The 121,896-nt window shown below is 41.4% G+C and overlaps 7 protein-coding genes across 11 annotated transcripts; 4 read left to right on the forward strand and 3 right to left on the reverse strand.

Moving 5' to 3' along the window:
- The first annotated feature begins 14,648 nt into the window (after positions 1-14,648).
- LOC308125782 (beta-1,4-galactosyltransferase 1-like) lies at positions 14,649-17,983 on the forward strand. Its single transcript, XM_080489770.1, has 2 exons — positions 14,649-15,757; positions 16,143-17,983. Exons 1-2 carry the CDS (start codon positions 15,365-15,367, stop codon positions 16,809-16,811), a joined length of 1,062 nt encoding a protein of 353 aa, XP_080345896.1. The 5' UTR covers positions 14,649-15,364; the 3' UTR covers positions 16,812-17,983.
- Positions 17,984-24,129: 6,146 nt separating this feature from the next.
- Positions 24,130-26,196, reverse strand: amer2 (APC membrane recruitment protein 2; the record flags this gene model as incomplete). Its single annotated transcript, XM_080489773.1, has 1 exon — positions 24,130-26,196. One exon carries the CDS (start codon positions 26,194-26,196, stop codon positions 24,130-24,132), a length of 2,067 nt encoding a protein of 688 aa, XP_080345899.1.
- A 9,888-nt stretch (positions 26,197-36,084) lies between these two features.
- On the reverse strand, positions 36,085-47,634 carry mtmr6 (myotubularin related protein 6). The gene is made up of 15 exons (XM_080489848.1): positions 47,377-47,634; positions 45,038-45,169; positions 43,014-43,176; positions 42,368-42,525; positions 41,103-41,231; positions 40,643-40,777; positions 40,189-40,321; positions 39,965-40,074; positions 39,726-39,851; positions 39,568-39,617; positions 38,909-39,002; positions 38,694-38,800; positions 37,893-38,027; positions 37,216-37,342; positions 36,085-36,738 (listed from the first exon to the last, which is right to left on the reverse strand). Exons 1-15 carry the CDS (start codon positions 47,398-47,400, stop codon positions 36,388-36,390), a joined length of 1,974 nt encoding a protein of 657 aa, XP_080345974.1. The 5' UTR covers positions 47,401-47,634; the 3' UTR covers positions 36,085-36,387.
- A 604-nt stretch (positions 47,635-48,238) lies between these two features.
- Positions 48,239-61,672, forward strand: nup58 (nucleoporin 58). 3 transcript variants are annotated; one of them, XM_080489514.1, is made up of 14 exons: positions 48,239-48,620; positions 49,764-49,930; positions 50,033-50,065; positions 50,151-50,426; positions 50,583-50,751; positions 50,858-50,923; positions 51,062-51,236; positions 51,549-51,628; positions 51,778-51,896; positions 52,113-52,195; positions 52,388-52,589; positions 57,949-58,032; positions 58,740-58,838; positions 60,131-61,672. In XM_080489514.1, exons 1-14 carry the CDS (start codon positions 48,541-48,543, stop codon positions 60,298-60,300), a joined length of 1,803 nt encoding a protein of 600 aa, XP_080345640.1. In that variant the 5' UTR covers positions 48,239-48,540; the 3' UTR covers positions 60,301-61,672. The 3 variants fall into 3 exon arrangements, with proteins under 3 accessions (XP_080345640.1, XP_080345641.1, XP_080345642.1); XM_080489515.1 differs by lacking the exon at positions 57,949-58,032; XM_080489516.1 differs by lacking the exons at positions 57,949-58,032; positions 58,740-58,838 and having other exon boundaries at positions 48,242-48,620.
- A 963-nt stretch (positions 61,673-62,635) lies between these two features.
- Positions 62,636-68,795, forward strand: ropn1l (rhophilin associated tail protein 1-like). The gene is made up of 6 exons (XM_080489517.1): positions 62,636-62,867; positions 65,108-65,248; positions 66,020-66,143; positions 66,754-66,915; positions 67,579-67,754; positions 68,685-68,795. Exons 2-6 carry the CDS (start codon positions 65,118-65,120, stop codon positions 68,737-68,739), a joined length of 648 nt encoding a protein of 215 aa, XP_080345643.1. The 5' UTR covers positions 62,636-62,867; positions 65,108-65,117; the 3' UTR covers positions 68,740-68,795.
- Positions 68,796-78,455: 9,660 nt separating this feature from the next.
- On the forward strand, positions 78,456-94,194 carry ankrd33ba (ankyrin repeat domain 33ba). Of its 3 annotated transcripts, none has more exons than XM_080489363.1 (7): positions 78,456-78,735; positions 78,827-79,338; positions 87,533-87,662; positions 88,579-88,719; positions 89,240-89,381; positions 91,820-92,018; positions 92,734-94,194. In XM_080489363.1, the coding sequence occupies exons 2-7, from the start codon at positions 78,904-78,906 to the stop codon at positions 93,277-93,279; spliced, it is 1,593 nt and encodes a 530-aa protein (XP_080345489.1). In that variant the 5' UTR covers positions 78,456-78,735; positions 78,827-78,903; the 3' UTR covers positions 93,280-94,194. The 3 variants fall into 3 exon arrangements, with proteins under 3 accessions (XP_080345489.1, XP_080345488.1, XP_080345487.1); XM_080489362.1 differs by having other exon boundaries at positions 78,501-78,735; positions 78,831-79,338; XM_080489361.1 differs by having other exon boundaries at positions 78,501-78,703; positions 78,796-79,338.
- A 5,962-nt stretch (positions 94,195-100,156) lies between these two features.
- On the reverse strand, positions 100,157-117,398 carry dap (death-associated protein). The gene is made up of 4 exons (XM_080489364.1): positions 117,175-117,398; positions 116,176-116,269; positions 105,763-105,805; positions 100,157-101,530 (listed from the first exon to the last, which is right to left on the reverse strand). The coding sequence occupies exons 1-4, from the start codon at positions 117,227-117,229 to the stop codon at positions 101,411-101,413; spliced, it is 312 nt and encodes a 103-aa protein (XP_080345490.1). The 5' UTR covers positions 117,230-117,398; the 3' UTR covers positions 100,157-101,410.
- Positions 117,399-121,896: the final 4,498 nt, after the last annotated feature.

Here is a 121,896-nt window from a genome sequence, read left to right on the forward strand (position 1 = left end):
TCTCCATTCGCATGTGTGGGATCTCTCCAGGTGCAAAGTCAAAAAACATGCGTTTGAGGTTAATTGGTAACTTTCAAACGCCCAGAGGCGTGAGAGGGTTGACAGTCGGTGTTTGCTGTGATGGACTGGCGATCTGTCCGGAGATTACCCTGCCTTTACCAAAAGTCAATTGGGATTGGCTCCAGTGGGTGGATGGATGGATGGATGGATGGATGTTGTAGGAATTTGCATGCCCCTTATTTTATTAGAGCCTTTAAGTGAAGCTTAAAGTAATACATTATTCCTACTGAAAGGGTGAAAGGTTAAACTCGGAGATCAAAGTTGTCTCTCAAATGATTTTAAGCTTTTCACTTACGCACACAACAGTCTGTCTTTCTTCACCAGTTATTGGATGAGGCGCACGAGCCTGAGGTGAGGCACTCAATGAATAGATCCTTATTGATTTCACCTAAACGGCATGTAGTGTAGAGCCAATTCAGCCTCTCAACAACTCACTCGTGCAACATCTCCGCTACGAACAACTAACCCCGACTATGAACCAACACACACGCACACACTTTCAATCTTCAATGCGCCATGAGCACATACACACAGTGCAAACCCTCTCCCACAGCACTCCAAGCTCTGCTAAATGACCTCATGAAGTAGGGTGAGGCTCTTCACACGTCTACCAACAGTGGTGGGAACAGCAACATATCCCCTCATTGATCGGTTGACAGCCCCCAAAGGTCAACAAGGTAGTGTTCTCAGCAGGCTGAATGATCCACATCAGGTCGTGGTGGCAGCCGGTAAGACAGTCAGAAACTGATACTTAAATGAGATGAGCTAAAACCTGGTGCACAATTTCAGGGATAAGACAGAGTATTTTCCTTTTATGTAATTTTATTTTCTGACTCATGCGTCTGGTTTGTTTGCTTAACATCTCCCAGCTTGAGGGTTTCCTTTGATTTTTCTTTAAACTGGCAGATCTTTTGTAATGTGACACGTTTGACTATTGTTTTTTTATTCGGTTACTGATCACATAATAAAAAAAAAAAACTATTAGCCTTGACTTATGTGGCCTTTTCCTGACAAAGCCTGTCACAATTTTCAAATCTCCTGATCATGATTATTTGAGCTGACCCCAGTTGTCATAATTGTTTCCATCCATTTGTATAAAGCCAGCAGGATGAAACTAACTTTTTTCATGATGTGTCCCACTGTTTCAGATTTGATGAGTGCTCTAATAATGACACCCAGTTTATTGCAAAACCCTCTTCGATAACATCACAGTGGTGAATTAACATCATTAACTGTTTTGCAACTTCAGGGAAGTTTTTTTTTTTTTTTTTAATCAGTCTCTTTTTACTTCTAAAGTGGCGTCACATTATTGGAAACAGATTACTCAATGGAGAATTTGTGGTGACATCTTTGATCACCGGCTTCATGTGGCTTCAGTTGCCTCGTCGTGATGACTTGCAAAGAGCAGCATTCAAAACGTCTGACAGCATCTAGCTGAGCATGCAGCAGCACAGCTCCTGGTGCAGGCTCTTATCATATCACACGTTGACTGCCTCCCCATGAGCACATTCAACCTCTGCAGATGACGCAGAACACATCTGGTCTTTAACCAACAAAAAGCAGCACCCGTCACCTAACACCACATTTCCTCGCAATGGCTTTCAAATTCAAAGGCTTGACGCTGCCTTGACTCACACTGCAGCAACTGAAACAGCTCCCATCTTCCTGAAGCTCTTCGTTCTGATGCACGCACCTTCACGTGAAATGCATCTTGCCACTTCCACCCAAAAGGCCCAACTCTTATCCAAAAACCTTTGAACTGGTGACCTGAACCCGCTTTGTGTAAAGTCACATCTTGTTTTGGGTGAAAGCATCTCTTACACGAATTACAGAATTTGTGGGTCAAAAGTGGACGAGTGGGTGAACTGTGTCGGCATCTCCAGGCTCAACTGCTATTCAGAGTTGTGGAGGTGCACCAATGCAACTTCATTAACTGTTGGTGAACATAAACTGAAACACGTAGCGGATGATAAATTCACTTTTAGACCAAATGCACCGATGCCAACACAACAAAAATAAATTCTAGGGTACAAACAGTGTAGATCAGGCATAGACATGGTGCCCTCTGGCATCTGGTCACCCTAGTGTACTTGGTACCAGAAAGGTAGCTCTCAGGTAACATAGTGTCTAGTTTTAATGTTTTAAAGAATGGTAGAAAGAAAGACTTCTAAGTAATGTTGCTTATGATCGACATCTATATCAGCATACACAACAGGAAGCCAAGTTGCAGCTGAGAGACCCATCAGGCGTTTTTAGTATGACTGCTGTTACCTTTTTCACAGCCCGGCGTCATTTGCACATGATTCAATAAAAGAAGATTCCCGGTCATGTGTAAAGACACTGCACTCTAGTCTAGCACTTCTCAAATGAGAGGCTGCAGATCTATCCTGCTGCTTTCAGATGGCTGCAGAGATTTAATGATCTGAAAGAGAAGCTTCTCACACCGTGTAAAGCAAGTACGGACAACAGATACTGTAACAATCACTTATACCACTTTATAGATCCATGCAGACTGCTTTACCAATACCAACATTCCTGCTCCGAGTATAAGCAATTTTTGAATGCCAATTTGAAAACAGACACTGACTGCGGGATGATTCATTAAAGTGGTTTATTTACACTTTAGGCATCAGTCCATCATGTGCTCCAAGCTGTGGCAGCAGATTGACACTGCACCAGCGTCAGATGTGTTTGTGAGGCGTTTCTCCTCAACGCACACTCTTTTTCTTACCAGAGTGCCATCCACTCACTCTGTTCTACCTCATTTGAATGAACTTCTAACTTCAGTGCACCTCTTATGTCCTATTGAACCCACTGCGAACCCAATATGAAAGCTTGTGGCGGGCGAAACAACTAATGATAGGTAGTCTGCACATCAATCATGCAATCAGCATCAGGCTACCTCATAATGTTCTTGCATATGAATGCAGACATATGTGGAAGATACGACGTCTTACAGCCCTATCAGATGGATTTCTGAATAATTTTCTCATAATTCCAGAAAGAGTACTATATAATCACATGACCTGCAAGCCGCTTTTGTTCAGGCTTTGCAGATGAACATTTGACATCTAATTCACCATTTTTTTTCAAGGAATTAGATTTCATGGTTTCCCAGGATGTCTTCATTTCTTTGTGTGTGTGTGTGTGTTTGCATGTATGTGTGTCACTAGGGTAATTAGGAATAGGAGGGAGGGAGAGATCAAAGGAGGCACTTTACACCCTCCTTTTCAGTTCTGATATGAGCGTGTGTGTCTGCAGGCGTGTGTGTCTGTCCGCATGTGTGTCTATGTGTGTGTGTGCAAGCCTGTGTGATGATCTCCTCCAAGCTTTGATGCTGTAAGCTCCGCCGGTTAATGTACTACGGATAAAAATACTACACCATGTAATCTGGCATTTATCCCTTGAGAGCAGAAGCCCAAAATGTGACACATGTCAAGAGGAAGGAGGAAGGGAAGGAGAGAGCTGAAGAACGAGTAAAAGCAAGGAGGGGGAGAAGGGGAATAATGGAGGTAAGAGACCATAAGTCTGTGTTTCTTCTTCTGAGATGATTCAAAAGGGTTGTCAGCGATTCGAATTGTGCAGTGCAGCTCTCTCTAATTATTGGAAATTAATTCAGCACAGTAAAATACAAAAGGTAGTCGGATACCCAGCTCCTGAGAGATGGATAATGGAAGGCGAATGTGCTTGTGGAGTCGGCAGAGTTACTGCAACACACAACACCGGAGTTCCAAAATGAATTGAGTTTCATTTCACTTCTCCGCTGCTATTTGTGATGGGATATGCATGGATAATTATGGCACAAGTGAGGTATGGCAATTTCACACAGACTTCCAATCAATTCAAAGCACAGAAAACAGCCCCCCCAAAAATTCTTATTCAGTCACAAAAAAAAGTTAAACTGTGAATGAGTAAGCTGCCAAATAGAACCACAATCTTAATAATCCATGCACTTAAAATGGAGGAGGCAGGGGCTATTTAAATATATAGATATATTCTGCTTTGAAAACACAATGTTTTCCTTCTAAAAAATTAGCCCACACCGACCCCAGCAGCCTCCATGGATGACACATTGTTTATCAGATGCAATATGCACACTTTGGGGTTTTGAGGCCTTATAAACCTGCACTCATAACTTGATATAAACCATAAAAAAAATAAACATACTTCTTCACACTTGCAGGGGGAAAAAAAACCATGATGGTGTAAATCAGCCTCAATATATCATCAACATAGGCATCAACAAACTTCTTTTGGGATTTCCCATGCTGTTCAAACTGGTGACAGTCTCTCGGTGTCTTCTTTAATGAGCGTCCAGCTAATTGTGGTGATGAGATTCAGGTGTGTTAGAGCAAGGAGCCCTCCAAACTTCTGATTAAGATCATGCGCGAGACTTTTTTTTTTTTTTTTGATCAATGTAATAAAAACAGCTGGTTCTTCAAACATAAATAATACAGTCAATAAAAAAGTTTTTTTATTACTGAATGTTGGACACAGACAGACGCCCAGAGTTGGTAAAACAGTAAAGCAGTTAGAAGAAAATGTTCAGCAGCAAGAAAAGCCAACAGACGTAACAAATCTGCATGTATTGCCATATATCGGCAAAAGAGTGCGAATTAAGCCCGTGTATTTATAAATATCGGAAGTTCCTACCTTTTCAACGTGATGCGTCTGTAGCAGGACGTCATTTCCGGGTAGTTTCAGGAACTTCGACGAGCGGTTTTTCTTGTTTTCCTACTTTTTGTTTGGCGTTTTTTTTTTCACTTTTCTTATAATTCTTCACAGTGGTGCCAAGCTCCCAAAGTCCTTCGACCAAATAAACCCACAATAAACATGAAATACAACGAAATGAACGATGTCTGCCGTCTTCTGACTGTCCACGGAAATAGACCAGGCCAGGGGGCCAGGGGCGGATCCAGAAGGTTCCTGTGTTGAGGCAAAGAGGGGACCAAGAGTTGAACTGAGGGTGCACCAAACGTGATAAATAAATAAAAAATTTCTCTTTAGAATTTAGACTAATAAATGGAAATTAACCTTTTAGCACTTTAGTTTGTTTATGACTGCAATGGCTTGCAACTTAGGCCCCGTTTAAGCAACATTTCAAGTTAAAACGCATCATATTTGCGTTCAGTTTGCATGGGTGCTGTGGGGATTGTTTTATTTTTATTTCTTGATGAAAACACACACATGCACAGAGAAAGCTACACTATACCCATTAACAATGGTAAGTACACAGAAATTTGTATGGACAGACAACAAGTTGAATTGCTATTAAGGCCGACTGTCAATTATAAAACTACCAAGTCCTTGGGAGCCTTTTTTCAATAAGTTGTGTTTTTTGTGGCTCCGAACACCATTGCCATGTCATTGTAACCTCAAAACACAACAAACATTTCCTGTTTTCACTTAAAAAACCGTTGTAGTATAAACAGGGCCTTAAAATTTCTACTGTGAACAAAAAGATCGACTTGCTTTGGATATGACATTCACATTTTATACATTTTGTTGTGCATTTTGTTAAATTCTGATATTAGATAATTCAAAATAACTTTAACTTCCAAGTATAGTTGTGACTCTATTCTACATGTGACAAGAGCAGAAGTTTAAAAAAAAAGCAACCTTTGTTTTACATGGCTTTTGAACATTAATAGGGAATTCAACTCATCTTGACTACACCCACAAGCAATGAAGTTAAAGAAAATGCATTTGTATTCATAGTTTTAACATCAAGTTATTTGTTTGAACCCACAACATTTCTGTGTTTAAGCAAGTGCTAAAACCAAGTTGGAGTTTCATTTTTATAATACAATGATGGCCACATTTCACAATTTTTGATTGCCAAGAACAAAAGACAAATATGGAAAGCCAATTTGATTATGCTTCATGCCATCTTGGAAGCTCTACACTTGGAGTAAACCCTGAAGACCCCGATTAATTCATTTCTAATTTCCACTTAGAGCTGCATTCTTCTTCTGTTAATTTAATATATTTGCTTTCAAATTGCCTTGAGCATCTTAAGATATACAGTGGCTTGCAAAAGTATTCATACAGCTTGAAATATTCCACACTTTGTCACACTACAACCACAAATACAAATGTATTTTATTGGGATTTTATGTGATGGACCAACACAATGTGCTACATGATTGTGAGGAATAGTTTAGATTAAAGCATCTTCATGTGTTTGACTGGACAAGCCAAATCTTAATCAATTGAGAATCTGACTGGAAAATTGTTGTTTGGTCCCGACACTTAGCAGTTTTGTTACTTGTAAAAAAAATGTAATAAAAAAGATTCAAATGATGTATCTCCCCCTCTACTTCACAATTATGCGGCATGTTGTGTTGGTTTATCACATAAAATCCCAATGAAACACATTTATATTCGTGTTTGTAATGTGACAAAAATGTGAAAAAGTTTAAGTGGTATGGCTACTAACAAAGCTAATAGTATATGCAAAACTGGTAAAACCTTAAAAATACAGTATATTCACAATGGAATACTCAAATTAGGAAGCAAAAAGACACGGTACCAGCTATCTTTATTATTTGCGTAAAAGAATTCTAGTCAAGAAAATGTATACAGTAAGAAAATAGAAAATAAAATGAATTATCTGTAAAGTTTCTTATCTTTATGGTTCTTATGTAAATACAAGTGGCAGTTATGATACAGATGTGCAATGAAATTTAAATAGCTTTTTAGATTATTTGGGAAATAGTGCTCCTAAAACATATAATGATCTAAAAAAAACGTTGGCACTGCTATTTCCACATGGTTTATTTAAATGAAAACCGGCTACAACGACTACATTAAATTCCCAGCACATTCAAATTCATTGATATTCTCATTCAGCGGAGCACCGGCACGACCGTGTTTTAAAATGCTGGCAGGTAAATAAATGAGCACGGAAGTCCATCTACCCAAGATGGAAAGGCCGAGTGTTAATGAAGGGGGAAATGAGCGAACGGGTGTGTGAGTGAGCGAGACAGCTGTTGGAGATAGCGAGGGCGAGACTGTGCAAACAAGTGGGGGAGAGTGAGCTCCTACGCTGCTACCAATCGAGGAAGGGAGAAGAAGATAGTTAGGGATGAGGACCATACGTCAATGGGCCCTAATTGAGCGCTTCTCCTTCGTTCTCCACTTGCTACTGACACATCGCCCCGGGGCCTATTGGGAGAACACCAGCTGCACGTCACGTAGAAAACGAGAGCGATGGATGATGAGGGGAGCAGAGGATGGAAGTTGTCATTTTTTAACTTGCCCGGGTTCTCGCCCCCCCAGCCCTCGTGACTCACTGCAGGGCTGATGTTTCTCCAACTTTTGAAGGGCTGGAAGTTGCCACCTCAGCTTTCTCTTAAACGTTGTAGCCTGGAGGCTTGTGTGGCTGTCATGTGACCACAAAACTGCCGGATCAAAATCTCAATAATGAGGGACAAACACAGGACAGTGATGCTCTTGGGCACTTCACCTGCAGCGATAGGAATAAGTCAAAGGGGCTCAAATACACTGCAACATAAAACAAACAAGGCTTTTATTACGGTGTATTGATTTAAAGTGTGTGTAGTTCCACTCCTCGCTCTTCCTGGAAATTCCCCTTTGCAACAGGTTTGAACCAAAATAGTTTTGCTATGAAACAACTATGCAAACCATGTGTCAGAGTAATGTTTATCATGGTGCTCGATCACTCATTTGAGTGAAAATAAAAATAAAAAAAACAAACATTGCATTGTTAGGCTAATTTCAGTGGTTGCACATGTCTTCCTAAATAAACATTTTTTTGAAATAAATAAACTGCAAGCCACTCTTAAGAAGTTTAGTTCAGCCACTGCTGGTTTCCTGCATTTCAAGTGGGTGCTTTTGTAAGAATGAAGTTCAATATTCACATGCAGATATTTATTTGTCAAGCCTTTGCTGCTACTAAGAATAAACACAGAGTTTCAACCCAAAAATGCAGTAGGATATTTTTAAGGTGACCAAAATAGAGTTTATTTTGATTTTCCCTCTTAGGTCCTTGAAATACTGACAGGACATGCAGCACAGGATACCACGTCTACAAATGTTGCCAATAAATAAGTTAACTCTAACTTTCTATGTGTTTTTATTATGTCTTATCAGAGGATCCGCAAGACAGCACAAGGCATACTTAACTTAAAGCTGCTTTCTACCTGTGCATTCTTGATGTATTAAGCTGAATTGCTATTCAATTTAACTTAAAAAAGACGGAGACAATTTGTCTTCTTTGTTTCATTCTCTAAAAAATTACTTTTTTCATCAAGCTGACTAAAGAGCGGATTCTCACCTATATGAATTCTAATAAGAAATGTCATAATCAAGTTACAGCCTTCTGAATTAAAAGCTATGGAATGTGAATGTTCAGTGTGTGTGTGTGTGTGTGTGTGTGTGTGTGTGTGTGTGTGTGTGTGTGTAGTGTGTGTGTGTGTGTGTCAGGCCATTTGTGCAATGAGAAGCAGGTGGAGTGTAGAGTAAGGTTGAAGAGGTGCATGAACGAGCAAACTCACACACCCATGTTTGCACACACACACACACACACACACACACACACACACACACACACACACACACACACACACACACACACACACACACACACACACACACACACACACACACACACACAAAGCGCTTTGTTCCCCCGGGTAGACCATAGAGCCGTCAAAACCACTCTGATTTTGAATTAGCTCTGATTGGCTGTCATTGTAGTGTGCCCCACACAGCTGAGACCACTCAAAACCACACACACACACACACACACACACACACACACACACACACACACACACACACACACACACACACACACACACGATGCATTCAAACGCGCACAAACACACAGAGACAGACACACACACATCACTTTTATGGGCTGAGCATCATGTTTCACTAAACTGCTGAGTTCTCTAGGCTGTAACTAGGGCTGTTTTAAGAGCTGTGGTTGAGAATAAGTGTGTGTGTGTGTGTGTGTGTGTGTGTGTGTGTGTGTGTGTGTGTGTGTGTGTGTGTGTGTGTGTGTGTGTGTGTGTGTGTGTTTGACAGCAGAGAATGCTTGTATGCAGTGTATTCAGATTTTTAGATCGTGGGGCTGGATATGAACTAGTTATGCCTCTTTCTTGCATTGGATATTTGACGAGAGTCCACACTGGGACATTTCAAGCTTCAGAAAATCCACAAAAACTTGTCACATACACACATTCATTCTTTATGCCTCTTCCCACTGTTCTTGCCACCAATGTTGACTCACGCTGTCTGGTTGAAAAAAGTTATTTGCAACACTCTTTGTCTTTAATTGGTAGTTTGGCCCCCGCAAATCTTAACACTTCCAAACTACCTGTTGTTTCCATAGACAAACAGTACATCGACCCATACGTTACTGGGCTGACATACTTATGTGCGACCATAAAATTCTAAAGAACTACCGGCTGATGAAACTTTGACTGTAAATTCACAGCATTCAGTTTAATTGAATGATTATACAGATTCTGCATAAATGTCACTCCCACACCACAAGCATGCACGGTAAGTGAAATGAGCAAACGAGGGTCCAACAAAAGCAGATCCACCCTCTTCCACAGGCATGCCACAGAGGCAGTAAAGACTCATGTGGCTAAATCAGCAGGAGGTTACCGGTTTTTGCTACCTCAGTTTGAGTTGGCCGTCCACCCGAAAAGCCTGCTTTTCTGGACACAACATTAAAATGTGTCTCAGTAAGCATCATTCCTGTTCCCAAACTTGACATGGTGGTAGCAGCAAAAACAAGCAGTGAGAAAAAGATGTGTAGAAAAAAACCCCAAAGCTGGATTCCGTCTTCAGAGGCCTCAGGATCAGGTTTCTCTGTGAACAGCAGGCCATTTATCCAAAAATGTGGTTAAAACAGAATGCTGGGCTGTGACAGGGAGTAACACACATGTGCAGTAACATGTGTGTGTACTGTATATTTATAGTATGCATGCAAGTCTGTGTGCACATGTGTATATTTGTACTTCTTTGGTGGGGAGTCACATTGTGGAGGCTCAGTCCTTTTTTTGGGACAAATAGCAAGCCTCTATAACCCAGACCATTAACTTTTAGTATGACGATTATAGTAACTCGATGTAATGCCCTCCACAATGAAAGAAACATGGCCATCACTATGTGTGCTGCACTTTTCACCTATGAGACGTCGTCGTGGTCCGCATTTATTATTAGTGGTACATAACTACCATCTAGTGGTACTATATGTAACAACACCTCTATGGCGATCATTTGTTCACTTTCTCAATCCACTTGGAAGTCACTTTCATAAACTTTTGTGGACACTTTGAGCCAAGAGGTCTCATAAGTGGTGACAGAAAGCTGCCTAGTTGGAAACTAGAGTGATTTTTGCTTCACTGGCCATGAAGGAGAGCTGCCACATTATATCTTTCTGTGTTGTGTTTTCACGTTGGCCTCAACATCTGTGTGCTGAAAACTATCTCATCATCAACCTAAGTACAGTGTATCCATCATCGGACCAGGATTTCTTGACCATCTGGTTCATGGACTGGTGTTGCTGCAGTCCAGTTGTGTCGTAAATCTCTGAACTTGTGTCTGTGTTAGATCTCACTTCAAACACTGTTAAATGATGGACACAGGGTTACATTTCACCTGTTTTGTGGGCTTCTAGAACAAAGGAGTGTCACACTTTCATTTGAATAATGTGACTTTCTTGTTCGGTTGTTTGCCCCTTTGAATTTACAGACATGTTTGCTTTCTTCCTTTTGTGTATGTGTGTTCTTTTGATTGTATTTTTTATTTTTTTTTCAATCTTAGGTACGATTTTTAAAGCACAATTGTTATGTTACACCCATCATGAAACATTTAAGCAGTTTAAGTTGGTCAAAACAATTTGGAGACTTGCCAGAAGCATGATGAAGAAAAATCAGTTCACACTTCAGTGATGGTCAAATTTACAAAAATGTTCAACAACTGAACATCAAGATTATTTCAATGCACATGTTGATGGGAAAGAGAGATGTAAATATACTCTTAATATTTCTTAGATAACTAATCGGTTTAGAGAAAATATGAATCAGGCACAAATGTATATTAATTAAGGAAGCAATCGGCCATCAATAATCAGTGAAGAACTTTTGTTTCTCCTTGCAACTGGAAACAACACTTTAGCTTTCATCAGTCAGATAATATCTAACAAAAATATGTTAGACTTGTAAATACATTCTAGCTTGTTTGGGGCTAAAGGGGTTGACTTTTGTGGCTGCTATATAAGAACATGTTTCGACAAAATTACGATTTCAGCAAACATGTGAAATCTTGTCTGGCACTTTGGCGGTTTTTTTCCCATCATGAGAACTGAAGGTGGGTTGAGTGCCAACAGCAACATATTAACTATGTATAGCACAGTATACGCAGCAATGAAAACAAAGAGGAATCCCTTGGGTCAACATGATGGACCAGAATAAATGGTTTTCAGGGGGGGGGGGAAACACATCTCCATCAAAGTTCTGGGAAAATCATGTGGGAAAATATGCGTATTTTTTTCAAAGCCCTTCCTCAACAGCGATGTCAGTAACACTCCTTAAACATTTTGCTTGGATAAATATAACCAGCTGGCGAATAGTATATGTAACAGATACACCGTAGACACAAATTATTAAACCTTTTTATTGGAACGAATACAGTAAAAAGAGATTATGCATGAGGGTAAATTACTGAAGCAGGAAAATAAAACCCACTGACTTCAGGAATGTATAAAATGCCTTTGATTTCTATAATTTTAGCATAGGTGAAATACTACCTTTAAGGTTGGTGAAAACCTGAAGGCGATTATTAAAAATGTTCAAGGTTTTTTTTTTTAAATATGTTTCCTGCTCCACTAGAGGTCACTGTCTGTACGCTTTAAAGTCAACCTGCTGCATGTGTTCTTTAAAACAAGGTTTACTGCTGTGGGGGGTAAACTCAGTTCATTTTTAGGACTATGGTTATTTAGAGTATAATGACAACACATCTGGTTCACTTGAGTCCATTTAGACATCGTTCTGTGGAAAACTCCTCCTCAATGGATTCACCCAAGGTAAGGTATCAATGCTGACGAACACCGAAACTTGACTCCTTGTCCCGAAACTGTCATTACATCCTATCGCTGACGTACCTGTGCAAATGAATGTAATTGAATAATTTTTGACTTTTTTACAAATCTCAATTGCAATGAGTCACTGTCATCTCAAGGACACCCTGTGATCATCATCACCACCAGCACTCCTGACTCACAGTAAGAAGTTTCTGTTTTGGTGCATTTCGTGTGCATCAAATATATCAGTTACATAACAAACACCTCTTCATTGCCACATTTAATTCAATATTTATATTCAGTGAACTGAATTAGCTGAGTATGCAGTGTTTCTGGTGAATCCTCTGTCTCTCTGTTTCATGTTGCGTGCCAGCCAGGGGACTTATAGGAGCTGGATTAATGGAAACCTCGGACTCCTGAGTTTTAATTAAATACAAACATAAAATTATTATTTCTGGCAATTCAGAAACTGACCCGCTCTAGTGTATTGCAACATCACATCGGCACATATTCATGGTCATTTAATAAACCAGACCCACCACACGGAGCATATAATGTCTATTGAAGTCTCCAGCTGTTAGGCCAAACCTGTCAGGCCCTGAATCTTCAGGACCACCAACCTGGATTTTTTCATTAGGTGCTCATGGGGCAAGAAGTGATGCATTTTGGACTGCTTTTTCAAAGCGTTTCTGGTTAGCTGTAGCCGATCTGGGCTGACTACAGTAAAGGGCAGAGAAAAGAAAACGTGATCACGCAAGTGACGGGTCCAAAGTATGGCAAACAGTTGTAACCTATCCACATACTTAGCACAGTTTTCGTTCATGTGAAGAAACAGGTAAGCAACAAAGCTCTTTGATACCTGGATATTGTTTGGGAAACTGTGACAAGCAAAGTGGTCAATAACAACCTCAGAGCTTTAGAAATCAGCACAGAAACAACAAAACCGGAGCAGCAGAAATGCTACGGTCTGAGATCAATTTGGCAAAAATTCCCAGGCATGAAGATTTACCTGATACCAACTTCACCTGTTTGTATCTGCACAAGGCCACGGATTCATATTTCTGTCTCGAGTATTCAGACTTAAAGTCTGAAAGTTCTTGAAAGAATTGATTCAATTGGTCATAAAACAAGAAAATAATGCAAAGTATGAGTCAGGGTTTTTGTTTCTTGTGTTCTTTTTGAGATTCTGATTTGTCTCTGGCTCCTTGGCTCCTTGCCTCCTCTCCTCCTTGCCTCCTCTCCTCCTGTCTGATTGCTGTTCCCTGCCTTGATGTCTTTCACCTGGGCCTGAGGGTGTGAATTTCCGCACATGGTGGCTGTAGGGTTTATATTTGGCGTTGTTCTGTATGTTGTGGTTGTTGGTTTGTCTGTTTGTCTGTTTCTGGTTTCCTGTGTGGGCAGTGTCAGTGATTGGACTTTCCAGGAGCTCTTAGTGATCTTGTTGACTTTGGGTTTTTGCTTATTGGAACAAAATATGAGCTTTGTTACAGCGTTGTCTGATATATTGAGTCGTCCTCTGAGCCAAACCTAAAACGATGGCAACATTTTACTTCCCGTCCTTTTGATTTGTTAGTGGCAGAGGAATGAGCGGCTACTTAAAAACTGAATTAGACAAACAGTAGGTGAGAGTAAGTCATCAAGATGAAGTCCGCACACTACACCAAGACAAAGGAGGAGGAAATGAACAAAGATGACTCGAGAGAGAAAAATATAAGGTGGAGACCTTTTTGGTTCCATGACAAAGCGTCCTACTCAAGCTGAAAGTCTCAGGGGAAACATGGAAAACCAGAAAAGCACACACACTCATTTCCCCTCCGAGGCCACCAACTGCTCAATCCATGTGGTTGTTTTGGTTGTTTTTTTTTTTAACTCTAGGAGGGAACCTCTATTTCATGAGAAACTCCATTTAAGCACAGGAGAACATGTTAAATCTGCACGGGAAACCCCTAAACCAACCCCTGACTGAAACCTACTCTCTATGACGTGAGTCTAATTGTATGTTATTTATTTATGTAAAGCACCTCTCCACCAATGCAAATTCATTTAATTTGCAAATATGGCAATGAAGATCTTGGTGACTCTCCCATTCTTCCACTCTTCTCGTCGGTTGTCACCTGACAATCAAACAATTTGCTTATGAGGTTGCTTGGAGTATTATTGTGTTTGTGTGACAGTATGTCCATCCAACACTGAACACCAAAGTGAATAAACAACAATGAAAGAAAGATAATCATTTTTTTTGTTTGCTTGAGTTTGACAGAATAATGGTAAACATATTTTACTTACCGGTATATTTATACAAACGACAAAGAGGCACCTGCTCATATAGACATGACACTCCATGTCAAACCAAACCAAACTGGGCGTGTGCAGTGTATGGTAAGTAACACCACCCCTTGTGTCAGTGACGACTCATTTGTGATGATAGCACTGTGAAGTGGGTGTGCAATTGGTAAGTATGCACATGAAAAGGAAGTTGACGGTGTGGGAAACTTATCAGTGACATTCTTGAGAAAAGAAATTCACTAAAGGCGGAACGAAAATCGGCATGTACTTCACATTCCAGGGAACCAGCCAGACCTGCGAACAGTATTTTTTAAAAGCTTTTACTGTTCTGGGACCTGCTGTACGAGAACTGTTACAACAGTTGAACAACTTTCAAGACCTGACCTGGCTGGACTAATTTTTAATATTTTTTTCATTAAGGACCTGGCTGAAGACAATGTTTAGCACTGACTGCTCTCTCTGGCGCTTCTGTGAAGACTTGTTAAATGGACTATAAGTTTACAGCTGGTTTTGACTCCACATACAGCGGCGTCAACCGTACACCAGGAGAGGGCCCAGTTTGACAAGAAATCGGTGTTTGTCTTTGTGTTACAGTCTTTCTATTATTGATTACTTTTCTGGTGTTCATTTCTAGAAGTGTTGTACTTTGAATTGAAGCCGTGTCTCTAAGTTTGACTTTGTTGAAAGTGCTTTCAGAAAGAAAAACAAATTAAGGAAGTGAAAAGTGTTTCAGGAAAACTAAAACTGTACCCTTGTTAGTGAAATTAATTCATATAAACAGGTTTTTACCACAGGTGTGAGATCATCCGTTCACCTGACAAAGCTAAAGCAGGTTGTTCCAAAAGAAAGAAAACCGGTCTGGTTGCTCTTGCATGAGGGACATCTTTTGACTTGCAAAGAGACAGGCAGGAAGCAGAGCTGTAGGAGAGCCGTTCACGTTGGATTATCATAACAATGTTGAAAAGGTTCTTCAAATTTGTGGCATTATTTGGTCTCTGCGGTCTTCTTTGTTTTGCTGTGGCTGTATACTACAGAAACAATGGTACAACGGGCGTATACCCGGTGTTACATGGAGGCAAACAACATTCCACGGAGATACATGAAGCTGTCCAGAACCTGTCAGGAAAAGGCACCAAAGAACAGCCAGCAAATGGTGACAAAACAATCAACATGTCAATGTCAGGGAATATTTCTCTGGGACCCTGCCCTGTGAACCCACCAGGACTTGTGGGTCCTCTCCGGGTGGAGTTTAATGTGATCCGGACTTTGGAATACGTGAAGAATGCAGTCAGTCCTCTTGAAGTAGGAGGAAGATACAGACCAGCAGACTGTGTCTCTAAGCATAAGGTAGGTGAATGAGCAAAGAGGAAAATTAAACACAAAGAATAATTGTGGAAAACTTGGTAAAAGTGTTTATGTGAAGTCAAAACAAAAACTACATCAGACTCCTACAGTACAAGCAAAATTTTTCAGATCTGTATGATAATAAGAAATAAAAAAACAAACAATATTGACTTTTTTAAACGTACACACAAGCACATCACAAACAGGTGAAATTAGCCTGCCGCTAGTTTTTTGTATCTCATATGTAACATCCACACCATTCTTCAGTGAAGTTAAGCTTACTGATGTTGAAAGAGTTTACCATTTTTTACACTTTATCAAAAGGTTATCTTTGTTTATCAAGAGGCATTCATGATGTGGTGATCTATCTTCATTCTTATTTGTTTAGGTGGCAATTATTGTTCCATTTCGAAACCGGCATGAGCACCTGAAGCATTGGCTTTATTATCTCCACCCCATATTGAAGCGGCAGCAGTTGGACTATACTATATATATCATCAACCAGCATGGAGATGGAATATTCAACCGAGCGAAACTGTTGAACGTGGGGTATGTTGAAGCACTGAAGGAATACGACTATAACTGCTTTGTGTTCTCTGACGTGGATCTGGTTCCTCTCAATGACCGGAACATTTACACGTGTTATGACCAGCCAAGACACTTGGCTGTGGCTATGGACAAGTTCAACTTCGAATTACCCTATGCTAGCTTCTTTGGTGGGGTTTCCTCGATGTCCAAGCAACAGTTCGAGAAGGTTAACGGATTCCCAAACACCTTCTGGGGCTGGGGCGGTGAGGATGATGACATGTACAATCGAATCATCTTCCAACACATGTCCATTTCTCGTCCTGACTTGGTGACTGGAAAATACAAGATGGTAGTACATGAGAGAGATTTGCATAATGAGGTCAATCCAAAGAATCCTGACAAACTGGCACATACACGGTCGAACATGAATAAAGATGGGCTCAATACCCTCAAATACAAAGTCATGGAAATCCAAAAGGAGCTGCTGTATACTTTTATCACAGTGGATATTGATGCTCCGCCTGGCTGAATAATGGTATTAACCTCTGCTCATTGTTGGTGGATTCGTCTTTACGTATCGATACCTCTACAGTGGTTACTGCTCATGTTTGTTCTCCCTCCTGGGTTTTTCAATATTTGCTGAGAATGACTGAGAAAGACGTCTGTGTACCTATCTGTCGGGTTCTGTGCTGATGATGTTGTGTAATATATAATATGAACTTCTTCGATATGAAGAACCAACTGCTTTCAATCAATCAACCCTTACATAAAAAGAATTATTGAAAAAAACAAATGTGGAATATGTAGTTTTAGGCAAAGAAATATGTTTATATATAAACGTCTGGAAACATGCTACAGGAATATGAATGCGCTGACTTTAAATAGAAACTATTCATTAAAGGAACTTGGACAATGGGAAACCTGTAAATAGCTTTTTTTTCTTTATTGTTTGAAAGTTACTTGCCTCTGTATTAACTGTTATAGTTTGGATTTTTGATACTGTTGGGAAACATTGAGGGTGACCAACCTGTCTTTTTTATATTTTTTGTTTTGTTTTGTTTTTTGGGGGGGGGGGGGGTGAACACAACTGAGAATATCTAATCTAGTCCCACTCGATTGGATCCCATTATGTGACAAAAATGTCTCATGTTTCATTTTTTATATACAAAGTAAAGTTTTAGGTTGTTCTATTCAGCGGATCTAAGCTTTACAGATAATACCGGAAATAAAGTTTGATCATATCGTCATAATGTGTAGTGGTCTGTGTTCTAATGTTAAACACATCAAGGTTGCCTTCAACAGAAAGATAATCTAGCTCTGTGTGCCGAAATACCTCTTACTTGAGGTTTCTAGGGAGTTGCCATAACCTGAGTAAGATGCTGCATTTCACATCTACAGGTTGTCTTCCAAGTTTTGTTCTTCTCCATATGCAGAGTATTTTCTGGAAACGAGTATATGTGAGCATCTCAGGGGGTCATAGAAACATGACCCGACAGCCTAGTCAAGCAGACGACACTTTAGAAAGCCTATATGACAGCTTACACACCACGCTTCAGTACATCTATACATACAGTATGTACAGGCCTCCAACAGGCTCAACCTCTAAATAAATATTTTAGCATTGTTGCTCTAGTTAATGATTCCCCACAAAGTAATAGTTTGCAGGGTTGCATGCAAGCAAACTATAATAAAGATAATATGATTTTCAACCAAGTTGTATCTTGCATTGATTCTTAGAAATGAGGAAAGTTATTTTATTAAAAGAAGTTAGGAAAATGTTTAGCACGTCGCAAAAAGTCCCCATACTAATTCAGTTGCACATGAATATAAATTAAAAAAGTCCTCATTTCATTTCATTCTATTATTCATCAGACTATGACAACATTCTCTCCCATCTTGTGATTGAATAGTTCTGTTGCACATTATTTCCCATGAGCTCTCAATCACCTGTGTGGTATTGTCTGTGCTGTCACAAAAGTGATTTGGAAGCATTTTGTAATGAGGGTCATTTCATGCATGAACTTTAACCTTAATTTGACCTTTTATAAATTCATTAGATACATTAGACCTCTGGATACAGGACCATGCCCCTTTTACAAGAAGCCCCCATATGTTACAAAATTGATTAGCACCCCCTACAAACCTTCTGATCGACTCTACAATTTAGTTTTCGGGGCTTGAATAATGTTCTTCTCTCACTATCTGGAAGAAAAGCCCTGATCTACCTGAGGGAGAAATCGTTTTGGCTTATCATTTCTAACGTCCTCATTGATATTTAATCTCTGTTTGAAATGTTGTATGTATATAGCTCATTGTGTATGAATATTATCAATAATATGTAATGAATTTAGTTTTAATTCAGCTCATCAATACCTTCTCTGCCGGTCCCCGAGCATAGTCTGTTATATGTGGAGTGGCACTATGTTTTTTGTGTGACTAGAAATGAATAGATTACAGACCAAATGTTTCACTTTTCTCAAACTATAAAAGTAGGCTAAATGTTTAGCGCCAGTTTAGGAGAAAATAGATTTTCATGTTTTACCGAGTTGTGCTTTACTTTGTGTCACATTGCACTGCGTACTGTTGTCCTCACACAGAGTCAAATCCTACTTCTGGTAATGAATTATTTACAAGTGGGGACTTTACGCAGCATCGCCCAGAGAGCTAATGTGACATAATACAAAGAAATGTGAGAAAGTATAGGAATGAGGACAAACACACTTGTGAAAAGAAAATGATGGTCCCGGGCGTGTTCCCATGTGGCTGTGAAGGTGACATACCTTCTGCACACTTTCATGCAGAGGATGTGTGCTGAAGTTGAGAGCAAAGTATTTGTATTTTTATTCTCCATCCTGTTGATGGGGTTGTTACACTATCAAACCAGAAGGAATGATATTGAGGCTGTGAGCATGTATGCATGGGTAAAAAAAAACAACCCCAAATAGAAATCATGTCTCCATATTTGAGTATTTTCAACATGTAGGTTAGTGGGTGCTCATTTGTCTTACTGCACCAGTTCGACTCCAATCACGTCTCTCGCACAGTGTGTCAGAAACCCCCCCACCCCCCAAACACTCTCCCATCCTCTTCCGTGCCCAGCCCCCTTTTTTCATTGGTTGACCTAGTGGAGTTACTATGGGAACGGCTGTGGAGAGGCTGCCATCCAGAATGTGGGGTACAGCTTTTGAATGGTTTTCCATCTGACACACATACACACACACAAACACAAACACACGCGGCACATGGGTACACATTCATATTTCAAGGCCAGCTCATGACATAAGAGGGGAATTAGTGAGAACTTGAAAATTATACATTTGGTGTGTTTACAGGTTTTGATTTATGTCTTGTGCAATTGTCTGATGGTGGTCAGTCACTGGCACTCCCATCACTTCTATTCAAAAGTAAAACAGCATTATTTCACAACCATAAAATGCCTTTAGACCGTTTTATTTACACCACTTAAAATATAACATTCAACAGTAGCATTCATTAACAAACAATAGCAATTGTTTTTAGGGTTTATACTAGCAGCCCTCACTTCCTTCATTACTAACTTTCCTAACTTCGTCATTTTGCTCATGTTTCCTTTTAGCTCCTGTTTTAGCCTTAGATTGTCCCTCACTGATCAAGTTTTAGTCCAAATGGGCACTGGCATGCTAGTCCTTAATTTAAACCATGACTGTCGCAACATTAAGAAAATATTACTCATTTATATCTTGTGCTAATTATTAGGACATCAGATATTGTATATACATAAATGCTGAGTCAGTGTGATATTCTCTGATTCAGCTGTTGTTACACTTATATCACTGCCACTTGTAGCAGCCGTTTTGGAAAACGTACACAAACTAAATAAAAGCTTCATTTATAACTAGTGAAGCCAAATAAACCCTTACGTGAACACTAGAAACTTTATTCTCCCCTATTTTGTTCTGTGTAGTTCCCCATGACTGCCTCCCTTGTCCTTCTCTCCGCTGCTTTGTGTAAGAACTTTGTTGTTCAGCACTAAAAGCTCCCTGTTGTGCAATAACACCAGATTTATGCACCAAAACAAACCCTCTCACACAGAAGCAAACATGACTCGCACTGAGAAGGAGATCCCACATACACAGCACCCAAGCAGCAGATTAATGATGAGATCAGCTGACACGGGCACACGCGCACCAGCACGCACCGCTCTCACTGTCAGCATCCTGGGCTTTGATGTGGTGGGGCTGGTATGGTCTTACGTAAGCTTTTTACATAAACCTCAGTGTGCAGAAACAGAGCGAGGGAGCTGGATGGGGGGGGGGGGGGGGGGGGGGGGGGGGGGGTGGACGACTGCTGCACCATTACAAAGGGGATTCGCACTGCACCAATTCCTCCTCCCACTCCACATGCATCCACACACACCCACGCCACGACATACAGTCAGAGCTTTTTTCTAGCAACATGTGTTCTACTTGAACAAGGACAACATCTGTGTCATTTATATTAAGGATGCCCAGGAACACTCAAGCAGGTTTCTAGTCCCACATGAGCATCTGTCTCCTTTTGTCATCATGCTGAGCTGTGTGTCCCTGTCTCTTTGTGTGTCTCCTCCCTCGAGAGACCCAGAGCAGACGATGACACATCTATCAGGCTTTCAGCTCAGTAGTCAATAAAACATATTGATCATCTATTACACCCTAAGCTAAACCAACCCGATCTCTAGGTGCAGTAATCCAACAGAAACGCCACACAACAACAAAAGCAGCTCTCCTTTTCCGAGATGCTCTTTGGGGATTTAAGTCACCGGGATGTGGGGGTGGAGCGACACATGGAAGGACACGAGGAAAGAGCCATCTCACAATAGTGTAATAAAAAGCTTGTATTGTTGTGTAAATGTGTTCACAAAGAGTCCAGAGTTCCTGTATCAGCGCAAATCGTTTTATTAATTAAAAAATGAAAAGTGGAAAGATTTCACACTGTAAACAAATGGTAACAAAATTAAGGAAAATATAATGTGTCTTCTTTTTGTCACAGCAAATGATCACACAACGGCCTAGATCTTGAATTCAAAAAGAAAAATGGAGAAAACACAGGTGGTGGCTTCAGGGTTATGTGTATTCCAGTGTCCAAGGTCAAAGTACCCCATGTTAAAAATTCAATTTTCACTGTGTCATAATGGGAGGAAGTGGAGGATCAGTCAAACTCTATGAACACACAGACTTTGACAAGTCAAAAAACAACAAAACAAGAAGGATGCACAATTTGAACAAAACTTGCTAAACACAGGATGCTTAATGATGAGTCCTCACCTCATTCATGGATCCCTACCCTCGATTAACTTGAGCATGTATATCATTTGTCTGGTGACACTACAGTCTCTCATTCAAAAAGTAAAGTGATGACTTTTTCATTCTACGACCACAATCACAACAGTTTCTTAACATACCAACAATGTCTTTAAAAGTTATGAGCCATTTCAACAATCTTTTTGCATCAGATCACACGCCTAAGTCAGTCAGTGAAAAGAGTGACTGTGACTAAATGCAGACTAACTCAAAAGCAATGAGCACAACATAAGCAGAAAAAAGAACATGAAGCAACCATTCTCTGACTGCCCTTTTGGTCTGGAAGCATCACCATTAAAGATCTGAAGTCACGTCACACCATTTGTCTGCCAAACGACAATCAAGACATTCAATTCGATTCAAAACAACAGCAATCGGGAAAGCCATCTGAAACTGCAGCAGTGTTGTTGATCAACTATTGCATTTTCAAATGAGCAGGAAAAATGTAATAAACTAAGATGACCTTCCAAATGTCATTGCGAGCCTTGTGGTTTGGATTAGAGAAAACTCACATCATCTTTTTCTATGAAGAGTTGATGACAATCCCTTAGAGGGAACAATCTTCTCCTTGTAACTTGTCTAATTAAATCAATGACAAAGGCCTTATAGGATTTCAATACACCCCCTCATTTTTTTTAAAACAAGTGGTGCTTTGCAAGGCGACACGCACTGTGCAGCAGTCTGCATCAGGGACCTAGAAAACAGTCAAATCCACAATTTTTCTTGCCCCCACAAAAGAGGGACAACAAGGAAATCAGACCCATGAGAACACATATATTGTATATAACAAGCTACATTCAAACTCAAACAGAGCTGTGGTGATTCTTAGAAATTAAGTTGTACAATTTTTATTAGTACAAGATCCAGTAGAAGAACGGCAAAAGGCTCAGTTCTGACTTAGCATTAGTTTAAAAAAAAAAGAAAAAAACAGCTGTGCATTAACCTCTGGCTCTTTGAAACTGCCTGTTATATAAAAAGGACGCCTCCTTGCCATCCTCACACATCAGCCTAAACAGTATGCTTGCAGAGAAGAACAGAAAGCGAAGTTGTAAAGCTGGTGCAATCACAGTTTAAGATCCGTGCAGAATGATTCAGTAGGGGTTAACCTGTATAAACAGGATGATATCCAGTGACGAAGACAGTACTATCTGGAAAAGAATAGGTTTGTGCACGTGTCCTCAGAGAAGAAAGTCGTCCAGTGTCGCTACAAAGACAAAGCCAAAAACTGAACAGTGCCTGTAAAAGATCCTTCAGCATTAGATGATGTTCCCTGACCGTTTGTGCCCTGGATCTGTGGCACTGCATGCAGAGAGCAAGAGAAAGAAGTGCGTGTGTGTGTGTGTGTGTGTGTGTGTGTGTGTGTGTGTGTGTGTGTGTGTGTGTGTGTGTGTGTGTGTGTGTGTGTGTGTGTGTGTGTGTGTGTGTGTGTGTGTGTGTGTGTGTGTGTGTGTGTGTGTTTCAGTGCAAGGGTTCTCCCCAAGTCGAGTATTGCAGTAGTTTTGCAGGTTTCTGTTGGTAATCAAACAGTTGTAAATCCCAGAGATTGACATCCGATTCATGTAGGAGGGTACACGTGACGTCCAAATGCAGCAGGTTGAAGCCAAATTCAGTCATTTCATTAAAAATAAACATGAAAGTCTTTTCTTTTTTTTTTCTTTTTTTTTAAATGGATGTGACCACTTAAAATACCAAAAGAATTCTGTGGTCATTTTGAGCTATTTTGCTGTGTTGTTGTTGCAAAGTAGGTGCTCTTAGTGTTACAGATTCCAGGTTTCTGTGTATATTTGCATGTAGAATCCCGTCATCAGTATTCAAAGGAAAATATGATCCGAAATATAAATTAGCCTAACAAAAAATGTGTGATTCTTTAGGCTGTCGATCCTAATAAGACTCACTCATACTGCCTATGAAATCATGACTGTGTTTTTCTTTAACTTTGGCTCTAAAATCAGGGGATTAGGAGGTCATTTTTCACAGGTTAAAATAATAATAATAATAATAATAATAATAATAATAATAATAATAATAATAATAATAATAATAATAATAATAATAATAATAATATAATAATAATAAAAAAACTTTAATTGGATTAGGTCCTTATGAGCAAATTGAGTTATCCATTGGGAAAAAGGTGCTCAGGTTTCTTTTACAGTCGGAGTAGCTGTCAAAGCTTCAGCAGATCAGACAACTTTCTTGGAACTTGCAGGGTGAATGTGTCTACTGCCAGTAAACAGATTGTCAATAATCAAGCTCCAGTCAGCGATGTGAAATGTTAACCCAGGTTTTGGAGTCTCCTTGTGACTTTCTCAAGTGAACAAACCCGCTTATTCAAGTCTCGCCCCACATAAGCCCTCCAAAAAAAGAAAGAATGGGAGCTTTTCAGATTTTAGAGTTTTAGCGGAATTTGTAGACCATTAACTCTGCAGTTCAACATTTTTCTTAGTCTGGGAAATCTTTTGGCTCCACATAAGGAACAGTGTTGCAATGTGCACTGAAGTCCAAAGGTTAGAAGGTGAGAATCGCCCTTTACTTCTTGTGGGAAGTCCCTCTGGCTGTGCTGCTGGCTTTGTTTCCAGACCGACGAACGGGCACCTTGGATACAGGGATTCTGGTACGAGCTGGGGCGGGTGCTTGGGTCTTTGGTGGAGGGGATTCAGCCTCGAGAACAGAAGACAGGGCTGACTGGCTTGCTGAGTGGGGAGGTGGGGTTTTACTGCTGCTTATCGGGATTTTGGAATCCCGGGGAAGGCTGGCGCTTCCTTTCATTGAGCGAAAGGAGGAGGAGGAGGAGGAGGATGGGGGACTTGTTTGGGAGGTTGGGCTCATTCTGTATTCGGTGGATGGAGAAGGAGTACTGTTTAGCTCTTCATCTTCCTGTTGATCCTCTCCCTCCTCCTCTGGATCATTATAGAGGTCATACAGGTGGTCCCCTGAGCAGCTGTCACGTGACAGAGCCATCTTCTGGTTACGCTGTAGCCCGGTCTCATCGGGTGTTGCTGTAGGTGTAGCTGAGGGTGTGTCCCAGTAACCCTCATCACTGAGTGGCTCTTTGTCACTCGGTGATATAGGGAGACGACCATGTGCATGAGGAAGGGGAGGTTTGGCTGTGCGGCTTGCTGCTCCACCAACTATTGGAATCTTACTGAGCCCCAGTGCCTTCACCTGGGGTACCTTCCTCTCTATGCTCCTGGAGGTTGCAGGGAGGTGGCTGGCAGTAGGGTTGGAGCGAGGGGGGTATGTTGAAGTAGGGGTGGAGGATGAAGGCTGATGTGATCGGGGCAAGGCTGGGGAGTTGTCTCTTGTAGAGGGCAACATGTGCCAGAGCCCCTGCATGTCAGCATCATCCACCCCTTCTGGACTTGCCATTTCCTCCCCTCCACCCATGTAGGCCACCACACCACTACCAGCTGGCTGCTGCTGTGGTGGAGGAGGTGCACGGATGCGGGCTGGGAGAGAGGCAGATGCTGAGTGTGTGGAGACAGAAAACATAGTTTGGGTCAACTGAGGTGGTATGGAAGGTTTCGAAGGGGAACCACGAGATGCTGTGCTGGTCATAACAACAGCTCTCCCAATACCTGCTCCCACACTCCCCCCTCCTCCGCCACTGCTGCTGCTACTGGTGCCACTGCCCCCATTACCCACCGGCACCTCTTCGTCTGCGTCGGCAATAATGTCGCCACAGCCTGTCAGTGAATCAAAGCTCTTGAGGGATGTGACATCAGTGAAGAGTAGAGAGCAGAGGCGATCTACTGAAGGCTCTGAAGGTGGGTCCCCCGTGCTGCACCGATCCAAAGGCGGTGTTGCAAGGGAGGGTGTGAGACTGGAAATTGAAGCTTTGGCTTTTTGCACCGAAGGATGAAGTGGCGAATCAGTGGGTGTGTAAGGGAAGGGCGAGTCTGGCTCGCCAGATGGCCCTGGCATGACTACACAGTGTTGGGGTGTCATGATAACACTAGTGGTGGCTGTCTCTGTTGCTCGAAAGTTAGGTTCCGCTTCTGCATTCCCACAGTCCTCCTGAAGATGATGCAGAGGTGGTTCGAGGGTGAGAGTAATGTCTTTTACCTTTTCAGAGTCTGCAGGATCCCCGTCCTTCTCTTTCTTACCTTCTAACTCCTCTGCCTCTCCTTCGTTTGTTTTGTCTTTACGTCTCCATCGCATGCTGCTAAAAAAGCCCTTCAGGCCCCTCCCTCTTCTTACAAGTCCCGCCCCTCCATTTTCACTTGACCTAAAACTCCCACGTCGCAGAAGAGAGAAGAAACTCAGCGATTTACTGAGGGACCTCACCGGCCCCACCTCCAGGCTTACGTGGCCCTCCCCTCTCTGTCCATCAGCATCGTTAGATCCCGTTAGTCCATCGTGGGTTTTGCTCCTTACAAGCTCCACTGATGCGGCCGAGCTGTTCCCATTCTCAGAATTCCCATTGTTTCCACTGTTTGCAGCTGCTTTGTTCCTGAAGGAGAAAAAGCTGGCCATTCCAGAGCCCGTGCGCCGCTTTCCGAAGAGTTTAAAAGCAGCTTTGTTGATTTTCCCGGTTGGCTGGGGGTCACACTGGGGGACCGCAGGAGGCTCCACACACTCCGACTGCACCTCCATTATCCAGCGCTGTGTTGCTTCCACTCTATCGTCTTCTTCAAGCTCTCAAGCAGCCTTTCTATCCTTCCTCCACATACACTCACCCTCTCTCTCTCTCTCTCTCTCTCTCTCTCTCTCTCTCTCTCCCACACACTCTGGTTATCTGGCTCCCTCTCTCTCCCTCCACCCTGCTGTCTGGTCCTCTTTCACTCCCACTCTGACTTGCTTTAACGCCTGCCTGCTGGTTTTCTCTGTCTGCCTCTCTCCCTCCCTCCCTCCCCTCCCGTTCTTTCCCTCTCCCCTCTCCCCTCTCCCCTCTCCCCTCTCTCTCTCTCTCTCTCTCTCTCTCTCTCTCTCTCTCTCTCTCTCTCACAAACACACACATGCATGCTGGGTGCTGCGCCTCACTGTATCCATGGCAACTGGGTGGGCTAAGCAGCTTTCGTCAACGTTGGCGGGGTGCCAGTGTCTGTCCTCCACTCCCTCCCCCATCCTTTTCCTCCTCTCTTCCTCCACCTTGCCTGTCACAGATGCACTGCTTGCTCTTTTCTTTCTAAATGTTCATCAGTCATGGAGCTCTCCCACCTCAATATGTTTGTCTCTGTGTGTGTAGCGTAGGCCTTCTGAGACAAATCAAACAACGCACACACTCGCACCCCCCCCCCCCCCCCACCCCCCAGTGCATTATAACGGATTAGACATGAGTTTAGTATGTTTATGTGAGCCTTCTCAATGGGTCATGAGACCCAGTGGAAAGTTATAAAAACAGCTTGCATACTTGTTTATATTTGACCGTTATGCATATCTTTAGATCTTGGACCACGATGGCCTGAAAAATGTATCAAGAAAGCAGTAACTTTTGTACATCAGCAATTTCCTGTTACATCCAGGGAGGTAAATCATATCTAAGCTTTGAATAAACAGTAGCTTCACGTGATAAAATTGATTGCCATGGCTTCCCTCGTGAAGTTCTTTTTGCATTTGTGTGACTTTTTCTGTGTGTGCGCGAGTGTGAAAAAGCTCATAGCAAATGAGAATAATCGCATCAGATTCTTCAATTAGGGGGACTCAAGTACAGGCCCTGCTGATCAACAGTATAATCAGGCTTAAGCTGGGATATGGATTTAGAAACAAAACTATTCCAGTATTGTTGTGCTTGCACACACACACACACACACACACACACACACACACACACACACACACACACACACACACACACACACACACACACACACACACACACACACACACACACACACACACACACACACACACACACACACACACACACACACACACACACAATACAGCTTGGGCCAGACATATAGGCCATATGGCCTGGACCCCTCTTCCATATGGATGATCAGGACCAGGCGTCTGGAAGCTGTGTCAACACATCTAAGTGGCCTGTCATCCTAAATCAGTTTGCATTTGTTATTTTGTTTTATGTATTGGAGTGTACAATGTTTTTTTTGTTTAGCTCGACTGTTAGCACACACCTTGGCAACCAGCGGCGTTTCTTTGAGCAACTAGAACAGTTAACTGTTTACCAGCTGGTGGAAAAGACACAGCTCAGCTTCCACTTGTTGCCTTTTATTACTCTCTTTCATAACTTGGAATAAATATGTCATTAAACTATTTTATAAATGTAAAAATTAACTCTCATGAGATTAATGAGGGTTTTTAGCATAAAAGTCGATCAAAGTAAAATGATTTTGAATCTGTAAGTGTGTCTCAAAGCTTTTTTGTTTTTTGTTTAAACAAAAATACATCTTTACTTACATTCACACACATATCCACATGTGCTCATGAACGCACACACATACAGACACACAGTTTAACCATTTTGCAGGCATGAGTTTGATCCACTATGAGCGCTCTTTTTGCAGCTTAATTCATCCACACAACCCTTTATATATCTCCCTAATACCCCGACCCAATTTCAAACCTCCCTCTCCTCCTTCCCTTCCCTCCCCTTCTCCTTTCCGATCTCCTCCTCCTCCTCCTCCTCCTCCTCCCTCCCCTCCTCTGCCGCCTCCTCATCAGTAGCTTTAGGCACAGACTCTCCTCTTCCAGCCCACTGCTATCAAACAATGTCTACATTCATGAGCCCAAGGCGACACACATACACCCACACTTCCACAGACGAGCTCACACCCACACAAACACATCTTAAAGGGCTTCCCCAGAGTGAAGCGATGTAGCATATCTTCCTTACGCTTGTCCCTCGATGAGAAAGACAATCTGTCCAGCTTGCCCCCGCCAGTTGGTCACAAAGCCAGGCTGCTTGCTGGTCCATCGGAGAGTGTGCAGGTTTTCAGGTGCGTCACATATTGAGGCAGAACGCCCAACAGTCAGGCAGGTTGGGTTCAACTGGATTCACCTGAGGCAGACTCAGAGCAGCAGATGGTTGGTGGATTGATGAGTGAAGACTGAGGACGGAGTAGCCTCAGTTATCAAATGATCAGACAAAGGATTTTGTTTTTGCTCCGAGGGTGGAAGTGTCCATTATAATACTACTTGAGGCATTCAAACATCTGTAAATTATTGAAGCAAGTGCCCACAATACGGCAGTAGTAACATATGATACGATGAAGGCCATTTTCATAAATCTTGCTCTGTATATGAAGGATTTTACAGAGCTGCATTCACAAGGATTTAATAGGAAAGTATCAGAGCTAGCTACACTTTGAAAATATGTGTTGCAAATTATAATATAGTTCACCCGACACCTCCCCAGATTCACCAGTTCCGTGCTTGTAAAAAGCAACATGTGCTCCCTTCGCAAGGCTAATTGTTCATTTCACTGTTTTTACACTGCAACAAAGAACAAAGATAGATGCACACATGCAGCAGAAGCAGGCACAGAGTGTGATACCACCCCTCCACAACCCTCTCTGTCTAAATAGGGTTCCCATTTCAGCCCCCTGAGTGAAGCTCAGCACTAAGTGGGACAATTAGAGGACATTTCTTTCTCCGTATCACTTACTCTCACTGTGGTGTCTGCTGATAGAGCTCTGTGTGCATGTGTGCACCGTTTGCTCCGTGAATGCACCCAATAAAATTTTTAAGTCTTTATCCTGAGCTAATAAGAACTTCAAGATGCTTTTTTTAAGTGCATAAAAGTTTTCTTGTGCGTAAATGGCAGATAGCAGATTCGTGAATAATTCACTTGGGTTACTTGGCAAAATGATAAAGCCTTACTGTTACAGAGCTCCAAACATCTCTACTGCCATAATGCTTCCTTATATGCAAACGAAATAGAAGAATTTAGTTCACCCCAGGCAACTTCCCAGGGAAGCAAATACTTTCGAGGCAAAGCATCAGCTGCAGATTAGTTTGGGGTTTGTTTGTTTTTTCACACAGAAGCTTCATTTTTGTCTTTGGATTATTAGCGTTGTACCATACTTTTCCCACTTGTTTCAGGTGTCCTTTGTCTTAATTGTGTTCACTAATATCAGATGTATTTGTCCCTATGTCTTGTCATCAGTTCACACCGATCAATTTGTTTTTCCCCTTTTTAAAAGGTTTGGTTCATGTATTTACCCACTTGTGCACTTCCGCTATCAGAATAGAATAGAATAGAATAGCACTTTATTGTCACTCTGGAGCAATGGTGAAACAGTGTTAGCAGCAGTGAAATTTCGTTACAGCAACCTCAATGGCTCTCACAGCCTGCGGGTAAAAGCTGTGTGAGGCGGTTTGTTTTTGTCTTTAGTGCCCAGTATCTTTTACCGGAGGGGAGGGGGTCAGAACAGGTGGTGTCCAGGGTGGGTGGTGTCATTTGAGATGGATGTGGCCTTCTTCTGAAGTCAGCTGGTGTAGATGTCTTATAAGAGAGGTAGTGTGGACGAACCCAATGATTTCCTCAGCCTTCCTCCAGGTTCCTCTAGTCCTCTGCAGCGCCGCTGGTGAACCACACCATTCAGCAGTATGCCAGGAGGCTCTCGATGGTGCTTCTGTAAAAGTTCACCAGCAGGGGTTGAGGGAAGTGAGCCTGCTTTAACTACCTGAAGAAGAAAAGTCTCTGGTGTGCCTTCCCCACCTGGTAGGAGATGTTGTTTGTCCAGGTGATGTCAGTAGAGATGTGCACCCCAAGGAACTTGAAGCTCTCCACCCTCTCTACCTCCTCTCCGTTGATGCAGAGGGCAGAGGGCAGAGTGCTCCGTGAGTGTGGATCTATGGAAATCCACAACCTGTTCCTCGGTCTTGGTTGTGTTCAGGTCCAGGTTGTTGCTGATGCACCATCCTGCCAAGTGCTGGACCTCCTCCCTGTAGGCTGACTCGTTGTTGTCCGTTATCAGTCCTACATTTGGTGGCGTCGTCAGCAAACTTGAGGATGGTGTTGCTGGTACGGAACGAAGTGCATTCATGGGTTAAGATCGAGTAGAAGAGAGGGCTGAGGACACACCCATGGGGTGTTCCTGTGTTCAGGATGAGAGTGGAGGATGTGTGGTCTCCCATCCTGACGTTCTGGGGTCTGTTACATGTTATCCATGCACACAGGTCCAGGTTGCTCAGTCTGTGTGGACTGATGATGTTAAAGGCCAAGCTGAAATCTACAAACAGCATCCTTACGTATGTGTTCTTTTGGTCCAGATGAGTAAGGGCTGTGTGTAGAGCCGTGATCACAGCATCCTCTATTGACCCGTTTGCTCGATAAGCAAACTGGTGTTGGTCCAGGTCAACAGCGACAGCAGAACCGATGTGAGGGATGATGAGTCTCTTGAATCATTTTGTGACGATTGGGGTTCGAGTGACCGAGCGGAAGTCGTTTAGGCAGCTCACTGTGTTCTTCTTGGGGACTGGAATGATGGTGGATGTCTTTTAATATGTCTATTATTATGCCAAGATCAAGTCAGTATATCACCATTTAAAGGAAAATGCAATGGGAATATTAGTAATCTTTTCCCAACAGCTATTCACTGCCATTTTGACCTCAGTGATTCAACCAGGATTTTAAAAGCTAATATCTAAGCCAAAGTCTAACATATTTCCTTAATTGGGCCGTCAGACATTTATTATTTGGAAACGTTGTCTCGCTACACAAATCAACCCTAACACCCATTATATTGTATATATTGTGATGCCAATTTAAGATTTTTGATTAAAAATAACCCACTCAACTCTTATGAACTACTTGTATTGAGTTACTCCTGAATAGAGTGTAAGGTGTACTAGTGTAGTGTCACAAAGTGTCTAAATGGGAACCTTTTCACAAGTTCTTTATGTGGAAAAACCATGACTGAAGCAGTACAAAAGGCGTCATGTCAATGATTAATAACATGCACAGAAACACACAAACCTGCAGTGTGAGCATTGTGAATCTTTTACTTTGACACTGATTGTATTAGCGCAGACACATACACACACATACACACACAGTTTATCTTAATCCAGAGCTGCAAAGACCCTCTGTCCTCAAACAACCTGACCAGCAGGGCCCCTGGTGGTGATGATGGTGTGTGTGTGTGTGTGTGTGTGTGTGTGTGTGTGTGTGTGTGTGTGTGTGTGTGTGTGTGTGTGTGTGTGTATGTGTGTGTGTGTGTGTGTGTGCGTGTGTGTGTGGGGGTGTGTGTGTGGGTGAGTGTGTGTGTGTGTCCACATTATTAACCCCCCCCAGAGGATTACAGTCTGTACTCCTTTGTTACTGGTAATCAGGGAGTGGTGCACACTGTTCTTAAGCTGTCTAAGCACAGACTAAACAAACACTTTCAAAGACTGCAGTTTCTCTACACCCATTTACACGCGTTTCATAAGAGCACACACAACCACAGAGGGAACACGTTACACAAATGGAAGACTAATAACTAATCCACGATAAAAATATATCTCATTCTATCTTTAAATTAAACGTGTTTTTTTGCACAGATAGCCAACAAATCCACAGTGTTTCCTCTGCTGTCAGTGTTTACATTTATCTTTGTTTGACAGGAATAAGAAGAACACAAAAGAGTGCAATGAACAACATTATTAAAGTTTAAGAAAAGTATTTAAGTTAAGGGAAGCATTGAACATTCACACCACACAACCTTGTGCACATGCATGTGAGCATGCATATCTTATATGTATCGTTGTGCACATATAGACTTTTGCATGTAGGCCGAATGTGTAAAGTGAAGCACGGTATAACTGCTTATGCTAAGAAATCTTGTACCAGCATGCCGTGCAGCACTCGTCTGAATGATTCAGAGCCCACGGAGAGCCCTCGGCAGCTTTTCTCAGGAAGTGGCTCCTCAATGTTTAATGGAAGGTAATATGCACAAGTAGGCTACAGAAAGGCCACTCCGACACGGACAGCAGAGACATGGTGTATAGAAAACATGTGTCACCGAAAAGCCACAATATTGCCCTGAAGAAATCCTGCACATCTGAAGCTGCAGTCATCGATGCTAAATCGTGAAAATAACAGATACTTGAAAGCTGTAGTAACTCTCTGAGATAAAAAGGTAATAGAAAGGTGAAAACTATATTTGTTGTGTGTGGCTACACTACATTTGTAAGCATGTAGAGGGTGTGCCACATCTTTCAGCACAAGTCAGCTGGGACATGCTACTGCTCCCCTGGACCCTGTTCTGGTTAGAGCAGGTATAAAAAATACATGGATGGATGAATGGCGTACTACGCACCAATCATTGTGGCCTTTTTCATTGCAGTTAAACAGCACAGAGCTATGAAAAAAAAAAGCTGTATAGACATCACGTCACCCAGCACCACCAGCCTGTCTTTTACTCCACATAAATAACGACTTGCTTATTTGCAAATAGATGCTGATGTGTCTGAAGCCAGTGGCCACTTTGTCTGATTGCACTCTGAATGCACGTGTGAGCACAACACTGAATTTGTTGCATTTATTGTGACATGAGTGGCGCTCCCGAGGAGGGGAAACTGCACCGTTGCCCCTGCTTGCACAAAATTCATAAAGAATTCAAAAGCTGGCTGCCTGTGTGAAACAGGAGAATGAATGGGAGTTATCACTTTGCGATGAAGAGGAATAACACACAGCACCCAGCAGCTCTGTAAGTCCTGACATCCTCCAGGTTTTACGTCTCCTGCAGCGAACATGTTGTGTACACCACAACTAATCCAATGAAGATCAAATCTTTTCTGAGCTCTGATTAGGAGCAAACTTACAACTTTAGCCTGGGAACAACACAGAAACATTATAGTCTCAATGTATGAAAACATAGAAGCTAAAATATGTGGTCAAATATGAGCCTCCCTCCCAGAACTCTCAGATATGAAACGCTACAGTGGAGAGAAATGTCTGCAGAACTACATGCCTCCAGGAGAATCTTTCAAAACGTATGAAAAATGTGGGCAAAATATGTCAGTCAACTAGAGGTTTGATCTCCTCTTTGACATTATTCAGACCCACTGACATCAGACTCTGGTTATCCCCCATGTATCAGTGCCAGTAGCCCCTGATCAGGGTCAGCTGTCATAAATAATAAGTCCTTGACTTGGAAGATGAATATGACCAGTGGGATTTGGGGATCAGTGCACATTAGTAAGTCAGATCATCTGATCAATGTGAGACGTAAAACAGCACGAAATGATCAATGAGGGTGGGGGCTGACAGGTGAACGTCTTCAGGGTCTGTCATCCTGGAAAGAGTTATGTATTGTTGTTTTGGCACATTACATTTATGCTGATTTAACAGATATAAACCTTTACATGGCGGTTATTGAAATGCTTGGAAAATGAAAAGTAGATATTAGTAATGTGAAAAAAACCACGTGTGTGAAATCTGTCTGGTGAAAAGCATTCAAACAACAATTTCTGTTTACAATTTGTTGCTAGAAAACCTTTTAATTTGATTATTTTACCATTTGACTTCTGGAAAAGATTGTCTCTACATCATTGAGTGTCACTGTCCTACTTGTAAAGTAAAATTGGTATGTGATTAAAGCTGTACTATGGAACATTTTAAACGAAAACAATACTGTCTTAAACATTATTAAGTGCCTCATATCATCAAATTAAACTAAACAAGATCAAACAAATTTCATAACTTCTAGCTTGTAAAAGACAAAAAAAAAAAGGATTTATTTTGCTTTCTGCTTATTTCTTCACCAATAATGTATTATCTGCAAACAACAAAGTATACTGAAATTACTTTGTTAGATGTATTTTCATATATTTAAATAACTAGGACAAAAGGTTACAGTGATGCATGTCTCATTGTCTATTTAACTATTCATATTGCATGAATAGAAAAAATACACATGAAATAATGCACTTTAACATCTTTGGACTTATTGAGTGAATCAGTCAACAGACCGACATGGTGCTGGAAGCTGAGTTCATGTGTCACAGCTACACAACATTAATCCAGCTATGTGCACTCTCCTCTAGTAGTGTCAATTAAAGGTACTTTCTCCAGTAACCCTGCTACCTTTGAAAGTAGTGACTAGTGAGTTTGTGATCTTTACAGATGTGTACAGCAGAATTAAAATGGAAATTTTAATGAGTTTTGATATACAGTATATAGATATCTTTATAATTGTTTCACCATTCTGGTGTTTTCTCTCTCAATTTTCCAATATATTCAACAGAATCTGATGTAAACAAGGTAGCATAGACTAGGTTTTAATAATGAGAGGACATTTATGTAATTTTTTAAGTTAATTTCAAATATATAACCCTTTGAAGTGAGCTTAAAGCGTCTGGGCGTATGGAACATTTTGCATGAAATCACTGACAAATATTCAAGGCCTATTGTAATGCCACGTTTTGCTCCGTTCTCTCGCTCCCTGTCCTTAAAGCAAAAAGAAAATGAAAAAAAAATGAATTCCTCGTTTGCTGTGATTTTTCCAGCCCTCTCCTTCCTTTTCCTCCGTAGACCCAGAGCAGTAAAATTATAACATAATGACCCTTTGAAGGAAGTTCAAATGTGTGTGTGTGTGTGTGTGTGTGTGTGTGTGTGTGTGTGTGTGTGTGTGTGTGTGTGTGTGTGTGTGTGTGTGTGTGTGTGTGTGTGTGTGTGTGCAAAGAACCATAAATAAAATATGTTATATAAAATGCAATATCTTTATCCAAAACCTTAAGTTGGACATTGTTAGGAAAAACTAGTGCAATATTTTTAAACATTTTTTACTTTCTTTCGTCATATTTTGGACCCTCTGATGGATGGTCTCGGTCGTGTGCCCTAAACCAGATGTGACTTTCACTGCCATCTTTCAACATGTTAAATCCGATGTTATATTTCGTCAGTCTGTCAGATGAGAGCAAAATCAGCTCAGCAGCAACAGTAGATTAGGTTGGATTCCAGCCTCTGGATGAAATTCACCGCGTTCGATGCCAAACGTTGTGGTTTATTGTGGATTCCTATAAGTGCTGTGAATATCCAGGCCACGGGGCTTAACACTCTGCTGAACTACTTTTGTAGAGCACATTTTGAGTCACCATTCATTATAGGAGAGTTTGTGGAACCTAATCTGATCGATCAATCCAGAGAACCACAGATTAAGAATGAGCTCCCTCAACTAATAATAGCACATTTACCTCGAGATAAAATATATGAGGTTGATTGGTGCTTCAACGCTAATTCTGTTTATTCATTACCATCACTGATGTATAGATTTATTACTGTGTTGTAAATTGTCCATATTAATACAATGTATGATGATGGGATTATCTCTACGCGTGTTGTTATATAAACTCTGGCCAATACTGGATCCCTGCTACAAGCTTTGAAACACTCCGTCTTTCAGTCATACAGCCACTGCGTGAACATTGTCAACATATTTCATGTTATATTTTGTGAATACGCCGTTTTTATTCTGGTTTTAACTAAATGAAACGTTGTTTGATTTTGCTTTGCGTATATATAAAATGTTTTTTTTCTTTCTTTGTGTAAACAGTGTTAAAAGTACATCATAGAACTGAACAAATCATCGGACACATTATTATGATGAGTTTATTCTCATACTCTGTTCATGTATTTTCCATAGTGCTTTTCAACTTCCATTAAAAAAAAACAAAAAAAAACAGGCCTTTTCACTATAGGTGCAGTATACGCCACGTTAGGCTTTTCAAAGAGATTTAGACTAAACAGACTTCATCCAGTCGACTCCTTCTGCAACATTATGAAATCAACAATTAATCACATAGAGAACCACAGCTCCGCCCCCGCCCCCCCCCAGCCCCGACTCAGTCGTCCCTGTCCCTCAGCATCCCACAATCCTTCCTGGGTTTTTTTTTTTTTTAGCAGGTCATGCGAGCCACTCCGAACTCAAGGCTGACAACAGCTGGCTCCTCTTTGGCCAGCTCGTTGTTGTATGTCCCTTCCAGCTCCCCGTAGCTCTGCTTCCTGCTCTCGGAGCCGCTGCTGCCCTCTACTGTCCGCTCCGTGTCCGTGCTCTCCACGGCCTCCTCGCCCACCTCCTCCTGCCCGTCGTCCTCCTGGTGACGCTGCGCCTCCTTGCGGTTGACGGGCGCCCCCAGGATGAGGGAGTCGGGACGCGGCGGGAGGGCGCTGGAGCGCTGCTCTCTGGTGGGGGGAGGTGCTGGGGGGTCCGAGGTGGCGACGGGGGTCACGCCCAGCTGCTGAAGCCTCTGAATATATAGAGAGCATCACAAGACGATTGTTGTTGTTTTTTTTATTATTATTATCAATGCCTAGTTGAAGAAATGCTTGAAACATTGTGTTGTTTCATAGCCTGAAAAAGACAGAATGTCCTGATTATCATATTAATTGATTTTATTCATATCGAAAAAACGTTTTTTTTTCTGCGTATTTTTGGGACATTTTCTATAAATGTTTACATAATTGCTTTTGGAAACTGAATCTGAAGTGCAATAAATAAAAAGCAGCTCCAAACAAAAAACTCCACCCAACCTATCTAAAGCCTGAATTCTTCTCCAAAATATCCAAGACTTGTGATCTGGTGATTAGTGAGACAGAAAAGTAACAAGAACAGCTGATCGTCTGTTTGGTACAATCAACATGCTGGCGCGAGAGAAAATCCATAAACTAGTTTGGACTAACTTTGTGCATAAAGCTAATCTGCAGATGAAGATAACCGTGCTCACAGTTTCCAGCGCCTGCAGCGTGCTCTCTGCCTTGCGGCTGTTCTCCCTCAGAGTCAGAACGGTTTTCAGGATCGACTGACGTGGGTGCATGGACCGGTCAAACTGATGATACATGTTCCTCCAGAACCTTGAAGAAAACGAAACGTTAACATACGAATGGCTAAAGAGTGGGAGTGACTGCGTCCAATATAAGAGGCGAAATATTGTCCTAGCAGACACATTATGTCACCTCTGCTGTACTAATGTGCAAATTGCAGATACAACAAGCCACAGCAGTGGCGGGTGAGAAAACGAAATGAGAATGTGATTGTTTTACAAATACAAATTCCAGAAATACCACACAAGCATGACGAGCCTCAGCAATTAACAAAAGGTAATATAATATCAATTTGTCCGTTTTCTAGTTTGAAAAGGAAGAAGAGGAACTGGAGAAGTTGTGAATATGGTCATAATAGTAGTAAAGATCACAGTTAAAACCAAGATATTTTCACGACTACACATCTAATTAGTCTGACATTTGGAGTTTCGTGATAAAACCTTTAGTTGTTATGTAGTGCCAGCCAATGAACAGTAAAAAAATAAAATAAACAAGAGATTTAAAAAAATATTAAATAAAAGATTCAGCATCAGCTTTTGTAGATGCTGTAGACTTAACAAAAGAGGTGGGTGGTACTTACTTGAAGTGATAAGGCAGGGTGGAGGGCTCCAGCACAGGATGTGCTTCAGAGTACGCCGGGCTGTAGAACGGATTCAAGTAGTTTTGTTTTTCACTCATCAGAAAAGCCCACAGGGAGTGAGTTCGCTCTCTCAGCCTGGAAGACACGACGACATATCACCTCAGTAACTCCACAAGCTATCAAATAAGAGGCTGTTTTGTTTTTCCCCATTATCATATTCAGCTTGCTGTTCTATAAACCAAGGAGTTTCAGTCATGAGGTCTGCGAAGGTCATTCAAGCATTAAAAAATGATTCACTTTACTTTTTCAGTTTTGGACTAAATTCAGCCGCTTTTCTTCAGCTTTGGTCATTTCCACCCTCATCTCGAGACACATTCCCTCTAACTTTCAACAACATGCTCCAAATGTTAACGTTCTCTTTAAATCTTTCATATGATGCGTTGTTGTAAAACAATGAATTATAATGTTTCGTTTTATTTCGGGAATGAAAAATGACAAAAAGCTCATTTGTTCTTGTTTTGCTTTGTGAGGATTATATCTGAGTATATCTGAATCCGATTGAGGATATCCATGCAAATCATTCTGAGGGGGAAAATATGGAAGCGTTGGTCTCATCCTCACTAGTTTCATTCACTGACTGTGTTTTGAAGCATGCCTTGTGAATACAGCAGCCACACAAGTATATTACTTGGTATTTGTTTGAAAGTCAACCGATGCATCACACTATTGTCCAATAAATAACTTCTGACACGACTATGTTAAACAAAGGCTGCGGCATTAATGTGCGGGTGATCGACTTACTGCAACTCCTCCCTCTGCCTCTGGTTGTTGCCCAGGAAGTTTCCGTACTGACAGGAGTGGACGTGTTCGTGGATCTGCAGCAGGAACCACTCGCTGAACTCAAAGGCCTGCGGAGGATGAATAAAAGATCATAGAAAGGCGTTCTGCAGCTGGAAGGACACGCAATACCGGCCCATGTAAGAGAAGCGTCCGTCAGCTCGCAGATCTCCACACACCTGTGGGAACTGCTCAGTCAGCTGCCAGACGCTCTCCAAGAACTGAGTGAAGATGGGAGACACTTCCTTCGGATCCCCATCTAACTGGTCACACCTGGACATAAGCAACCGAGACGCGGTCATTGAGAAAGGTGGTTTAGCACAACATGCTGAATCTCTAATTACTGTTATTAGGTAGAGAAAATTATCATTAGTTTATCCCATAAACATCTAGGCCAGACATGAGAAAGAGGACGGTGGCCACATGAAGGAGAATAGACAATGATTCCTAGGTTGTGCAAGTAAAGGGAGAAGAAAGGCAAGGTTGGGGGTTTAATCCCCCCATCTCTTCCTGTCCATGCATCCTTGGGCAAGACACTGAACCCCAAGGTGCTTCCAGCAGTGTGTGAGAACTGTGTATAGCTGCGTCATCATTAGTGAGTGAGTATGTGTGTGAAAAGGTGAACGTGAAGCTCATCTAAAGTGTGTCAACACTGCTCAAGCTGTAGAATCTGCATTTAAATCCACTTATCAATCAATGTTTAATTAGTGGCCATATAAGCTTATGTTGCTGTACTGAGTCAAAATTTGGCCTTGTGGTTGTAAGGATGAATTATGTGTGGCCTTCACAATGATCAGATCGCCCGACCCTGATCTCAAAGTGATCAGGCAAAACACACCTGTCTGCAAATTTATGACCAAAAGAGATCCAGTCTTTCTCAATCAGTACCTGCAAGACAAATGTAAGCAGACAGCAAGTTTAAAGCAACAGGTACAAACACAGCAGGAGATTATATTCATATCAGCATGATCTTGGGTTTCTGTTTGTGGCTGGTACCATGAAGCCCTTGACGGTGCGGTAATACGGGTCCATTAGCAGCGACCCCAGGGAGCACACTTGGGCCGTTCTGTCCCATCCATCTGAACAATGAACCAGCACACTCGCCCCTTCCACCGCCACAGCCTGAGGTCGGGAGAAGAGGAGAGGATTAAGCGAGTAAAAACACGAAAGGGCAGACAGGATGAGGAGGCATACATTTTGAAATAAATTCATCGGCGTGGAGAAGTAAAATGTACCTTGGTGAGAAAGATGGCTGCGTCTACGATCGCCTTGATGTGCCGCAGCCAGCCACTGCTCTCTAATCCCACCAGGTAGTCACTCATGGAAAGAGACCGACTTCCGACCACTAAGAGACGGGAAGGGATTGTGGGTATTGACCAAAACACATTTTGTGGGCGAGCGTGTGTGTGTGTGTGTGTGTGTGTGTGTGTGTGTGTGTGTGTGTGTGTGTGTGTTTCACCTTCTAACAGTTTCTGCAGGCTGGACCTCATTACGTGGATGTTCTCAATGCCAACAAACTGGAAGCGGATGTTGGAGTAGTTGTCCTCGTTCTCGTAGCCTTTACCGGCGGCCCGGTTAGCAAGTGCGTTCAACTGACGGGCGGAGAAACAGCAGAACCGATGAATCGTCAATAACTTAGAAAGGTCCAGTTGCCTTTTAAGACATAAAACTAAACCAGAACATTTCTGATGAAATTTGGTGTGCTTGCCGCTCGCTGCTGACTAGTATTCCCGCCATTGTGTGTTTTTCACCAAAACCCCATCTGCTTTGACTGGAAAATTCTTTGCACTTTTTGTTGCGTTCGTGTCCGTGACAGAACAACAAGGAAAAAAGTTCAACTCTGCTCATCACATGACAATCCCCTTTACACGTCCAGGACATGTAAAACATTCAATTTAATGCCGTCAGCTCACCTTTGGCCTCGTATCCATGACGTAAACGAATCGGCTGTTGTGATTGGCTTTGCTGATGGCCTGCAGCAAGCTCTCGTCCTCCAGGCATCGTGCACTGAACCCGGAGAGAGGTTGGCTGCATCGACACACGGCTGCCTGAGATAAGGATAAAGACAAGGCAGCAAAGTCCCAAAATATCAGTTTATATTTTTAAGTACTTAATGACAGTGTATGAATTACTGGCATTATGTTAATGAACTATATATTGATAAAGTGTCGGCGCTTTCATCAAATTCAGTCAATCTGAGACCGTGGGTAGTTATTAGTGGGTGTGAGGTTTAGTGTGGCTTATGTGTCGGTAAAAGAGAGGGAGCGGCTCTGGGAGAAGCATGAGATTGTGTGCAAGTGAATCAAAAAAAAAAAGTCAAAACAAAGACCATGCAAACAATACTTGAGTGTGTGATCATCGTTATCAAAGCACCTTCTTCTCTTGGTAGAAATATGTGAGGACTGGAAAACGGCCTTTGCTTCTGAACTTGGAGCTCCCCACGATGATAGGCTTACTGGCGGTGATGGGAACGTACAAGTCTCGCGGATACGTTTCACACACCTGGAAATACACGAGCGCATTACACAAAGGTTCAGTCACGTTATGGAAAACACAAAAGCTAATATCTCTGGTTTTTAGAGTATCCGTGCAACGTCTGAGGTTTGAAGCCACAACAATGGAACTAAATGATTTATTGCTCATTGTCATGCGCACTTCCCCTTTGTCCAGCAACAGATTTTTTTTCCCAACAGGATTTTACATTTTTGAATTGCTCTGTTGTTTTTAAGGGCATACCAGGACGAGCAAGAAAACAAGCCAAGTCTACAGTCCAAGTATATTAGAACTTGATGTGCCAACGCCTCCATAAGGGTGCAGCCGGAGAGCTGCTACTGCTACTGCTACTTAAGTAGACGTAAGAAAGTACTGGTTTTGAAAAGTACCAAAGTAAGAGTTGGTTTTTGAACTGTGATATTTGTCACTTTGCAATGAAGACTTTTCCAATCTCCATGTCTAGAAGTTACAACCACTGAGGAGCTAGTTTGGAGAATATGAAGTGTAGAAAGTACAGATATTTGTGTTGAAATATAGAAATTAAAAGTAAAAAGTCATCAGAAAAATCTGGGCAGGTACAGTGATGAAGTCACTCCCAGCATCTACCTCAAAGTTAAAGGATTAAGATGTCATGTTAGAGATGGATAGCGTACCTTCATCTAACTAACATTAGGCCGAAACGCCCCCTGGTGGACAAATATGTGCATTGTCTGTATGACGCGAGACTAAAACAGGTTTATCCATTTTTACTGCTGCCACTCCCTCTGCAGTTACAGTTAAACTATTCACACAAAGACAGCTCTTGTCTCACATTCCCACACAAAACCTGTATAAAATTAGTTTATTTACATTATTATGTGTAAACAGCACTGAGCAGTTTGCAGACATGGATCACAAAAGCTGGGTAAACAGAGAAACGAAGGACAATTCCCTTTGTTAAGAATAGCATTACCACCAGTTTTATTGACGTGTGGAATTTACGGAAAATGAATAATGAAAAACCACCAACTTGTATAGAAGCAAGTTTACAAAGGTATCCAAGTATCTAAATTACTGCATAAGTCTAGTAGTGGTACAGTCTGAGTGGTTTTGGACATTCTCCTAAAAAAAAAGCTGCTCTGCATCCCATTTATTTGATTATCTACCTTGTAATGTCTGTTGACATCCGTGAGCTGCCACTGGTCACACGGGACTCCCATCCGCTCAAACTCCGCCCCCAGATCGATGAGCTGCCATCCTTCCTCTCTCTGCTGGTCGTTTTGTTTGGGGTTGTAGGAGAACGCATAAAGCTCCTCATAGCCAACTGCATGGAGGAACACACAGCGAAGATACACATGTGTAAAGAGAGCCCAGGGATCTGCAGCCCGATGCTCTGGAGCCACGTGTTTACGAAATTATACCGAAACAAACATTTTTATTTGATTTTACTACGCACCAGAGTCATTTTCAAAATGAGTTTTATCTTGAATACAAAGGACTTCTACATTACTTCTTTTTTTTTTTTTTAAATGCTACAATTACAAAAATTTCTAAAAGGGAAAAGTTTTTTTTAAATATATTTAAAAAAAAAAAAAAGCAAAGAAAAGAGATCAAATTGCCAAAGTGACTCAAATGTCCTTCCTTCCTGTGGCCATAAGACTAGAACTACTCCTGGTAAAGTGTGCTTTGGATAACTTTGCACCTGTTTCAAACCTACGGTGTATGTGAAACATTAGAAGCTGCGTCAGCCTCACTTTAAAGGATTAACACATTGCTCTTCACAATGTGAGGCGGATGTGCTGCTCAACTCACCCGGCCGCAGAAGACGCAGCAGCGAGCTGTAGATGTCGTGACAGTCTCTTTCTCTCTGCACCACGAAATGCACAAGCCTGAAGTTGCGACACTGAATGACCAGAGGACAGCCGGTTGTGGTCAGAGAGAGCTTTTCCACAGAAGCTATATGGTGATGCAAAATCTGCAGGGAAAGAACGAGGAACAGGACAAGAGTAAGTCAAAGAAAGCAATGACGTTTAAGAGCAAAATTCTGCAGAAATCCAACAATAGCCAGAGTATATTGTTAAGATTGCAAGCTCACAATGTCAGTAAAATGACTCAAATGGCTCTACGGCTGGTTTAGGACTTGTGCAGCATTTTACTTTCGTGGACAGGAATGTCACCTCACAGCAGGAAGGTTCCTGATTTCATCTTCCTGGGATTTCTTTCTGATGAGTTTGCATTCTCTCGCTGTGCCTAACCGAGTTTCATCAAAGAAAAGTGGCTGAACATGTGTTGAAGTGCTCTTCCACATTGGATAGGAAAAAGTTTAGAGTAAAATCCTGGACTATTTTCTCTTACAGCTCAAATGCAGAGCATTACCGTATTTACCGGCATCAGTCATCAAGCTGATTACCGTATCTAAACTGCATGTTATAGAAGATAGAACTCAAAACAAAGAACGCAGGTTTCCTGTCTCAGCACATAAGGCAGGAAGGATGGTGGCAGTGGGATTGAGGGAAGGGGCTCAAGGTTCAGGTTCAGGTTCTGCTGCACGAGGCGTTTTACACCGCACCAATATTTCCACAATGCACACGCCAGCAGTGTAGCAATCGGCACACTGCAGAACTGATTTAAAGCTGCTCATGCTGCAACAGAGAGTGTGAAAACTGGGAACGGAAGTCTGGAGACAGACGTGAGTTCAAATAACAATAGAAGTGATCCGGCACATTTCAAAACAACACCATTTTAATAAGGTGCCAGTTTTAGACTTATTACAACAGCGGTGGCCATCCCGTCCCGATTCCACTGCTTCTACTGTGCTCGTCGAAAAACAACAAAACTCTCCAATTTAAAAAAAACAACAAAAAAAAACCTGAAGATCCAACATCAGCATGAGACACTGATAAAATAAGACAGCCCTCTTTTATTCAGGTGAAGGCAGAAAGCACTCATATACTTTAATTCCGTGCAAAAACACACACCTGTTATCTGCACAAGGGGCTACTTTTACAAAGGTTTTGAAGCACCACCAACTTCCTCTTACCACATCACAAGCTTGCATGATCTCTCCCTCCTAACGCAAACCTGCTCGGCCTCGGCCGGATTGCAAATTTCCTCCTGCTGCTCGCCGTTAACGTCTCTTTGAGGCCGCGAGAAGGCAATTCCTCCTGTTTCTGTTTGAATAGCCACACATGGCATTTAGTCGAACCGTGGTCAGTCGGTTGGAGTTTCCACTGAATAAAATGCTATTCTTAGACGTTTTTGGCAGCCGCAACAATGCCTTTGCTTGAGGCGACTGGCAACGTTAGACTGCATCAAACCTGGCAGGGAGAGAGAGTCCGTAAATAATGTAATGCAGAGTATAAAAAGTTCATTACCAGCTGATTAGCTTGTCAATTAGTCTAAATCAATCTACGTCATATTATCTATAACGTTTGGTAAAGTGCCACATCCTCTGAGATCGTCGACTGATATTACATCTATTCCCTGTTGCACAGCTGTGGTATAACAGAAGACCTTGGCGCTAACACGCACCGGAGGACACCACCAGCGAGGTATCCAGTCTGACTACATCCTTGAGCAAAGAACTCGAGAAAAGATACGACTTCTTGCTGAGTTCCTTTGCTCATTAACATATAGCGGAATAAAATTGCTTTTGAGCACCAGTGCCGGGACTAACGAGTTATAAAGTGGTGCTTTTTGGCAGTAAAGAGTGAATAACTGATGATCATGGTGGAGAGCGGCTGTCTGTTATATCCAGTGAAGAGCAGCTCTGTGAAAGCCGTGTGTACGCGGCTACATTTCCCAGCACCCACAATCCTTCTCGGGCCGTCACTCACCCAGATCTCCTGTCCAGCGGCGGCTGAGCTGTTAGAACTACTCTCCACAAAGATGAGATGTGTGGCGGTGAGGTACAGTGTGCCGTTTGTGGATTTGTTGCTGAAGCGATCCAGTAGCCGCACCTGCTCCACCTGCGAAAAAAACCCCAAAAACAGACACGGGAGGTTTTAAATAACCAATGAGCAGTTCCCAGAGAGCGTTGCTCCTTTGGTTGAGGGTAAACAGAATGTATTGGGGGGGGGGGGGGGGGTCATGGGATCCTGTTCATAGATTGACACTGAATTAAAAGGACTGCAAGCGGCACTTGGCGATGGTTTCAGCTGGCGCATCATTTAATCCTGACCACCTGGCGCTCACTCGCTGCCAGATCCTTTATAATTGGCGTCACAATTTATTATCGTGCGCTGAGGGAAAAATAACTATGCTGGCTGTTGCAATACGATGTCATGAATATAACAAATATACTTCCTGTGCATTAGTTCAACCAGTTAACACCAACTGAAGACAAAAAGGAAAAAACACCAAAAACATTTTCAACTCTCAATGTAGAAAGTAGAATATTTACTCAAGACATAAATTTCTAAAAACGACACTCCAGTAGTTAAATTAAGTACGAGGCCCGACAAAGCAAAAAAAATAAAAAATAAAATCAAAATTCTGCCCTGGAAAATGCATGCAGCTTGTTTCTCATTCAGCTTTCGTTAAAAGTCTCTAAGTGTCTTTGGCTGCTCCCTTCACCAGAGGTCAACTCAACATTGCAGCTTGCACTGCAGACTGGTTCTCTCACACTGATGCGTCAGAATAAATTACTCGTAACCTGCGCTGCGTTCAGTACAGCGTCACCAATTTCCATCCCGGAGACACACTAGAATAAAGTGTACTTCACTCAGTACTTCTCCAACAACATGGTGCTGGCCGCTGGCCGCCACATCTATGATTCATCCTTTTGGCCATTCTTTTTGTTGACTCAGACATCCTCTTCTTCGTTTCCGTTTTCCTGTTGTTGTGAGATATGATGCAATGACTGAGCCCATCTTCGTCTCCTAGCAACCCAAGGGTCACAGCGCCACTGTAAGTGAGCTTCGACGATTACACAGGAAGTCAAATGTGTGTCAGACCGAATAAATGAATTAGTGAAAGTGTAAGTGAAACGTGATTGAAGCCCCATCATCGGATCAGAAGATTTCTTTCCCTCCTCAAAGTGAAAACACGCCTTTTATTACCGTTGTATAAAGCGTACCCTCGTTTCCTACTCAAACAAGTAAGCAGAACTTATGACAGCTGGAAAACGGCCCATCTGCACACAGTCACACCCACCAGATCTAATCATGTCTCGATTCCTTCACACAGTATGGTCTACACTTGACTGTGATGCGAGGTTACACCCAAGCCTTGGAAATATTCTTGCAATAAAATGATGAAGAGAAAGCCCACCTTTTAATTTACACACCGTGACAAATACCCATACTAGAGAGGATTACGCCTCATTAGCCTCTGTTTTACAAGCTGGAGAGGATCACATGGAGTAAGTTTGACCGGTTAAAGTAAAGCCGGCCACATCGTAAACGATTCCTCTGACTTTGCAGTCTGGCATAGTGGATTTGAAGCAACTATTCAGTGTGGGGTCAAAGTGCTGTCACAATGCATGTACCCTGTACCTGCATGGAAACATTAACTGCAGGTACATCAATACTTACTGCATGAACTTTATTCTCACTTTAAGAAAAGTTGTAGTTGACAGAGAAAGACAATCCCCCTACACACACGTTTCCTTAACGGCATGATTTAAACTATCTGAATACACGAAGACAGAAAAAAACAACAACATGCAACTCATCATTTCAAGCAATCAGTAACCACTGCCTCAAGAATGAACTTCACCTTTAACGCTGAAGTCATCGGTTTTGTTGGTTTTGCTTCAGATGTACTATTAGATGTTTGGGATAACAGGCCACCCCTCTGAATCATCAGATTACAAGTAAACAAACACTTGAGGTAACACAGTGATCAGCCTGCCTCAACACCGAACTGATGGAGTTGTGTCACATTGAATTCAATAGTGTAACGTTACTCTGATCGATTAGAAGGGTGTGTGATCGAGACAGAGGAAGCTCTGCTGTCAGCTCTACCGGGGGAAACGACCACCAGCTCATTGATGCTCGTCACGTATGACACTGACGACACCTGCTCGCCGCCGCGACATTACACTGCTCCACGTACATCCAGTCTGAATCCTTCTATGTCACGATCTCAACCAGGTTAGAAAATCCAGGAAATGAAAAGGCCGAGTCGCTCACCGAGTCCCATCCAGTCGCAATTAGCAGGAAACGTTAGCTACCTTCGGGGTTCGGATATGCTCCATTTCTCCGGCTCCAGGCGACTGTCAGCGACCGCAAAGCTTCACGCGAGGCCCCGCGCGGTCAGCCGTGTCATGGAGGATATGTTGGACTCAAATGTTGCTGCAAACGAGAAGACTTTTTTTTTCTTTTTCCGGGACCATACGATATGTTGTTTTTATTGTCAATCGCTCCAGATCCTCATCCGCGTAAAGGCCGCGGAAATACGTCATCAAGCGGAGTGACAGGTTTTTCAGAATGAGCGCACACGTGGACGTCACGTGAACCTTTCACATCAGTCAGACGTCTGCAGTCTTTAAAAGTAAAAGAGCTCACTACACTCTGGACAGGGTCACCAGTTTATCACAGGGCAATTGAGGGTCACTAATTAACGTTGCATACATGATTTTAGACCACACATGGGGAGAACATGCAAACTCGAGGCGTCAAACCACTGGACCACCATGCGCCCCTCTGAGCATTTTACTTTTCAATATTTCTCCCATCATACAAGTACATTTGCATGGTTGGAAGTAAAAGATCATGCACTTGTACAAATCTGATATAAGCATATGATATGTCTTTTTCCATATTTTTCTGGCCTTGGGTGTGAGTGGGTGGGTTTTGATTTGTTCATGTTTGTATGGTTCTGAAAAAAAAACATCAGCAGTTAAAGTTCTTAAAAAAAATGTTATCTGTGGGATGTTTACAACTTGCTCGGCTCAAGTTACTGAATGAATCTTGGGTTGTTTTATTTTGACACACTGAAAGGTAAATTATTACATATCTGCGCACGCGCTGTACGTCACGGGACGAGAGGGGACGATGGGAAACGTCGTTCTTAAGCTTTACCCATAATGCACCGGCAATCGGGAAGTACCAGGCGGGCAATAGAAAAGTAGCGGCATGCGCTGGACCACACAGCAGTTTTTATCGAGATAAAGCGATCTCAAAGCACCAAGTGAGGCGGCGAAAACACGACGACGTACAAGCGGAGTGTTTTAAATCCATGTGGAGGATAATGGAACAAGTTCCAAGCATGTTTTAACAGAAAACAACACCGCGTGCATCTGAGCTAGCCGACGTGTTTAGCCGTGATGCTAGCTTGCCCTCGGCTTTGTGAGCGGTTGAAGTGCAGTTAGTCGAGGTTGTGCCTTAAACCAGAAATGTCTGGCTTTAACTTCGGATCGGGGACTCTTGGTTCCACCAACCCGGGAGGAGGGTTTGCGTTTGGGGCTGCCACCAGGTAATGCCACTTTAGTTTGGCGGTTTAGCTCGTGTTAGCCTAGCTCGACGTAATCTGCCCGTTTGGCAGACAGCCTGATAATCTGCACAAATTCGACGTTATACCTGACTTTGTACTGTTTATTTATGTACTGCAATAAGGTGACCATTAATCAATGACAGGTCCTTTCATGGAATTACGTTTCAAGCGACGTTTGTTTTTATTTCATCTACCTTCCAGCAGAATAAACATGATTTAATTTTTTTAATTTTCATATCTAAAATAACAATAATATATACACTTTCATGCTTCACATCACATTATAATAATAAACTAAATGATTTACCATCAAGTGCGTTATAAGACGTAGTAATTGAGGGCAGAAGACCTGACCCATCCTTTAAGTATCTCTCAGTAAATATAGAGTTCGTACTTGCATTTAAAATAGTTTTTCATCATTTAAATAAAGAGGAATTGCAGTATGGATGTTTGTTTTCCCCCAATTATCACATGTAAGTTTGTTTGAATGTTCACAGTATTCTTTAATATGCTTTAACTATATTTATTCTTGTGCCTGCCTTAGTCGCAAGGCGCTACCTACTACCTATCCTCGGCAGCGGTTTTAGTATTTTTCTGCAGATATATTCTCTAAGTAAGTTGTCCTGCACAGTTGGGAGACCAGGCACAAAAAGCACAGCAACTCGCGAAACGTTGGGGAATACGTTGCTATGTCGTTTATTAACGATCCGGCTAACTGTTTCTTAATAAATCTAAAAAAAACTGAAAAAAAGAAAATGTCCCATATAAAGTGAATGGGGAAGGCACCTCAAGGAGGAGGCCAGAGGAGATCCTGTTGCCAGGGAGACACTGCTATCTATGTTCTAGTTTTACTACACTTTCAAAACTTAATTCACTAATTGTACTTTTTGGTATTTTATTGGGTTCTTCATAATGTCTAAGAAAACAGAGTTTATGCTCTACAAATATTCTGTGACATTAGTCTGAATTTGCAGTTTATAAATGAGCAATATCAGAGTTGTGAAAGGATCAGTGTGGGTGAAACTGTTACTTGTCTCTCCTCCATCTAAAGTTCGGCTCTTCATTTAGTACTTTGGAAGAACTTTGAGTTATATGGCTGACACTGCTGCCTGTTTTCCTTTGCAGTGCGCCTCCAGCCAGTACTGGTGGCTTCTCTTTCGGCACTGCTCTTGGTACAGCAGCAGCAGCGACTCCCGGTGCCGCCACCAGCACCACCCAGTCACTGGGCCTCGGAGCCACTCTCTTTGCTCAGAAACCGCCCGGAGGTTTCTCTTTCAATACGCCTGCATCAGGTAATAAAAATAAACTTTATTGCAAGCAGCGAAATTAGATTTCCAAATCATATGCATGAAAACTGTTGTTATTCACTAATGAATTTTATTTTCCTGTTTCAGGTGCTGCTGCGCCAACCCCTGGCCTCACATTAGGTGTGTTTCAGTATTTTGTTTGTTTGTTTAAAGTACGATTTTGGCTTGCTCATGAAAACATCATTATTTTTTCTCCTCCTCACAGGCACTCCAGCAACTGCTGCTGTGACCACAGGCTTCAGTTTGGCCTTCAACAAGCCCACGGCCTCAGCAACACCCTTCTCCCTCACAACCAGCACCACGTCTTCGGCCCCCCCTCCCGGTGTGGGCCTAACATTTGGGTCTGTTCTGGCGTCAACGGCTCCACAGCAGCCCTCTGCCTTGGGCTTCACCCTCGGTCTCGGTGGCACAACAACCACAGCAGCAGCCTCAACCATCCCATCATTGGGTGGTGGGCTGTTTTCTAGCGCTGTATCTACAGGTGAGACACACTAGAATGGCCTGTACTGGTCTAAGCATGAGTGGTTTTAACAGCAGAAGGCACAACATGTTATAAGGTTGTCTGCAGATTTTGAAGGCAGGTTATTATGATTTCGATGTTGAAAGCCTTATAGTCTTTGTTTCCTTGGTGTTGCAGGTCTGGGTCAGACGGCTCTTGGAGGAGGTGCTGGCTTAACGTTGGGCTCTCTGTTGGCTACTTCCACTGCAGCAACGGCTGCCCCGGCTCCAAGTGTCGGCTTGGGTGGCATCGACTTCAGCACGTCCTCCGAGAATAAAAGTGATGCATCATCTGGAGCCAATGCACAGTACGACCTTTTTATCATTCATCTATACTGAACATAACCAGTTGAATGTGTCCAGAACTATCCGGACTATGACTTGTAAAACAACTTGTTTCCCTTGCTCTCTCAGGGACAGTAAAGCTTTAAAAGATGAGAACCTGCCACCCGTTATATGTCAGGATGTCGAAAATTTTCAGTAAGTATTGATTTCATGTGTTTCAAGTTTTTTTTTTTACAGGATTTGACCAAAATGTACTTGTAAAATCTGAAAAACAAACTTTTTTTCTTTTCAAACTTTCTTTAATGTATTCTTTTTCAAAATGTCCTTTTGCAGGAAATTTGTGAAAGAGCAGAAACAGGTTCAGGAGGATATAAGCCGGATGTCGTCTAAGGCGATTTCTAAAGTCCAAGAAGACATCAACAGCCTCAAACAGCTTCTGTCCGTCAGCGCCAGCGGGCTTCAGCGCCAAGCTCTGGCCATCGAAAAACTGAAGCTGGAGACCGCGCAGGTAGAAACCAACTTACATTGGAACGCTTTATGAATCGATTGTATGGTCAGTCGTCCTTAAATCCAACCAAGAAAGACGTGGCAACTCTGCTGGTTTTAGATGTCATCCGGATAAATGTGATTCGAAAGAGGCATCAAAATTAAATGTTATACAGTCATTAGATGAATTGGAATAGAGATTCAAATGAGACAAACTTAATCATCCCAATTAATAACTTTTCTTATGCATTAATCTCATGAACTGACTTAAATTATCCTTCTGGTGTGTAATATAATCCGTCTTCAGACAATTGACTGTTGTTTTTTTCTTAAGGAGTTAAAAAATGCTGACATAGCACTGCGAACACAAAAGACACCCCCCGGACTGCAGCACGAGAACACAGCCCCGTCAGAGTAAGTGTACTCCTGATTTATATTGTGCATTTGAGTGTTGCAAGAAGCTTCATAGCCCGATGAACAACCTTTGTTTGCTCTTAATGTGGTGTTTTTTTTTTATCTTTATAGCTGTAAAATATAAATAAGTTGACTTGCTCTGTGTTCAGTTATTTCCGGAGCCTGGTGGAGCAGTTTGAAGTGCAGCTGCAGCAGTATCGGCAGCAGATAGAAGAGTTGGAGAATCACCTGACCACACAGAGCAGTGGCTCCCACATCACACCTCAGGGTAAGAGGGACTTTCGGACTTAAATCGACATTAATCACTACATTGTATTTTTTTCGTTTAAAAAGTCTAGACAGCAAACTATTTTAGGTACATTCTAAATCAAAAACTAAATTCACATAAATGTGTTTCTGTCTTTGATCAATGTGTTGTTCCCCACTCTTTTTATTTACATTTGTCAAATGTGCTCTCAGCTCATGACATTGTTTATGTTACCAGATCTGACCTTGGCCATGCAGAAATTGTACCAAACGTTTGTCGCTCTGGCTGCACAGCTTCAGTCTGTCCATGAAAACGTCAAGGTCAGTAGTTCTTTCTCCTAATAGATGTGGAAAGTTGTGATTGTTTGAAATTTAGTTTACTGATTATCTGGGGTGATTAAAGAGGCCCTTTCTCATATTTTATATGGAATATCATTGTGAAATGCTGAAAAAAAACCTCATTCAAACCTTTTATGACTTTGTCCTCTCGTCTCTTTTTATTTTGTGTAATAGATTTTGAAGCACCAGTACCTTTCCTACCGCAGAGCCTTTCTGGAAGACTCTACGGACGTCTTTGAGTCCAAGCGCGCGTCGACCAGGAAGTGGCAGAGTGCGCCGCGAGTCACAACTGGGCCCGCCCCGTTCTCAAGTGTGCCCAACGCTGCAGCTGTGGCCATGGCAGCCACGTTGACCCAGCAACAGCAGCCAACTCCAGGTCTGACTGCCTACAAGTTCTAGAAAGTTCTCCTCCTTCACCCTGTTTCAGGAGAAACGAAAGCAAATTGGGGAAACGGCAGGACAAGCATGGCTTTAAGTCACAAGAAGGTGGTCAAAAATAAGCAACAAACAGCCTTAGCTGGTGCTAGGCTCACTGTACTCGTAAAAAGCGAACAGGAATTTGTTTCATACTTTTGACCGTAAACCTTTTGTGCTGCCTTACTATCTAACTATGGCGGGTTAGAGGCGTTCAGCTGATAATAATGGAGTTGGGGAGTTTAATAGATGGCTCCCGTGCAAAAAGATCACCAGGCTCTGGTAGGGGATGGTATCTAATCTGTACCTCTAACAACAAACTGCTCCATTAACTTTCTCTCTTCAGACCTTCTCTAATGACATTCAGAGCAGTCATGAGACCCACTTCAGACATTATATATTGGTGAAGAATATCTATCCAGAAGTTAGAAGCAGGATCTAGGATTCTGGTTTATTCTTACCGTGGGCCTGCCTCCTGAGCATTGTTATATCGTGGAAATCTGATCATGAGAAAATTGCTGTGACTTTTTTTTTTTTTTTTTAGGTATAAATAGTAACCATACTCTGAATGATTAGTACAGATATGGTGGATTTGTACATTTTTGTACACTGGAGCCTGTGTGTGCAATCGCTCCTCCGGTCAACAGGTCGAATTGACGGAGGAGCTGCACTCAGAAACCAAATGACTCCCAAACCTGTTTATAGAGCAGAATTTATACGAAATATAAATAGCATTGCTGAATATAGCATTCAGATTATAATGTTGGAGGTCTTGCGAGTAGTCCAGATTGGGCCAAAATGAAACATTTTAGAGAAACCATGCTTGAAATAATCAATGTGAATTAAAAAACAAAAAGCCAAATCTATTTATTGATTAGAGAATACATGTGATCATTATTTAATAACTAAATCATCCGATAATTTATTTTTCTTCTGGTTGAAAAAGTATTACTGAACATTACTTTCTGCAGTATTAATGACCAGCTTGGAAGAAGACTAAACTTTGTCCCACATATTTCCAATTCCGATAAAAGTTATCAAGGTTTGTTTATTTCAACTTGAGCTACATCTCTGATCACTCGATTCAAATCTATCCAACCCTTTATGACTAAGATAAAAAAAATAGTGCCAGTTTTGGTTGTTGCCACATCTCTGAGGTGTTTAAAGTTTTCAGCCTTTTTTGTAGGCTTTGGTTTGGAGGCCACTTTACTGGCATATCAGGGCACCAACGTACGACGAACAAACTGAAGCTACTGTGTACATTAGCATGTTTCTGCTGTCTTTTTTGTCTTGTAGAGATAAATGCGTGTTAGGTAATACTTGATTCAAAAGTTGAAAAGCAATATTTCAATTGGACCGGGTGGCAAAGGTTTAAAAAGTCAGGTTTCACTCACACATTTCCACCACAGACATCAGAAGTGCTTCGACTGTTATTAGATCTGCCCACCGATTGTTCCACTAATTCAGCGTGGCTTATTTTTCTGTGTCATCGAGGATCGATCACTAAACTTATGTGCCAATTTGCCGACCCATACCAGTCAATTTCTCCATTAATGTACCAGGAAGGAGGTGGGGGAAAAGATTTTCACACGCCACCATAGGAATGATGGACTCGTATGGTTACGCGCATGCCACCTTGGTGCCTGCTCATTCAAAAGGCCAAATATCAGATCATTCTTAACGTAATCGTTTGTGTTTCTGCTTAGCTGTGCTAGCTGCCAAAATAAGCTGTGTTAAGGTATTGATTCTGATTGATACATTCTTAAGTGTGTTAACCCCAGATTTTGAGGCTTAGTTGCATTATTATTTATTGCTGATCATATTTAGAGACATTTTTATCTATGTTGCCAAATGTAGGTTATGCAGACTCTGCAAGAACAGAGGAATTTGTTCTCTCTCACAGGGCTGAGAGGAAATAATGACAAATTCCGTTGTCTGAGAGCCAGTTTGGGAGTTTTTGCAGCTTTCCACTCTGTTTTCTGTTTGGTCGGAAAATTCAAGTGGGTGTTGCTAATGCTGAAAACTAACTTTGTTCCTGCTCATGCAGAGTTTGCATCTACCTTTATATTCAAGTGTTTAATTTACTTCTTCGATAGACTAAAGTTAATGACAGGTTGATGCACTTATCTACTTATTTATTTAGTTGCTTTGTTTTTTTTTAAATGTGCTTTTAGCCTTTACTTGGGTTGGAATATTGGGTGGAGGTCAGTATCGCAGCACATTCAACACTAACACACTTAACAATGCTGTTGACTTACGTATGACCGATAAAGCAGTCAGTGAGGTGGTTGGTTGTGTCGGCTGCATACGACTCAGATTTGTGCCTCTATTACATGAAGGTGAAAGGTGCCAAAAACACTCAGGATTGAAAACATAGACAGTTTAATTACATGAACTGCAAACTTGAGCTAAGAGATTGTTGTTTTTTTGTGGTTTTTTTTTTTTTGTGTGTTTTTTTTTTTTTTTTTTTTTTCAATTACCGTACTGGGTTTGGAAATGGAAGCAACACTTGTGACCTTGTAAATTATCGCTCTTCACTTAACGCCACCCTAAATAAGTGGTGTGTGTACAAGGGTTGAGAGCAAAAGAGCTGTAATCAACCTTTTCACGCGGAAGGTCCGTTTGCATAATTGATTGAAATGGCGTGCATTGTCTTTTCCGTTCAATAGAAACACATTAGTGCTGGTTTGGTTAAAACGAGGCCATACCACTGTTACTTAATGAAAACTGTTTGACCTAAGGGCTACTGTCAGTGCACCAGGGCTGGATCGTTTCACGTTCAGCTGCTCTCACATTGTCAATTCCGCCATTTATTTTTTTTATTTTTTATTTTTTTATTTCCCCTCAAGGTGATGATGGTTACCTTGTCTATATACATTTGCTAACAGACTCATTTCCGTTTTGTATTTTTTATTTTTTTTTCTTTCTGGAGGTGCATTTGGTGGGTCACTTTCGAAGAGAATAATGATTAATTTGCTGCTCCGGCTGGTCCATTAGTACCAGCGAGACATAATGGTGCCAAATGAAGTGGACAGGTCAATGTGGTGGCATTGAGTGTCACCTTTTATTTTATTTATTTTTTAAGTGAAGGGGGGGGGGGGGGGGGGCTTTTATTTTTCACCATTTAATGATGAAATAAAATAGTGTTGCTTGATTTAGACGTTCATGTTGGCACTTTGAAACATAATGACAACAAGGAACGGGGATTGATGCTGCTACTAAACCTTAGCCCAGCTTTTCCTCATCAACCCAAAAGTCAAAATGTTATGTGATAAATCCATTCAGAATATCTCATCACACTTATTCCTTTTTTTCTAGATTTTAGAAGAAGAATCAGGGGGAAAAGTACTTATTCACTACTTCCTTTGTAGACATTTCTACTTAAAATTTTTACAACAATTTTTGCATTGATTTAAACTATCTTGATGGAGCATGGGAACAGTTTGCTTTATTCCCATATAGCCGACTAAACTCATCCTCGACGTGCCGAGAGTTTTGACTGTCAAACTGCTGCTTTGGACATTCCAGACCTCCGTTAACCTACACTTTGATGCAGATTCTAAACTACACCACATGGTCTTCCACGGCTGTACAGTAACACTCGGTAAAAGATTGACTGAAGGATTGTGAAGGAACCTTTGTACGGTCACTGTTGGTAATATGTATGCAAATGCTGTATTTTATTTTGTCAACGCAACAGCAGGAGCCACCCCGATTACCTCTTTTAATTTTATGTTTTACTAGTGAATTAGAAATCTCTTAATGGTAGGAACACTGCCAGCTCCCTAGTTTAACTAAGGTGCTTCACTTGAACTGTGAAGTTGAGCTTCACCTCAAGTTGAGCGATCGGTCTGCTTGGTATTACACATCTGAGTGGTATAGACTCATGTGAATGTCTTATTTAATATATTTACGGTACATCTTGATTGCCTTGTTTGTGCTTTTCAAGAGGTATTATTCTTATTCTAAGTTGTCTTTTGGCACCATCAGGATTTGATAATCACGAATCCCGACCCTTCAATCGAATGACTTTAAATGAACGCCCTGCAACACATCTGTGGCTGTCAGTTGACTCCCACAGGAAAACTGTACCATATCACTGAGTTGTCCTTCATTTGAACTAGTTTACACTGAACGGCAGCCAATAATGCCACTTTCACATTTCTTATCTAACTCGAGTGCTTTAAATTGTGCCAGAGTGTGTTTAAACCTATCTATCCAATGCCTGTTGATATAATATATCTAATATATATGGTGTGCCTTTTAAGCTATATTCAGTAATTGTGTGATGCTTTTTTCTTTTTTTTTTTTTTGGCCTATGCTAGTTCATTCACTCTCAAATCTAGAAAATTTGGAAACTTGTCGAATGCAGTAGCAGTTAGCAATTAACAGCCCATTCTGTTCCAAGCCGTTTGTTTTTTGTGTTTTTATGTAAGTGGAATTGCATATTAAATTGACAATAAATCAGTTTTTAAAACAAAGAAAAGCTTGTCCTTGTTTCTTTTCGAGTGAAGTTGTTGTAACAACACAGACCGATTGGAAACCTCAAAGTTAAATTACTTTATATCTCCCCCCCCCAAAAAAGAGAGAAAAAAAAACTGCATTGGGAATAGGAGACAAGTTTCAGAGTGAAAGAACTAGCAGTATTTTTCTACCCGTCAGTGTTTGGAATGTCAACCAGGGGTGTCGAACTCATTTAGGTTCTGTGGAAACACGGTTATTGGGCTGCAGCATGCTGAGATATAAACAATGGCAAATGTATAATTTTGTTATTGCAAAGACACTCTGAAAAGGTTTACATTTCTGGTTCATCTCCAAACTGTTGGCCAAAGCCTGTCAATTCTGTAATTGCATAATTTGCCGGCCGCAGCATGAAGTCTAGTTTTCATACCAACGCTACTTCTTCTCGTGTTCGGTTCAGAGTCTCAACAAAAGATCCAGGAACAGCCCTTAGTTTTTGTTGAGACAATACAGTTGGTATCTTTGTCATTTTAACACGAGAAAATGTAATCCCTTATCCGAGGCATGTGTTTGACACCCCTGTTGTAAACCTCTTTAATACTACACTCTTAAGAACTTATAATGCACAAGACAGATAAAATAGTTTAAGTTTAGTTTATAAACTGCCACCAATTCAACATATTTGACTAAGATCAAGGTCTGTAGAGAAAAACAGCTGATGTCCTCGCTTTTTTTTTTTTTACATGAGCAAAGCGGAGTCACCATCTTGGATGATCTTGTTTATAATGTATTTCTGAGACAAGCATCTTTTCAAGTAACCCTTATTGATTTAGAAATTATTTGCTCTCTCTGTGCCTTAGGGACCCAGGCACCCTTGGGGGCAGGGTTTGGAAACCCCTTTGCCTCCGCAGTGGGCAGTAGCTTGGGCTCTTCCACCCTCGGAGGTATCACCTCTGCATTTTTTTTTTTTTTTTTTTTTTTTTTTTAAACATGAATATTTCTTGTAATTTTTGCCATTCCCTTGCTTAGTTTCCCCATTTCCTTAATGCTACCCGGTCCTCCCTGTGGAACAGGCTTTAAACTCCTGTGTGAAAGTAAAGGTCATCGGTGTGTTTGTGTCTGGGAGAGTGATAGTTTGGAACTAAGCTGTTTATTTTTTCCCCTTCCACTCTTTCTTTCATGTGCAAGAGGTCAAGTGCGTTCACACCACATAAAACTGCGCCGAGCCTTCCCAAGGGTCACTTTATCTACCCTGACATGTGACAAGCCGGGGGAACTTTGGGCCTGAACATGTCACCTGAAAGTTACACTGACATGGTGCGAAAACAGCAAATCCACATCAAACGGCAAATCCACTTGACGGTGTGGAGACAAGTGGTCTGAACGCACACGATGCGCGGGTGTGTTTTCTAGCCGGTGTGTCTGGTAACCTGTTCCCCCCCCCCCTTTTGGCCTTTGCTTTGCTTCGCAGTGTTAAGTCTTTTTGTTCTGCAGTGTCCAGTGAGAAGCAAAGCGTTGTGGCCATCAGGCTTTTGTCTTTATTTGTTATTTTTTTTTGCACGTTATGCTGAGGCCTCGATATGTGTTCGTCCTGGTGCAGGCTGTGTGTGTGTTTAGCCCAGTCTCACTCCCGTGTCACTCTCTCCCACAGGTTTTGGTGGTGGGCCAGGATTTGGTGGGGTGGGGACTGGGGGGTCTTCTTTTGCCTTCTCCTCCACCAGTAAGCCCACAGGAGGCAGTCTGAGTGCAGGTACATACATGCTGTATCTACAATCTGTAAACCTGGTTCCTCCCAAAAATGCCAGCATTTAGAGAAAAACTAGATAAAAGTTGGACTTCTGACCCGTGACTGAAATATGTGAAGCAATTAGATGTTCCTAGTTTTCAGCTTTAAGATCCGACCTTTATCCGTCTCACACACACAGACAGTGTTTAACCTAACACAACCACACAAATAATTCAAATAGTTCATATTCAGTGCTGTTGGAAAAAGTAAGTGAACTGCTGTCAAATTTTTTCAAAGAAAGCTAATTAGTTGGGAGATGGTAAACCTTGAAACAAGACAGATCTCAGGCGTGGAGCCGCTCAGAATTCTAAAACGTTTTTGCAAGTAGCATCTGCGGAAGACCTGAACTTTAGCTCTCCTTCACTCCACAGTTAGGGAAAGTGAGACTGACAGCTCTCCCAAGAATTGAGTGCAAGATGCTCATGCCAAAGAAATGAACTGTCATCTGAGGACTTTAAAACAAACAAAAATCACTGGTTCTGATTGAGACGGCCATGTGCGAATCATATAACCAACCTGGTTTCCTGACAGCTGCTGCTTGAAAATGAAACGTGGCGAGATGGTTGGGGATTTCCAAAAAAAGCATTTTGACATGCCACAAGGCTTCGGGAAAATGTGTTTTTGAATGAGGAACACGCAATGCGACGGTGGCAGAGAACTGGCATCGCAAACCGACAGAAAAACATCATCCCGAGGTGGGGCACGGTGGAGGGAGCATCAGAGTTTGGTGTTGCTCTGTCGCCCGGCGAAAAGCAAATTTCCGAGTGAACCGGGGCATCCTACAGGACGATAACAGGCCGACAGTTCACCAGCAATCCCACCTATCAGAGTGAATCCTGCAGAGATGCTGTGGAGTTACCTAAAGAGAACCAGGCATCCTCAGAATATGGATGAAGCTGCTCTGTAAGGGAGAAAGGTCCAGAAGTCCACCTCGAGTGTTGATCAGAAGCTACCTGAAGTCCTTGCTTGAAGTTTTTTTTCTACTAACGTTACTAAAAAAAAACATGGATTCACTTACTTTTCCCAGCATCATGACGAAGTAGAACACGTTTACTTTGCACATCTTGAATTACTGAAGGCCTTTGATTGAGAACCAGTCGTCAGTGCTGTCTGGGTAATCGCTCTTGAGATTTCTCGACAGCTGAGGTTTTGTACCAGGTGGACTAAAAACAAAAACACTCTGAATTCACTCAGCACCCCGTCTCTCACATGAAAACCTGTTTCCTTTTCTGATGTTCTGCGTCTTTCCATTTTAGGTTTCGGTAGCAGCAGCAGCTCGGGCTTTAACTTCAGCAACCCCGGCCTCAACCCCTCCGCCGGCCTGACCTTCGGCGTGTCCACCCAAGCCCCCGCAGGCTTTGCCACAGGAGCACCCTTGCTCCAGCTGAAGAAACCCCCCGCGGGGAACAAGAGGGGCAAGAGATAGAAAATAGAAAAAGACACGACCGCGTGACAGTGCAGCTGACCAGCTTAGCGTTCGGAGCAAGTGAGGCAAGGTCTCCCAGAAGCATGCAAGCAGCAGCGAAATGCTGAATGAGGCCTGGAAAACCTTCCAACTACAGCACAGTTACTCAGTAAATACAACCCTGGGGGTGGGGGAGGGGCATGAAGTGAAAATATGTTTTGTCAACCCACCAGCACCGTCTTTATTTCTGGTTTGTGGTAATTTGATACTCAACTTCTATTTCATCCATTTCAGAAAATAAATTCCAGTACCCCCCCCCACACACACACACACAGATTATTCAATGATTCGGATTACTGAGAGATGTAACTTTCAAGAAAAACTGAAAATGTTCAGGAAGATGGGACCAAAACAATACTGTACACGATGGCTTGACGGAAAAGGATGACATATTGGTTGTTTATGTAGATTTAAGTCAAAGTTTATTTGTGTTTGCCCCATTTCTTTGGCTGCACTCCCTGGTTTCTATGCTGTGTGTTCGTGGGAGTGCCCGTCAAAGACAAAGTCAGCAGCAGATTGTTAAGTTATGACATGAGTGGCTTTCAATCTGAACATTGTTCAAGACAGTCGTGGTATTTGTTCTTCAACAGTTGATTTATTTGACTGTTAATCCTATAACGATAGTGGACTTTTCCTCAATTAATGACTTGGCCAAGTCTGGTCTGGAATAGGCTTAGGAAAGGTAAAGGGAAGGAAAGTTATGGGATAATAGGTGTTCGGGAAGAGCAGATTTCCTGGCTGAAGGTGTCAACAGGCGATCTATTATCCTGGAGATTTTTATAGGCACAGGATGTCCAGGGTGGGTAGTTGGGGAAGCTTTATTTTTATATCAAGTAGAGAAACAGAGGACATTGGGGAGGGGCCGAAGGGGATAGTACCATGGGATAGTCCATTATAAAGTCCACATAACCTGTGGTATTTTTTTTTTTCATTATTACTTCAGTCCATCCTTATTGTTTCATAAATACTTTTAGACACACATTGTTTGCCCTTGTGTACTGTGGTAAGAACCTGTGATAAGAAATGCTGTGCTCTTTGTTCTACATGACCCCATTAGATGTTACATTTGTTGAATCTGAAAGGGATTTCACAACCACATTCTGCTCTGCTTGATTTCATACATGTGCTCAGAACAATGTTGCACTCGCCAGTGTATGTGACCTGACAGTGATTGTGTGAATGTGCATGTCTGACTATTGCACAAGTGCAAATTTCTCACCCTTGGATCTGTCATTCATATTATTTGGAGCATCAGAAATGGCTAAGGAGATATTGATATTTTTAAGAAAGGAAAAAAAAAAAAGGTTGTCTATATCTCTTCAGTTACCAAATATTGGTTGTTGTACTCTTGTTTTCTAATCACAGTCTGTTGATCCATGTATTTTCAAGAAGCTGATTAATAATAAAATCTTCCACATGATGTTGTGCCTGTCAATAAATGTGTGTTGACACAGAAATGTTTCCCTAAATGTTTGACAATGACACACTCACCGAAGCACAGACTCTTGCTGATTCCATGATCACGCCACCATTGTTGTAGCCTGCATCAGATCCATTCTTTCAAAGTTCTGGCATATTTGTAAAATTGTAAAGCTTTGTGGAGAAAAATTCAATATATATAGACACTGAAACAAAATTAGCGGTTCCAAGATCGTAATCTTTAAATTCTTAGATTATTTCTGGTCTGTATTGTTTAACATAATGTATGTTACTTTAGGGATTGTTGATAGATTCCATTGCCTCAAAGGTATGTTTGTGAGATTACTGGGCAAATCCATAATAAAATGAGCGTCACACTCATTTTAGTCCTGAGGCCACATACAGCCCAATTTATTAGCTTTTTTTATATCAGATTTTGGATACCTTCAAATCTTCAATTTTTGGGGCACAAATGCAATATGCAAAAGTGTACTCTTAATGTGATATCTAAAAAAAACTGTGAGAGATGACAATTAAAAAAAAAAAGCTAAAAGCCCTTTCAATATCCTCCCTCCGATGTCCATTATTTCCAGCTATTAGTAGCCTTCATCATGCATGTATTTACAAATGTACACTCACAGGAAATATTCTGATGTTAATAATGCTTTGTGGCCTCTTGAGCACTGAGTGCACATTTAGTTTGTGGTTTGCCTGCTGATTTTACATTCCACATAAAAGTTATTGCAAAACAGCAGTTGCTTTTACACAAAAGTTCAAGCAAATGTCTTTGAAATCTATTGCTTTTTAAGTGGATGTAGTTTTCCTTCCTAAACACCAGGGGGGTGTATTGCGTACGTAACGGAAACGCTGATCTCACGAGAAGAAGAATGGTGTTGCTAGGTGACGGTTCAACAATAGACTCTCTTCCATAGTGAAGCGTTTTATGGAGCGCTGTCAAAAATAACACGTTAATTTAATGAATTTATTTGAAACGTTTAACTCTTTTTAAAAAAAATTAACCACAGAAGTAATTCTACAGCAAAGCAGCAGGTTGCCATGTTGGCTGACCAGTAGCCCCCACATTCTAAAGCTGGAGGAAATACTTGCAGGTAAAATATTAATTTCTCCTCTTTCTCTCTTTCCCTGGCTCTCCTGTATACTGTGTGTGTGTGTGTGTGTGTGTGTGTGTGTGTGTGTGTGTGTGTGTGTGTGTGTGTGTGTGTGTGTGTGTCTCTCTCTCTCTCTCTCTCTCTCTCTCTCTCTCTCTCTCTCTCTCTCTCTCTCTCTCTCTCCGAGTGTTTCTCTCTGTCTCTCGTCTGTGCGTGGATATTACAGCCACTTTGTTCATATAATAAGTCTAGAACTTTGTTTATAGAAATATTCAAATTCTCAAAGTCATGGACCTGCACTCTAACAAAACCCAGCCTTATAGATGTTTAATAATTGATTGATTTATATTTTCATTAGTTTGCTAATCATTGAGAGAAACAGCATTCATGCAAAGCTAAAACACATTATAAAAAGTAGTCTTTGGATTTAAATATAGTCTCTGTGTGTTGAGTTGACATTAATCCTGTGGTTTTCCTTAACAAATATCGATTACAAGCTTCACTGTTCAGTAGAAAAACAATGCGATTAATCGCAATTAATTACAGAATATTGTGCAAATAATTTGTTCATTTTTAAAAATTGATTTACAGCACTAGTTTTATGTGTAAAGGTCCCGATCTCTCCCTCCTGAACATCAGGAGCACAGGCCCGATTGTCTGATGTCGGCAAAAAGAAATCATGTGTGACTTTCCTGTGGTCTGGGGTGTGTTAAGAGGATTTTGTCAGTCCGATCTGCTCAGAAGGCGAGATCGACGATAATGAACATGTTCAATATTTGCAAGGAGAAATCCTGTTGAGTGTGGTCTGATCCGAGAGGAGCCGAGCAGCAGGGGGTGTGATGTCACGTGTGCCCATATGAAAGCCAACCAGGCTGAAAGCAACACTGCTGCTGCAGTCAAAGCCAGAAAGTCCCCGACTTCTTAATGCCTGACTTCATGAGATTCTAAGATTTTAATTCATTGGGCAATATAAGCGGAGCTGCACGGCACTGTAATTACTCAGTTTCACTTTATTATTCCTAACCACTCTTCTTTAACTTTACATTTTCCATCAGTTTGTTTTGGGCTGTTTCCTCGGTGTGAATGCATTTTGTGTTGGGATATTAATTCCTCACAGTGATGGCAGAGCAAATTCATGTTTCTGCAGTTCTGTCAGACGTAACTATTATTATTAACCTCATTAATACAGATAAACCCTCATGGAGCTCAACAGACTTGGAACAAGTCAAAACAAGAACAAAAACATCCTTCAAAGCCCCTGTAACGTATTTGAGTTGGAACTGCGTTACTCAGTGTCACCAGTAGATGGCACTGTGCCTTTGGTTGTATGACTGTGTGTGATTTGGAGTCATGAGACCGAAGAAGAAAATAAACGTTTGTCGTTAAGGATGCGTGGTTCTCCCGAGTCCAGTACTTTATATTACAGCCCGACTGATCAGGATTTGTTTTATTACGTCAAAGAGATCGCTCTAAACACTCTGTCCCCGCTCCGCGGCGCTCTGAGTTTTCAGTGTAAAAGTAGGCAGGTAAATTTATAAGAGATCTGATTGGTCAGTAGACGACGCCTGCATTCTCTGCTCCGTAGTAAAACATCAGCGTACTTGTGTGATTTATCCTGGTAAAAAGTGAATCTACTTGGCAGTACGGAAATCCCAGGGTTAATCCTGAACTTACTCCGATTAAAGAAAATCCCGAATCGTAATATAGGCCTGGCAGCATGTTTGTTTACATTTACATGCCGCTGCACATGCACACTGAAGTCACGTTTGAGTACGCGAGATTTGGAATATTGAGCGTGTAGAACAGACACACACACACACACACACACACACACACACACACACACACACACACACACACACACACACACACACACACACACACACACACACACGCACACACACACACACACACACACACACATATATATTCAATTGTTGAAAAAAACAATAATGTGAAACTTGTCGCCTTCAGTGACACTGTGGCTTCAGTAACTCCTCAAAGCAGAGCAGAAGTTTTAGATGAATTATATTGTGTGTGTGTGTGTGTGTGTGTGTGTGTGTGTGTGTGTGTGTGTGTGTGTGTGTGTGTGTGTGTGTGTGTGTGTGTGTGTGTGTGTGTGTGTGTGTAGACTCTCTACTTGCCAGAAACCTTGTCATGTTTTTTATTTTCCTTCACGCTCCCCCTCTACAACATCCATTCTGTTAATTGGACTACCTTGCAATGTTTCTATATTACAGCATTACAGCCATGCCGCTTCCAGACACGATCTACTGTGCCCAGCAAATCAACATCCCTCCCGGGCTGCCAGACATACTGAAAAACTTCACCAAGGCAGCCATCCGAACACAGCCCAAGGATCTGCTGCCGTGGTCTGCAGCGTGAGTCTTAATCTCTGTTGACTGTGGTTAGGCTAGAGGGCAGGGATTCATATTATTTTGTTGTATTCCAATCTAATTCTCTCTAGTAGCGCCATAAACAATGTTCACAGCGTCCCCAGGCAGAATCACTGTATGAAAGGCAGGCCCTTTTCACCTGTGCATGTCTTATCTTTGCATTGACTGGCTGTAATTGGATCCCAAGGGCCTTCCATGTTACTGATGCGGTTAAACTATCTGACACTTGTTCACCAAAGAAAAAGCAGAATGGAAGCCGTGGATGATAATAAAATATGAACATTTTTTTTCTTCACACCCCTAAGGACTGTCACATCCTCTGTTATTTCATTGACCTGTGTATTTAGGCTGTGTGCTGTTCAGCAAACGCAATGGAGAGAACTGATGCCCCATTTCTGTGTTTACAAGGCGTTTATTTGTTTCTAAGTAACACATGCCCTGTTGCCTCAGTCATGCCCAAAGTCATGCTTCCTGGAAATTAATTAGGGCATGTTATTTGAATGGTGATGCGAGATAAGCCGCAGTGTGACTGGGACACTTCCCACAAACAAACGGCAACAGATGCTGATTTACTCACCTGAATGTATTTACAAGAAGCCGTTAAATAAATATCATAAACGTTTTGCACAGCCAACTTTTACTGCTTTTGCATAAATAACGTTCCCACAGTGTCAGGGATGACAGGCAGGTTAAAAGTGATACTTTATATTTATAAATATATTTTGCCTCTAACGAGTTAAGGGTCTCCCCTCGCAGATACTTCGATGCGCTTTCCAAAGGAGAGCCTCTACCAGTCAAGGACAGGCTGGAGATGAACGTCGCCACTCAGAAGACAGACACGGGACTGACTCCAGGTCTGCTGAAGGTCCTTCACATGCAGGTATTCTCTCACTATGCAATGCCAGCTTCATATTTTATTTACAAGTCCTGTATGGGCTTGAAAAAATTAGCCTTAAATGCTTGTTCTGTGTATTCATTAGTTTATTCTCTGTATTTGCCGAATTGTATTTGTTTTTGTGTTCCTGCATATTTTGGGACAAGCTTTCCTCTTGTCGATCATCAAAGTTTCATGTTATTGTAAATGTATTTCATCTGGGGGCATTTTTTGTGCCATATTCTGTGTGTTGGATTCATTAAATGCTTTGAATAATTGATATTTTGTTAAAGGCCAGCGCTTAAGTAACATTCTTTAACCTTGTGAGAATCGTGCTCTTCTCTCTTGTAATATTGGTAAGTGTTTATATCAAGGAGAAGCTTAAATATTAATTAAGGAAAGTTTTGTTAAGTCAATGGAACTTAGTTTATTGTTTTAAATTATTGGTTTGAACATAAAGGCTGAACGTTTGACTGTGAGTTTACACGCCTCCCGGATTCTTCGATCTGGCAGTTTATTTCAGCAAATACAAGTCGTTTTTTAATTCAGTATAGTGATGTGGATAATTTGATTTACTTTTTTCTCCTCGCCCCCGACTTTCACCACCCAATCGCAGCTGTCCCTGAGGGAAACATGCAGCAAGGAGGAGCTGCAGATCAAGTGGCAGGCTCTGTCCCTCCCCGTGGATCAGCTGAAGACCCTGCTGTCTCTGGGCAGCTTCATCTCAGACGTCCACTGGATGGAGTTCTTGGCCCTGGGCTGCAGTGCCCTCGGAGGGGTGAGGAATTCCATAAGATCTAGATCTAAATGCTAATGCCACTTCATGCCGCTTCTTTGGAGCCCTAAAAACCTGCTAAGCACAGCTGGAGATCCTCCAGCAGCACCACGTTTGTTCATCTCACAGTCTAGTCTCCAAGTGTTCAGACTACATCTAGACATCTGTGATCCGGGCTACTCCATCAGGGTCCCCAGGCTCCAGGAAGACTGACTGGATAAATCCTCTACTCTGTGAATCTTTGCTGTGCTGTTAAGCCAATGATTTTGCTTCTAAGATGCAGATATAAGTAGTGACAGATCAAAGCAGGGTTTTTTTTCTTCCTAAAGCATGGAGAACTTTACAGAAGATGGCTTAGTGTCTGCAGCAGCACATGCAGCTGAGCATTAATAAGATAATGTGCTCAGTGTCAGCAGCTCGCAATGCAGGCTGTTGCTCGTTTCAACCACATGAGGGCAGTGTTGTATTAGACTAACTGCTTGCTTTTTCTGTGCGTGCATGTTAAGTGTGTGCATTTGCTCGATTGTCCTTGAATGAATTTCTATTTGTGAATCCGGTATTTTATTTTTTTTTATTGGGTTTTCTTTTATTTATTTATTTTTGCATTTTTTTTCTAAATCAAATTCCTGAGGCGGATTCTCTGCGACTGTGAATATACTTTCTCAGACCCTCCTAAGTTCTCTGAAGTTTGCCTGTGAGATCCTGACAAAGGATGAGGAGGGTGGTGCCGCCAGGATTCCATTCGACACCTTCGTCAAACTCTACACCTACTTGGCTCACCTTGAAGGGGACGTGCCTCAGGAACACATTGACATTTTCCTCCAGAGTCTCCAGCCACAAGTGTGAGTGACATTTTTTTTTTTTACGTGTGTTATACATGTGTGCATGTATGTATGTTTGTGTGTGTGTGTATTACCATGTGTGTATTCTTCTCTGCTGCCAGTTTTTTAATAGACATTGGGGATGTAGGGGTGGAATATGTAGCTATTTTGTATGCATCACCAACCATGCTGCTCAATTCTCTCTTTTTTTTTTTCCAAACAGCATAATTACTTTCCTCATTTGAATCAGTCCCCATTGAGACAGGCTTTATTTTTACCCTTTTGTGAGTCACAGAGGTCATTTGATATCTACAAAGTATTAACTCAGTAACAAATAGACTTATCTGGACTCAGATGACCCCCAGTTGCTTTTTTATCTTTGCTTTTTCCAGATGTCTTTCTTTCCATTCTTCTCAGTCAACTGGCCGCCTAACAATGCACATAGAGTTTAGTTACATAAAGTTCCAGTGCATACATCCAACGACTTTAGCCTAATGAATCAGCCCCGATTCCAGAAAGGTTTATACATTGAATTAAATATAAGATGTAAGTAAAAACTTCATGCAATGACTTAACCATTATTTCTTCCCAGGAAAACATAGTACATTTTTTTGGTTAAAATTAGACATTTGTATTCAAATTAAGCTTGTACGATGGATTCTACAGTTTGACTGTTCCTCTTTAGGAATAACTTCAATGGAAAATGCTGAAAAATACATTCAGAAGTACTTTAAGCAGAGAGAATTTTAAAGGCTGATTCAGGCCTGTATGGACCAACATTTCTGCCAGCCAGTGTCAGTTGGCTGAGAAGCACAGACAGTTTAAGAGCTAAGCCAGGTCCCCTTAGCCTCAGAAGATGCTATGAGATTGTGAAATTCACTTTTTGTGAAAATCCCCATGCTGCTGACTGCAGAGCTGTTGCACTGATGCACTGGTTATTCTGCCCGACAGCGACAACCAGGCCGGCATGATTCAGGTTTCCGACTTCTACGCCAGCGGGAAGTGAGGGAAGGAGAGACAGACAGCAGTGGACGATGGGAGGCAGGAAGGAATACAAGCACGAAAAAAAAAAAAGAATGAATAATAATAAAAAGATGGTATTCAATGAACAAATGGGCCCAGTAATGCTCCTTCAAGCTGCAGCTGTTTGTTTCATTACCAAGAAATTGGTCCCATTAATTGTTAGCGTCAGACTCAATGGCTTATTATTTGTCATTGTTCATTTGAACGCGGCTGCTTTTTGAATCAGGCCAGAATCTTTTAATGACTACCGAGAGGTGCACAAAGCCAACCTCTAGAACCTGTCAGGTGGAGTGTGTGTACGCACTTTATTTCTTGTTCCTTTAAGCCAAAGTTCATTTATCATGCAGACAACCTATGAGGTTGCAGCCCTGAGCAGTTGGCCTCTCTGCTGGTGAATCCATTTTGTTCAGCAGACAGAAAAAAAAGGGGAAAGCAAGTAAGCACTGAGGGCGCAAGAGCATGATTGTCGGAGACTTATGTTTTGTTTAGCCCGCCATGCAATATTCTAACCAGACTTCATGCAGAAAGGTTTATTATAAAAGTCAGAAAGAACACAAAATGTCATGCAGGGCCTAGAATTCCTAGAGGCAATATGCTTAAATGAAAATCTCATACGCATCCCCTCCGAACATCAGCACAGAAATATACATTTAATCGAAACACGGAGGCACAATTGCATGTGTCAGTGAGAGCTTAAGCTGTGGTAAGTCATAGAGGGAGAACATGACTCACTTATATTTTGCATTTGCATGTTTATCTCTCTCTCTCTCTCTCTCTCTCTCTCTCTCTCTCTCTCTCTCTCTCTCTCTCTCTCTCTCTCTCTCTCTCTCTCTCTCTCTCTCTCTCTCTCTCTCTCTCTCACACACACTCACTTTTAGAGTATTTCATCAGGTAGGACAGGAAACGGGATCAGTGGGAACTCACATCACAGGCACAGTTGGCAGCGGGTTTTAGAAGTGGAGGCTACGCTCACACATACACACATGTACCACGGCTTAAACCTTTCAGGATTGCAGCTGTGGCCAAGTCAAAGGGGATTGGAGGACAGATAGAATCTGTGATAACCTGATAACTGCAGACTCTCTGCCCGTATGACACAGCACAGAAGGAATTTTGTCAGGGCTCAGCACTCTGATCTTCCTGCAATCCTCTCCGTGCAGCTGAGTTAAAAGTTTAAAATAACTCAACATTAGTCATAATTTCAATTTTCTGTGTAGAGAATTTTGATTGTGATCAACTGATTCAATTAAGGATGTGATAATAACTAAGGCATGAAAGCATTCTAAATGCAACCATTAAAATAGTTTTCAGCTTTGGATCATTTTCAAATTAGCCTTGAGACCATGTATGTGGATGAACTAACTCGAATTGCAAGGTGGAAATTTCCGGCCCGATTGATATTTTGTTGTTAAAGATTTTAAAGCAGTCAAACACAGTCTCTTTTGACTTTATTTTTTTCTATTGGTCCGGGAAAGCTAGGGGCTTTTTCCAATCAAGATCGGGAAGTTTTTGATTTCAGGGCCATAGTTTTGTCACCACAAAAAGTCCGTTCTTCTAATTTGGTACTTTCCACTGACCTGGGGAAAAATGTTGATGGTAGAATATTACGCTGACTTCCAAACTCTTCTATTCTTCTCCGGTTGCTGCTGACAAGATTTGACATGCATACTTCTCATAACCAAAACTCTTGGACTGTTTATGACTGCTTGAAAAAAGTACCAGAAAGCATGGAAATCAAGGCTTTCACCCCCCCCCCCATACATTAGTCTTTACTGTTCCTCCCAGGACACTCCAACCCTTCAATGATCACACATTAGTAACACGAGCTTCCTAAAACACTCATCACAAAGGTTATTCACCATAAAACATGTGCCAAGCTAAACTCGCAGATCATATGAGCCACAGTGAAAACCCTCGGCGGGAGCAGCTGCAATGCACCTGATATTGAACGTTGCCATTATTTGGAAAAAAAGAAGCAGAAACACTCTTTTTTTTTTTTTTTAAATGGAGACGACGCCACACTTTGTTTGTTTTACAGTTACACTGTTTCCAGTATCAGTAAAAACTTCTTATGAGGTCTTTGTTAAACTCTGCAGTTTAATGTTAAATTTTGATTGTTGATTCAGGTTCAGTGAGTGTTTGTTTTATTTTATTTTATTTTATTTTATTTTATTTTATTTTATTTTATTTTATTTTATTTTATTTTATTTTATTTTATTTTATTTTATTTTATTTTATTTTATTATTATTTTTTTATTTTTTTATTTTTATTTTTTTGTTTTTAACTGTGGCCACAGTAACTTTTTTTTAACCAAACTGTAGTGATAATAATTGGTAAATTATCATCTTGCCCGGTCTTGGATCCCACTTAACAACTCTGCACGTCCTCCGACAAATACACATTTAAATATCTCAGTTTCACAGTAACAAACTGCAAATTGCGACTCTGAATTGACCTAATCTAAAACCGAAACCACTAAAATTGACAAGTGTGAATGTCTGGAGACATTACTTTGACCTCTGCTGCTGCATAATTTAACTTGGATTTAACCATTCACTTGTAGAGAAAAGTATTTTTGGATCATCCTTGAATTGCTCTACTATTCACTTGCTCTTCCAGAGGATCTTGTAGCACAGTGGTCACACTCAGAGCCCCATTGTTTTGGGGATTTTAAGGAAGAAAACATGATGTCATTGCAAAGATGTCAGTGGTTCAGGAATGTCCGCTGCAGGGTGGAACTCGGTGTACAGCCTTTGGCCGTTTCTTCAAGCTTTGCTCATAACATCCCATCTCCAGGGACACGACGAATGTTGCAGAGCAGCGCGAAAGAGACCGGAGAAGAGAGAGTGGACACAAAGGCTCCTTTTTGTGTGTGTGTGTGTGTCTGTGTAGCTGTAGTGTAATAGAATTCAGGGTAAGAATAGGGGAACACATGATTCTTGCAGTATCTTGAAGTTGAAGAATTTGGATATTTCATCATTCTCACAGCTGAGATTGGTTTAATTCAAAGCTTGGCCACGTTCATATTTGAGTTTGTTTATTCTAGAAACTGCTGTTGACTTTCATTTCACTTAAAAAACGATGGTCGAGATAACAGATTCCATAGTTAGGTGGGGTAATCAGGGTAATATGAATATTTGTTTTGGCTCTGCAGATATGTATATGTGCCTGAAATGTACATGTGAAAAATGTTTAACATATTTCACATTCTCCTGTTTCAGGAAACTTCAAAACGGCATGATAAAACCTCTGGACTTCATCGAGAAGGATGAATGGATGGCCTCAGCTCTTCCTGGTTCATCCAGTGTTGCTGGAGCAAGCTCCAGAGCTGACTAAGAATCAAAAGGATGGCTGTCTGATTGTGAATGCAGGAATAATTCCATTCATGTCAGTGTGGCTGAAGGACCTTGTTCATGCTTAACAATACATTTCTTGAAGGTTGAATTTCTATTGAAGATCTGAAAGCACAATCCTCCACCGCGACATGTGACAGGCACCTGTCAAAAGCATTTTACTCTTTAATCCTTATTATCTTAATGGGACTGTGATCTTGTAATCTCCAGTGTGACGCACATTAGCAAATGTGACATTAATTGTTGGAGACCTGAGCTTCTTACAAGTGTGTGTCGTTGCATTTTGTATTTTACAGGAAGATGTGGTTATTGTTGATATCATCCTGTGATTGCTTTGATCCTGAAACCTGGTGCGAGTTGGAGGATTAGTATTTAAGACGTATGCAGTTGGGCTTGGATGGATGGATGGATGGGTGGATGGATGGATGGATGGATGGATGGATGGGTGGATGGATGGATGGATGGATGGATGGATGGATGGATGGATGGATGGATGGATGGATGGATGGATGGATGGATGGATGGACACATCTTCATTACCTTCACTACTTTGTCCTTTAACTGACACCCTGTCCATAATTGTGTGTATGAGGGCAATCTTTACATTGCTCTAAAAGGACTTAAGAAGCACTCAGTGGTGCTTCTTAATTTTTGTCAAACAGTTTTATCAGGAATACATTTGCTTGATTACATAGTTTGTTTATATCTGTGTGATGTTTTTATGTCTATTTATTATTAATGCTGATTTGTGGTTGGCTTCCAGCCTTTTTGTGGAACACGCTAAAAATAAATGAAGCTGATTCGAGCATGCTGTATTTTGAGTTGTTTTTACACACATCAATACTGACCCTAATTAAAGGCCATTGCTGCTTGATTAAAATTATTTAATTACCACTTATGGACTATTGAATTTATCCTATTCAACTGCCAACAAAAGCATTCTCTAGCCCTCAATGTGAGTGTTGCCCTCAGCCTCTGAAGAGACGGTGTTGTCTCTCCCAGCCTCATTAACTGATTAGGCAATATTATTGAGAGTTTCTAATCAAGCCATTAATAATCCGCATATGGCGACTTTGTGATGAAGAGCGGAAAAATCAACATTTTTAAGCACATCGTAGACACAAATAACCCTGTTTAAACCCTGGTACAAACACTGGCTTTTGGCTACATTTTCACTCCCATCACACACACACACACACACACACACACACACACACACACACACACACACACACACACACACACACACACACACACACACACACACACACACACACACACACACACACACACACACACACACACACACACACACACACACACACACACACACACACACACACGCACTCACATTCACAAACTTAACAGTTCAGTGCTTGTGTCCAGAGGAGAGTCAGAGAACATCTTTGTACCTGCTATATGCCATAAAAGAGTGTTCTGTGTGGGTGTTTGGGATGTTTGTGGCTTCAAGGGGGATAAATAAATGTCTAAAAAGGGGAAGACCTACAGGAGCTTATCGAAACCAACCAGGAGTAAATTTAAGTGTTTAAGAAGAGCTTGCAGGGACTGAAGCGCATTCCTCAATACAGTAATGTTCTATTGCAAATGAGCATATGTCTCCTGGTGGCCTTAGGTATATATAACGAAAAGCAAAAAAACACTCTAAAGAACAGCTTTGAGGGTATTTTGGTAACTTGTCTGTGTTTTGGTCACCAGTACTTGGAACTTTTCATTAGTTGACTCACACTATGTAACGGATGAGGGACCCAGTATAAGCCACACCTTTTACATGACACGCACATGTTCGCAGTGGGCCTCCAGTCAGCCTGGAGAGATTATCTCTGTGAGGGATTTGTATTTTCCCTCTGGATCCAGGATGAGCTAATGCAACTAGCTGTGTAAGCGGTGGCGTTGCTAATGTGCTACTTACAGAGTGTCTGCATCACATACCTACATGTGTGCATCACTGAATAACAACGCCTCTACAGCAAAGTGAACACAAAGACTCTCACAGGTGGCAACTGCCCGTCTCTGTACTGTATAGTGCCTTGCGTTTGAGAAGGCGTTAGAAATTGTAATTGTCATCGCAGAGAGAGAAAAGGGAAGTGTGCAAACCACAGCGCTGAACGTCAGCAGACATCTGTCACTCTGTGTCCTTGACTGAAACAATGACATCCACAACAGCTGCTTAGCGACTTATTCCTACGAGCTAAAAAAGAACCCTCACAACATTTAAAGAGTTCTTGGCTTACAGAACTAGTGTTCTTCTAAATCAGCATTAGTCACATCCTCTCATTTTATCAGGGCCGAACGGGGCCCAGTGGCCTCACGTTGACGGTCAAATAAACGCCAGAGATCACGAGTGGTTTATTTGAATTCGTATAACAGCTGCATAATTTAAAGTGAGGTGAAAAAAAACCCACTTGAAACAGAGAAAAACACTGGGCAATTTGAAAAGAAGCATCGCTGAGCTTTTCTTTAAAGGTTGCCACAATACCTGCAGTTTTTTATTTTTTTTTTATAACAACTTGCAGGATGGAGGCAGCCAGAGTTTTGATGAATCCCCACAATTTGATGGATTACCATATTTCAGTTTTATCCCTAAAAAAAAAAAACAGTTTATTGCAAAACAATATTAGCCAATTTCTTTTTCACTGGAAGCAAATTGTTGTCACAGCAGCTTTATCCCACTGAACGTTTCACTGAGTAGCACTACATGTACTTGAGAATGGATTACAATGGAAAATGTGGAGTCATATGGAGTGCCATAGACTGTCTGCTGGGATTACTGACATACATGGAGAACAGCTCATTTACTTGTACATATTTCTTCATTTAAACTACATGTATTCAAGAGTGAAAACACAACTTGTTTTGGTAAAATCCCAACTGCAGTTTAAGTTGTTTAAGGAGAGGCCCAAGAACACTTCAACACCTGCAAGATGTGCTAATAAACCACCAGTTGTCTCATATGACACATTGATTTATTTGAGAGACGCCTTCCAGCTGACTGCTGTGGTGAAACATGACAGGCCTCTGCCGAACCTGCTGAATGGACATTAATGAAGTGTAGGTACTTTGGCAAGAAGAGATTAATTATTCTAATCAGGTGCCTTGACCCAATGTTGTAGTGGTTCTGTAGTGCCGTGGTTAAAACAAGTCATTCTGGTGCCAAGGTCGAGCGATAAAGATAGAGCCCCTGGCGCCAACATTCAGTTGTCTAACCACGACACTACACAGCCACCTAAAGGCAATGGCATATTGGTTTGTCCTCTTTATTGAACATAGCTATAGGGGACCTTAGCAAAACTGAATGAATATAACGTAGGTGGATGTAGAATCTAATCCTGCAGATGTGTAGGCCTTTTAGGTTCACCACTACAATAGAGAGGCATATATAAGATGTATATGTATTATGCCTTTTTCAATTTCTTCAATTTCTGTAATCAATCTATAGTCTGAAAGAAGAAGATATAAAAATTGCCTTGAATGGGATTGAATAATTAATTTTATTGTCTCATTACACTACAATACAGACTTTAACTACTATTAAACACACCAACTCTGCTTCTGTATATTGTAGCCTCTTTGGGGGATTTTGGTGTTGTTTCAAGTATATACAGTAGGTTATGTAGGCAAAACAGTAAAGCCACACATTTAATGGGCATCAGATATCTGCTCCCACAACATCCATTCAGTACCAAGGCAAGACTGGTTCATCTGGTGTATATGGAGGGCGACATATTTTGTTTTCTGAGTTGTTTTTTGAGAACAAATACATCTATTGGGGATTTTAAATATTTAATAGAAAGTGCTTGTCACATTTGAAGCAAAAACAACAACTGCAACATGGCATGACAGTCATATTGAGAAATATATCAAAAATGAATAATTAATCATAAATAGATCAACCGGTAAACCAAAACCAGAAACATACTGACAGTTTAGATCCTAAAACAAACAGGTGAGCTACCTGCAAACACAATTTACCCTAAGTAAGACTGGTAATCCGACTGTGTCTGTGTGGTGTGTCTTATTGATTACACACAAAAAAGAAAGAAATATAAACTGGTTAAGAAAAGAATTGCACACGAGAAGAACATGCAAACTGCACAGGCCCTGGCCAGTGTTTGAACCCAGGCATGAGACCATGTGGCCCTTAAAGAACAGTGTAAAATGGAAATATTACAATGACCGTGGACTCTTGTTCTCCTAACAAAGGCATAGGGTTTGAATTTCATACAATATACAGTATGGTCCATTTTTCCCACTTCAGCAGCCTCAACTCCATTCCTCTGTCAGTCACATTTGCCAATGGCGGCAACTGCCACACAAGGTGCTTGACTTCCTTTTGGAGAGGTTTTTTCATTTTATCTTTATCCAAATGCCACTTTGACATATGGACAGGCCAAGATGGATTGAACCACCAACCTTGGCTTTGGATGACCACCCACGCTACCAAGTGAACCACACTTGGCAGAAATTAATTCATCCTTGTCTCAACTACAAATGAGGTGATCTTATTTTTTTTTTTACACTCGTGTCCTTGAGCCATCTGCAGCTGAGACAGAGGGTGTAGAACGTCATACGATGTACATCTCTATAAGTGCTAACAGTGACTGTCACCCTCACAGCGGTCGACTGGTACCATAGAGATGAAGGAGCCACATGAGAGCAGGGCTCTCAGCTGTGTGCAGATGAAGGTAGAATAATAATAGGTACACACTGGGACTGTTATCCACTTAGTTTTTCCACAGCAGGTGTTGTCAGCAAACTGACGTTTTTAATTACTGTGATAACATGGATTTTTCACATTTGGTCACTTCTGTCTAACACTGCACCTTCATGGTAAAGCCCATGCATTTGTTTTTTTTTTTTTTCCACAAATCCACATTAATTTTCCTACAAAACTGAACTAGGGCTACATAAACAAACATGCAGGTGAACACGTCTGATAGTTCAGTTCAAAACAATAGAAAAAAAAATCTACTTATTGTACCTCGGAACTGGCTGGTGACCAACACAGTGAACGTGACAAATGGAATGAGAGATGGCTCAATAGAGTCTGCTGATGCAGATAATAATAATTTCTCAAAATAAATTCTACTGAAAAGGATCATGGAAAATGTAACCCATGTGCCACAATCATTTTGGTAATAATCACTCCATTTGTACCCAATTTGCCTCATTAGCATGCAAAATGGCCCCCAGGGTTTCATGGTGGTGATGCTTTGTAGACATTCAAGTCAAGTGACTCATTATAGGCTGGCACTTACAGGGTGGATTTTCCCCACTATCATGTTGTTCTGATGGAATAGATGGAGGCCATAAATTCAAACAAAGGTTTTTTTTTTTTAATAGAGAGCAGAAAAGAAGCATGCCATTTGATTCCTCTTGCTTCAAGGTGAATTAACAGAAGTCTGTTATAAATTACTTATTTTGAACAACAACTGAGATAAGAAACACGCTTGAAGAAAAATAACATTATTTATTACTTGGATTGACAGTATTCATAGGAAATTTAATGAACCCTTTAGGCAAGTGGTGTTATTTGGAAAAGTCTGCATCTATCCCTGTCCCCCGCCTAACTAATGCTATTAAATCGTAAATAAATGAATTAAGGATTCAATGGTCATGTTAAAACAGAAGGCATTCCCATTTGTATCTATTAATAACAGAGCATTGCATTTATAAACAGTGTGTTGCATTTACAGATAAAACAAAACCAACACAACAAAACAAAAAACAGTCAGATCCACGCCCAAATATTAGTCATACATGGGGCAGCGTTTGCACACACACACACACACACACACACACACACACACACACACACACACACACACACACACACACACACACACACACACACACACACACACACACACACACACACACACACACACACACACACACACACACACACAAAGAAATAAAAACCTGAAGAAATCAAAAGTTTGTAGTCAACATTTTTACAGAAATCCATTGAGGATTTTATTTTGTAGAAATGATTAATTGTCCGTTTATTGCTATTCGGTAGACCTCATTTAATTAAAAAGACACTTTAGGTGTTTATTTATGCTGACTATGTAGTCCTGAAGTCTAGAAATGCCCTCAAATCAAATAGCGCTCAAAAGGGTTTAATACCAAACTAATACATACAAACAAAATACACTAAACCACAAATGGTCTAAATCCCTGTACGAATATTCCAGGAATATTAAAATCTTTTTTTATGGGGTTGGGTCCCACAAGAATCCATCTGGTGTTAGGAAACACACAGGAAAAGAGAGACGGAGGGTGGAGAAAAGCGGGTGAGGGGAGGGAGAGGTCCCAGTCGTGTCTAATCGGATTAGATGACTATAGGTTAACACACTGCCATCCCTCTCCGCCCTACATAGGACAGTCGTGTGCGACACACTTTCAGCTGTAGCTCCACGTTTGTTTTTTTTAAGCCTTCTGCAAAGTAATTGACATCCGCATCCTCTACTCTGACCACATAACTCATTTCAACTCTGCGCGCTTTCGCTTTTGGGACGCGTAAAAGCGCACAACTCTCAAAGGATGACTGATGGTCGCAACTTGTTATAAAAGTACATGCGGCCCTTCAGGTCGAGTATTTTGTGTAAGTCGCGCTCTCGGGAGTAATGTAATTTACTTTTCTTCTTCTTCTTTTTTTTTTTAGTCTTGTAAGTTTGTTTTCTTTCTTTGGAGAGGCAGCCAGTTCCATGCCCTCGCCTCGTGTGTCCGGCTGCACTCTCCCCCTCGGACGGTGCCACGGCTCGGGAGTTAGATGGTTCTGATCACGGACGACAGGGATGGAGGAGGCGCCTCGTCTGTCCGGGTCAAACAGCTCCAGAAGCAGCAGAAAGTCGGACTAGTCCACCCCACCATAACCGAGGAGCCTGCGTCCAACTCTGACGAGGAGGACTACCTGGGCTCCTGCGAGGAGGACGAGGAAGATGACGACGGGAGCGAGGAAGACAACGATGACTTCGAAGAAGTTGACTTCGAGGACTTGGATGACTGCCGGAGCATCGCGTCGGACGACTCCTTCTACCCTCCGGACGACGTGTTCGCGGACTCGGAGCGCACGCCGTCCCCGGACAGCCCGGAGCCGCTGTCCTTCTTCCAGGCGTGCTGCACCAACAACGCGGCCATCGTTCGGATCATGATCCGCCACGGAGTGAAGGAGGAAGAAGTGAAGCAGTCTGACAGGAATAACAGGGTATGAGGCACAGAGACCCTTCAAGTAACAGACATCCACTTTGACACTGGCGTCATCACTTTTATAGTTTTCACAACAGAGATTTCTTATATTCAGGCACCAGATAGTCTTCAGTCACGTATTATTTGTATTACAGGCCACACTACCTAAGGATAGAATACTCTCACCTTTGTGTGCAATAAGATTTAGGAGGTATTGGAATAATTAAGCCTGGACTTGTTGCACTGGCACGCTTTCCTCCTTTCAGGCCTTGGGAAAGTATCTGGTCTGATCTCTCATGAGTTCAATGTGTCATGTGGACGTTAACATGGCTTTCATTAATGTAGAAGGAGATTTAATAGGCTCTCCAGTGAAAAGTGGTCACGGAAATGTGCTTTAAAATGAAAGCACATGTTTCTTTACATATTCCTGGTCAACTTTGTTATGAACCTGAAAGTTTCTCAGTGTTTACACACACACAAACCTGTACTTTGTGACAGGTTTGTGTGTGTGTGGAGGATGACAGGCCTCAGCTTTTTGGGAGAGCGTGCAAACTCCAGCTCATTAAAAACACAGAACTCTCTCATGGTTAGAACACATCATCCTCTGTGTGTGAGTGTGTGTGGCCAAACAGGCATGCTTGTGTGTGTGTGTGTGTGTGTGTGTGTGTGTGTGTGTGTGTGTGTGTGTGTGTGTGTGTGTGTGTGTGTGTGTGTGTGTGTGTGTGTGTGTGTGTCTAGCGGTTTTTTTCTCCAGTTTGATGGAGTCTGTGGGTAAACACATTATACAGCAAGGGGATGATGGCAACAGTATGTCTAGGAACAATTACACCAGTTCAGTTAATGACCCAAGATACACTTTAAAGTCATAAATTCCACAAAAGGGATGTATCTGATTTGTTACATAATGAAGTTTTGCCATACACTTTCACAAAACATTAACAGGTGGTGTGATAAGTAAGAAAAACAACTTTTTCATGGCAAAATACAGTTTATTCCAAGTTGAAGGTTAGTAAGTGTAACACTTTTACTTATATTCTGATACAAGGGCAAAGCTAAATTTAAGTTTTCACTTTCACTTTCCCACTATTCACAGGTTCAAGTGAACAAGACTGAACTTCACCGCATTTTTTAATATCCAAGGGCCTTGATAGTTTTTCACGGTTCCTTTTAGCTTTAGATTAAGATTACCTCTATTGTTGTTTTCTTAAATGTTTAGCTGTTTTCCTACATGTTTCTTCCACCCCCTTCTGCCTGCATTGTATGATCATTAATAGGAACGTGACAAGAAAAAACGTTTTCTTTTCTTCTCTTTTGTTGATCTCCACCCTGATCTTGTTTAATTAGCACTTACTGTCCTTTACTCAGATTGTGAGCTAATGCATGTATTTTATTGTCGCCTTACAACAATATGACAAGAGCACACGCATGTGATGGTGCGCCTGTGTGTGTTTGTGTAACAGTCAGAGATGAGGGCAAAGATAAGTAGGATGTGTGCTTGGGCATTCTCTATTATCTTTGCTGTGCCATATGACCTCCGTGACAGGGACACAATGCAGGCTGGTAATCAAATGAATGGGAAACACATCCTGATACAGTCGTCAACATCCCAATATAGCGGACAGCTTGAAAAAGTGGTGAGGAAAGACAAAGAAGGGAAGAGTTCCTTGGTTGGATATGGCCAAGTATAGCATTTTCCTCTATTTCCCCTCACAACCGTCAGCAGTTCACAGAGTAATTTACTCTGCAATAATCTGCAAATCTTAGGAAATGACAACAAATATTACATCTGCAGTATTTGAAACTATTCCCCAGCACATACTGTGGAAATTGTGCCACTCCACAGAGCAAGGGCAAGTTTGCAGAATTTCTCCCATATGCAAAAGTATTGTTTAGCCTATTGATATTATGATAAATGCATAGCACAGCGGCAGATGTGTGGCTGTGCAGAACTCGTTCAAATAACATTGACTATGTTTTTATTGGTCTCCTCTGAGAAGGAAGAGAGAGGTCAAGCTCAGAAACAGAATTGCAGCCCGAGGGGTGGTTTTGTGTTTTGCATAAAGGTGCCTCAGCGAGGTGGATGTTTACTGGATCGGAAGATTAAAGTTGAGGCCATGTTTAAAAGACAAACAGAAGAAATACCTCGTAGTGGTTTGTTGTACTGCAAAAAGTCAAACTCTGAGTGTCTTATCTGATATAATTCTCCAATTATACTCCAATTAACATACACCGTGATATTTTTGCTTTTCAAAATCCAGAAGAACAGTCAAGTTTACTCATATATATATATTTTCTTTTCAAAATGAGTTAAAAAAAAAACCTCAACAAATATAGTTAGTAAAATTCTGACGAGGCCAGACAACCCAAAGAGCTGCAGTGAACACATTAACCCTGCATTTAAATTAAAAGTTTTATATATTGTTTGAGAATTAATTCTTGTTGCCTTGTTACGGCTCACGCTTGAACATTACTATCACACGTCACTGAATTCCTTTTTCCCCAGCAAGATTTTTAAGAGGATTATTTATGCTGTTGCAAACCTTTATTTAGCGTCGGCTTAGAAAAGCTATGAAATTGCTGCCTCGCACACACGTTGAAACTTGATGAACTGCAAAGGATGTTGTTGAAGTTGTCGACCAAACAACACCTCACATGAACAGTCTGTCCTCTAGGTTAGTCAACATTTTGTTTGAGTTCTTCTGGTGTGTGATTAAAAATGTAGTAATAATTCATGCTGTCATTGCCAAAATCCCCATATGCTCTGTAGATACTCTCATGGCTGATGTGATGGATGAGATTTCAACAACGTATTGGCATTCTCATGTAAAAGATGAATGTAAGCCAGTAACCATCAGATTGTCTCCTTTGAGTGGTGATTGTTAGAAAATGCATGTGTTAATGCCAGGAACCAGATTAATATATCAGTGTCCTCAGGCTTATCTGACCCTCTTTGGAACACTGTGTGTTCCCGTTGCAGTCAAGTAGGTGAAACTGTCATTCTCACATGAAAATTCAATAAAAACACACACGCACATCCACCGAGCGAGCAGGCGCGTACACAGAATCCACTCAGCTTAAATCAGGCCACAAGCCTGTGCTGTTACCTCTCTCTCTCTCTCTCTCTCTCTCTCTCTCTCTCTCTCTCTCTCTCTCTCTCTCTCTCTCTCTCTCTCTCTCTCTCTCTCTCTCTCTCTCTCACACACACACACATACACACACACATACACACACATGCACCCAAACACACACACATTTGTCCTTTTAAACACAATCAAATTTTCCAAATCGGTTGAAATCAGGTGACAAACCAGGACAGATACAGTACGCTTCAATCGTGCCGGCCCAGACTGCAGCCGGCGATGGCAGCCCCAGCGTGTCAGACAAAACGGGGAGAACAGCTGACCAACTGACAGATCGACTGATAGGCCGACAGCCAGATAGACTAAATGAGGCATAGGCAGATAGAGACAGAAATTTGGCACCGCAGATGGTTGGAAGCCCAATGCTGCTAGCGAAATACAGATGAGTGGAAAAATCAAAGCGACAGTCATACACATCTGATTTGATACAGCCGTGTGAACGCTTGGCTGCAGACTGAACGACACTTACCAGGGACTCTATTGGCAGAAGCACGGCCTAGGACGGCTGTGTCAGTGGTGCTTCTGAAGCATGTGATGAAAGGCCATCGAGAGTGTGTTAGCCTATACGTCCGTGGACAGGAATATGTTCTGTGAAATGCAAAAATGAATAAAACATCTCGCTCTGGGCTTACGCAAACTGCAAAGATTCGGGTGTCTCTCTATGGTGTAGAAGAGACCAGTAACCTCATTAAAAGTGCAGCATGTTTGAATAGTGAATAGTTAAAATGGTTTAGTTAAGAAGTGAATTTCGAAGGCAGCGCCCTTGTAGGCCAACACCGGGGAACCTGAGCAGGGTTTAAAGCACATTTCCTCTAAATTGGGATGCTACCCTTGCTTCAGTAATGCTTTTGTAGTGCTGCTTGTTAGCTCGGACTTGCCAAGTTTTCCCACCACAAGCTCGATGAGTAGTGCCAGAGAGCTTATAGGCACTCCACTCGAGTAATAAGGCTGCAGGAATAGAGCTAATATCTGATCAGTCTCATTCATTATACAGCCTTTACTGAGCAAGAACTGCAAATTGGTTATTGGGTACAGTCGCCTCACAGTGTCTGTGATGCACATCCCATTTTCTTCAAAAGTCAATTAATTAATCCGTGCCTGTTTGAAGTGGCCACACATGCCCACCCACACACACACACACACTCACACACACACACACACACACACACACACACACACACACACACACACACACACACACACACACACACACACACACACACACACACACACACACACACACACACACACACACACACACACACACACACACACACACACACACACACACACACACAAGTGCAAGTGTATTTGTTTATATTCCGTGTTTAGGAATTTTAGGGGTTGCACTGGTATTGTGTCATCCTATTTGCAGCCAGTTTATCGCATACCCACATTGACTGTACATCCCCCCTCCCCCTTCTTTCTGTGTCTTTCTGACTGATAAGGCTAAGCCTTTCTATTCCTAGCACTGGATATTCCCCAGATTACTTAGTGTGCCCATGTGTCTGTGTCTTTGTGCCTGTGTGTCTGTGTCTGTACAGGCTAATAATAAGTCCATACCAATATTTTTGTATGTGTGTGTTCAAAGTTGACTAACCATGTTCCAGTTATTATAATAATTGTTTTTGATCAATCGGGAAATAAAATTAGCTTACTTTATTTGTTCTATATTTAGACCAGGACCTCATTATGTTATATAGATAATTGGTACAAATTGCGATTACTGAAATACATTTTCATTCGATTTATGTTTTTTTGAGCTTGAACGGAACTTTTGGAAAAAATCCAAGATTTGTGATTTTGTTCGCACAAATGGGCATATATTATTATAGACTGCATCCCAATCAAAGAAGCTAGAATGTACACTACAATTCGTTTCTGAAGAATTACAGATATTATGGTTAGGTATGGAAAACCATCAGTAAATCAATAAAACTAAATCTGCTGATCGCAGTCTGAAAGTCGGTCATTCTCTATACACTTAATCTTTTTACACATATCCACTGACGACAACTCCTCTATCTCTAAAAGTACCTATTCAGACTATTTTGGGGGTTCTGTGCTGCCAAGTAGGGTTATTATTATCTCTCCAGCCTCAGAAATAGGAATATGATTTTTCAAGCACATGATTGCCTTTTTTTAAGTGGTCTGTTTATGCATTTGTATGTGCACCTTTGAGCTAATCCTCTGATTTGCCAATGTTCTGCATTTGCAGCAGCTACTACAGTTTGTGATCGGAATGTGCTGAGTAGAATCACCAGGGAGGAAAAGGTAAAAAAAAATGGAGTTAAATACTTTTATTTTATTATGCGTGTGTGTGTGTGTGTGTGTGTGTGTGTGTGTGTGTGTGTGTGTGTGTGTGTGTGTGTGTGTGTGTGTGTGTGTGTGTGTGTGTGTGTGTGTGTGTGTGTGTGTGTGTGTGTGTGTGCGTGTGCGTGTGTGTGTGTGTGTGTAAGGGTCACAGGGAAAACAGGACAGACTGAGATTGCTCCAGACACGCTGCAGGGCTTTCTGCTAATGTACATCACAGCAAAGCTGGAGGCTTGCCAAGAATGTGTGTGTGTGTGTGTGTGTGTGTGTGTGTGCGTGTGTGTGTGTGTGTGTGTCTAAGAAAGTGTGAGAGAGACATAGACATGGTCTATGTGAGAGTGTCTCAGCAGAAAGAAGTATCTGAAGCCGTGCCCGTGTAAGTGAACCTTCTCTCCACAGTCCAGCAGTTACTCTGCAGAACCTTTGTTCACCTCTTCCTTCAGGGCGGACAACATTAAGGTGGCTACATCTCCAGCTGGCTGAATGCCCGACTTGTTTTAGTTTGCACTTCACTTTGTATTACAAGAGGAAACTGAATCTGACGCACACGTCCTGTGAAATGCTCCGAGGCGTAACTTAACTGAGCCAAAAAGCTGAATGCTAAGCTGATACACTTTAATGGGAAACCAGGTGTCTCATACATATTAACACTGATGAAGGCAATGCCGAGGTAATACTACCCACATTTGGTCAGGAAGCTATAATTATGTGATTTATCAGTGTTACATGTTTTGGTCACATGTGTTTATTGTCCCACCAATTCTGCTTTAAGTAAGTGTCATTTCACCAGGATTAGTGATCAATAAATGTGCTTATAAATTGAGTACATTTTCTATAATCATTCAAGTTTCATCCTTCACACCCTACAGTTGTTAATTTAATCATTTAGTTAATCAATGATGAAAATGGACAACATCTATATCACAATCCATTGTGTTGAATGACAGTGTGCTTGGAACCCAGGGCAGAAAACTGATTGTGCAAAGAATGAATTAAACTCCCCGAGTGCTCTAACGAAGGGAACGTCCTGTTACTGAAGCAGGTTTATGAATCCAGTATGTTCCAGGAGTTTCAACAGCGAAACCATCACTGACAATCTGACTAATTCTTTCAGCACAGACTGCAGGTGTTGTTCAATATGCATTTTTTTTATTATTACATTACCCTCAGTTAATATAATTAATCATCCCACAGTCAACTGTTCTTTTTTTTGGGGGGGGGGGGGGGTCCACAATAACTGGGATGTGATAGTTGACAATAGTTGTGTTCAGTCATCATCCCTGCAACTAAAGTAATCAAGCTGCTCTGATGGTTGGCGTCAACTAGATCATGTTCATATCTTAAGAAAACACATCTTTTGGACCAATATTACTTCAAAGCAAGATATCGCATTCCTGTTGAAAATACACCATTAAACTAGAGATACTTAAAATATTTCTTGATCGGCTCATCAGGCACCTGTAGAACAACACTTGGGAAGACGTGTGTCGTAGCCGATGCATTCACCGGCTGCGTGTATTCACTTGGAAGTGACTCGGTCTGGTTGATCCTTCCTGCACACCTGGTTTCCATAAAGAAAGCATTCAGAGTCCCCGTGTGGGTCTGCCAGCTTGCCCGTCGACAGCCCATCATGAACAACATGCTGCTTGTTCAGTTGATTTACGTTTGTGCTACACTGCTGTGGCCTACCCATGTTCTGCACCCATTCCATTCAAGTCCGGGTCAGAGGAGCTGCGGCCTGTTCCCAGTGATGGTGGTACAATGGATACAGGTTGTCACAGTTAAAATTTGAAAGTACTATTAAAAACAAAATATTGTCCATTTATTTTCTTCACTGCCGTATCCAACTGGAGGTCACTGGAGCTGAACCCAGATAGTTTTGGGTGACGGCATGGAACACTGGACAGATGTGCAGTCTACCACAAGTCAAACACAGTCACATTCACTTCTTAGGCAAAGTTAGTCTCGCTTCAAACGCATCTTTTTGGACAAGGAGGACTTTTGACATTATTTTGATGTAAGGGTCCCAGTAATTCAGAAGTATACACATGCTGTAACCCTGGCAGTATATATCTATATTTCTGATACGGATATGTCGGAGATGAATGTAAAACTACTTACACACCCGTGTGATATGTAAATTAGGACTCTGTGTCTGAATGGTACTCGTTCTGCATGTCAGCTTGTTTGTCTTGGCTGAGAAACTGGGCACCTTCCGGAAAGTGCACAGCAACTTTTACGGGAGTTTTCCAGGCTCGCACACTCCCAAAGTCACATAAATTCACACTCGCACACTAACATTTGCACATCTGCCTGCAAGCATATAAAAAGCTACACACACACGCACGCACGCACGCACGCACACACACACGCACGTACAACCGCACAGACACACAGACACACAGACACAAAAACATCCAACCACCAGTCCACAACAACAGCAGACGTGCAGACAGCTTGTTTTTCCACCCTGTTCCAGCTTCTCTCAGTGAAAACACAACAGATGTCATGTTTGATCACAGATATTAGTTTTGGAAGATGTGCCGAGGTCCGTTGGCTTTGTGGATTCCTCCTGACACTGCCATGATTGCATTTCTCTTCATGCTACTTCCTTTATGTCAGCACTTTACTTCAGTTTCGCTTCACCTTTATTTTCTTTTACATCAGCCGTTTCTTGCTGATTCAAACCTCATGCCCCTCTCTCTCTCTCTATTCCTCCGTCTCCACTTTCCGCCCTGTCACTGTTTTTTTTTCTACCAGATAGGGCTGCTGGTCGCATGTTACCAAGGCTTTGTGGACGTTGTCATAGCGCTGTGCCAGTGTCCGTACCTGGATGTCAACTGGCAGGACAGCGAAGGAAACACGGCTCTCATCACAGCTGCACAAGCAGGTAACACAGGACACACCGGAAACATGCACACGCAGATACAAATTTAGAGACACGCACGCACGCACGCACGCACGCACGCACGCACGCACACACACACATCCAGTTTGGCAGTAATGAAGACACAGATGAACACACAGACGAACATAAAGAACACAACTCGCTCTGCTCATTCTTCAGCAGAAGCAGTGAGCATGATGTCCGACTGGCCGTATGGATGAGGAGCTCTCACAGTCAAAATATTGTGACGACTACGAGTGCATGTTTGGAAACACATTTCCACGTCATTTTAATTTATTATTATATAATGTGGCATTTTTCTTCTCTGTTCATTTAAAACATTTAGAGTCTAAACGTCCTGCTTTTTTTCAGTTTAAAAAAAGGTACATTGACATGAAATAGTGTTATTCTTTATGAAGCCTTATATTAACTACACTTCATTATAATATATTTCTAAACTATTTCATATATATATTATCTTTAAATGTAATAACATTTTTGAAAATATTATTCTATGTGTATTGAGAAATCTTTTAGTGACTTTATCATCCTAAAATAGCACAAAGCTGCAACCTAAATATAGAATTAATCATTATTAAAAGCTATTTTCACATACCCTAAATTACATAGACATAAAGTTGGGTAAAAATAATCAAAACATTTCAGTGCTTTTGACATTGTCTTTCAAACTTTAAAATGCAACTCAGCATGCATCAGAGACGAAATAAAACCTAAAATTATAAAATACAGAAAATACACATTTGCGCAGGCATACCCACAAACAAAACACAAAGTTCAAGGTTGTTAGAAAGGTAAATTCATATATTAAAGTCAAAGAGAAAGATAAAAGTCAATTTTGGAACTTTGCCACCAGTTTGACCGTATTCTGCATCATCGTGTTGTCTCTCTGTTGTTCAAGGCCACATAACAATCACCAACTACCTGCTGAACTACTATACTGGGCTGGATATCGAGAGAAGGAACTGCCATGGCTTCACTGCCTTGATGAAAGCTGCCATGCAGGGCAGGCTGGAGTGTGTGCGCTCGATCATGATGGCCGGTGAGGAAAACAGGGAACGTCCAAAAGGGATAGATTTAGGAAATAAAACTGATCATGTTCCTGTTTTTTATGGGCGTGAGAACAACTAATTCTCCGAAAATGGGCAGATATGAACACATTTCACACACTTTATTTGAATTATTTTATTTTATTTCTTTATTTATTTTTGCTGTTGACCACTGATGCTGGACTAGAAGTTTCATTATCAAGATTCAATTCTGCCCAGGGCAGTACAGTTCTCAGTACAATAAGCAATCTTTACTGCTTCATAAATCTATAAAGTGAGTAAGTAAGACTTGTGGTGGCTTGTGTTGCCCTGAGCGCACACTGAGACCGTCTCCAGACTCCCTCGCAGCCTGTCAGGTCATTTCTTTTGTCCTGCATTTGTAAAAAAAAACAAAAAAAAAACATCTTTAGTCCCCACCGTCTCATTCTTCAGCTTTAATGTGTGTTTACTGACTCTTTGCTCTATCCATTCATCACGACGTTCAGCTTCATCTTTCTTGCTGGCTCCCACCAGGAGCTGCCCTCAATGCGAGGGACTTCGGTCGCCACCTGACTGCCAGGGAGTGGGCTTTGTTCACGGGCCGTTACGAAACCGCCTGGCTGATAACGAGGCTAATGGAACGGCCATGTCCGCGTCAGTACTGTGATACATACAGGTAAGGCCTTCAGCTTTACTCTCCGACCTGTGTTTTAATCGCAATACTGCGATTTATCATTGATCATTTTTCTCACCGATTCAGAAATTATGACAAAAAAGTATCTATGCAATTCTGTCTAGTGCCCAATATAATTGATGTCATTCTGTTATTTTATAAAATGTTTGTAATTTTTATTCTTTTTTTTTAAAACTACATTAAGCACTGCCCACAAATAAAAAGCATATGAAATGCATTTGCATAATGAGGATGTTTAATGAATTTTCCAGAAAAAGAAACATAAATTGCACCCTTGATATAATAATTAGCACCTTTCACGAATGTTGTTTTTCGACACGTCTCTTGTACCAATATAAAGTACGCTGTGGAGAAGATTTAATTGTTCTGCTTACAAATGTGGCACTATTTAAAGGGAAAATAACCGACCTTTTCAATCTACCAAATATAAAGTTCCTGACTGTTTCTGTTTAGTCAAGATGTTTCTGCTACTGGTTTTTGATGCACTTCCTCTGCAATCTGCTGCAGAACTCACCTTTGTTTAAAAGTTTTGGACGTCTTGCAGGGGATTTTGAAACAGTCCACCTTGTCACTCATTTGTCATCATCCTGACCTTTACCTTAAATTCTAGTTTCTCACACTGGCGAATTGATGTCTCTCCAAAGTATATTAGTCATATTAGGTTCATCCTCTGAATAATCAGCGCTTTTACATGTTCACTTCCGAAGAGTTTAATTTCTTTAGAGAATGTAATACCAGCGAGATTGTTGTTTATTTGCATTCCTTAGTTGTTGTGTCTACTTGACCCTCATCAAGTCTTCCTTGGTTTTGTTGCGTCTTAAAACTTTCAGATAATTTGAGCTCAGCCCAGAGCTTTTTTAAATGTCCCAGGATCTCTTTCGTATACGTTTCAGACTGAACTTTATTTCTGTTATTCTCTAAACTCCACATCCAGGAACCATGCTTTTTTTTTGTAAATTTTTATTAAGGTTGTCTTTCAACAATTTTGGTGGTTGGGTGTAATAGATATACATAATAAAGTATTGAGCTTTGCAATGAGTCAAGTCCTTGTAGTCCGGTAGAGGTGATGGTGGCGTCGCCCTCTTCCTGTCTTCTGTAATTTGTCCATCTACTTGCAGACAACAGTATTTTAATTAGATACTGATCCACTTCTTGAATTACTCCATCTGTCACGTGTGCCAAGTATAAAACCTTACAAGATCTGGGTATCTCATATCCTAGTATTATTTTTAACGTCTTTTGAAAACATTGCCAGAAACCATTCATGTTGTGACTGTTACTTGTGTAAACAAGCCCATGAGAAGCTAACAAAAGGTTTCCAGATGAAGCTCGACATGGAAGCATTAACATCAAACACCACCAGTGAGATTGATTCCCTCAATCAGAATGAGTTGAATGAGATCGAGAAAAATGGAACCACGCAAACGGATGTGAACGTTCTTCCACCGCAGCAGCGCATTTGCAGTATTTTCAAAGTTGTGTTGTGAGGAGGGCAGACATGAGAATGGCTGTCAGGGAGGCTGTGTGTCTACCGAATTAAGCTGTACTGGCTGGCTTACGCATCATTTATAACTTTACATGGTCGTGCGACAAAACTAAGGGAGGTTTTGATGTAACTTTTGGCTTCGGGCTACTAGTGTTTTCTTGACGCTTCCCTTGGACAGCTCTACAAACCAGCATCTTGAGAAGCTGTCTGATGAACGCTGTCACTTCCTGCCAGGTGGTTATGTAGAAAATAAATAATCCTGACTAGCCTTCAAGCTATGTACCAAATATGGGTGTTTCTCAACAGGCCTTGCCTGACAGATTCGTTGCACTCTCTATTTCTGCTGTTTTCTGGCAGATATGAGGGTTTGAATATGAAACCTAAGGTTGAAAAAAGAACAAGACTATAAAAATTGTCAAGGTATCGCGCCGTTGACTTAAACCAGGAGCCACATACAGCCCCGATCACATAAAAATCTATAAATGATAACAAATCCCAAATGTTTCCCCAGTTTTACTTCAAAGAAGATAAACATGCAAAAAACCTTTTATGAAAAATCTGTCATTGCTTTATAGGAAAATTACTCTCTGAAATGTTCTTTTTTTTTCCCTCAGAATATTTTTGGAAAAATTCTTTCAATTCTTTCACAAATTTACTTTCTAATTTTGTTCTTTTCACTGCTGCTTCTTACTGACATCAGTTCTTCAGTTCTTGGCCTCAGTGTTGTCATGTTGGCTTTTTTTGTCCTAAGTTCACAAGTGGACAAATTTGGAATAGCTGCATGTTTTTTTTTTTCTTTTTTTATTTCATAATTGTTACAGTTTTCAACATAGTCCTGGGACTCTTTTGGTAAACAGTCCATATCTTTGTCATCAATGGACTAAATAGAAGAAAAAGATTTTATCACTTGCTTTGCTGAAACTTGCTCTTCCAGTCTGGAGTGGCCCCCGCTGGCGTCCCTGGTGGCCAAAGCCCAGGAGCCCCGCGGCTGTCTGAAGCGCCTCTCGGACACTGTGCGGGACATCTTCAACATCGCAAACGTCACCAACCCTGAAGACGAAGGTGTTATTGACCACATGGTGTCCATTACGACCGCCATGAGGAGCCCTTTCATTGCCATAGCATGTCACACAGTGAGTAATCAGGCTACATTGCAGCAGCACTATCCATTTATTCATTAATCAGCATTAGATAGTCTTTATATATTTACACCGACCTGCATGTCCTTCCCTTAACTGTCTCACAACATTTTTTTTCCATTCATAAGCTGTGATAAGGTGAAGCAATGACTCGAGCCACTCTTTGAGATAAGGCAGCATTTTTAAGGTGAAGAGTCTTTAGAAGTTGCTCTCCTCTGCATTATTTCTCACATTGTCTGCAAGTACTCACCACAGCCATATCGAAACTATTCCCTTATCTTCAGATAAAGCCAGACATTCTCTTAGCATGTGCAAATCACCCTCCATAGGATAGAACAGTTGCATTGTTATATGTCTCACTGCTGAAGCCTGGGCTCCTATTTTTAAGGGAACAGATGCAAAAAGACAAAAAAAACTGATAATGCTGTGGTGAGAGGATAAAAGTGGCACTAATTTATCTTTATCAAGAAATGATCTGTATTTGCTCTGGATTACCCCACAATAATTAAAGGATATAATTAATGCCAGCCTTATCTGATAAGCAGGTTATTCATTCAAGATTACCAATATTGCAAATTTAGCCCTGTTTTCTTTTTTTTTTTTTTTTTAAAGAAAGAAAATCCAGAATTAACACTACTGCTAGTGCAGCACCGCTGACACTGTGCTACTGATATCTTAACCCAATACTGACGAGAGAGTTTCGTTTCAGGTGTGTCCCGACAGTCCTCCAGCTGTGGGCAAACGGCGTTACGCCGTCCCTGAGATCGTTCGACAGCAGCGCGCCAAGGAATTGCGCTCCATCAACCCGGACAGGGTCGACGGCCACCTCAAACTTTTCCAGAACTCTCGGGTCACGCTGGTGGCCAAGAACTCAGCAGACCGCCGGGCCAGTCTCCAGGCCCAGAGCGTGGTGCCTCGACACAGGCGCTCCAGCCTGGGCATGCTGGCCTTCAACGAAGCCCTGGAGCTGCGGAGAACCAGCCTGCTGCCGATGCACATGGTGCTGAGGAGGAGCAGCGTCAGGCCAGGCTTCACCATCCCCAAGGTGAGGGTCTCCAAGGCCCCCGCACCCACCTATGAACCGGAGAAGATTCGGAGAAAGAGCAGCGCCAAAGATGGAGGAGGGCACCTACTGCAGATCCCAAAGTGGCGGTACAAGGAGCTGAAAGAAGAGAGGAGGAAAGCCGAGGACGCTGAAAGAAGGAGGCTGGAGACTTCAACCAAGAGACACATTGCAGCCGGGAAAAGGAAATAATATCATTACCTCACAGGATGTCATGCACACCATAACAAGACTCCAGGTGAGGAGAGAATCACCGACTGTGTTCCCACACGAGGACAGAAAAAAACTTTGATTTGAAAGGAGGAAACGCTGCCTGGCCTCTAAAAAATGGCTGCCACTAATCTGACAGCATGACAAGTGCACAGTACCCAGTGTCCTTTGCAACATCACCCTGCAGATTTAATACTTGAAATGTTTCTTGCTAATTTATTTTTTTTAATATTTATTGCTTTTTAATGTGGGGGCCAGGTTGTACTTTTTTGTTACGCTTCAGGTTGTTATTGCAGCAGTAGTTTTGTAGTGCGTTACACTGTACCGGAGAAAAAAAACACTTAGTAGCTCAAACTTCATCAGACTGTACCCACAGCAGAAATACAGTCATGTTTCTGCATCCAAAAAAAAAAGTGGATGCAATTTATTAAAACTAAGGTAGAATATTTACTTAAAAATGTTAAATACCATAGAGCCTGACTGAGAAAGATAAAACTATGTTTTGTACAAAGTCTGATGGCATATTTCCAGATATTTTTGTTTGCTTTAATATTGGTAAACCCTGAATGTATTTTGCATATGTGTATATATTTTATAATAGAGATTTTAATGCTTTTTAAAGACAAATGTCTATTTTTTGGTGGGGAAATCAGTGTGGACTTTCGCATCCTGAGATGATGATATTTTTCAGTCTTAAATTTTGAGCCCAAAACCAAAACTTAGTGAAATTGTTTTTGTAATGTTTACAGTGCAAAACCACAGTAACACTAAATATTTTAGCAATAAACGATCATGTAATAATTGGGATGCGTGTGTTTGATGTGTGCAAGGTAAAGTATGAAATTGAAACCTCTGCTGACAGTGTCTTAACTACATAAATGTGTGTGTTAAACGCTTTGTCTTGTTGATTTTGTGTTGCAGTGGCAATGAGTGAGACGTCCTTGCATTAGAGGCATGTTTAGAAGCAAGAACAAACTTCTTGTAAATGGAAGTTCTGAGACGTGAGAGCGAGGCTCGGACGGCGTAACAGTCCGAGTAATACTGAGCGATAATCCGTAACATATGGACCCTCTGATAAAAACAGCAGGCCTGTTACAGAGGAAGGGGTCGGTTTCCCGTTTTAACGCTAAAACAGTGAAAATAATGGGCCGAAAAATAACCGTGATTTAAACACGCAGTGCTGTGAAGAGAGCGGTGATATAACATTGTCTGGAATTCTGAGAGCACAATTTCACGGTCCTTACTCCTCGTGGCCATTGCAGCTTAAGTGCTATCAAAGAGTGTGTGTCTAATATACATGGTGATGAGTTGCTAAGGGGTTACAAGGGCACTGCGCAGCCACATCATTTCTTCAAATAAACTTCATTGACTTCGGAGTGGCAATGTGCTGAGGTGCTGCCCGGAGGAAGTCATTTGAACGTGACAAAAGATGAGCAAACTGCACATTTACTCAAACTCTGCACTTAAAATCGCGACTGGCTGCAGGATTAACATATTCGACATTAACACGAGGAAATGTTCCATATGGAAATGGATTTTTCTTCTTCTTTTTTTTTTTTTTTTCTCCTTCTTTTTGCTGGCGGCCCAGTTTCATGACCAACTGCTGAGTGCAGTGCGCTATGAGGCATCCACTGTTTACTGACCATTAATAAAAACTATATTCATTTGCAGGGGGGGGCTTATGTGTTAGTTTTTTTTTCCAGACAGTCAGGATTTTCTAGAAGAAGTGAACGATTTCTTGGGAAAGCAGAGATGACTTTGTTCCAATATAGAGCTTTGTTTGTGTAGGTCATGTTGACTTCAACACATGCGTTGGAGGAACTGTATCAAACTGTGAACATGTACAGTAGAGGGAGAGAATCTATTAGCCCTAAATGCATCAGATAATATTTAGGTCATAGTTGTAGCCCAAACAGCTGTTGGCTTAGATTGTAACCTGAGATTATGAGGCTCCACAGGCTTGGTCAGCGTTTCCCTCTCCCTACCACTTTCCTCCTGTTGCCCTCCTCCACCTCCTCCCGACTCCACGACCCAAATCTCTCCCTGGAATTCAGGAGGAGTGGCAAAATAAACGGGGCAATATGGGCTGATAGTATGACGGCTATTATGTCATGCTGTGTGGTGCTGCAGACTGAGACAGGTTGACCTGATTTGAGATCAGCTTCTGTCAGGCCTGTCAAGTTAATGGGGGAATCCTTATCTGAGGCCCTCTGCTGGTGGAATTTGGTATAAAGGCTTTCTGAGAGCACAAACATAGGCTGTATTGTGTATTTCTTTTCATCAATTCATTTTCATCATTTAAGAAGTTGTGTCACTGAGGGCACCTGCATGTGATTCTTCACTGAAGTTTAAGTGTTTAAACACATATATTTTAATATGAATCAGCTCTCTTAAACTCCCCCCTGTAGCGACATATGAATGACTGTCTTGATTGTAGAATTGAAGCAAAATGAGAACAACCCTAAATATGGATACAATGCTAAATGATACCATTTAAAATCTTGATAAAACTTTTGACATTTATAGAGAATTTATCAGGACATTGATTTGAATGCAAACAACCATTGTTGTCTTCCCTTATAATGAAGAAAACAAACTATACTCCATATACCATTACAACTTTGCTATATGTCACAATATTGTATGTTTTCAAAAAATGAACGACTGCTGACATTTTGCTTCTAGGTTCTCCTGCAAAAGACAATACCAACATTTTCTGACAGAAGTAGCCATGCAAATGAATGAAGTAGTCACATAATGATCAGTGGCCTCATGGTAGCACAGTGAGAATGTCGTGGGTTCAAATACCAGCCGGGCCTTTCTGTGTGGAGTTTGCACGTCCTCCCCATGTGTGTGTGGGTGAAGACTGACTATATCCCAGACATGTTGCTGGTCCAGCACGAAGAAAACACAGAAAGACACACAATCACACACACTCCTATTCACACAACCACCAGGCATCCTCGAATGCACCTGGAGAAAGACCCCACACAGGGAGAACATGCAAACTGCATAGAGTGAGCCCCAAACCCCAACTTGTACTTAATCTGGGGACATTCTTCCCTTGAGGCAAGAATGTAACTCATAAGATATTTAGAAAAATTACTTTTTAAATCTACACGCAATTATGTGAAAGCTACATAGAAGCCGTGACAGAGGCTGCATGTATCTCCACCGCTGCAGGTTGCAGAACTCTGTCATCAAACTTGTTATCAAAGCTATAAACTGAATTCTTGCAAAAGAACTATGTCAATGTTGTTGCTTTTTGTGCTAAATATTAATATCGTACTTCCCAAATAGTCCCTACAAAAACAAAAATATATAAATCTTCAATATATGATGAAGAGGATTTTTTTATTTCCCTCTGAAAAATTCATCAATGCAACCAGACTATCTAAAGTTCTTTTTTATAAACAATACATGCGTAAACATATTGTGGTCACAATTAATTTCTCTGAATCTTCTTAGATTTTTGCAAGAAGTTAACATAACTCACCTCACTGCTGAAGGTGAGATGAGATTAGAGCTATACAATTCTCATTTCTTTCCTAAAAAAAAACCCAAAACTTTAATCTTACACCGAAATGATACCGTGATACAATCAGGGATAAAGTAGGCCCTTCCTAATGAATTCCATTTGCAGAAGCTTGAAAGTATGAATAAATGATCACATCTCACAATTAAATCAGCGTCAGAATGATCTACAATGCGTGAACTAAGAATGAACTTCAAGTGGTGGTCTGAAGGAAAAAAACAGTGAGGGGAAAACTTGGCAGGGAGCAGCTTTTCTACACAAAAGAAAGTCTTTTCCCGGGAGTTTTGACATCAAGTACTGCACTGCACTTTTCGTGAGACACTTCCAAACAGTGAGACGACAGAAAATAGGTTAGTTTTACATAAAATGTTGTCAATGTGCTTGCTGGGAGTATATCAACCATGGAATATAGGAATTATAGAAGTTGGAATATCTATTGGTTTGTTTTTGAGTCAACATGTCACTCTGACATGGTCGTTTTAGCCTTGCTGCCTTATCAAAATGACCCTGACCAAACCCCCCACCCCCCCACACTGCCCTGGCCTGACTGAAATCTCTTTTCCTCCTCCAGCCGCCAGTTGACTGACTAAAGCGTAGCATCGCTTTAGTCGCAGAATTGACCAGCCTCAGCGAGCTGAAGCCAGTTTCTTTTTATGTTCCTGACAACCACATGGCCAACAGCTGGTGGTGTATACTCAGGAATAGTGTCATAAAGTGCTTCTAAATGAAAATGGCTCGGCACTGAGGCTAATATGCCCTAAATGATATCTTGTAGCCTGTTTATGGTAGTGGAAGGAATCTATAAAACAAAGTTTCTGACTCATGAACACGTAGCCTATTTTACCTACAGCTGCTGGAAAAGAAACCCACTGAGGATATTTGTACTAAATATACTTACACCAGTGCTGCTGTGTATCATTTTTAGTTGAGAAGTAACTTCATTGATTAGTCCGAACAATAAAGTACTTCCAAAGAAAACTTGGCCTCCCTCTATGAGGCCTGTCTTTGTATTGTAAAGCTTGTTATAATTACTTCTGCTATGTTGCTCTGACACACGAGCAGATCTGTTCTCACTCCGTGTGTCACATTCACTCATTAACTCAGTTACTCGGCTGTGGCTCAGTTGGCAGAATGGTTCATTATGAATTATAGCCATCTCACACTGACCATGTGTCCAAGAAGAGGTAAGAAACTGAACCCCAGGTTGGCCTCGATGGTGTGAGAGTGTGAACAATCACTCAATGTGACAAAAAAAAAAAAAAAACACTTACTGGGACAAGTAAATCAGTAGATTGTGCTATATAAGTCAAGTCCCTTTATTTCAGAGAGTATGTTCTGTATTTTAGCAGTTGTAGCAAGAATAATTCAATAATGTACTAATGTTTAGTAAGAGATTACCTGCAAACAACATAATGGTTCTGGACATTTTAAAAGCACTTAAGCCAATAACATCACAACTTGTCAATTATGCAATAGAATAGTTAAGAAAGTACAATCATAAATGATGCATATGTATCCTCAATGAATATGAAGATTATGCTATTCCCATTATCCAATTTTGATGAGCAAAGTGCCTGAAATCTCTTTATTTCCAATAAATGCAGTCTCATCTGTGTATTACTGTATTACATTTTCAAATGCTATTTTTAATGCTTCAATGATGATAAATAAGCAGCCAATAAAGCAATAACTTAATAGACCATTGTGAATATTTCATGATATTGGCTCAAATATTACATTACAGTATTGGAAAGTTGTGACATTATCGGCTTAATTACATCTAAAATCAGAAATATTAAAGCACAGAAATCCTGACATTAAGCTGAAGTGAGGAAATGTTTATTGAGGGCTGCCATTGCATTCTATGTACGCTTACACTGAGTTCTCGTTACATTGTTCTATTAATTATCATTAAATAGGAGTTTAGTGAAATAATGACAGAGCGTCTCTTCACTGGACTGAAGAGCTTAGAATAACGCGAACATGTGACAGACAGCATCTCTCCAACTGTTTTATTAGATCAGAGGATTAGTTTCTAATGAGATATTATCAAAACCAGCAGCATTACAATAACAGATTACTTTCACAGACTGCTATTTGTGAAGGAAATCGATCCAGTCTTCCCCCTCGGATTTAATCATCCTCAGTTAGACCTACACTGGGTACTCCCAATACATTTTTTAGCAGTGTCTTCATTCAGTCTAACAAGGCCTGGCAGGAGATGAGAGGTCTGGAAACGCTGAGAGAACTATATATATATATATATATATATATATATATATATACACGAGCGTGGAGAGTCAAGACGATTGTGTCGGCTTTAATGGGGTGTTTCAGCCTGCTGACAGAGGCTTGCGCCAACTCAGCCAGCACTGGCTGGTTTATTGGGCTAACATAAGCCGACAGAACACCTGGTTGCAGATGCTTGTGTAAAGATGGATTACATGCACTAACACCTGGCGCAGGCCGGGCCTGTGCGTATGTGCGTATGTGCGTATGTGCGTATGTGCGTGCTGAAGGAAAAACAGCAGACAGCTCTTGGAGCGTTTCGGTTTCATTTCAAAACACCACCTGATCCCTAATTCCTCAGCGTAGGGCGCTAATTCACCGTGGGATTCTCAAATGCTCAAGGTGAGCTACAGGACACTATACATCAAGTTGCACTGGTTTGAACTTTTTTCAGTGTACGACATTAGTAATACCGGAGCCGAAAATCTTTATGTGGCCTAGGTTATGAATAAACCTAAGGAGAACAAAGTTTTGCCAGAGCCATGCATAAATTACACAAATAAAAAGAGGCGGCAAAAGGCAGGTTTTGAGATAGCATATATCTTTATTTACTATGACAACCACACCTGATACCCAAGTCCACTCAGAGACTAACCATTTTTACAATCTGCACAATTCACTCACGAAAAAGAACCAAGCGTAAACAAAAAATACAACTCTTTTTCAACTTAAATTAACATCGGAAATTAATCCTTCTTGGCATGATAAAGTTCTTTTCTGGAAACCTGAACATTAGTGTTGCGATAAATGACACTTGAGTGTAAGGGGATGGGTGATTAAGGGAAAGGGTGATGCGCGAGTCTGTGTTTTGATATGCGTTTATTTATTTATTTATTTTCCCCCGGGGAAAAAACAATCTAGACTTTTGGATATGTGGCAAGCCAGAAATACCAGTATTCTGCTGGAAAGAAGTGGAAATAAATGTTTTGGTTTCTTTGTGAACTTGACAGACAACTTTGTTCAGAACTTTTGTCTGGAATGTAGAAATCACTTTTTGTACTTTTCGCCCAACGTTTCCTCTTTTACCGGCACCTGCCTTTTTTTTTTTTTCCTGAGCTGCTTCTCTGCAACGCTTTGTTCACCTTATAATTACCTCCCTTGTGACGTTTTAGGCTAATGTGAATGCAAACACAAAGCATCATGTACATTTTTTTGGCTGTTGTTCCATTATGTCGCTGATGAAAATGTAAATCCGTGCGAGGCAAATGAGCCTAAAAAAGGGCAATATCTAAGCAATGAGGCACTGCTGGTGCATGCGGAGCCGGTTGAGCCGAACGAAAGACGTCTTGAACATTGCCAGGGATGGGTAGATATCCTTGCAGCCCCGTCAGAGAAAGGTAAGTCTCCTCTGTCAAACAGTGACACTGGAAGAAACCGATGAGAGCTGAATGGGGGTTCACCCAAAAGCAAGCCTTTTTTCTTAATTTTTTTGCTTTTTCAGTCACTGCTCAGCATGCATACAATGGCTATTTGAGTAGAGAAAGCGATAATTGCGGAGAGAAAGGTTATAATTTCAGAAATATTAAAGATGTGCAAATTTTTTTTGGATTGTGGTAAATATATGTACATTTTACTGGGTGGTCAAAAACAACCTCTCCCTTCCTTGGTGACATTTCTGTCTTAATATGCTAAACAGAGTTAATAGGAATGCTTGTCAGAGTCGCCAAATTCCCTCATCGACGTGTGTTTTGATTGGTTAACACTTTCCAGGTTACACTTGCAGCTTGGTGTGACACTTGCGGAACTGATTCAATTTAAAAGTTGCTTTCTGTGGTCCCTTGTTTGTGGTGAAGTTAGTCATTCTAAAATAGTTGTTTGTCCTCTTTTGGTGTGTGAAGGTTGTCGGTAGGAGGTTGGAGCCTGGGCTCATCACTGTGAGGTGATTGGTTGGCCTGTTCGATAGGTAGTTGTGATTGGCTTGTCGTTAGGAATCCCCCAACAGACTCAGCTCTGTAATGAAGTGGATATTTATTCTTGGAATCAGAACAATTTTAGAAGTGCCCGACTCTGGCGACATCGCCTTAAGACTTTACGATTGCCCGACAAATCCCTTGAATGGAGAGAACCTTAAAGGGCTGGACTAAGAGTGCAGCACCTGAGCAGCGTGCGGGATAAAGACAGCGGCTTCACGACGGCTGCGTGGACTGTAAACCATATTGAACCAAAATTACTAGTATTATTTAGAGATCTGTGTCTGGTGGGAGGAAAAAAAAAAATCTTCATGTTCTGTGTTCTGTGGGGAAGGCCGGCTTGTGGAGTTAGCATAGCCGCTGCAGCCCGCCGCCTGGCTCACTTGCGGGGCTGGTTGATGTGCTGGTTGATCTGCATTGCAGGGCCATGCTTGGGAATACCAGGCTGGGGCTTCTGGTGGGCCACCTGGGCAGCTGCCGGGGTGAAGTCCTTATCACCCTGAACAGAACACAGTCAGTCAATACTTTGTGTGGGAGCAGCTCCTTCCTCTGTACATACAGACAGCAAACGCACACAAGCTTGAACACGAGTCGAGCGAAAGCTGCAAGAAGACCTCTATTCTGATGAGCGCTCTTTATTTTGATGGAGAACACAGAGATGTGACACCTCACCCGTTTTTCTTTGTCTTCAAAGCACACAATCAACAAAGAGCAAGGAAACAAACACTTCAGCGGAGACGGAACAGCTGCTCTTCCTGCAAGACCAACTGCTTGTGAAGCATGAAAACATCTGAAGGCAAAGCTAAATATGGTTGGATTCCTCTCATTGAGGCGCCCTATTTTCATTTAAGAATTTCCCTGATAGATGGGGAACAGTGGAAATTTAAACCAGCATGAGCTTAAACTTGGTGACTTATGAGTGCAAATGAATACAAAGAAATGTTATGTAATATTTTATATGCCTATATTTTATCACACCCCAGACTGTTAAGTTTTAGCTATATATATATATATCATAAAAATATGTTGAAAAGATTTATACTGCCCAAAAATGTAGATATTTTCACCATTTCTACCGTAAACAGCTGGATACATTTCTTATTGCGATGGAGTACCACTGTCCTACTATATATTATTTATCAAAACCATCGATCATCAGTTTGAAAACCTTTTTGTACTAGATTTATGTGTGCATTTCCCTGCAGGCAAGGCCAACAATGTCAGCAGTAGCACACATTTTAATATTTAAAAGAACAGAATAGCTATCGATGCACAATTATTACTTTTAAAGAAATGGCAACAAATTGAGAGATCACAGAAGATGAGACATGCGTATAAACTATTAAGTCTTGCATAGTATTTATTGTAACAAATAAGCTTCTGTGTTTGTGCTAACGCAACAAGAAACTGTGAAAACACGGCCTGCTTCTAAATGCTTCCCCTCTGATAATCACAATAACGATGAGGAAATCCACAAAAGTGCATGAAGGATACAGTGCGGTGCACTCATCTGCAACCTCAATCTATTATTCCAAGAAAAATGCCTATAAACAGCCTCGCTCCTAAATCGGATCAAAGCAGGAATTTGATCGCTCACAGAATTTTAATCCTCAACTTGCTACGAACAAGCCGGTGCTCCTTCCTTCCTTCTTTCTCTGCCTTTAAGCAGCGTGGCTTCTCGCGCCTCAATAATTTACCCGTTTTGACCGCTCCGCTGTTTCTTGTGTCTAGAGGAAATTTTCGCAGGTGAAAGTTTCGCTCGCTCGCATTTCTTATGGGTGTGAAAAGCAGGTTTCACATACAGCCTCTTGCATAGGTGAGCAGTGGGTGGTGAGTTTGATTAAAGCCGAGGAATCAAGAGCTCAGAGACGGTATGAAAGCACACAGCGAGCACACATTATACTGCTGTAAGCAGGAGTAAGTGGATTACTTCTTTTTTAATTCTGAAATACTGGATTTCAGTACTTAGTTAAGTCCTGCTGATGCCGGCCGTCGCTTCTGTCCAGATGTTAGAGTATGTGGCTATTACTGGAGCATCATGACTATCATAACCTACCACGTGATTCATGGCTATTCCGATACCTTAAGGTTGCCCACGTGGGTGAAGTTATATAACCGGTTTAATCAAGGCGCTCAAACATAGTGCCGTCTCTCTGAACTTTACTCGCCCACCCCATCCACGCTTGACCCTAATCCTCCTCTCTGTATGTTGGTTTTGTACAGTATGTGGTGTGTGTGTGTGCAGGTGGGCACAAAAACATTTACAGTTTGTACGTTTGGTTCATTTAAAGCCAATCCTGCTGTTAACTGTGAGGGATGTGGACGGCGCTGACCTCCAATTGCCCTTTTTCTCTCTCTTCCGAAGCTCAAAGCTTCTTTCCTCGACTACCTCGGTGCTGCTGATGCAGAGGTATGGGAGAGAATTTAACAAATTAGCTGCATTACTGCGCCACACTGTGAACAAGACGTCAGGGTGGGTGGCAAAGGCTGTTTGCGCCCTCCGTGGTAGATAGGCGACTAATATGTTGAATAAATTGTATGAATATAAATTTGATACTGAAGATATGCTCAAGTTATGGTACAAAAAACGGGGCAAAACCTTATATGTCTATGCATGTGGGTTGAAAATTTGCTAATTCTGTGTTCTTTCGTGGCTTTATTTCTATTATCGCATCTAAAACAATGACAACAATTATTATGACATAGAAACTAATGTCTCAAGCATGTTTCCAATTTTAAATACGATCAGCGTAAAAAAGACAAGGGAAAAGCGGGGAAAACAGCATCTGATCTGAAATAGCGACATTTTGTATTTGCCTGACTTATAAGCTTAAACTGATCAAGAATAAAACAGAAAAGGCTACAAACACTGTTTGAATCAAGTTATTGGAGAAAATTTACTTTTGTGTCGTATTGTGAAGCATGTGAACCGTGTAGATTTTTGACCCATCTTGAATTGTTTTAATTGTTTTAAGTAAATAAACATGCTGTTGGGCCATACTTAAAACAACAATAAGGGCAAATTGCGACATTGAAGGTATTCACGTTTATTTAAAGATTCTTCTCATTTATGCTGTATGTTAGGTATGCATACATATATATCTGGAAATACGCATATTTAGATTGCAGAGTATTGACATCCTTGTCCTTGTAGCTTATGAATAGCTTATGAATAGGAAAAAAGCTGCAGTACCAGTACCAGTACCAGTACCAGTACCAGTACCCGTGGGCTCAGTTCAGCATATAATTATTCTTAGAATTTATTAATAAAACCATCGAAACAAAATCCCTTCCTTTCATAGCCTTTGAAAGAGCCTTTATACAGTAATGTCATTTGCCTTGATATGAGGATAATGGAGTCTCTGGAGCTATGGACAGGTCTTCTGGTTAATGAAAGAGGTGCAGCCTAGAAAACCACTCTGACATCCCGTCAATTATCTGTCATTCTCTTCCTATTGATTCTATCCTTGAAGAAGTAGCACGGTCGATGATTCACAGCCTCAAGTTGTCAATTTTTTTGTTGTTTTTTTTTGTCATAAAGAAGCATCTCACAGTCACATTCTCCCAATGAGGAAAAAATGTAAAGTACATAGCCAGGAGATGTCTTATTTTTTCCATAAAAAAAAAAATCAAAAATCCCAGTAGGCCACATATTCTACACACAGGCACCCACAAAACACACACACACACTGAAGTGTTTCACTTAGCACCTAAAAGGCTTTTCGGAGGTTTTGTGCACTGCTAGCCTCTGGGTTTGATGGCAGTGATAGGGGGCGAATGGAAAGGCTAGAGGAGGATCGGGGGATAAATGGGATGCCTGCCACCTTCTGATATCACAGCAATCTTCCGCAAACAATCTGCCAGGTCTGACACACACACACACACACACACACACACACACACACACACACACACACACACACACACACACACACACACACACACACACACACACACACACACACACACACACACACACACACACACACACACACACACACACACACACACACACACACACACACACAGAGTTGGGTACCGGCGAAGTCATCCAAAGAGTCAAGGACACACTTTATTTTTACTCACACAAAGACATACAGTTTTTATCAGCTGATTGATTTTGAATGGTAAAAGCCTCCCATGAGTTTCCTTTAGCCCTTTGAGCTAGTTTAGCGCAGCAAATGAGTTTCCTTCCGCTATGAGATTAGATTCTGGAACATGCCGAGGAAACACTTCGCTGTGGCGTCACAAAATTACATGGCTGCTGAATACAGTCTGTGTGGAGCTGCGTGCTTTCATAATTTAAAAGGTTCTTATATGTTGCACCATCGCTTGCTCTGTAGTCAACATGGGATAGTAAACAAAACCTTTGTCAATGTAGGACCTCAACCTGGGCTGCCAGTGTATTCGACTCCAAACTAAAAGTTTTTATTCTCAATGCCGTATCTATTTCTCACAATTGAAATTATTGCATGAAGGTATTTTAATTTGTCGTTATTGCATGTACTATATTACTTTTAGAAACGGTGGTAAATCAGTATGCATCTCTTTTCCCCCTTCAATATTTCAGGCATTTTTTCTAATCCTCTGCTTTTCTTAAATTTTTCTTTTGTTCTTGATGAGCATTGAGCGTCTTTTGCTCCCTGTAGAGCTCCTGTCCCAGATATAAACCATCTTTTAACGCTTAACTTTACACTACCGGTGGTCTGTGTGTGTGTGTGCTTGTCTTACCTTTGTAATCACTCCAGACACAACCACAGGGGCCTTTGGTGGACTGAAAAGAAAAGAAAAAAGAAAAAACAAGGAGAGAATATTCAAAATTAATTATTTCGGAGTAGTTCACACAGTTTAGTAAGTGTAATCGTGCGTGGAGGACAGGGTCACACAGCTTTCTGCAGAGTTTATGCAAACATTTGCACAAGTATGGACGGATCCGGCTAGATCAAATCCGCCTAAAAGTGTCACAGCGCCCAAATATGAACATCGTGAGTTGTTACGACACAACACCCACAGTATTACTTTCTGTGGCAGAGCGCTTAAACACACATGCACTTGCACACGCACACACATCGGATGGACCTGCCAGCCACTTAAATAGCTCCCATTCATTCTGGCCAAACACTGGGGCTCACAGCGTCTGAGCGCAACGCACGAGAGGCGATGGGGAGGAGGAGGAGGAGAAGGAGGGAGGCCAAGCGAAAGCTAAAACAAGAGAAAAGAGAGCTAAGGAGAAGGATGATGATGAAGGAAAAGCTTTAGGAAAGAAGAGAGGAAAATGAAGTGAGGACGAGGCAGACGTGGGGTAGAGGCAGGGCGGGCTGGACAGAAGAGACGGGGAGGAGTGGAAGGGCAGAGAGAAGAGTGAAGTGAAATACCAACAGAATAACAGACTTTTAGAGCAGAGTGAAAGAGGATGAGGTAAAAAAAAAAAAAAAAGAGGCCAGCTCTCACTCAGATATAAAGGAAAGGGAAGGGATGGAAGCAGGGGGAAAAATGAGGAGGAGGAGGAAGACGCAACCTGAGGCGAGTATCGACCTTGACATGACAAACGAGTGCCGTCTAATTTTACGGCATCGTCACTCCCGGCTAAAGAGTACAGTTGTGTTAGCCACCTTCAAAACTCCATTCAAAGACATTACCTACAGTCCCAACTTACAGATTACCTCATTAACAGCCTAAATCTGTGTGAAGAATGATATTTCTCTGACCCGGACTGCAAAATGCAGCCTCAGCAATCAATTTCTCAACTCTTGGGATTCCCTAACATGTAAAGCATCTGCTACTTCACTTTTTAATATTTGGTGATGCATCCATGCACAACTTCTTTAATCACGGTCAATTAGGAGCTATAGCTATTTTCAGCACATCTGCCCAATCTCAAACTCGGCAATCAACACCTCGGCACTCAATCGCCTTCTGCTTCTCTTCTTAATGAGAATATCCACACCTAGCTATTCAATTAATGCTTGGATATGTTGATTTTCAATGATTATTCCTGGTTAGCCACTTGTCAAAAATGTAAGGTTGAGAAATTCTCAATTAGCAATTCAATTAACAGCAACATGGTACATTAGGACCACAAGCGCTCCTCGTTCAGTTCAACGCTCTGCTGATGGAGTCCCCAGGTTACAGACCTGAATGTTTTAAGGTCACCTGAGGAGCAAATGGAGAAGAAATAGACAACTGTTCACAACGTGGAAAGAAATATGGCCGGTGGGCTGAAAGAGGCCAGCCAAAGAAATCAATCAGGCTCACAAAATGACTTTACAAAGGCTAACAATGACAAAGGTAATCTTTCCCCAGAAGTGACTGCTGTTTTTCTTGTTAAGGTTAAAAAATGAATAAGTGAAACAAAAGTAAAGGTTACCTATATATTTGCATGCAAAGTTTATTTTCCTCTCAGTCAAGGTCAGATTGGGCTGTATGAAGGAGTTAGAGACCCCTGCTCTAATCTCAACCCGCCCCATACATTCAATCTTTCAGATGGCTGACCTCCAGGGAGCCTCGACCAGACCGCTGACATGAGTCACTACATCTCTGTCATTTGACGCCAGCCTCAACAACTTCATGGCTGCTGCTGTGTGTGATGCCGATGACCATATAAGGAAATCCAGGATGAGGTGACCTTGTCTTAGCTGAGTGTTCACAGCAGTCTTAAGCCCAACACGTCGGCCATGTCTGAAATAAACACCCACCTTCGTATCGCGATGTTGGACAAGCATGACAGGTTCTCCCTTAACAGAATATTGGTGAGCGACTGATATGGGCGTCGCTGTAAGCTTATGTTTAGCTGCATCTGATGAATATAAACAACTCTGTTAAGTTGTTTTTTTTTCCCGAAGGACAAATGCAGACAGTTGGTGCACACAGTACTGCAGTTGTGTGATATCTTCAAATAAACTCTATCGCTGTACATGAACTTCAGTTTGATGCAAAGTCACAGGGACACAGGTACAAGGTGCCTCACATTCAGGTTAAGTTCGATATACAGAGTGGTGTAGCACAGTGAGTTTGGGGTGAATGGGGATGCTCGGTTGGATATGAATTCCCATACTGAGACAGTACGGGCTGCTCTGCGCCTCACGCTGGGTTGTCACATGCCTCTATCTTATTGAAAACCTACTTCATTGTGCAATCTGCAGCTAAACTCTGAAATATTGTAACAAAGCGGCAAGGCAGACGAGGTATATTGAAAAATACAGAAGATGAAGGCAACTGTCAGTGCGTGCACTTGAGGCGTGTTAGCATCAAACTTTGCCTCGTGTTACTGGGACTTTGAGCATCAGGGCTCGAGGGACAGATAAGAAACGTCTAGACAGACAGGCAGGAGTGAGGATGGGAAGTCTGTCCGAGTAGACAAGCTTGTGATTCCTTCAAAACTGGGGGGGAAAAATGTTTAAGAATTTGTCAGAAGGCAAACGTGTGTACAAGCGTTTCACCTGATCGACTAAACTTAGATACCGTGAAGTCACAAGTTACAGAGATGAATGGCAGGCTTTAGTCACGCCCGATTAACAGATAAGACACCTACAGTTTAAGACTTTTTAATCGTGGATTAACAAAAATGCATGACTACAAGCCCTGGAACCCTCATCTAGGCCCAACACAAAAGCATTAGCCTCCAGATTATGCTACTGACACAGCTTTTTATCTGTTCTATCTGAAGGAAAATGAAAAGGGCAGAGCGGGAGAGAGATGGGGAATCCACACACTCACAGAGATCTCTGCTCTGGCTTTGTGTGTCCGGTGGGAGCGTGGCTGCATTTGGAGGCTGATGGATTCTCCGGGGGGCAGTAGAGAGCTTTATGAAATCTTGGAGAGGGGTTGCCTTGTGTAAGGTGTGGGGGAGAGTTACAGGAGAGAGCGGGGAGTGAGTGAGGGAGCTGCACTCATTACAGCAGAGCCTCACTAATACGTCAAATAGCATATTGTTCATTATATTGTTCATTATTCCATTTGTGTGGCATTTTCCTCTCCGTCTTCAGCTTAAAAGCCACTGCTATGTCTACCCCACCCATCTCTCTCTGTTTCAGCAGAGCAAGAAGTTTGTTGCCGTGGGCGAGGTGGTGGTTGCCATAGAAACTGATGCCTGTTGCCTCTCCTCCTCCTCCTCCTTTCTCCCTCCTCTCAACTTTCACCACGAGCTGTCGGCTTCCTGCACATTTCACCGCAGTTCCTGCCCACAACTTGTGCACAGCAAGTTTAGTCAGGCGTGAACCGCCCGCTCCCGTTTCCAAAATCCAGCGGCAGATAATCACTGCACACGTAGTTTGCACACATTTGGCTGATGATGTGTGAAGCCGTTCACGTTGACTTAACGTGAACGGCTTCACACTGAGCGGTGATGGACGCACACGTTCCTCTCCGGAGCTTCTCCTGTTTTTCTCACTCCAAAGAAGACACCTTTCACCTGCCAGGTCTGCACTTTTCATCACAATGCTTTTATGAAACTGACTGACTGACGGGTAGCTTCTGCTGGTTCGACTGCAATGTTGTCCAACTTTGTGAAAATTTATACTCAATTGCAGTCATTAGTCGGGCTTTCAAAAAGTTTTGGCGTGTACTTTACGTGTCAGTGAAAATACAAATTAATAGCAAGTTCTTTAAACTGTGCTGATAAATTCATTATTATTGTATAGAACTCAATAAAACATCAATAACTAATTCAAGGAAGTTCATTTGCAGCTTTACAACAAAATTAATAGCTCTAATTCTCAACACATCTTTGAATGTATAACTGCTCTTATTATAATATGGATTATAATTTTATGGAAAGGCCATATTTTTGGGGCCAATCCCTGGTATATTGACTGTTTCGCTCATCCAGTTCATGTGTAGTTGAATCAGTTGCTAAGTAAAGTAAGTAAACTTTATCTATATAGCACCTTTCCCAGATACAGATCACAGGGTAAAGGTCTATAATGCTCTGTAATCTAGAAATTACTGTTTCTCATAAGACAACTTTTTCTGAACTTATGAAATCAAAAAGCAGCGGCGAATATCAATCAACGAGCAGCATCACACAAATCAATAGATATAGACCAGTTCACAATTCTTAGGCTGGCAGCGAGCTAATGTTTACATAAGACTACTAATGCATCGGAGCTACTTTCAATACAGCCGAATGGTGAAGTCAGTCGCATTTCATGTTGATTTCAGGAGGACTTAGTAAGTTTAGGAATAATTATGTGCTGTTCCTCCAGTAAATATGAGTTTAGTAATGATCGAATTACATCTTTGGCTCTAGATAAAGCTAACGGTTGACTTTTCAAGTATGACAACAAGCTCACTGAGTTTTTAGAACTGTTACTAATCAATAACAGTAATCAGGCAAAAAAAACTGCAATGTAATGAATAACACAACTTCATAAGTAATAAAAAAAATATTTGTATCAATTGTAACAAACGGTTTATAAATGAGACAAATACATTTTCAAAGAAAGAATCATAACTATTTGCCAGAATTATATGATTTGCAATACATACAAATACTGTAGCATAAGACCTTAATTTTCTTTGTGCTGCTTTGAGAATAACAGTACTTTTTCTTTTGCCCTAATTTACACCAGCTAAGAGTGGACTATTGTTTTTCATCACATGAGCGTCTGCAATTACCACGAACAGTGTTTCAGACAATAGCCCGTTTGACTTTGGTGCTTCTGTCCAGTCAGTCTTATCACAATAACGATGAATTTGCAATATTTCGTGTCGCTCCATATTAGTTTTGGGTTTGCAGTTATTCACAACACTGGATTCTCACCATTTTCCCTCCCTTTCTTACCCATATCTTATTCCTCGCTGCCCCACTGCTCCTTCCCTTACCTGTAGTTTTACAAATCTTTATATTACCATACCTCCTCCATATTCCATACCACAATAATTCTCTCCTGCTTGCCATAATCCAAGAAGCCTATCCCCCCCCCCCCCCTCCGCCCCATCTGTCCATCTCGGCTAGATTGGGTGCGGCAGGTGTTCCCCGGACTACAACGCTTCGCTGGTTGCTACTAATGTGAAATTTACCCAGTAGCCACCTGCTAGACGTCCATCAACGTGACACGGAGAGGGACAGACAGAGCGCGTGAGAGCGAGACTTTGCGCCTACTGTATTGACTGATAGGCTGCAGTTACTCAGCCTCTCCACGTGGATACGCTGACAGGCGACTTTTAGGCAAAGATAAACATTTCCCACAGAGATTATCATGCATTTACCCAGCAAAGTCATGAGGTGTTTTTCAAGCTAAGGGCGGATTCAAAATGAAGGTCCAGTGTGATCACATTGTAAAATTGGTATAATTTATTTGAGCAGGCCAGATAATGAATCCTCCTCTTATGCTGCAAGCTCGAAAAACAAAAATATTAACAACTGAACCACTGAACCCTCGGTGACCCAGCTGACTCGGTTTACATTTGATGCAACTTGCAATGCTTGAAATTAAAGCAGAACAAAAGAGAAGTATGTCTCAGGTTTGTTAACCAAGAGCAAAATTGCTCAGGTTCCGGCTTTTCTCACTGACACTTTGCTTATATTGTTGGCCAAATAATCTACGGTACTATTTATCTAATTCACCTGGAATCACCTGGAAAAATGAAGGAATTCTAGATTGATAGTTGACTCTTTTGGTAATTGAAATTTCTTTCAGTCCATTAGACCTAAGAAAATTCCTTGACGTCATCCTCAAAAGCAGCAGCCACTCCTGCTCTGTTCATTTGTAAATATTTGTGCAAGCTTCAGTGTGCAAGCTGTTAAATGTGCTCACAAACTCAGTGGCTAAGCATGGGGTTGGTGGTTTCTGTGTACACTGGAGAATCACCCATCCGTGTGGACATGAGTGTCTTAGGAAAGGCGTTACAATGACTCGAGCAGTGTGAGGGAGGCTAGAGAAGCCAGCGGGCATGCTGGAGTAAAAGCTGAAAGCAAATCTGCAAAGACTGACTGTAACCTCCATGCTACTGTGCGACACGGTTGTTTATTTGCAGCAGGGGGTACTATTTTGTGGCTTTGTGCTGCTTTCGGTGGCGCCTTCTTGTCCCCAGCTTCTGAGTTTCCTCAGGTTTAAATGGCTCATATTGAAGCAAAGCAAACGAACATCATGTGTGCATACATGTGATTTTTTTGAGCGCTGATTACATCACGGGGTTGTTGGCCTAAGGGCTTGAGGCACTACATTTTAAAACTAAATGCTTCCCTGGATGGTCTTAATCCATTTTCGATTCAACAGGGTGCCCTTAAATACATTTCATTAGGTTTTGGTCTATAGTTTGGTTTGCTGATTTCTTGGCTGCACATCAAAAAAAGGTGCTCAAATGAATTCAGTAATTGGCGGGATGATATGAGCAGAGCGAACAAATTTTCATGTTCTAGAATCTAGTTTGAGGTGATTCAATTGTTCCTACTCTGAAGCAATTAATGATCCGTGAGTGGGTACAGTGCTCCATGGGTTCAAAGTATGACTAGAAAATGTCCAATTATATGATCACCAGCACCCTGAACAGTTGATTCAAGGAGGGATGGATCCACAACCTCAACCTGCAGATGTACAAGTTGCAGCAGAAAACAAGACTCAGATCAGGCAACAAATTCTCATCTCTTCTACTGTCCAACATTATTGAGCCCATGTGAATTGTAGCCTCAATACTATGTTTTAGCAAACCACAGTTGCACCCGCTGTGGTCTGCCTTTGTAGTTTGACACGTTCAGACAGGATTTTCTGCAAAGCTTTACTCTAACAGGTGGTTATTTGAGCCTTTCAGTCATCTAAAAGCAGTACGGCCATTCTCCTCTGACCTCTACCGTCAACAAATGCTTTACCTGGAAAACTGCTGATCCTCAGATTTCTTTCCCTTTCTGTGTAAACCCTTTTGGTGGATATATATGAGAATTCGATGAGGACAAATGGCATGAACAACATTGACATGTTCAACATTCCCTAAATAACCATTGTCTTTTTCAGTATGAATCTCAGTAAGTCTTCTTGACCATGTCTTCATAGGGAAGTGCATTGGTTTGCTTTAATGTGATTAGCTGATTGGAATCAAATGATGCACAAGGCACAGTGGCCTGCAAGTGGATTCAAATGTTGACTAAGTGTTGAGTTACGGGGGTCATTTTGAAATTATTTTCTGACGAAAGTTGATGTAGTGACTGTTTAAAAACTTATTAACTCAACTACAAAAGAAAGTAATTGTTACTTTCAGCCTTGGGTCTGTTCTAAAGACCGTAATAATTTATATTCTCTGGATTAACATGACAAAATTGTGATTATAAAGACTGAAACGACCGTCACATTTATGGCTGTGTCTGCTACCATTGATACCACCAACTGCCTTTTTTCCGTCTTCAGTCAGAAGGAGCAGAGTCTGCGTGATGTTTTTGTACTTTGTGTTATCTACTTGACCTCTCTTTTCACTTTAATGTTCTGTCTATTACGGCCGCTCATCTTTGCACAAAGGAATGAGGAACAAAAGAAAGTGATTTATTGCTGCCGACAGACTCGATACTATTCCTGCTGTGAATTACAGGGAAATGCTCAAACAAAAATTGTGGCGGATGAGAAAGAATGCGAGATATAGTCCATATGTAAGACTGTATGTAGAAAGTACACGCGCAGAAAGATTTCAAACAGTTGGCAATGTTCTTGAACCCTGCTCACTGCTGTGTCCTGCTTGTCACTTCCCATTTATCACCTCTTATTAGCACACAAACACACACACACACACACACGCACGCACACGGTGTGAATATGCCACCTGTACCAGTGTGTGTGAATGGCCGACGGCTCTTCATGAATATGGAGTAGACATATGTGGGTGTAGAAGTGGACACACAGAATATAGCACAGGGAAAAACATGTGCACCACCTCTGCTGCAGAAAGGAGGTACATCAGTGTAAACAAAGTATTCATGCAACAAAAGACGACCATACTAATGTGGAAACGGCAATTATTGTTGCTCGGCAATTGAACCAGCATCATGTAAACCATGCAAACCCAGTCTGTTTCGAGCAAACAATTAGCGACTGCTGCATGGGCTGTGCAAGTTAATGCTGTAATTACACAGTAATTATGCAGTTTAGTGAATCGGCCGGTAACGGAACACAAAACGTCTGCAGCAGAATGGCCTACGGAGGAGCCATATAGAAACAGAGAAGATGGTAAATTGCATGTTTGTCAGTTTTCAGGGTGTGGTGTTTGTCAGTGCAAACTTAAAAATGGCCGCAGTTGCATGTTGCAGAGACGCTGTACGAAGACAATGTAGAGACACAAGATGTCTTTTGAGGTGCAGCTTTCACACGTTTGACCTCAGTTGGGCCAGACAGGTACAACGATAATGGAAACTTCAAAATGTACCTTTGTTTTAGTGGAAATGCTACAAAGGGATTCTGAATACTTCTAATGTTTCCTAATTGAACTTCCTTAAAAAAAAAGAAAAAACCCTACAAACTGGTATCTTTTCCACAGTGTTTTTCTTTAGACTAACATTGGGAAAAAAACTCTGTTAAATCATCCTCGCATTATCACAGTATAGATTTGAACCTAATGTGACTTTGATGGTAAAAAAAAAAAAGAAAAAAAGAAAGAAACTTTCACTGCAGTTTCCTTCTGCAATGAACAATCCAGTTCCAAAAAAACTGTAACCTCCAGTGTAAAAATGACAAATAGCTATGTACATTTATTGTGCAGGTGTTGTATTTTTCAGAACTTGAAAATGCCATTCGAGGAGCTTTCTTTGCCTCAGGCCCATAAGTTTCACACCTTTGCCCCATCCCCACCCACACTGGAACAAAAGGCAGTGAGTGCAAGTCGTCCTATCAACACGGAGAGGGATTTAGGTGTATCCGTGTGTGTTTCTTCTTAAACTGATAGCATATTAACCACACAAAGCCTGCATTTTCAAACAGCAAAACCAAATTTTTTTTTTTAAACCAGTTCCCAGAGCGGATAAACACAATACTCACGTTCTCCATCTTTATGAGTGAAAATGCTGAAACACTGATGTCATAGCCCCACCTCTAATTTATAAAGCACTAACCCTGTAATCCAACAAGACAACAATGGCGGGTTACAGGGTGGTGCTCTTACTACAGAAGCCAGTAACCAGTTTATGGTTTTTACAACACAATCCTCTGCTTCTCCTCTTCCATAGTGAAAACAGCATATGCCACATGCTCCTATGTCTGTGTTTTCAGTTTCATGTCTAGGCTTCATGTCTTTTTCTCTGTTTTTGGTAGAGTTCTGTGGCGGTCTGATAGCACCACTACAGGCCTGTTGTAAATACGACAGCAAAATCAGTGGTTTCATGTGGCTCGGCACATATCTTGAAATGGTTTTGTGACTACTTTCAAATGAAAAAGTTTCTATGTGAGGGCAGTATACCAAGAATGACCATTTTTTGTGCAATTATTTCTATCTATTTGCAGGGGTTTTGTGGTCAGTTCGCATTTCTTGACAATGATGTTGCACAAACTATCCCTTCTCTATGAATTAACCCATTTATATCATTTGTTGTGTTTTACATTATTATCTGTTAATCAAGTCATAAATAACAAGGCTGAATTGAAAGCTTTCATGGGCTATGCATTTATACCATTTGGCCACTCAGACAAAGTCCCAGACCACCCTCAGTTTATTAATGGAGATTCATTCACTGTTAAGGAGCCCGATGGTTGAGGAATTGTCAAGAAAATGTGTTAGTCAACAGGAAAAGCAGTTCTAGGCTAAATCCGGTACATGTAAGCAGACTCACGATTGTTAACAGTCGTAGTTAAATTGAAATTTTTAATTCATTAGTTTTGTCTTTGCAATTAGCGCCACCAACAAAACACAAATTGGCTTGCCAAACTAAACAAAACAGATTTTTCTACATTACTGTAGGTGACCGCCTTCTAAATAATGTAAATTGCTTGTACATTTCTATTTCTATTTCATGTACATTCAAAGTAAAGAGAAACACCCATTTCAGAAGTGCTATATTTAACTTAGCAGTTATTGGTATCATGAATGGGATCCTAAACAACTGTATAGCTGAGTGAAGTGTCCAAGTACTCTGAATATCAGCTCTCAATAGAATATATCAAATAGTCCTAGGATATAGGAAAGTTTGGGACTTTTCAACATTTTACAAAGCAAACTCTTCCATCCTGTTACCTGCTGCTGACAAACTCCTCGTCCTCTTTCTGCGGTGGTTCTGGGGCGGCAGCAGGCTGGTGCTTCTGCACTATCCTCATCCCTCCTGCTTTTACTGCAACACACAACGACACACACACACAAACGAGTCAGAAAACAGAAATGACATCACTACTAAAGTCATGTTTCGTGTGTTATGATCATTAAGGAGGTAATACAGGAGGTCACTGGTTGTCTTCTTCAATTGAAACACAGAGGGTAAAAAAAACCAAAACTGTCCCCATGCAGAAGCATCCTTGAGCATGCCACATTATTTGTCAGCAGCTGCAGGGCAGCTGTTTTGTTCCTTGACCTATGCCTCCAAAGCGGAGGCCCTGTTCATTAAAGAAAAAAGAAAAGAAGAAGCATGTCAAGGCTTCCTAGTGCTCACACATCTCCATTAACACCCTGCCTGCTTGTCAAACAGTGACAGTGCAGTGGGCCTCTTGATGATCACAGGTTGGGTGCGAGGGGCATTTGTTATCATGTTCTGCTATCAGCCCTGCAGCTGCTGTGGCCAAGTGGCCCTCCACATCGCGCTCATGTCCACGTACACCTTAACTGTTTGTTTTTTTTCCTTCCCCCCTCTCTCAGCCCACATCCACGAGACTGCAGTCTATGACCTCCACGTCACTGCCACCCAGCTGCCATTAACTGCAACACTGTAACGACATCCATTACATTGTAGCACAGTGGTTACAACCCACTACAACACCACCGACTCACATGATGGTGCAAAAATCAAATCAGGAAGTAAAAGGAAATGTGTGAAACTGAGAGAAAAAAAAATAAAAAAATTAGACCACACAGCACTGCTAAGCAATCTGGAGACATTGAATAAGCAGGAGCAGCTGCCAGTTGACAGGATTGCATAAGTATTAATCATAATCATGTGATTTTTGGTGCGAGACTGTGCAGAAACAAAAGGCCTTCAGGTTTGTAAGAGGCTTTAAAGCAACACAACAGCACAGGGAGCAGTACCTGCAGGGGGATGTCCGCCTTTGGTTTCCAGTTTCTCCTTCGGGGGCGACGACATGGCTGCTCGGACCCGGAGTCTGCTGCGAGAAGGAACCGAGGAGTCTCACTCACAAACTCCGACTTTATTCTGCCTCAAATTGTGGACTACTCTTCAGTGGCGATCGTCAACGTGGCTTTTTCCTGAGTATTGTTTGGGAACGGTGCGTGATGACGTCAGGCGGAGCCGTAAGGCGCGCGATGACGTAAGACGCACAGATCTGCGCGAAAGTAATGCATAGTTGAGCTTTGTTCTATAATAATAATAATAATAATAATAATAATAATAATAGCAACAACAATAATAATAATATTAATAACAATAATTTATTTTTCTCCTTACTATTCCCTAAAGTTGTTTTGAGTACAGTATATTATTATTATTATTATTATTATTATTATTATTATTATTATTATTATTATTATTATTATATTAATATTATTATTATTATCATTATGCTTTGCTGTATTGAAAACGTTTTTTTAATAATTACAATATTCATTTGTTTTTTTAACATAAAAATAAACTAACAGACAACAGAATCAGACCTGTGCTCATTTTAAACAGTTAGAAATTAGATGATAGGTGCTACAGTTAAATAGTATTTGACAGTCTTACAACTCAAAATGCAGTTATGTATTGAGTTGAGTTAGTAGTGATGTGGGGGTGATTGAGAAAGGTGAGGAATGGTTCCCAGATTGCAAGAAACTTTTTTAATAGAACCAGTCCTTTAAAAATGGAGTCTTTCCATCCTGATAGCTGGCAACATGTCTGTAATCCATTCTTGAACAGGTGAGGCTGAGGAAGATTTTCATTCCCTCAAAATGAGTCTTTTAGTGATTATCATGCCTATTGTCAGTGATCTTCCTCAGGTGGAGTTTAAGTATCTAAGGGTCTCATTCACAAATGATGGGAGGAGGGATTGTGAGATTGAGTCAGACAGGCAGTAATGCAGTCACTGCACCCGACTGTTGTGGTGAAGTGGGAGCTGAGCTATAAAGCAAAGCCCTCTGTTTACCGGTCGGTCTACAACCCAACCCTCATCTATGGTCATGAACTTTGGGTCAAGACTGAAAGAATAAAATTGCTGAGACAAATTGGGCATCATTATTTGTGATAGTGAAGAGTTCAGCCATCTGGGAGAGAGTCAAAGTTAAGCTACTACTCCTCTACATCAAGAGAAGCCGGTTGAGGTGGTTCATCTTACCAGGATGCTCCTTGGTCAGCTCTCATTGGAGGTTTACTAGGCACATCTGCCCGGGGAGGCATCCCTGAGGTCGGCCTAGGAATCACTGGACAGATTATATCTCTGGTTGGGTCTGGGACTGGCTTTGAGTCTCCCAGAAGAGCTGGAGGAAGTTACAGGGGACAGAGATGTCTGGGCGTCTTTGCTCTTTACACTGCCATTACAACCCCAAATGTAGTAACAAATGAATGGATTGGCTTTTAATTCATACATTTCCTGAGTTACCATTAAAAGCATGAAATAACTACATCATTGTCCACCTATGCAGCCTTGCAAACAAATAAAGTAATGATCCCATGTCATTTAGTTGAATGTTTACAGATCACACCAATGCGCTTCCCATCATAGCGAAGTGACAGCCAGGATGAGGATGAATACAACAAAGACAGCACGCGGTGCATGTGTGTGACCTCTGTGGTTACTTTCTTTCTATCTTCACACGGTTAACTTACACTCATCAAATTGGCTGACGTGCCAGTGTGTTTGCATACAAAGCCAGTGATACTGGCAAAGAAAAAGAAATCCAACAGTAACAGTTCAAATCACACATCTATTGTTATTCATGTTCATATTTTTATGTGCTAAAATATATGTCGCAGCGGTATCTTTGTTCAAAAGTTTGTTCACGGCAAATAGCTCATTCTGTCTGTTATAATGAACTGGGGGATTATCTAAATTTAAAGCACTACCTTCTCATGTTAAAAAACCTTATTCATCTTGATGTCCCTCGTGTGACATATCTGAAGAATGATGAACCTATTGTGACCTGCCTAAAGTGATGCATGCAGGTCAGTCGGTACTTCTAAAACATCACAAGTTCACCCAAGGGACCAGCTCAGAATGGTGGCTGAGCAAACCATCCTTCTATGCAGTTAGTCAAGTTATTCCATGAAAATACGTACAGAAAAAAAAGATTTTTTTTTAATAAATAAACATACATAGGAGTTTTACTGAACACACGCATGCTGCTGATGAGCAATGGCTTTTGGCAGAGGAGGTGGTCAGCATCACATTTGTCCTCAAAGTGAAAGAATCTGTTGCCAAGACTTGAGTCTCAGAGGAAGGTGTTGACAGCCAATCAAAAGGCCACAAGTTCAGTCACAGGTCAGAATACAGTCTGCTGGTTAAAAGATAAACTGCAATGTGGACTCGAAGCCAATGGACTTAATTCGTTTCTTACAAGGCAAATTGGTAAACAGTTCATTCTTATTGACACAAGTGGCATGATTTCTCAAAGTCAGGGAGTTTTTCCTATTTCTACATTTCATTTGTTGTAATGCACAAATTTATTCTCATCTCGGAGTGAGAACATCGTTGGTTCAATTATGAGATTGGGGCCCTTCCTGGGTGGAGTTTGCATGTTCTCCATGTGCAGGCATGGATTACATTGGCAGAGGGTCTGCTGGACATTACCATGGAAATCAAGATTGGGGGATTACCATTAGTATAATTGCTCCTCATTAAACTTGCATGACTAATTAATTAGTTACATTCCAATACTAGATTATCTAAATGGTTAAAAACAACCATTATTTTCCATGATGAGTTCAATGTTTTTGGGCAGGAGAGGTCAGTATGAGTCAGTGAAGATCTACTAGTTCTACTACAATGAAATGTAAAAGCAGTCCTTCTGTGATATTTATCAGAGCCTAATGCTGGTGTGTATATTCACATGTGGTTCTGCCTATCACTGTGCTTATGCATTAGATTTAGAGTGTGTACACACACATATGCCACCACTAGATGGAAGAATGCAGCCTCACTCCATCAGTGCGGTGCTTCCAGTTGTTCATGTGAGAGTTTGTGTCCTGCAGGATTCATCATCACTGTCACTTCAACAAAGCTCGGCTTGTGATGTCCCAGAAACAAAAAAAAGGAAGAGTGACTGGTAGAAACTGCAGAACTCCAGTGCAAAAATATATATATATATATATACTAACAGAGAGCTCTGCATCCAGTACATTTGTCCATCCTCCTCATATTTTCGTGACTTGACTTTCTACTCCTTGCCTTTTTTGCTAACAGACATACACACAGACACATGCAACACTGCGAACAGGCAAGAGCATTCATTACTTATAGTCAAAATACATGCCTCACATTCAAACTCCCATTGGTGAAATCCTCTTCAGAACTCAGTGATCTCAGCACCTGCCCTTAGCTGATATGACTCTGTGTGTGTGTGTGTGTGTGTGTGTGTGTGTGTGTGTGTGTGTGTGTGTGTGTGTGTGTGTGTGTGTGTGTGTGTGTGTGTGCGTGCATGTGTGCGTGCGTGCGTGCGTGCGTGTTGCCCAGACCTTTGAGAAGTGCACTCTCAGTGACGGCTTACAGAGAGACAGAATGAGGACGTCACAGGTGAGTGAATTTGTTCAAACTGACAGGTGTACACACACACACACACACACACACACACACACACACACACACACACACACACACACACATGCGCACACACACCCTTCACTGACGTGGCTCTGTGGGAGCCAGCTGGGTCCTCTGCAGCAGCACTATCACACATGAATAACCAAGACTTCTGCTCTGCTCTGCAGCATTGACTATTCAATACTTGACAGGGTGTCTTATGGTGTCTAATGTGTGCATATTTGTGCGCGTGTGTGTGTGACAGAGCACGATCTATATGAGCATACCATTAGTTGCGTTTGTCCATGTCAATCACTGTCAAGCTGAAACGGGGTGAAAAGGGCGGGACATGGAGTTGAAGAAGTGCAATACGCAGATTGATTAACAATACTTACACATCTTACTGAGCAGCTTTAGCCACTTTTCTTTTGAGCATCTTCACAGCAAGGAGAAGCTGAAGTTCTGTCAGGAAACCAGGAATCTTTCTCTTCACTGAAGATAGCTGCTTGAGGTTGTAAAACACCCCCCACAATTAGTTTTCTTTCCCCTTAGCACAGGGTTTCATTGGTTCAGAGATAGAGTTGCTTTTGCAGACACCCATACTTCTTAATGTAACGACACAAAATCTAAATATGGATTGACAGGAGGGGTTTGCAGATAACTAAAACACAGCTAAATGGCAGACCTTCAGCTGTATGAAACTGCACCTTCCAGCTTTGTGAAACAACTCTCTGCAAGGCTCAAACTGAAAGAGCCTGCCATTTCACACAGGTCTAAATAAACCATGATAACACCCATGCCAAATGGTAGTGAACACCTTGCTGTGGGGGAGGATTTCTGACTTTACCTTTGAATTATTTTTTTCCTGCTTAGCCTGTAGAGGCAACAGAATTCATGACAGCAGGGGAATTTGAAAATGAGAGGTGCACATATTTGACTCAAATAAGTAGGTATATGAGAGAACTACTCCTCAGACAAATAATATCCTCAAAAACTTGTTTTTTTTCTTTTCAGTGCTCGACTCATCTTCAGCCATTGTTTTGGTTATGCCATAAAAACAGCGGTAATTTGATCACTATGT

Source organism: Lipophrys pholis (genome assembly GCF_963383615.2).
Source record: "Lipophrys pholis genome assembly, chromosome: 20".
Classification (NCBI taxonomy): domain Eukaryota; kingdom Metazoa; phylum Chordata; class Actinopteri; order Blenniiformes; family Blenniidae; genus Lipophrys; species Lipophrys pholis.

Excerpts from the sequence above, each read along its gene's own strand:
- LOC308125782 (XM_080489770.1), top strand. The coding sequence starts at position 15,365 with ATGTTGAAAAGGTTCTTCAAATTTGTGGCATTATTTGGTCTCTGCGGT. Across the intron at positions 15,758-16,142 it reads ACTGTGTCTCTAAGCATAAG|GTGGCAATTATTGTTCCATT; the intron begins GTAGGTGAATGA and ends TTATTTGTTTAG.
- mtmr6 (XM_080489848.1), bottom strand. The coding sequence starts at position 47,400 with ATGGAGCATATCCGAACCCCGAAG. Across the intron at positions 40,778-41,102 it reads ATTTCTACCAAGAGAAGAAG|GCAGCCGTGTGTCGATGCAG; the intron begins GTGCTTTGATAA and ends TCCTTATCTCAG. Across the intron at positions 37,343-37,892 it reads ACCCTGCCTTATCACTTCAA|GTTCTGGAGGAACATGTATC; the intron begins GTAAGTACCACC and ends GTTTTCTTCAAG.
- nup58 (XM_080489514.1), top strand. The coding sequence starts at position 48,541 with ATGTCTGGCTTTAACTTCGGATCGGGGACTCTTGGTTCCACCAACCCG. Across the intron at positions 49,931-50,032 it reads TTTCAATACGCCTGCATCAG|GTGCTGCTGCGCCAACCCCT; the intron begins GTAATAAAAATA and ends TTCCTGTTTCAG. Across the intron at positions 50,427-50,582 it reads TTCTAGCGCTGTATCTACAG|GTCTGGGTCAGACGGCTCTT; the intron begins GTGAGACACACT and ends TTGGTGTTGCAG.
- ropn1l (XM_080489517.1), top strand. The coding sequence starts at position 65,118 with ATGCCGCTTCCAGACACGATCTACTGTGCCCAGCAAATCAACATCCCT. Across the intron at positions 66,916-67,578 it reads GCTGCAGTGCCCTCGGAGGG|ACCCTCCTAAGTTCTCTGAA; the intron begins GTGAGGAATTCC and ends ATACTTTCTCAG. Across the intron at positions 67,755-68,684 it reads CAGAGTCTCCAGCCACAAGT|CGACAACCAGGCCGGCATGA; the intron begins GTGAGTGACATT and ends TCTGCCCGACAG.
- ankrd33ba (XM_080489363.1), top strand. The coding sequence starts at position 78,904 with ATGGTTCTGATCACGGACGACAGGGATGGAGGAGGCGCCTCGTCTGTC. Across the intron at positions 79,339-87,532 it reads AGTCTGACAGGAATAACAGG|ATAGGGCTGCTGGTCGCATG; the intron begins GTATGAGGCACA and ends TTTTTCTACCAG. Across the intron at positions 89,382-91,819 it reads CAGTACTGTGATACATACAG|TCTGGAGTGGCCCCCGCTGG; the intron begins GTAAGGCCTTCA and ends TTGCTCTTCCAG.
- dap (XM_080489364.1), bottom strand. The coding sequence starts at position 117,229 with ATGTCGTCGCCCCCGAAGGAGAAACTGGAAACCAAAGGCGGACATCCC. Across the intron at positions 105,806-116,175 it reads GAGGAGTTTGTCAGCAGCAG|TCCACCAAAGGCCCCTGTGG; the intron begins GTAACAGGATGG and ends TTTTCTTTTCAG. Across the intron at positions 101,531-105,762 it reads TGTCTGGAGTGATTACAAAG|GGTGATAAGGACTTCACCCC; the intron begins GTAAGACAAGCA and ends TGTTCTGTTCAG.